Below are 103,054 nucleotides of genomic sequence, written 5' to 3' on the forward strand. Positions count from 1 at the left end.
TGGGGATGGGGATGGGAATAGGAATGGGATGGGAATGGGAATGGGAATGGGAATGGGAATGGGAATGGGAGTGGGGATGGGGATGGGAATGGGAGTGGGGATGGGAATGGGACTGGGGATGGGAATCGGAATGGGATGGGATGGGATGGGAATAGGAATGGGAATGGGATGGGAATGGGGATGGGAATGGGAACGGGGACGGGAACGGGGATGGGGACGGGGATGGGAATGGGAATGGGAATGGGAATGGGAATGGGAATGGGAATGGGAATGGGAATGGGAATGGGGATGGGACTGGGGATGGGGATGGGGATGGGATGGGATGGGATGGGATGGGATGGGATGGGATGGGATGGGATGGGATGGGATGGGATGGGATGGGATGGGATGGGATGGGATGGGATGGGATGGGATGGGATGGGATGGGATGGGATGGGATGGGATGGGATGGGATGGGATGGGATGGGATGGGATGGGATGGGATGGGATGGGATGGGATGGGATGGGATGGGATGGGATGGGATGGGACGGGGATAGGGAGGGTGCAGGGAGGGGGGTGGAGACATGAAGGGATGGGAATGGGATGGGAGGGGGATGAGGGATGGAGATGGAGACAAGGGATGGGGATGGTGCAAGGAGTGGGATAGAGCCTTGGGGATGGGGATAGGGATGGTAACAGGGATAGGGAGGGGCTGGACTGCTGGCCCTGCCTCTCCCTGGTATGCAGGGCAAAACCAAGGCTGTCTGCTGGTGGCCATCACTGAGCTGGGGGCTCAGAGGAGAGCCTGGCCCCTGGCAGTGCCCCTGAACCCCTGGCAGTGCCTTTGACCCCTGGCAGTGCTCCTGACCCCCTGGCAGTGCCCCTGATCCCCTGGCAGTGCCCCTGATCCCCTGGCAGTGCCCCTGAACCCCTGGCAGTGCCCCTGACCCTCTGGCAGTGCCCCTGACCCCCTGGCAGTGCCCCTGACCCCCTGGCAGTGCCCCTGGCCCACGCTGCTCCCACTGCTGTACACGTGGCCGTTCCCCACCTGTGTCCCAACCTCCCTGCACCACGGGATGGCTGCTCAAAGACCTTCCAGTGACGTGACAGCAGTGTCTAAAAGCTTGCTTTAAAAGCTATGGAAAAGTAGAAGAGTGATAGGTTGTTTTTTGTTTTTTTCCACAGCTAAAGAAAAAAAAATGCTCATTTGTGGGTATTTTCCATTCAGGAGCATCCTGTGCAAATGCATTGTTCCTCTTTGAATTCCTCAGCATATGGCATTCTGTGCTGTTAGAGTTTAATATTCTTTTCATTACCGATATCTAATACAGACAAGTCTTGAGGGTTACACAAAACATATGTGAGCCTAATTTGTTTTTACTGTGCCACATGGTTTTACTCCCTGCATCATTCAGTTTGTCTTTTTTTTTTTTCTTTGAATCATGTGATCAGCAAAAACTTAATGCTATTTTTAAGCGTGGTAAGAAAGTGAAAAACACATTTACTGTGACTGTAGAGGAAGAGGAGTGTAGATTCCCCTCTGCAAAAGGAGCTGTTACAGCGTGATAGCAAAATGACACTGCTGCTGTAAAAATGACATCACTTTGGCAGTGCAGTTTGTCAAAGCAGTGCCCAGCTTGTAAGGAGAATTCCTGAGAATTCTGGGCTTGGAGGGGTTGATCTGACTGAGACAGATGGGAATGGGCTTCACAAATATGCAGATCTGTGCTGACAAGTCACCTTTCTGTGGGGGAGCTCACCTTCCTGCCCTTCATCCTTCTCCAACTTTTCCTCATCTGACCCCTCTCTGGAAAGGTGGTCATTAATTTATTGCATAAATCATCTCTAATGCTCTTTTTAACCTCTCAAATTATATTATGGCACCATATCATACAGGGGATACAGAAATATGAGTCCCTGCTGGCTGTGGTCCCCATGCCAGCAGCGAGGAACCCGTGCTTGGTTCTCTGCTCTGCTGTTGTGTCTCCAGTCAAGTTGGGGTTGAGGTTTTTTGGGAATTTGGGAGCCTGGGAATGAGCAGAGCAGGGAACAGGAGAGGGTGGGTGGCTGTGTGCAGAGCACCTCTCTGCTGCTGGGACAGAAAGGGTGCCACGATGGCAGCTGCAAGGGCAGGGATGCTCACTGCCACACAGACAGGACTCTGGGAATGAGGTTTATAATGAAATAACCAATATTAGACCACAACCAGGTGAAGGTGGATATTGAGCCCTGTGACCCTCAGTGATGGAGATCATCAGCAAAGGAGAGGACGTGTGCCAACCCACTGGTGGGGCAGAGGGAGAAAGGTACTGTACTGACAATTGATAGAGAGATGGGAAGAACAATTCAGTGATCAGAATTCAATTGTACTCAGATTTCCCAAAAGCTTATACACCATTTCAGGAAGGTTAATAATTTCCCACTACAATAATCAGGTTAAAGATCACACAGACAACTCATACATTTTACAATATCCTTTGTTTAATTGAGTTTCCTCTCTTTCCATAAGCAGGTTCAATCCCATCTCCTGTAACCTTCAAAGCTCTGTTTGTTCCTGCCGTGGCATCTTGGTTATCAACCCAGCTATGCTAATTAGGTCTGTTTTACTCTCTGTCTTGTGTATTCCCACAGTGTTGCCCACCTCTGTTGTTCCCTTTCAGAGGTTCTGGCTGCAGGAGGCTCCTCCAGGCCAGGACCAGTTGCCCCAGCCCTCGAGTGGCACCGGGCTGGCAGCAGGATGGTGCCACATGCCCAGAGCCTGCTGCAGCAGGTCAGGGGAAACCTGAGCCCTGGCACCTGGTGCTGCCAGAGAGCTGCAGCCCTCCCCAAGCACGGGAAACGCTGGTGCTGCCACACGCCGCCTGCTCTGCTCCCACACATGGGCCTTGTTAGCAGTGTCAGGAGCCTCCAGCTCGTGGGTGACTGCTAACCACAACCACCAGCATTAACCTCCTGCTTGGAGGTCATTTGCAACAACCCACAGAAATGCCTCAGAACTGGGCTATATTGAAAGAAGCTGGTGCGTTCCTGAAATAATTTTTTTAAAAAAATGTCTGTTTATTATTTATGTATTTGAGCCTTTGAGAATTCTGGAGGAGAGTAATAAAAGTGTTGTGGACATCTGGAGCTTCCAGGGCAGGAACCCCAGAGTGACTGTGGAGTAGGACAGGTCCATTAATGGGCTGAGGTCACGGCTGCTGCTCTCTGCTGCTCAATCCCAGCAGTTGTGTGCATCCAGATGATCCTCTGGGGACCAAAGGATCCAGTGTGAAAACTGTCTCACCATCCCAGGAGGAGCCTGGCCTGAAAGGTGGAGCCTGGAGCAGCAGGTATGAGCTATGGAGGCATCAAATCTTACATCACACAGCATGGATGGAAGGGCAGAAGAGGATGCCCCAGCAGCTTTCCCAGCATAAATCTGTTCCTTCCAGATGGAAAACTCTGGAAGCTGCAATCAGGTGTCACTGTGGGACCCCCAGTCTGCTCAGCAGAGGCTGGATGCTGTGGGGAACTGCCCCCCACATCTGTGGGGCAAAAATAACCCACCATGCTGGGGAGCCTGGGCCTGCTGTGCCATCCAGGGCTCCTCTGGGTCACCAAGCATTGGGCCAAGAACCTGGCTCAGTGTCACGGGGCACATCAAAACCACAGGCTGCACACAGGGCCTGGCCTTCAAGGGGTTAAGGGTGATCTGAATGATTCCTTTTGTTTAGATTCATTTCAGGTTTCGTGATTTCTGTTATTGCTGCACAAAATCACTTGCAGGCGCTCGAGGTGGGGTGGGCGCGAGGGGAGTGGGAGCAGATGTGAGCTAATTGGAAGCACAACAGCAGCCACAGCAAGTGCTGCCCAGCCCTGCCAGGCCCAGGGTGCCTCCAAGGCTCCAGCACAGCCTCTCTGGGAATTGCTCTGGCCATGGAGAGAGCCTGGGAGTGGGAGGACAGGGCAGGGTGGGGTGCAGGAACACCAAGTCTCTGCCCTTCACCCAGTACTGGAGTTCGGCTCATCCAGCCTGGTGCCCCAGTGCTCCTGGATCTTGGCTTGGTTTTGAGGTTGGATCATTCTGATTCTCATCCAGTTCAGAAATAAAGCTGGAAAAGATGGGAAGTGTTGCAAAAAGGTGGGTTCTGTCTGCCAGGAATTTGGTGAGGGAGTAGACCCAGAGGTCTCAGTGGTGCTTCAGCAGATGGGCTGTGTGCTGGTGGACAGGGAAAACCCAGAATGACAATCCTGGGATGGGATGGAATGGGAATGGGAATGGGAATGGGATGGGATGGGATGGGATGGGATGGGATGGGATGGGATGGGATGGGATGGGATGGGATGGGATGGGATGGGATGGGATGGGATGGGATGGGATGGGATGGGATGGGATGGGATGGGATGGGATGGGATGGGATGGGATGGGATGGGATGGGATGGGATGGGATGGGATGGGATGGGATGGGATGGGATGGGATGGGATGGGATGGGATGGGATGGGATGGGATGGGATGGGATGGGATGGGATGGGTGACACCTCTGCCTCCTGTCACTTTGCTTACAGCACGCACTGGCCTGCAGCCCCTCTGTGCCTCACCAGTGTGACCTGCTCCAGCTCCCCAGGTGTGACTGGTCCCATGTGGGGTGGTCACCCTGAGGGCAGCCACTGCCTGGGAGTGCGGGCAGCAGTACTGGGAGCCATGGGAGAGCTGTCCTGTCCCACTGCAGAGGTGAGTGCAGGATGCTCTGCTGCCTGTCAGCAGCTCTTCCCTGGGCTGAGGGCAGAACCTGCTCCTCCCTCCACCTGCAGAGCTGCTGTGATAACACGAGCCTGGCACAAGCTCACCAGGACCTGCCTTACTCCCAAGGCCTGAGCAGAAGCTGCTGCTCCTCCAACACCCTCAGAGAGGGCCCTGTCACGCTGATTCCAGGCAGAGCAGGGCTGACAGCATCGTGCCCCAAACCTGCTCCTCGTTCCGCCAGAGGGGTGAGAACCAGGAGGCCACACAATGAAAATTCCAAGCAGCCCAATCCAATAACCAGCCTGAGCTGCAGGTGCTAATGAGATTGTGTGTTCCCCAGCCTGAACCTGTCAGAGCCCTCTGGACCCCGCCATGGCAACCCTGGCTTTGATTAAAGAATCTCTGCGTGGCACCGGAGGGCAGATTCGCCCGTGAGGGATCCGTGGCATTTGCTGAGCCACGAGACAGCCTGTCTCTCTCCAGAGATTAGGCTGTGGGAATCTCTCAGGTTGCTTGGCACAAGGAAACGGGGGAACTTCTGTGTGAAGCTGAAGAACGTAGCTCATTAACTTTTCTCACTCCCCCTTTGGGCCAGATGCAGAGCGTGTCCGGGGGCTCACACCCCAGGAAGGTGACAAGGCTCAGGGTTAATTAAGGAGCTGACATTCCCAGAACCTCGCTCTCCTGGGAAAGCAGCCTGGCTCTGGAAGGTCTCTGGTTTCCAGAGCTGCCAGTGCAGCCAGGAGGGCACTCAGAGTGTCCCCAGCCTCCCCTGCCTGCCTGGGGGGACAGCGGGTGGCATCTCACTGCTCACTGTGTGCTGCTGCACTGGAAAGTCACATCCACCAGCAAACCCCTTGGCATGGCTGGAGAAAACACGTGTGTGTGTGTGTGTCTGTGTGTGTGTCTGTGTGTCTGTGTGTGTATCCATACGTGTGTGTGCTCACACACGTGCGCATATCTGCATGTACACATGTCCATGTGTGCATCTGTGTGTGCGTGCAGGAATATGTGTCCATCTGTGTGCCTATGGGTGTCTGTATCCATGAGTGCACGTGTGTGTGTGTGTCCATGTGTGTCCACATGTATGTGTGAATGTCCATCTGCATGCATGTTTGTATCTCTGTCTGTGTGTCCATGTGTGTGCATGTATGTGTATCTGTGCCCATGTGTGTGAATCTGTGTCTGTGTGGGTGCAGGTGTACCCATGTGTGTGCACGTGTATATCTGTGTGTGCCCGTGTGTGTCCATGTGTATATCTGTGTCCGTGTGTGTATCTGTGTCCGTGTATGTCTGTGTATGTGTATGTGTGTGTCCATGTGTGTATCTGTGTCTGTGTTTATCTGTGTCTGTGTGTACACATGTGTATATCTGTGTCTCTGTGTGTACATGTGTGTATCTTTGTCCATTTTAGTGCATGTGTGTGTATCTGTGTCTGTGTGTATATCTGTGTCCATGTGTGTGTATCTGTGTCTATGTGTGTGTCCATGTGTGTATCTGTGTCTGTGTGTGTATCTGTGTGTATATCTGTGTCTGTGTGTGTGTCTATATGTGTGTATCTGTGTCCATATGTGTGTCCATGTGTGTGTATCTGTGTCGATCTGTGTGTCCATGTGCGTGTATCTGTGTCCATGTGTGTATATCTGTGTCCATGTGTGTGTCCATGTGCGTGTATCTGTGTCCATGTGTGTGTATCTGTGTCCATGTGTGTGTCCATGTGTGTGTATCTGTGTCCATGTGTGTATATCTGTGTCCATGTGTGTGTATCTGTGTCCATGTGTGTGTATCTGTGTCCATGTGTGTATATCTGTGTCCATGTGTGTGTATCTGTGTCCATGTGTGTGTCCATGTGTGTGTATCTGTGTCCATGTGTGTGTCCATGTGCGTGTATCTGTGTCCATGTGTGTATATCTGTGTCCATGTGTGTGTCCATGTGCGTGTATCTGTGTCCATGTGCGTGTATCTGTGTCCATATGTGTATATCTGTGTCCATGTGTGTGTCCATGTGTGTGTATCTGTGTCCATGTGGCGCATGTGGAGGGAATTCCGGGGCAGGCACAGGGAGGGCTGTGTGTCTGCCCTGTCCTGTCACAGCGTGTGGCTCTTTCCCAAAATCCCAGCCCTTCCTGCAACCTGGTCCACTGAACCAAAATATCTTTAGACAGAAATCTGGAAATAGGCTCTGACAGTATCAAAACATCCTGTTTCGACATTTTCTGAATGAATCACTTTGATTTTTTCTCTTTGGAATGACCTCGCTGCCTTTTTTGGTACAGAAATGGATTGTGTTTATATCGACAAGTTGTAACCAAACAAAGTAATTGATTTTTGCCTCACTGAAACATCTCAATACCCTCCCCCAACCCTTCTTTGAGGCTTGACTTACTGTAGCAGAGTATTTCTAAATATTATAGTTTTGTTCCAACTCAGAGCCAGATTTTGCAATCCCGAGTAGAGCTGGGCTGTGCAGGGCTGGGCACGTCCTGCTGGGACCAGGGCAGAGCCAGGGGGTGTCACCAGGGCCAGCTCTGGGTTGGGGACATCACAGAGCCCCCAGGCCCAGGGGTCACCACAGGCTCCCACTGGGGCTGGGGGCTATGGGGCTGAGGATGATGTGGCCATTAGCACTGTTAGACACCATGTCAGGATTAGAAAGCTCATCATAAACCCTCCAAAATGAGCAGTTTGTGTGTGTGTGTGTGAGTTAAGCTTTTCTGCCCCAACCAGGAACAGATGTCTGAACTGGTTGATGAATTGGAAACATCTGAAACAACTTTCCAAGCCGAAGTACAATAAATATACCTTTCATCACGAGCCCTGCAAGAGGGTTTTAGAGGCAAAAATCACTGAAGTGTTTAATATGGACGGTGGTGAAGAATCATTATAACAAATGAACCAAATTAAATGAGAATTTCTCCCCATTTTAGTGACTTTGCTGGGACTCCAGGTATCACCTCCTGAGCCGGCAGAGGGGCTCTGTCCTGCCAGCCTTCTCGAATTGCTCTTCAATGGTCTCGTATTGTCACTTCCCACAAGAGCAGGAGGATGTGGGGCCACCCCCAAGCTCTGCCCTGGCTGTGTGGGCAGGCACCAGGAGCTGCTGCACAGGGGTGGGCAGCTGCCATCTCCCAGGACATGGGGACCCACACCCACCAACAGGGCAGACAGAGGCAGATGCATCCCCAGTGTCTCTGCAGCCTTTCCTGATGCTTCAGCATCTCCAGAGGCTGCTGGTGGTGCTCTTCAGGTGTTGCCCCTGCGCCTGCCTTGCCCCCTGAGGCACCAGTGCTGTCCCAGCTCAGCGGGGTGGGATGCAGGGCAGGCTGGGCTGACCCCCAGCGTGGCACCCGGGGCTCTGTGGCTGCCCTGGAGCAATCAGCAAAGCATCCTCGTGCCTCAGTGCCAGCAACATCTGTCAGAGCCTGCGGGCTGCCTGCCAGGGTTCAAGTGCTGCCATTCCAGAGCTGATCCCACGACCTGCAGAGATGAGGATCTTTCAGCAGGAGTCGTCAGGAAGAGTTTATTTGTCCGTGTCTCCACTTGGTTTATTCCACTGAGCAAAGTTGTGTTCTGCTGATTTATTCTGAAATCACATTTATTTTCCTTTAAGAAATAAAACCTGGTGTTTCTTCTTTCAGAATTCACGTGGGCTGCACAGGATTTGAGGGTCAGATTTTCAAGTGTGAGCGCATCCAGGGAAGCTCCAACCTGAGCCTGTAAATTCCTTCTTACATGGGAACTCAGTTTAAGACCTTGCACTGGTGCTCCCAAATTCTGGGAGATGCAGCCTTGCAGGAGCCCTGTGCTCCATGAAAATTCACTCCTGCTCCCCCCGTGATTCCCACTGTGTCCCCAGCAAGGACAAGGCAGGTGTAAGCGATTTCAGAATCGTCACTGAGAGCTGCAAATATGGCAACAGAACAGGGACTGAGGCCACAGTTTGGTCTCTGGCTGTGCTCAGGGACCCACAGTGCATCCCCTGGTCTGGATGGAGCTGCCAGTGCCTTCAAGCCCTGAGCCCTGGCTGCCACCATCACATCATCACCCCGATGGGAAAAGGTGGAAACAACACTCTGAGGTTTTCATTGGGCACTCACTGGCACACACTGACCCTCTGCCAACACCTCACCACGGCCCCCTGCCCTGGAGAGAGAGAGCAGAGGGCTGTGACACCACCCCTGTCCTGGGAGAGCAGGGAGCTGTTATGTAAGAGCAGGGCACTGCCTTTGTACAAACACAGTGTCAGAGTGGCTGCAGCATCAACTAGAGAGCCTTCAGCAGGGTGAGTCACCAGAACATGACTCATAAATGGAGGAGACACCTTTGATGTCTCCATCCCCCCGTGGTGTGGTGAGGCCTGGGGCGTGCTGGGGCTATCACACATGTCCATAATGGGATTCTGATGGGATTCTGATGCTTCTGCCACGCCACAGGGCCGTGGTGCCCCTCCTGCCAAGGAGCACAGCCAGGGATTCGTGGCCTCCAACTCGCCTGCCTAAAACATCCCTGGGGCTTGCTGGCTAATTCCCACCCGTGGCAATGGATCAGCTTCTCCTAATGCGGGAATCAGGGGCTGGGGGACATGGACGTGACACCCACACGTGCACCAGGGCTTGGGAGTGCAGCCTCGGGTGATCAGAGAGGAGCAGCCGGGGTCCAGGTGCGGGGGCTCGGCCCCGGCCAGGCGCCCGCAGGAGAATCGGCACAATCTGAAGCAACTTTCTCGTTTAAGGAAAAAATATTTTGGAAGCCGCCACCTCCCTCCACTTGCCAGCAAGTTTAGGGTTTCATAAAGTCAGCCTGGTAATGGGTTACAAATGTACCTATCAGTTTTACATTTGTTTTCATTCAGCCTCAGCGAGTCTCCACCAAACCTGGCGATGGCAGGGAAGGGAAGGGCCCCCCCTTCCTGCCCAGTCCCCTGCCCTCCCCTCTCCCCTCCCAGCACACCCACAAGTGAATTGTTCTTCCATAATCTAAACCAACACTTCTCTGCGGCAAATTGGATTTCGGTTAAACCCTGTGACTTATGTGCAAATCCTGACAGCAGCTCGCCTTGCGCAAAGCTCCCCGCGGGGCGCGCGGCCACCGCGGGCACGCGCAGCCCTGCACAGCTGCTGCCCTGCACAGCTGCTGCCCTGCACAGCTGCTGCCCTGCACTGCCACCCTGCAGCCCGGCCACTGCAGCCCCCCATCGCTGCTGGGGCACCCCAGACCCCACCAGTGCACCCCTGGATCCTGAGCGTTGTACCCCCAGCTCTTGGGCACTGCTCTTACAGATCTCAGGTGTTGTACAGCAGATCCTGGAGGTTGTACACCAGATTCTGGATCATGCACCCTGTCCTGGGTGTTGTACACCAGATCCTGGATCATGCACCCTGTCCTGGGTGTTGTACATGAGATCCTGGGTGAGGCACCCCCTGTCCTGGATGCTGCACACCAGTTCTTGGGTGATGCACACCCTGTCCTGGGTGTTGTACATGAGATCCTGGGTGATGAATTCCCTGTCCTGGACATTGCACACCAGTTCCTGGGTGTTGTACACCCATTTCTGGGTGATGCACCCCCTGTTCTGGATGTTGTACACCAGTTCCTGGGTGATGCACCCTGTCCTGGGTGTTGTACATGATATCCTGGGTGATGAATTCCCTGTCCTGGACATTGCACACCAGTTCCTGGGTGTTGTACACCCATTTCTGGGTGATGCACCCCCTGTTCTGGATGTTGTACACCAGTTCCTGGGTCATGCACCCTGTCCTGGGTGTTGTACACCAGATCCTGGGTGATCAATTCCCTGTCCTGGACATTGCACACCAGTTCCTGGGTGTTGTACACCAATTTCTGGGTGCTGCATCCCGTCCTGGATGTTGTACACCAGATCCTGGGTGCTGCACCCCCTGTCCTGGATGTTGTACATGAGATCCCAGGTGATGCACCTCCAGTTAAGCAGAAAGCCAATCCCAGCAATGAGAAAACCAGCAAAGCCTGAGCTCAAAGAGCCTCATGCTGATGTTGGAAATTCAGAATATAAACGTTACATGGCACAAGGCACGGTGGGCACTGGCTGAGGTCATTAAAGTTAGCTCTTTTTTCTGAACATTCTTGAATTTTTGAAGCTGTAATAAAGTGCAGTTCCCAGAGGAGTCAAACGAGCAGGTCTTGTCTGAATCATGTGAAACTGAAGCTGAACAAAGTCACCCATTTCTAATTCAGTTACATGGTGATTACATGGGCTCTTGGCTGAACAGCAACGAGGGGTTTTATTTTCTGTGATGAATGAGCATTTTTAGTGTCTGAAGTAGCAGCTGTCACACAGCTCATAGTTTTGCCAAGAGAGTAATTCAGGGGGGAAAGATAAATTTTAACTCAACTTCTTCTTTATTTTGAGATTTAGGACCAAAGAGTAACAGAAGAGCCCCCAGTCCCCAGGATCCAGCCACGCCCAGGTGCTGGGCCAGCTGTGGATGCTGCCACCCCTGCACAGTCCCCTGGGACTTGTGGTGATGTCACCTCCCAGCCTGTTCCACTTCACCTCAGCCTTCCCACAGCCTCTGTCCATCCATCCCCCTGACCCAGGGCGTTGGACACACGGCAGCTCTGGGGTTTGTTTGCTGCAGCTCCCCAATGCCTGAGCAAGAGCTGCGTGATGAGATCCACTCCTGACTTACCCTGGGATGTTACTGGCTCCCTCATGATTGACTCTGCTGCTGAGAGCTCTCTGATGGAAAAAAATTCTATTTAATTTTGTCGTCTGTTAGCAATTTAAGTTGAAGAAGTGGAGTTCAGTTCCATTGTTTTCAGGCCATGATGTTCGTGTGAAAGGTTTCTTTGATTCAGGATGCTGCAGTGCAGGAAGGAACTGCAGACACTATGCAACAGCACACTGGTGAAAACACAGATAATTGATCAGGAGCTGATTGCAGCAAGATACCAATGTTGTTGTTTATTTAAAGGGATGTCATCAACTTAAAATTCATGTTTAATTTATCAGTTAGTTCACAGGCTAAGACTGGAGAGATTTGGCACTGAGTCCAAGAGAATGAGGTCAGGAACGGGTGGTTTTCCCTGTCTCACGTCTCTTCCACTTTATGCTCTTGGCTGTGTCTCCACTGTATTCTGCACTCCCTTAGAGCACAGACCTCGTGGAAGTCCACGCTGTAGTAAAACCACACACACAGTCTGTGCATGGTCTGTGTCCACAGCCTCCCCAGCACCAGCACTGGTGCATGTCACACCCGGCACTCGGGGCTGGAGTGCCCAGAGGGAGCAGGTCATTGCAGCCAGCTCCCCAGAATCCCGGGAGGCTTGGGGAAATGGGTGGTTTCATTCTCCCCCTCCTCTCTCTGAATTTCATTTCTGGTTTGCATTAATCAGCTTCATTGTTCTAATCAGGATATCTACAACACAAGCAGCAGCGACGTCTCTTGGGACTGGCTCTGGCTCTGGGCGGGCAGGTGCTGGCCCAGTGCAGTGCTGCAGATGCCAACCCCTCACTCTCCCTGGCCCCACATCCTGCCCAGGACTCAGCTCTGCAGCCGGGCAGGGAGAGGTGCACCAGGAGCCCCAACAGGAGCCCCAACAGGAGCCCCAACAGGCGCAGGCAGGACGGGCGAAGATCTGGGGCTGTGGGAGGCTGCAGGGCTGAGCCCTGACCTGGCCAGGCTCAGGCACAGCTCCCTGCACAGGTTCTCCTGTCCCCAGCCAGGCTCAAGCACAGGCTTTCCTGAGCCAAGCCAGGCTCAGCATAGGCACTCCTGAGCCAAGCCAGGCTCAGGCACAGCTCTCAGCACAGGCTCTCCTGTCCTCAGCTCTCAGCACAGGCTCTCCTGACCCTGGCCAGGCACAGCTCTCAGCACAGGCTCTCCTGTCCCCAGCCAGGCTCAGGCACAGCTCTCAGCACAGGCTCTCCTGTCCCCAGCCAGGCTCAGGCACAGCTCTCAGCACAGGCTTTTTCAGGCACAGCTCTCAGCACAGGCTCTCCTGTCCCCAGCTCTCAGCACAGGCTCTCCTGTCCCCAGCCAGGCACAGTTCTCAGCACAGCTCTCCCCGTGCCACTGCAGCCCAGCAGAGCAGATCTCCCTTCACTCCCCCTGCCCAAATGAGGAGCAGCCGTGCCGAGGCTCTGCTCTCACAGATGAAATGCACGCTGTGCTGCTGCTCCCCCTGCCAGGAGGCTGCTGAGGGGTGACCCAGCGCAGCGCTCATGATCTGGTGTTTGCCTGATTCCACCAACCTCCTCCAGTAGTTTATTGATACCAGGAGGCGCCAGAGCAGCTGCAGCCCAGAGGAGAGGCCAGCCTTGCTGCTGGCATGGGACAGGCACAAAAAGAGATTTCTCTGTGTCACAAGGAGCTCAGCTTTCCTGTGCTGCATGTGGCCTGGTTACAAACCAGCTAGAGAAATGCAGCAAAACCTGCATTGAGGCACAGCCAGCAGCAGCAGCTCCTGGAGACCTCATGGAGGCAGGAAGGATGCTCCTCCAGCACCACGGCCCCCACATGTCATGTCTGTTGTTATTTATCCTGCTTGAAGTGTCAGCACAGACGCTGGTGGAGCACTTAACGTCCTGAACTTGGCCCACAGACTCTGCAGTGACATTAAGCAAATCTGCTTCTTATTGTTACTTATCTGTTTAACGAAGCAGCAGGGGCAGCTCCATAATTAAGGTCAAGCTGTGTTGCACTCAAAGTAAAACTCGTTGCAAACCCTCTCTGAAGTGTCATCATTTTCAAAAGAAAGTTCCTTCTGAGATTTTACAAGAAAACCTCTTATTTAGGTTAGTACTTTCAGTGGAAATTTCCCTGAAGGGGAAGATTTTATATCCCAGGATCAAACGAAATAAATCCTCTCAAGTTGTGAAAAATAACGACTAAAAGTGTCTATTAATCCTGAATAAAAAGTACTGGTTATTTTTACAAGCTGTCCTGTTAGCTCTGAGGAGGCAGAGCAGGGGTGGAGGCAGAGGAGCACGTGTGCTGTGGAAGCAGAAAGGGCCAGAGGTGTGGGCAGAGCTGTGCGTGAGGACCACGGGGATGTGGGTGAGATGGAGCTGGGCATGGAGGGGCAGGAGGAACACCAGAGTGGTGGGGAAGATGAAAGAGGAAAGCCTTAGAGATGTGATTGCTTGGCAAAAGACTCTGAGGATATGAAACCTATCAGTGGAATAGAAATGAGAACAAGTTTTGATGTAGAAGATTCCAAGCCAGTCAGTGACTGAACAACTGGAAAGACAAAGGTTGGGTGAGCTGAAGGGAAGATCCCTGTTCATTGAACAATATCCTTAGCAAATAAAGGGATGTGGAAGGGTTCAAGGGTCAGAGAGACCCTGCCAATGTGGCAAGGAAGGGAAAAAAAAAAGGGTCTAGAGAGTAGGTTTAGGGTTTAAAATGTAACACAGCATGGTGATTTAATAGTTCTAATAGACTGTATGTAAAATCTATAAATTTGTGTCTTATACTGGTTGGATATTGTAAATCAACATATTCAGTACAGAAAAAGATAGAATGTATTGTAACCAGAACTTGGGTGTCCCTCAAGCTCAGGCTTTCAGCTGTGACTGGCAACTTTAGGCTGGCTCTTCTTCCCCACGCCCCAAGACTGCTGTAATTTCATCTCTGCAATAAACAGCAGCTTTATGAAGAGCTGCCTGGGACTCCCGCATCCCTCGTCAAGGCTCTCACACCGGGATCCTGCCGGGGTCACCGGGGAGGTGGGGACACCCCCGGGAGGGACAGAGGAGAGGGGAGGTGGGGACACCCCCGGGAGGGACAGAGGAGAGGGGAGGTGGGGACACTCCCAGGGGAGGACAGAGGAGAGGGGAGGTGGGGACACCCCCGGGAGGGACAGAGGAGAGGGGAGGTGGGGACACCCCCGGGAGGGACAGAGGAGAGGGGAGGTGGGGACACCCCCGGGAGGGACAGAGGAGAGGGGAAGTGGGGGCACCCCCGGGAAGGACAGAGGAGAGGGGAGGTGGGGACACTTCCAGGAGAGCACAGAGGAGAGGGGAGGTGGGGGCACCCCCGGGAAGGACAGAGGAGAGGGGAGGTCGGGGCACACCCAGGAGCGACAGAGGAGAGGGGAGGTCGGGGCACGGAGCCGGGCACCCTCACCGCGGGCTGTGGCAGCTCTCACGCCGGGTTTGGGGGGCTCTGTTGGGACCCCCAGGGCTGTGGCAGGGCAGCGATGGGCACAAAGTCCCGTCTGCACGCCTGGCAGCCCGCAGACAGCCCCGGGACGGGCTCCCGGGGGCGAGCAGCGAGTGTCGCACGCACCGGGGAGCGCGGCTTCCCCCGCCCGCAGTGACACGAGGGATGGATGGGCTCACTGCCATCGCCGCTTTCACTGACACCGCTCTCTGCTCGAACGCCGCTGCCGAGCCTCGGCCGCCGTGCCAGCGCTGATTCATGTGTCAATAAACAGCGGAAGGGAAGCGCTTTTCCCTGCCAAGACAAACAAACGGGATCGTTTCTGTCGGGGCTGCAGCATCCCCGTGAAGCCGGGGGAGTTGTGCTGCGGGGATTCCCCGCTCGTTCTCCGTGCCACATCCACGGGACAGCGGCCCCTGGCCCAAAAAATGTCCCTGCACATTCCTCCGCCCGTCAGTGCTGGACACCTTACAGCCGAAAGTGGAAAGGGATGGGGGAATGTGTTGTTTAACGGCACTTTTATCAATAAAAAGGAATTATTGGCCTGTATCCCTCCTGAAACTTTAATAAAAGTCAAATGGACAGTTTTGTCTTCTCTCCTTTTTCATTTATTCCTAATTCAGACCTGCACTGGGGTCAGATCAAGAATGCTTTTAACCTCTCCAGGAGGCCTGGCAGAGGCATGCCCAGAAGCAGGATGGGCAGGAGGAGCTGCCTGGACTCTCCACCACCGTGGCACCCCGAGGACAGCCCCTGGCACTGTCGGAGTCTAGAACATCCCTCTGCCCATCCTGGAGGGTTTGGAGACCGGACAGGGGGGTCTGGGATTTGTACAAGAGACCTTTTGGGCAAGAGAAGCTCAAAAGCTTTATTACCTCGGGGAACAGCAACCCCGAGGAGAATATCAGGGAACAGCAACCCTGAGATGGCACTGCCCCAGCCCTGACTGGGAGCTGTGTCCCATGGTCCCTGGAGCTCCTGGCACACCTTTCCCCAGCAGCCAGCCCTTAGAGCACACGGTGTGCTCCTCAAATAGGTCTGAAAGCCAATAAAACGGGCTCAGGATTTGGGTCCCTGCAGCTGAACAAACCCGACAGCCCAGGTGAGAAGGGCAGAGGTGCTGGGGCAGGCAGGGCCGTGGGGTGAGCCCAGGGCAGGGCACTGCTCCCTTCAACGCTTCCCCAGCCCAAAGCCCGGCCGTGCAGCCTCTGCCAGATCAGATTCCACACCGATTCGGTGGAAACAGCTGGATTTGCCAAAGGATGAAGGGAAGTGTTTCCCATTAACACATCTGACACCCCGTCAGTGCAGCCCCGGCTGTGCGCAAGTGCTAATGAGGTTTCACTGTGACACCGCAGGAGGAGAGACACTAATTGGGGCATTTTCTGTTCGTGGCTGGAGTGGCTGAATTAATGACTGGAATTAACCCTTCTGCAGGAGGCAGGAGCTCTCTGGTGAGGGGAAGCGGGAGGAAATGAGTTGATTTGGTGTGATTATCATCTGGCTGAGGGCAGGTGCAAGCCTGGGTGATAACAAACGTGGCTGTGGCAGCAGTGCTGGCGTGGGTGGCCTTGCTGGGGACGTGGGTGCAGGCACAGAGAGCAGAGGGATGTGGGGGCACCCTGAGCAACCCCAGCTTGCTCCTTACATCCTTGAAGGTTCTGTGTGTGTCCAGGGAGGATCTGGGTGGGCAAAGGTGGCCCTGGAGGGGGTGTTGGCCCCCAGGATGTTCTAACACCTCTCACAGGGCACTTCCCCTCCTGGCACTGCTGCTGGCACCCCAGGCAGAGCCCATGGGAGGGTGATGAACCCTGCAGTTCTGGCCCCACGGAGCAGATCTGGCTCCGTTGGGAGAGCTCAGCTCCTAGGGAGGTGCCCCACACTGCCCATGGATGTGCTGGAAAGCCTTCCCAGAGCACTGCAGAGGGGGAATTTTTCTCATCTTAGCAAATGAGAAAAGGGAAAAAATAAGGTGAGTGAATGGGGTTTTTTTTAATGGACAATTTAATTGCTGACATCTGTGACAAAAGCTGGTTTTTTTCCAAACTGGAATTTGTTTCTATCTCAGGATGAAGCAGGGATGTAGGGGCAAATTCTTTGGAAAGTCCCTTTGAGTCTCATCCAAGGAGGATGGGGAATGAAATGTGGCACATGTTAAACATGTAAATGAGGTCCTGATTTACTGATTTATCTGTTTCTCGCATGAGATCTTCTTTGGCTGCATCAAAATTACTGTATTATTTATAAGTCTTAAACATTTAAAATTAGATGTGTGGTTTTAAAACAAAACATCAAAACCTTAATGCAAACCACATTGTTTCAATAAGAAATTATATTTAAAGAAAGCAAATTCAAAAAGTTTCTGTGCTGGATCAAACCTGCACCTCATGTGGTTCACATCCACGTTGGACCTATTCTGCAGGACTGGGTTCTCTTTGCAATGATTTGCAACAGTGAACTCAAAATAAACAGATCTGGTTTCATTCATGGAATATTTCCTTGTTATTGAAAAGCATCGTTTTCTGCACTGTCCCTTGACATTTCTGGGGGAAATTCTGGAGACTCGTAGCTCACTGGAGGCACCAGGACACCCCAGTGGAGCGGGGTGTGCAGGCAGCTGCTCTCCTGCCCTGCTGCCAAGGGTTGGGAGCTGCTGCTGCACCACGACAGCCCCTCCAAGGATACACAGCCTTCCCCGGGGCTGCTGGAGAAAGGATCCAGAAGGTTCTGCAGAGCTCCATCACCCCCTGGGTGTCCAAGGTGAGCAGTGCCAGCAGCCCCTTGCCAGTCTGCCCTCGTGTGAGGTGTGGGGCTGCTGCTCTGGAGGCAGCAGAGCTGCACCTGCTGAGGAGATGGAAGGGCTGGAGCTGCTCTGGTCGCTGATATTGTGGAGCAGGGGGAATCAGGCCTCTGAGCAGGGAGGAGACTGGGCTTGGCAGCACAGCCACCTCCAGCTTCTGGCCATCCGTGCCACTGGAGTGTTCTGCAAAGGGGGAAAACTCTGATGCCTCTCACTCCCCTTCAGGGATTGTTTATGGGTATCTCATAAAGGTGTCACCAGTGAAACACAAAGCACAGGACAGTGAATTCAGCCACAGTCAGTGCTGCCCCAGCCTGTCTGCACTGCCTCTGCAGCTGCACCTGCAGCAAGGATTCCATGCAGGATGGAGGACTCTGGGGCTCCACGGCGTGGGGCAGGGCTCACAGGGCAGGGGGATGTGCTGTGGGCCATGCTGGACCTATTCTATCACTTCACAGTGCCTGAAGTTCCCAAAATGGGCAGCTTTCTCCCCACGAGGCTGGGAAGGATCAGCACCCCTCTGAGCAGAGCAAGCCCCTTGCCCAGTGCCAGGCTGGGGCTGGCAGCAGGCAGAGGGAGCACGGCACGGAGCTGTGAGAGCTGTGCCACTGCTGGGGTGCCAACAACAAAGACAAAGCATCACCCCACAAAGGTGGGGCAGAGCAGAAAGGTGGAGCAGAGCCAGGCTGCCGTCAGAGCTGTGCTGGCAGGTCCCAGATGTCACTGCCTACTGTCACCCTGGGGGTCCTTTGGCAGCCCAGCGGTCCTGGTGTGTTTTTTTCACTTGTGGTGTTAGTCACGATGAGTCAGCATTGCCCTCACCCCTCCATCCTTCTCAGCACTCGGAGCTGGGAATCTTACTGGAGGACAGGAAGCATTTGCTAACACCCATTTAATGCACATTTTTCTAAGAGCAATGGAGGAGCTTAGGGGAAAAGCATGAACTGCAGGAATTGCTCATTTCATTTCCTGTGGTTTCACAATTTTGTTGCTTACCAGCTTTGCATTTCAAAAAGCTTGTGGTTTCCTTACAGCCCTCGTCTGAGGGGAGGACACAGTAGCACTCTGAGCTGACATGGGATCACAAACAGAAATAATTCGATGGCAACTGGCATTCTGAGCTGTGTGAGAAAGAAAAATAATCCTCCTCTAGCTGTGTGTGGCCAGGTGAGGCAGCAGAGCAGCAGCCCCGGGGCCAGCAGGTCACCTGGAGGGTGTGGAGGGGTGGTGTGGGTGTTTGCACACCGGGGACAGCCACACCACTGCTGACAGGGCACCCAGGAGAGATGGGACACGGCAGCGCGGGGAGGGGACAGGAGGGGGACAGGGGGTGCCTCTCCCTGCCCTCTTGGAGCAGCTTTCTGTGCAGCCAGCGCTCCTGAGCTCCAGGGTGTGGGTTCAACTCCCATGGGTTGGAACTTGACCTCTGCTACCAGGTTGAGTGGGTGACCCGGAGAGAGATTTGTCCTGCTGGATGGTCAGGGGTGTCAGCAGGATGAGTCCTGCTGCCTGCATGGCCTTGGCTCAGGTCTGCAGCAGCTGCAGCCCCTTGCAGCAGCAGTGGTGGCACACACAGGAACGTGTCCCCAAGTGCCTCACTGGAATGTCCCCCAGCTCACACAGAGGAGATGCAGTGACAGCTGTGAGCGTCCTCCGCTGGAGGCTGCCCAGGAGCCAGCTTGTGTTTACTGAAAATAAACTTGCAGAGGTAAAGAGAAGCCTGTTGGTGAGAAAAATAGTTTTGTGAGCTCAGAATTTATAGCCTGCCTCCATAAAGCTGTCCAGAATCTGTGGATCTTTCCTTCAGATACTCATGTTAAAATAATTTTCGTTCTGTTAAATGAAAAGTGCTTTAAGTTTGGCAGGGTTGCGCTGCTCATGCTCTCACCACTTAATAAATAATACTTTATAATAACAGCTCCGAATAAAACAAAAAAAAAAAAAAAAAAAAAAAAAGGGGAGGGAGGGGGGGAAGGTCTGTGCAGAGCTCTCCTTGTCTGCTGTAAATACCTCCCGTCATGATGTCAGCTCTGACAGAGGATCTGCACAAATCACTACCACATGTGGAGCCAGGGCTTGGGCTCTACCTGCACTTTCCACTCAGTGAGAATGTGGCTCGCAGTCCTGGCAGCCTCCACACGGCTCGGGGCTGCAGCCTCCTCTCTGCTCTCCCCTGAACCAGTCACCAACATTGGACAGCGCGACTTCATCAAATTCTCTTTCCCCCGAACCTTTTTCATCCTCTAAATAAAAATCACTTCACACTTTCCTGAGTGCCTCCGATGGGATTTAATTCAAAACACGCAGCCACGGGAGCAGGAGAGGGATGAGCACTCCTCATCCAGACAGAAACCAGAGCCCTGTCAGGCTGCAGAGAGGCAGCCTCGTCGCTGGGAAGGCACTGAAGTGTCAAGAAACAAACTCCTCGCAGCAGAGGATCCATCCAGCTGCTCGAGGTTGCAAAATGGGCTCTGTGGCCTGAGACGCCCTCCTTGAGCCCTAGGGAGCGGGCAGAGAGGGCTGCTCCAGTCCTGCCCTCCTCACCTGGCAGCAGGGGCGGTGTTTGGGGTGAGGAGGGGCTGGGCAGATGCTCAGGGATGGACCTGGAGCAGCACAGCCCCCTCTGTGCTCCCACCGGCCATCCCAGCAACGCTGGGGACCAATAACTCTTTTAATGACCCCTGGAAATTGTTTTCCAGCCCTTGAAGGGGCTGAATTGATGGGATCTGCTCAGACACGGCACATGGGTGTGACAGGGCCTGGGGACAGACCCATCCCCGGCCCCGCAGAGCAGCCTGGGCTCGGAGCACGACCCCCTCTCCCCGCAGGGCTCCAAGAGCTTCTCCCCTGCACCCACGATTCCAATTATTCCGCTCTCTGAAGTGGTTTGGGGATGCAAAGCACAGCCAAACGGAGCACAGCACAGTCCCAAGGAGCAGCAGGACCACATGGAGCAGCTGCTGCTCGCCCCGCCGGGCCCTCTGCCCGCCCCGCACCGCAGGGACCCCGCGGGCATCACCAAAATGCGCGATTCGGCCAAAAAACCATGAGAGCTGCGTGTGTGATAACACCCCGCAGCACCAAAGCGCTCCTAGAAATATTTCTGTGTGTTTTTCCGGCAGCTCTGAGCCCAGGGGAGCTGCGGCTCCCGAGCCCCCCGAGGCTTGGCGGGCGCTGGGGTCGGTGCCACCCCCGCGGGGGTTTCCCTGTCGCGACAAGGACACCCCAGCCCTGTGGAAACAGGCTCCGATACCCAGCCCTGCCCCCAGCTTTTGTGTCAGGGGGAGGGAAATCTCCGAGGATTTGGCTCGCGGCAGACAATGATGCCATGAGCACAGTTCTTTTTTTGTTGTTTTTTCTTTTTTTTTCTCAGTGCCGACGAGTCTAACCTAATAAAAGGGGGAAATTTCCACTGACCGCAGGGGAGCGGGATGGTTGAGACGGAAAAAAGAGGTGGAAAATTATTTATGACAGTGTAATTGCATTTGAGACAACTCGTATCCAGCCAAGATTCCACAAGAAATTTAGGAAAGAACAACTTTAGGTCAGTCTGATTTTTTGGTTTTTTGTTTTTTTTTTTTTTTTGTCCTGCGTGTAGGGGGTGGACACTTCCCTTTTGAAAATTGGACTCTGCAACTGTATAAGAACTCGTAATCAAAATTAATGTGGAAAATAAATTGCTGGCTGGCATCCCTGTCAGTGAGGGACACTCACTGGGACTCTGCTGTCCTGAGACAGCAGCACGTCCCAGCGTGCCCAGCCCTGACCAGCTGGCACCTCCCTCTGGCTCCCTTAAAATCGGATTTTATTGTCCCCAGGGCTGGAGGGAGGAAACAAAAGGATGCCAGAGCTGTGGGCAGTGGTGAGGCAAGGAGGGGCCTGCTCACACCCTGGCTCAGGGCAGGGCTCCACTCCTGGCCAGGCCCCATCCTCAGGGGCCCCAGAAGCTCCCTGGGGAGCAGCTCTGGGGTTTCATCCACCACTGGGGTTTCATGCCCCAGCAGACACTGAGTCACCCTCCCCGTGGCCTCCTGGAGCTCCTGGCACCATCAGCTGCTCCCTGGCCAGCACAAGGGCTCAAAGCTTGAGTAAATGATGAGTAAATGCTGAGTAAATGCTGCTCTCTGGCTCCAGCTGGGTTCCTGGGCATCACACTTCCAAGCTGTTCTCTGCCACCAAGGTAACCAGAAAAATCCATTGTTTCAAATACAGGTGAGGCTTAATGATAAAATTAAATTGTAGAAAAAATCCTGCTGTACAAGAGCCTCTCTCGGCTTGTTTACTGGAGTGCAGAAGCTGGAGCTTTCAGAAAACCCACAGTTCCTGAGAAAAAATAAAAACAGCATCATTTTTACAGCCAGAATTGTTTGTTCTCCTCAGCAGAAACCTGGGGCTGCAGAGGAGTCCTCTGTGCCAGAGGGGCACTGAGAGGGCTCCAGAGCTGTTGCCTCTGCACAGAGGGATTCCTGAGTTTTTAACCTGGCTTTGTCAGAGAATGTGCTGCTAATTCCAGTGGTAATTTTATTATGTGTCATTTCCCTCCATTATTTGGTTCAAAAGATGAAGACTAAACGTAGATTTTAAAATTATCCAGATTTCAGATCTTGCCTCTGGGAAAGCTTCAGTCTCATCTTTTGTTTTCATTTCTGGATTTTTGCAGGTCTGCAAATGTGTTTGTTTTAATAATGCAGCTGCAGGACAGATTAAAAAAAAATCCAAGCATTGCTGGCATTTAATATCTCTAATCCAGCAGTAAGACAAGTCTGCCGATGGTTTACTTAATGTTCCACAGCCTTTTCTGATTAAGCAAAAGGTTTGAAGTGATTATAGTTTATTTACAACAAAAGTGGACTTAAATGAGAGTTAATTCCTCCCCCTCCTCCCTCATTGGGCCGGGTGCCAGGCAGCGTGTGTCTGCCTCCCTCCCTGCGCAGGAGCATCCTCAGAAGCCCTGGCAGATGTTCCCACCAGGCTCTCCAAGGAGAGCTTCTCCTCCAGGGATGGGCCCCAGCTCAGCCCTGGCACTCAGGTGGGAGCTTTGTTCGTTTCCCTCTGGAAGGTCCAGCGTTTCTTCAGCTGGGGATTTTAATTTCCAGTTTTGTTTTCCTTATTGTTAATCGAATGAGCTCAAAAAGCAAGAGGTCACTGGGATGAGGGGTGGCAGCACCCCTGGGGCTGGAATGTCATGTCCCACCATGGCCCTATAACCCAGAGAGATAGCAAGAAGGGGTGGGGGGGAAAGAAAGAGCAGGTGAGTGCTGGAGAAGAGGAGGCAAAATTCACTCCCAAAAGATGCAAAAGCTAATTTAATTTTTAAATTTATTATTTTTAAATTAATTTTTTAAAAACAAATTTTAAAAAAATTAATTTTAAAAAATTTAATTAAAAATATCAAGTGAATTTTTAAAACAGTATCAAGTAGATTTTGATTTGTTTTCTGGGGAAACGATTTCTGACAGAAACTTGGAGACTGGCTGGTTGGTTTCCAGCACACATCAACATCTGCCCTTGTACAAAGCCAGCCGGAGGGGCAGCACCCAGGGGCTGCTCCTGGGGACCCACCCGGGACTCCCTGGGGCTGCGGGCGCCTGCAGCACCCGCCGGGAGCGCGGGGCACGGGCGGGGCTGTGACAGGGGCAGTGCTCGGGTATGGATGGCACCGAGAGCGGGGCACGGAGAACCGGGCAGGGAGAGCCGGGCACGGAGAGCGGGGCAGGGAGAGCGGGGCAGGGAGAGCGGGGCACGGAGAACCGGGCACGGAGAACAGGGCAGGGAGAGCGGGGCAGGGAGAGCCGGGCAGGGAGAACCGGGCAGGCAGAACCGGGCACGGAGAGCGGGGCAGGGAGAGCAGGGCACGGAGAGCGGGGCAGGGAGAGCGGGGCAGGGAGCGCCGGGCAGGGAGAGCGGGGCAGGGAGCGCCGGGCAGGGAGCGCCGGGCAGGGAGCGCCGGGCAGGGAGAACCGGGCAGGGAGCGCCGGGCAGGGAGCGCCGGGCAGGGAGAACCGGGCAGGGAGAACCGGGCAGGGAGCACCGGGCAGGGAGAACCGGGCAGGGAGCGCCGGGCAGGGAGAACCGGGCACGGAGAGCGGGGCAGGGAGGGCCGGGCAGGGAGAACCGGGCACGGAGAGCGGGGCACGGAGAGCGGGGCACGGAGAGCGGGGCACGGAGAGCGGGGCACGGAGAGTGGGGCACGGAGAGCCGGGCACGGAGAGCCGGGCACCTGCCGACGGCACGGCTGGGAACAGAGCCCTCCTGGCCAGGAACCCCCCCGAAAAGCGCCTCCTCCCCGGCTGGGTGTGTGCATTCTCACATTGGGAACCCGGCAGGTCTCAGCCGTGCGCGGAGCACCTGCAGAGAGCGAGGGAGGGCGATGGGGACACGGGGACAAAACCTCCCTGATGTCCAAGAGTCTCTGCCTGAAGACCCTTCTGCTCTGAATGCTCATCCCTTCACTGCCTATTTGTCCCTTTGCTGCCGTCGCTTCCCTGTCAATTGGAAGGATATTTTCCTATAAAAATGTGAAATTTCTCCTCCGAAGGAGCGGCTGGCGGAGCGCGGGGAGCGGCGGGGTCAGCAGGGCGCTGCCTCCCGGGGGATTCGGCATTTCCCAGCAGCAGCCACAGCTCCGGGGACACAAAGAACCCCAGGGCCAGCACCAGGCACTGCCCCTGTCCCTGCCCACCCCATCAATGCAGGCCCCCGCTCTCACCGGCAGGGAGTGCGGGGAAGAAAGGCACAAAAGCTCCGGAGAGTGAATAAACTCAATTAGATCGCTGTAATTGCGACAAGAATTAGCGTGGGGGTCGGGCACATGTGCCGGCACAGAGAGGTAATTAAAAGTGCCATGTTTGCCACGCTGGGGAGGAGGCCTGCTGGGTCCCAGCAGTGCCCTTTGAAAAGCTCCACGATGGAGCTCCGAGCCTGCATAAATACAAATGTCAGTGCCTCGCAGCCTGTGGGGGGACTCTCAATCCACAGCTCAGTGGGAGAATCCCCTGCTTTACATTCCCATCAGCTGGGCTAATTTCAGAGTCAGGCTTTGATGTGCTTTGGGGAGCCCTGTGTGCTACACACTTTCCCAGCGAGGCATCCTCTCCCTTTCTCAAATGCTTTATTAATTTTCTCCTGTGGTTTTTTTTTATCCTCCCTTTCTCTTGGGCCTGCCTGCAAGTTCTCTTTTGTGCTCACCCAGCAGGGGCCAGAGCGGAGAATTTATATCATTCTGCAATATATATAAAGAAGGGATAAAAGAGGATATGGGGGAACCTGCAGAGAGCAGAGCAACAATCTGTCCTGGGAGCAAGGGTCCCCTTCCTCTGGCCACATGTGGCCCCAGCACTGATGGCAGCAGCCCCTGGAGCTGGAATGTCACGTCCCAGCATGGCCCTGGAATCCAGAGAGACAGCAAGAAGGGGGGGAAAATGGAAGAACAGGTGAGTGCTGGAAATGAGAAGGTAAAACTCACCAGACTGAGCAGTTTCCCAGGTCAGTCTGGAGCTGTGCCTCCCCACCTCTGCCATCAGCATGGGGACAAGGAGCAGCAGTGCTGCCCCAAACAGCAGCAAAGTGGGGATGTTCACCAGGGCCCCCCACATCAGCTGTGCAGGGGGAAGGGTGGAGCAGCTGCCCAGGGCTCCCTCTGGGCCACCTGCCCACAGCCACTGCCACGGGCAAAAGTGTCACCAGCGTGGGCACAGCACCCACCAGGCAGTGACATGCAGAGGGTGGCACAGGGTGGCACAAGGGTGGCACTGCCAGCAGGACCCTCACAGCCCTCAGTGCCCTTCCCCAGGCACAATGGCAGCACTGGCCGTGCCTGGCACAGGGCTCTGCCCACCCTGCCGTGGAGCAGGGAGGTTCCCTTGGCCCTGCAGCATCACCAGGAGCAGGCAGCGTGCACTGGGCGCTGCAGCCGGGGTTTGGGAGCGTTGCTGCTGGGCTGTGCTGCCTCCCCTTCCTATCCCCCCGTGAAATTCCAGCCTCCTCTGCCCCACCACCTTCCCCCCACCTGCCCCCCCAGCCCGGGGTGCTGCTGGGTGACGGTGACACCCACACAGCTCCTCTGAAGCTGGCACCCCCCTCCCTCCCTGTTTCTTATTATCAACTGGATTTGGCACGGAGGGGATTCTCTCCCCACATCCCGTTGGCACAAAAAAAGGCTCAAAAACCAGCAAAACCATTGTTTGTGCTTGAAGGGTGGGGACGAGGGTGAGGAGAACAGCATGTTTAGAGCCCAGAGCTAGGAACCATGAGAGCATCTGGAACAGCTCGTGGGACAGAGGCGTTGCAATTCAATAAAAATGGGCGATTACAGAACCATTCCCTGGCTCTGTCACACACAAGGGCAGCTTCAGCACATGCCTGAGCACGCACTTAGAGGGGATTCCTCTCCCACAGGCCCAGAATAAATTGAGTTTTCATCAGGAAAGGCTGAGGTTGGTGAGACTTCCATGCCTGGAACAGAGGAGCACGGCTGCCCTTTGCCAGGGCATGGTGCAGAGGCATCTCCCACTGGAGGCAACGGTGGCTCCAGCGAAATGAGCCACATTCCTGGGGGCCAGAGAGGCCCCAGAGGAGCCAGAGGATGATGGTGGTTTCCACTGGCCACAGGCACAGCCTGCTCCCCACACACGCTGGGGACACCCCTGCACCTGCCAGGCTCCCCAGCCCTCCAGGGCACAGGATGCTCAACCTTGGCTGCCAGTCTGCAGTTGGTGTGGAGATTCTCAGGCAGCTTCCTCCTTTAAAAAGCCCCTGAGGAGAATTTCTGCCCAGTCCCTCCAGTTCCTGCTGTTTGCAGGGAAGTGGCAGGGCTGGACAGCGCAGCATTTGCAGATATACAAGTCCTGCAGGAAAAAAAAAATAAAAAATCCTACTGTTCAAGGCCCTCAGCCCCATCCCCTGAAATGTGCTGTTCTCATTAAAGCAGTGAAATCGGATTTCAAAAAAGCCAGGCTTGGACAGTGGCCCTTGATTTGGGCCTGAGGAACAAGATCCAGAAGCAAAACAAAGGCTGTTTCCACAATGGTTGAAGGGAAAGGGAACCGGTCCAATTGCAAAACTTGGATCCTGGCACTGAGGGAGTCTTTGTGTGTGAGACCTGTGGCAATGGATGGCAGTGACTTTGGGAAATTCAATACTCCCCCAGCTCATAAACAGAAAACAAGGAAAATAAACTTGGGCAGAATGGGAGGAAGCAGAGAGCCAAGCTGTGGATTTCTGCTGGGCTGGAGAAGAGCCTGGCTGTCCCTGGACACGGCTCCTGGGCTCGGTGGCTACCAAGGCTGTGCCAGGGGCCACTGAGCACTGGGCTGGGCAGCTGGAGGAGGCAGCAGCCACCCCTGTGCCACGGACGTGGCTGGGAGGAGAGGCCAGCAGGGCTCAGGGCAGGGGTGGCATGGCAGGAGCAGGGATGGTGGCAGTGCTGGTGCCACCACAGCTCACCCCAGGGCACAGTGGAGGGGACAGATTGCCCTGTGCCATTTCTTCTGAAAGCTGGAAACACTTGGCCACGGCAGAGGCAGGGGTGGGGTGACCACTTGAAAAGAAAAGAAGTTTCCCTGCCAGCCTCCTCCCTGCCAGCACACGCTGGTGCATGGTGGTGCCACTGGATCCCTCTGCTTGTGCAACGTCCTGGGCAGCTCCTTGGCATTTCCAGCTCCTCCAGAGCTTCCAGCTCTTCAGGGAGGAGAGCTGGGATCAGTGCAGAGCCTGGCTGGGGAGGCAGAGCCCGTTTGCCTCTAACCACTGACCATCACTGGATGTGGCAGCCGTGAGGAGCAGCCCCACACCAGGCACGGGCTGATGATTTTGCTGCATCCAACAAGAGCAGGGAAGGGCTGTGGTGGGATGAGGGCAGCAGTTAAAGGTTCAGTGGAAGAAATTACTTCGGAAAAAAGCTTTTGAGAAACAGAGCTGATGACTCCACACAGCCTCAAATCCACTGCCAAATGATGCCAGTTCTTGTTCAAAAAGCCAAGAGCTGGCTGCACACAAGAGGAACCAGTATTTAGATCATTTATGGGCCACAGAAGGTCAGCGGAGATAGGAAATCTGTGGATTCACTGAATTCCCCCAGTACCACATCTCCACATTTGCAATTACAGATTCAGCACCCGCCTGCCACCAAGCACTGCCTGCAACCCTCCTGCAGCCCCAGAGCCAAGCCTGGCCTTGGGTGCACCCCAGGGGGACAGCGTGACACAAAAGGTTCACCAGAATCTGCTGTGGGGACACCTGAGTGTCCAAAGTCACCCAGCCAGCTCCACAGGAGCAGAGTGGGGGGGGTTTTTTTGTGTGTGTGAGTGTAGGAAAATCTATGGAATTTCTGTGATAAATTCTTTCTTTTGGCTCAGGAAGAGAAGCAGCACCCTCCCCCTCAATCTGGGCAATTATCCTTGGTTATTTCAAGTTTTAAACTCCTGGCTCATAACAGAAAAGCGACCAAGGGCAGAGCAGGATGGCTGAGCTGGGCGTGCTGGGGCACAGCACCAATGCCTGAGCAGCACCAAAGCAGGGGGGCAGCAACTGGGCAGTGCCAGCACCACTGCCCAGACCCCATCCTGCCCCTGCTGTGCCTGCAGCACCAGGGCCAAGGGGCAGGACCTGCCCAGCCCAGCCTCTGACTGTCCCTGCCACGAGGAAGGCTTTGCCTGCACAAACAAGCACAAACCAGGCTAAAGAAATCCAAGCCAGCCACCTACTGCTGCTCCTTGGAAATTCAGAGCAGTGTCGTGCCTAACCCTCCTTTCTGACACAGAATCACATGAGAAACGCTCAATAGAGATAAAACACAGTGGATACTTTGCTGGAAAAAAATATCATAAATCAGTGTGGGGAGCACATTTGAATTTTAGAGGAATATGTCAGATACCCTGTCCAGCCATTAAATTTCACAGGTTCAGTTTAAGAACTTCAGGAGATTGCTGGCATTGCCTGAAAGGGAGAAGAAAATTATAAACACGTGCTGGGGGCTCCGAGTGAGCCACGAGAATCTGAGGATAATCCTTATTGCTCTCCAAGATACAACCAAACAAGCACAATAAAAAATTCCATTCACCTGCCTGCAGACCATAACCTCTAATGCCAGCAAGATTAAAGACATTTCTGGAGAGGGGATGGATCAGGTGTTTGCTGACGGGCTCAGGTTTGCTCTGGCCCTTCCCAGCCCCAGCTGATCTCCTCCTGTGCCACTAGTCTGCAATGTTGCACAGCCCATGCAATGTTGCACAGTCCATGCAATGTTGCACAGCCCATGCAGTCTGCAATGTTGCACAGCCCGTGCAGTCTGCAGTGTTGCACAGCCCATGCAATGTTGCACAGCCCATGCAGTCTGCAGTGTTGCACAGCCCATGCAGTGTTGCACAGCCCATGCAGTCTGCAGTGTTGCACAGCCCGTGCATTCTGCAATGTTGCACAGCCCATGCAATGTTGCGCAGCCCATGCAGTCTGCAATGTTGCACAGCCCGTGCAGTCTGCAGTGTTGCACAGCCCATGCAATGTTGCACAGCCCATGCAGTCTGCAGTGTTGCACAGCCCATGCAGTGTTGCACAGCCCATGCAGTCTGCAGTGTTGCACAGCCCATGCAGTGTTGCACAGCCCATGCATTCTGCAATGTTGCACAGCCCATGCAATGTTGCGCAGCCCATGCAGTCTGCAGTGTTGCACAGCCCATGCAGTGTTGCACAGCCCATGCAATGTTGCACAGCCCATGCAGTGTTGCACAGCCCATGCAATGTTGCACAGCCCATGCAGTCTGCAGTGTTGCACAGCCCATGCAGTGTTGCACAGCCCATGCAGTCTGCAGTGTTGCACAGCCCATGCAGTGTTGCACAGCCCATGCAGTCTGCAGTGTTGCACAGCCCATGCAGTGTTGCACAGCCCGTGCAGTCTGCAGTGTTGCACAGCCCGTGCAGTGTTGCATGGCCCATGCAATGTTGCACAGCCCATGCAGTGTTGCACAGCCCATGCAATGCTGTACAGCCCAGGCACTCTGCAGTGTTGCACAGCCCATGCAGTGTTGCACAGCCCATGCATTCTGCAGTGTTGCACAGTCCATGCAATGTTGCACAGCCCATGCAGTCTGCAGTGTTGCACATCCCATGCATTCTGCAGTGTTGCACAGCCCGTGCAGTGTTGCACAGCCCGTGCAGTGTTGCACAGCCCGTGCAGTGTTGCACAGCCAATGCAATGTTGCACAGCCCATGCAATGTTGTACAGCCCAGGCACTCTGCAGTGTTGCACAGCCCGTGCAGCAGAGCTCGGTGCCTGCCCTGGCTCCCCACCCCAGGGGTGCAGCAGAGCCCAGCCCTGTGCAGGGAGCAGGGATCATCACTTTGTGGGTGGGAATACACAAGGCAGAGAGTAAAACACACTTAATTAGCACAGCTTGATAATCAAGATGCCACTGCAGGAACAAACAGAGCTTTGAAGGTTACAGGAGATGGGATTGAACCTGCTTATGGGATGAGAGGAAACTCAATCAAACAAAGGATATTGTAAAATGTATGAGTTGTCTGTATGGTCTGTAACCTGATTATTGTAGTGGAAAATTATTAACCTTCCTGAAATGGTAAATAAGCTTTTGGGAAATCTGAGTAAAATCAAATTCTGATCACTGAAACAGTCTCCCTGTCTCTCTGTCATCTGTCAATACAGGAACAGATGCTGCATGCCAGGGGATGCAGAGAAGGTGAGGAGAAAGAGCCAGAGTGCTTTTGGACATCTCCAGGCATCAAACTGGGCCTTTGAGAAGGCAGAGGGAGGTAAGAGCCAGAGAGGATGAGGCCTGGCTGGCTCCTGGGACACGCCGTCCTTCAGACATTCCCACAACACTCCCCTGCCCAGCCTCGGGCACAGGTGATGTGAACATCCATGTGGAGCACCACGGCTTGGACATGGGATGGTGTACCAGGGCATGGGATGGTGTACCAGGACACAGAAGGGTGTACCAGGACATGGGATGATGTACCAGGGCATGGGAGGGTGTACCAGGGCATGGGATGGTGTACCAGGACACAGGAGGGTGCACCAGGGCATGGGAGGGTGTACCAGGGCATGGGATGGTGTGCCAGGGCATGGGATGGTGTACCAGGACACATGAGGGTGTACCAGGACACAGGAGGATGCACCAGGACACAGGAGAGTGTACCAGGGCATGGGATGATGTACCAGGACACAGGAAGGTGTACAAGGATGTGGAATGATGTACCAGGACACAGGAGGGTGCACCAGGACACAGGAAGGTGTACCAGGACACAGAAGGGTGTACCAGAGCATGAGATGATATACCAGGACACAGGAGAGTGTACCAGGACATGGGATGATGTACCAGGACATGGGATGATGTACCAGGACACAGGAGGGTGCACCAGGACACAGGAGGATGTACCAGGAGAGCTCCACGGTGCAGGGTGATGCACCAAGTGAGTACCAGGACGAGGGGTGCTGGCCTAGGGCAGCAATGCAGCTCTGGAGGTGTGTCCAGAAGCCCTGCAGATCCAAACTCCCCGGGATCAGGATCTTGGATGGAGCAGTGTCACGTGGAAGGGAAGCACTGGCAGCTCAGGGGTGTCCATGTGGACACAGAGGCAGGGACTGCAGAGCTGGGAGACTCTGCATCCAAGGACATTGTTACTATACTTCAGATTATATAAATAACTCTCTGAATAAAACCACATGTGACCACATTCTGCTTCCCATCCCTCTGCTCTGCCGGCAGCACACGGGCTCTTGCAACACTTGTTTACTGGGGAAGCTGTATATAAAGTGAAAATAGTTTGCTGGGTCTTATGTTTTCACTTTAATTCTCAGTGTATAAAAAAAAAAAACCTGTGAATTTGCTAATGGGCCTTGAAAATGTATTTTTAAAGCGAGGGCAGCATGACTTGGTGAGTTGCTACAAAGGATTACAGAAGGAAAAAGGTTTGCTAGGAAAATTATTCCCTTGAGAAAATCTGTAACAGCTGAAAGGCCACAGCCTGCTTCTTTCCAAGAAAATAAACACATTTCTGCAACCAAAATCAAGCTTCATCTCAGGTATGGAGAGAGCTCGTTTGTTCTCTGGTGTTTATGTGCTTCCCATAGCTTTGACATTTGAAGGCCAAACACACGCTCCGTTCTCTCCCCAAAGGAAGATTCCTGTTGTGTCTTTAAAGCACACTTTTGGACAGAGATAAATGGCCACGAGCTTCAGGAGTGTCAGAGCCAGATGGTCAATTGAGATTCCTTTGTGTGTTTCTCTATTTCACGTCAGAGTTGATCTTGCATAAAAAATATTTTTTTAGCATTAGCTCTGACTTTCAGCCTGGAGGGAGCCTCCGGAGCAGGAGGATTTGCAAAGTCTGCTCAGGGCCCTCAAACCCTCGGCTCGCTCTTTCCTGGTCATTATAATCCATATTCTTTGGGAGTTTTGCACCCAGGGGCAGTTCAGAGCATTTGATTTGCTGGAGTTTTCTGTTAACAGTGACCACATCCAGGGGAGCAGCCCCTCCTGTCACTGGAATTGGGGGAATCAGTGTGAGCCTTGCACTTCTCTGGGTAGTGAATTCCTTCCTCACAGCCCAAACCTCCTGGGGAACACTCCCTGAAATTCCCCACAAACATTTGCCAGCTCTTCCTCCAACAGCCAAGAATGCCTTGACAGGTGGGAAGGCAGGGAGTGGTGATCAGATTGACAATTTTACGATTTAATTTTACAGGGCCTGCTGGGGAAATACCCACGTCCTCTCCCATCTTTCCTGCAGTCACTGTCTGTGAGGACTCTGCCCTTCCCAGCAAGGGAATACCGTGCCTGCAGCTCTGTGCAGGGCCACAAAAATGCAGCAAATCTCCTTCCTCCAGGCTGTTTTCACTGTTTTGCCCCTCTCCATCTCTGTGTTTCCCCTGAGCAGTGTGGAGAGCTGGGTTTTCTGCACCCCTTTAATCAGAACCAGGCGTGGCTGCTGCCCCTTGGGCTGGGGGAGAGCAGGAGTTAACCCATCCCGAAGGACGAGGCTGGAATTGCCACTGGGCTCCCAAGATGAATGAGCTTTTAAGGACTGCCAACTTCTGAATGGAGGCAGGAGCACCAACAACAGCCCCAAGTGAATCACCAGCAGCCAGCGGCGGGATCACATCTGGAGGCAGCGTGGTTCAGCTGGAAACAAACCCTGGAGGTGTCAGGGCACTGCATAAGGGCTCTGCTGGCAGCATGGAGGTGGAAAAGATGAAATTCTGGCTGCTGGAGGAACAAACAAGGCTGGAGGTGCGTGTGAGCTTTGCTTCCCCGCTGCAGCCCGGGGAGCTGGGCTGGGCGCGGAGCTGGAGGCTGGGGAGGCTGTCCCAGGCTGTTGTGAAACAGCTGCAGGCTCACAGCTCCCACCAGGACACAGCCCTGCTGCCACTCGGAGCCCTTTAACTCAGCAGAGGAAAACAGAAAAGCAGGAGCAGGGTTTGGCCTCGGGGGACCAGGGAAAGGCAGAGGGGGACCACACTGGGAGCGCAGAGAGCAGCACCTGCAGGGGCTGGGCAGGGGCTGGGGGCTGCTCCTGCCAGCAGGGTGGGGTCACCAAGGGCCACCTGCTCTTCCACAGTGACACTGCCACCTCTGCAGCAGGCCCGTGGGACAGAGGTGTGGGCCTGGTGTTTCTGGCTCTGACAGATTTTAGCCTGCTAGCAGCTGCTAACATTTTTTTCCCCAAGGGAAAATTTCTCAAGAAAGCTTCTTCTCAAAACAATCTTAGCAAACACCTATCCTTTCTCAAAACAATCTTTCTTCAGGTGGGGTTTTGCCTTTCTATTTCTCAAAAAAGCCCCATTTTAGCTGTTTCTGTAGTTTAACCAATGGGATTAGAGAGGTGTCGCTCCTATTCACCAATCCTGTTAAGTCTGTATCAGAACACCTTATAAAAAGCAGTAAGAATTAGACAATAAAGCTTTTCTATGCTCTTTGCCTTCTGAAATATTTGGAGTCTCTCACCTTTTTTCATGTCCTGCAATGCCACAGAGGGATGCAGGGGACCTGCTGTGGCCCTGACCCCAGGCAGCTCCAGGAGAGCAGCAAACACCTCCAGAGTGTTGTGCCTCACCCTGCCAGCAGCTCCCTGAGCAGGGACAGCAGGACACGGAGGAGCCACAGCTAAGCTCCAACATCTGGTTCTGTGCATTCCTATATTGCAATAAAATAAGTCTTCCCACAGATTTCACATCATCTTTGTCTGGGCATCAGTGAACTGTGACGAGAGAAACTTTTTTCCCCTGTGGTTTTGAGAGGAACAAAGAGGCAATCTTCATCTGATGAGGTGTCCTGGCAGCCTCCCGTGCTCCGAGGCTGCATTTCGTGCTGTCAGTGCAGCCCTGTCCTGGCACCCAAACTGCACAGCCAGGGGGGACAGGGGTCCCCAAAGCCTGGGGACACTGAGGGAAGCTCAGTGCAGCCCACAAGGGCCAGCAGCAGCAGCTCCCAAACTGAGAGAGGCACCAGAAACACACCTGCAATGTGGATCCCACCTTTCTGGCCCCCGTTCAAGTGAAAGGGCAACAGTGAAGATAAAACAACTGCTTAAAGACTCACAGTCCCAATGAAGTCCAGGGAGGACCAGTCCCTGCAGCTCACCCAGGCCTCCACAGGAACAGCCTCAGCACCTCCCAGCATGGGCACAGAGACAAAAAAAATGCATTTTCCCTGGAAAACGTGTACCTGCCTGGAGGTGGCTCAGCAGAGGGAGTGGGCATAGAAACCCATGGCAAATTAACAGTGCAGAGCTGCAGGAAGCTGGATCAGATGAGGCTTTGCAGGGAGCACGGGGCTGTCTTTGCTCCCCAGGAGCAGCCCCGGGGCTGTGCAGCCCCATCCCTGCTCCCACAGCTCCTCCCAGCCCTGCTGCTGCACCCTGCCTGCTCTGGGGCTCTGTGCCTTGGGTGGAGCCTCCACTCGTGCTGCTGTGAAGCAGAGTGGGCTCTCCTGCCTGCCTGTGGTCCTGGGAGGACAAGGAACTCTACAGCACCAAGGGAATGGTGGAGAGAATCCCAGAGCAGCCTGTGACCCATCAGCAATCTGTGTTTATTTGGAGGAGACATGTTTAAGAGACCCCGGGCTTATCTTAAGTCTCCCACTTAAGCAGAGGAGAAAGGCTCCCAGGGCTGTGGAAGGTCAGGGGAACATTTGGCTCCAGCCACCCCTTGCTGATGATAAATGGCTGATGTGGGGAATGTGAGGAAATGGGAGAGGCTTGCCTGTAAATGTGAGTGGACAAAGTGGGTTCAGTAGAACCTGAGCACTTGGAGGAGGAGAATGTGGCCCCCATTCCCAAGCCCTCCCCTTCCCCAGGTCTCCTTGGCCCTGTTCCCTGGGGCACAGTGTCCCCAGGGACCAGAGCAGGGAGATCTCAACCAGAAGTCTCCAGTAGCCATTTTTCAGTAGATTTATTCCATGGCTTAGCAGTCTGTTTGGGAAAAGGGATTTCATTCCTTTGCTTCTTCTTGTCAGAATGGATTTGCTGATCCCAAACATGTTCCTCACACCTTATTTAGGGCTTGTTATGCATCATTTACATTGCTGAGCTGTCACCAGCCTGTCTGCACGGTGCAGGCAGACAGGCAATGCACTTCTCTGCCCTCTTGCTCTCCTCCCAGATGTGGAGCTGGCAGGATAAGGCAGTTTGGAGATCCCTTGTCTGATACCATTTGCCTTTTGGGGGGTTATTCCACTCAGTGCAGGGGCCAGGCAGGCTCAGCACAGATGGGCATCTTCCCTCAGCTGCATTCCCAGGATCAAGGCCCCTGGAGCAGGCAGTTCTGTGGAACAAGGTTTGATTTTCTCATTAAGGGATGCTGAGTGATGGCTCTTGAGCCCAGCCCCTTTGCCTCTGCCTGCATTGTGCCAGGAGCTTCCCCAGCACCCCCAGTGCTCACTGGGGGGATCACATCTGCAGCAATGTCAATATTCTACCCATGTATTAAATAAATTAATTTTAAAATGTTAATAAATCACAGCCCATATTTCCTCCCTGACAGCTCCTGCCCACCCAGCACCCAGCACAAGGAATGGGCAGAGAACCCAAACCCCTCTTGCTCCAGAGCTGCTTTCTGCCCAAAAGGAATCCATGGCTTCTTGTAGAACTCCATGGCTTCTTGTAGAACTCCATGAACTGAGCTGCTGGCCTCTGGGAGCTCTGTAAGGAAAAGGAGCTGTGGCATTAGATGTCAGATCCCTGATGATCACACGGGAGGGGAAACATGCAGGACTCACTATTCTGTCCCATATGAATGCTTTGTCTGATGTACTAAAAGCTGGATGGAGCATAAAAAGGGAATTTATTCAAACTGATGGTTGCAGATGCCATCCTGCATTGAGGCAGAAAGTTCCCCTACATGCAAAGAGAAGAATTTGTACTTCCCAAGGCGTGGAGTTTTACCTGCTACTGCCCAGGAAGGACAGGGCTGCTCTGGACCTCTGATCTCAAGGAGCAAACAGCACCACCTTGTCTGGATGCAAATAAAAGATTTCAAAAAGGCAACATATATGTTTCACTGAACTGACTGGACATTGTTATTTCCCAGGTGAGTACAGGAACAAAGTTACCTGTCGATGTGACTATACCAGCAGTTGTTACTGTTATTTTTTTTGCCCTGTAGCTCAGAACCTCTCACTCAAGAAAGCAAAGGAGCATCAGGCTGGTGCATGTGGGTCTCAAAAGGAGCAAGCTGAGGCAGGGAAGATCTCCTCCAAGAGGCACACCTCTCTGAAGCTTTTTGAGTGAGGACCCTGAATCAGAGACCCCAGAGCCCCAGGAACTGTCAGGAGGTGCCCTGTGCAGGCTGCCACATGTCCTGGGGCCAAGGAGAGGGTCCTTGTCCCCGCTGCTCCCTGGCCAAGGTCTCCTCCAGCCCCAGCAGATGCTCTGCAGGAGCTGGCTCCCATTCCAAGGGATTCCTGGAGCAGAGAGCCGGGCTCAGCACCTGCAGCCAGAGCTGGGCCCCCCATCCATACCTGCTAATTTTAGCCCACAATTGCCTGACTGCTGATCACCAGATTATCTTTGTGTGTGCTGTTAAACACTCACTGAAACCCAGCATGTTTCCCCTGGGTGGGTGCCTCGTGGGGCTGTGCACGGTGGGAGGCCAGGCCAGGGCTCCTGGGGGACACTGGGGCACCTGAGGGACACTGGGGCACCTGGGGGACACTGGGGCTCCTGAGGCACACTGGGGCACCTGGGGGACACTGGGGCTCCTGAGGGACACTGGGGCACCTGGGGGACACTGGGGCACCTGGGGGACACTGGAGCACCTGGGGGACACTGGGGCTCCTGGGGGACACTGGGGCACCTGGGGGACACTGGAGCACCTGGGGGACACTGGGGCACCTTGGGGACACTGGGGCACCTGGGGGACACTGGGGCACCTGGGGGACACTGGGGCTCCTGGGGGACACTGGGGCACCTGGGGGACACTGGGACACCTGGGGGACACTGGGGCTCCTGGCAGCTCTCATCACACCTGGCGGGGCACGCAGAGCCTGTGGAGAACAAGGGCTTGTAAATGCAAAGCTGCATCTCCAGTTACTGCCCCCCTGCACCAGCCAGGCCCCTGCTCTCCATGAGATATGTTCCAAATGATAGCATTTGTCTTTAATAAATGGGCACTACATAAACCCCCTCCTTCGGGAAACCTGGGGGTTCTAAGTAAAACCTGATGTTTCCATTTCGTTATAAGGCTTTTGCTCTGAGATGAATTCCAAGCTATCCCCTGTTTAATATCAGCCAAAGGTGTGCAGTGGGTTTGTACTGCTGTTTATGAAATTTCAGATCACCCAGCTGTCTCTGTCTGTACCAGCTTGACCCAAAACAAAGATTTTTTTTGCCGGAGTCACTGGCATCAGCAGCATCCAGGAAGGAGAAAGGGCAAAGCTCCTTTATCACAAGGCACCTGAATGTAGATGTGAGGTTCTTTAGTAAAATATTTCCTCAGAATACCTTCTGTGATGCTTCCTTTTAAGGCTAGATCTGCCCTGCTACTGGTCCCTATTCTGTCCCTGTAGGACACAAACAAAAAACAAGGGACTCCAAATATTTCAGAAGGCAAAAGGCATAAAAAACCTTTAATTGCTTAATTTTAGAAGGTGTTCTGACACAGTCTTAACATGATTGGTGAGCAGGAATGACACCTCCCCAATCCCATTGGTCAAACTAGAGAAACAGCCAGAATGTTTTTCTCTGAGAACCAGAAAGGCAAACACCACCTGGAGAAGATCGTTTTGGGAAAGGAGAGGTTTTTTGGCAAGATTATTTTGGGAAGAAGCTTTCCTAAGAAACTTTTCCCTTGGGAAACGAGATAGCAGCTACCAGCAGGGTAAAATCTCTAAGGCCCAAAAATATCAGGCCCACACTACTCTAAAAAGGTATCTGAAATGCAGAGTGAGTTTCCACGTATCTGAAATGCAGAGTGAGTTTCCATTTATCACAGCAGCCTTGCTGCCACACTCCTGCACGTGCTGTAAACCCGGGGAACGGGCTGGCATGTGCCAGGCTGCAACACTTGGGGTGTTGGGGCTGTCGTGTGTGCCCCTTGTGTGTCTCTGGCATCAAACACACTGATCTGTGTGCACAGCTCACACCCTGACACGCCTCAGCACAGAAACGCTTTACAGGTGGATGAGGATTTCTGTTCCCCTCAGCAGACACCTGCCAGAGCATCCCTTTGACACTGAGAGCACCAAACCCACCCAGAGGACAGCAAAGTGGCACAGGGAGGAGCATCTGTGTCGGTTCAAACAGATGTAAACCATGTGCTGGGCCATCCCTCGAGCCCAGGGCTTATGTTCTACCCTTCTGTCGTGTCCTGGTGCTGCATCACCCAGGCATTGCTAACAAAAGCAGTGAGATAATCTCTGTCCTGTGGGAGATGTTCCACTGGTGTCTCTTGTGACAGCAGAGGGGAAGAAGAATGCTGCTGCTTCACCCACTGCTCACCTTTGCAGAGATCCCCGTTCTGACTCAAACTCAGAAGGGAACAAAATCCCTCAAACAACCTCAAAAGATTTAGGAATCATGTTCAGGGAGGCACCATCGGTTTGTGCCACTGCTGGAGAGAGAAGGGCAGGTATTACCTGACGCTTTACAGCCATGAAGAATGGGATGAGAACAAAGATACATCACAGCTGAATTTCTCTGCTCCTCCCTTTTCCATGGCTACAAAAAACCACCACCACAGAGAGCAAACGATGGAAACCACAGCACTTCCAGCTGAACTCTCTGGCCTCAAAACTGTGTCATTTGGGAAGGTCTGGACAGGACAAGCTCCATGCTTGGGGCTGGGGTGCAGGACTGTGGCCCCAGTGCACGCTGACTCACAGGCTGGCTGCTTTCATGAGCCCCAGTGAGAACCTGAGCTGAGCTCATAGCAAATGCCTTTTGGGGATGGAAAAAAATAAAACAAAAGAGAGACTGACCCATTTGAGCTCCATCTGTTGGGGTTTATGACTGTTCTCCTCATAACTGCCAACAGACAATGTGAATTGCAATTAGCTAATTGCTTGCTAACTTTGCGTTCTAATAATAGCCATGTTCCAGAGTTATACAAGTTTGGAGGCTGCTGCTGTTCCCTTGCAACTGGCAATAATAAATAATATCATATTCCCTCAGCTTTGCCATTTCTTCCAAGTTTCATCCCCATGCAAATTGCTCCAGCATGTCCTAATCCCTGACGGGAGGGCAGAGGCATCAACAGCATTTATTTGTGTTTCCCTGCACGGGGATGTGGCACTGGGCAGCTGTGACTGCCGTGTGCCACCTGTCCCTGCTGCAGGGCCAGCACAGCAGGGCCAGGAGCTGCCCCTCATCCTGGCAGGGTGGCAGGAGCAGGGTCTGCACCCCTGGACATCCAGCCCTGCCCTCAGCATGTGCGTGGTTGGAGCTTTCTGGAGGTTTTGGGTTTGGTTTGGATTTTTGCTTTCCCTTCGCGGGATCGGATGTGGCCCTGGCCCCTGCAGTGACATGTTTTATTACCAGTAGCTTCAATAATGTCAGCACAGACCCAGACTGGAGCTTTCCCAGCCTCTCCAGCAGCAGAGCAAGCTGTGCAGTGTCACCACAGCAGTGATAAGGGGGGGCTGGACTCCAGTGGGGCTCCTGGGGGGAGCAGGGGTCAGGCTGGGTGCAGAGCCCCAGCATCCACAGGACGGGGGGCACAGAGAGCTCCCTTCCACACAGGTGAACTTTTGGGCACCCCTCTCTGGGCTGTGCGACCTCCAGCTCATTACTGCCACGCAGATTCAGCTAATTGAGAAGCAGAGCAGCAGCCTGATCCAGCGGAGTCAAGGCCAGTGGAGTGAACATCATTCCCTGGCACACGAGGAACTACTGAACAGCGAGCTGCCAGCAGGCTGACATCTCCAGAGCTTACAGACTAATCTCATTAAACCCGACCAAAAAGCCTCTCAGAGCTGGGGGAGCCGTGTCCAGCGAAAGCTGGGCTGGATTATTCTCCCCGGGGCTTTTCCAGTGCTGCTGCCCTGTGTCCCCACGCACGGGCAGGGGCTGATGCAGCACAGGATGGGCAGAGCTCACCTGCTGTGCCAGAGCTCACCCCACGTCAGCTCTGGGCTCCCCAGATGGGGCTTGCACAGGGGCTCCTGTTCGGGTTCCTCATGAGCAGAACTTTGTGTGGCTGCCTCAGGCGCCCCCCAGCCCCTGTCTCCAGCAGAGCAGCTGTGGCTTCTTGGCCCCAGAGCTGCTTCAGGCTGCCTCTCCTGTGGGCACGGCTATCCTGACTTCCTCATCCCTCGTTTCTCCCCTCTCCTGCTCCTGCCCTCTGACTCACAAGTAGATTTATGAAGTTTAAAAGCACTCCCTGCTCCATAGCTTTGTCTTCCCACTCACACAACCTGCTCTCCCCCCCTTCCCTGGGGTTTGGGCAGAGGTACCAGAATTGTACCATGGAAGGGAGTTCTCCCTGGCAAAGCCACAGCGAGAGCTCCCCCTCAGAGCAGCCGAAGGTTGCTGTCCCCTCTCCATGGCTCAGGTGCACAGGGAGGGGAGGGTGGCTCTTGCTCAAACCGAGCAGTGGGACACAAGGAGCTGGAGGAACCCAGCCAAAGGAACAGCTTTGCTCACTTCTGCTTTGGCTCCGTCTGTGGATGTTTTCTCTCAGCACTGGTTGATGAGTTTCAGGCTGAGGGAATGTTAGGAAACGAAAGGGAGAAGGCTGTGACACCCTGCACGGTGCGCCAAGCACCAGCGGTGACGCACGGCAGCTGCCAGGACTCTGGGGTGCTCCTCGCCTTTGCTGCCCTCACAGGACCTGCCACCCTCCCCCTGGCTGGCCCAGCACACCCAGAGCTGCCCAGCACCAGCTCACACCAGAACTGGGGACCTGCAGCTGGACCAGCACCTGCTGCCCCACACCCCCAGCCTGGCACTGGCCAAGGGGACACACAGAGGGTGGTGGCAGCAGCCTGTCCCCTCAGAGCAGGACAGGAGGTGGCAGGAAAGCTGCCAGGGCGTGGCAGCTGCCCAGCACAGCCTGTCCCCAGGGGCCTGGCAAGCTGCAGACACTGCCCATGGCATGGCACAGGAGGGTGAGGACCACGCTGCACCCAGGGGAACATCCCTTCTGCTACCCCCGTGTGGATCATTGCCAGCAGCTTCTGGACAAGAGACCCTGAGGTTTGGCTGCCTTCAGTTTATCTCCCAACCTCAGGGGAGCAGAGCAAAGGTCCTGCTGGGCTCAGTGCGGGGCTGAGGCTGGGCCCTGGCTGACAAGTGGCCATGGACTACACACAAAAATGCTCTAAAGCTGACAGCACCAAATGTTTCTTCTCCACCTAGCACAGTTGTTTAGGATTCAGTAAGGAACAAAAGTGCATCTTGTAGGTTTTAATAAAGCTTTTGGCGAGCAGTTCAAACACCAGGGGACAAGCTGGAGAGAGAGGTTGAATTTATGGGAGCGGGAGGAGATCGTTTGCTTTCTTAGGAACTGGAAAAGATTAATAGTGTGCAAAGGCTCTTGGATTCATTCCTCACATAGCAGAATGGTTAGGAGACTTACTGGCTTGATGTTCTTGATTCTGCCTTCCCCAGGCAGCCTAGGGACTGTCTGGGCTGTGGAGAGAAGGACCAGGGAGAACAGGGAGCCCTCCCATGTCAGCCCTGGTGAAAAGGGAGCTGTGGTGTGCTGGGGGACAGAGGAGAACTGAATCTCAGGGTGCTTTGATGGGAAATTAAATGGGTGTTTCATATTTCTGTATGTTCTGATGTGTGGGGAGGCACTGGGCCCTGGGGAGGTGGTGGGAGTACAAGGAAACAAGGCAGGTTCATCCTTCCAGCACATTCCCACCTCGGGGTGCCAACAGCCCTGAACTGTTCCTAACAGGAATCTGAGCCCGGGGAAGGTCCAGCCTCTCTCCCACTACAGGCACTTTGCAATCACCACGTACCATGTGAGGTAAATCCTGCAGCAAATTAAAATCCAGGAAAAAAGACAGGAATTTCCCAAGTTCCATTGAACAGCCCAAAGCTTCTTTCCAACAGCCAAAACCTGCTGCAAGCCTCACCACACACGGAGTGCAGGGCAAGGATGAAAAGCCACTGGACACACACGGGAAGCCACAAGATGAGAGTTCCAGGCAAGGCAGAGGGGCTCAGGCATTGCTTCAGCCCTACATTCAGTCTCCTTTGGCTCTGGGTGACAGCCAGCCTGTGTCCCCAAAGCTGCACCAACACAGCCTTTAGCACGGCCTGAGGCTGCAGCAGCTCCACACTCCAGGACAGGACACAGCTCCCCTGGACAGAGCGAGCAGCAGGAGCCACTGACCGTGTGCCCTGCCCAGTCACCCCCAAAGGGAGTCAAATCCCTGTGGAAGGAACAGACATCTCCCCAAAAACAAAGTTAAGCTGGAAATTTGATGAGAGGATGGGCACAGCCACTTACTTTTCATTGTTGGTCCCAGTCAGGGGAACACTGGACAGATCTCTTGATTTCTCCAAGCTGCTGTAGCTGGGAAAGTCCAGGCCAACAACCTGACACGTGGCTGGGTATAAACGCAGCATGGAGTGTTTGCAAGGCTCCATAGACAGCCCTGGAGCTGTCAGCTATGGAAAATAAACTTCTGTGCTATTTAAGGATATCTGTTGTGCTCTGATTCAGGGGTGGAGGGCTGCAGTGGTACCTAAAACGTTTCACTGGGAGGCAGAAGCAGCTCTTGGGAAGCAATGATCAGTCTGAATTTTCAAGTAATAATAGGAAATAGGTTTGGTGTTTCAGAGAATGAATGAGGAACTTGAGCAAAACTGCTAAAATAAAAGTTCCTGGACATCTGGAAAGAATTAGTCAGGAAGATGCTTGGGACAGGGAGCTCAGGCAAGTTCAGGAGACACCTACTGCAGATCCACAGGAGGAGGGAGGAGGGGGGAAAGGGCTGGGGGGAAAAGCAGGAAGGGAGGATTGAAATCAAAGCTCTGCAGGACGGGCAATGGAAACAGGCTCTGTCCACGTGCAGGACAGGCAGCCCCAGAGGGTCTGTGAGGGTTGGGGGATTGGGGCCACACCACACTGACAAAGAGCTCACCAGACAACTGCTCGTGCCTGTCCTTGCAGGGGCAGCCCAGGGCTGTGTGCTGAGCATGTCCCACGTAGGAAAGCTCCTCGTGCTGCAGGCCAGATGTGTCCCCACTCACTGCACGCCCATCACATCAGCAGAATTTGCCCCACCTTGGAGCAAAAGCTGTGCCAAAGTCACAAGCACTAGAAGAAACACTGAGCCAAGATTGGGGAGCAGAGCAAAAAAGCCAACTGACAGGTACTGGAGAATGTTTGCTGTGTTTTGGAGAAGGTAAGTACTCAGGAAAGCCACAAAGGAGTTCTGCTTCAGGCCAGGATGAAAGGCTCAAAGAATAAGCACAAAAACCATGGGGACTTGTGAAACCCATGCTTGGTTTATTAAATAAGTCACAAAGCTTTTTATCACATATTTCTGCCTCCGAGTCACTTTACACTTCAGTTCAGGTGCCAAATCTTTTGTCTTTTCCATAGCTGTGGACTCTTGTAATACACTCAGTTTTGAAATCTGTTTCAAATCCATGAGCTTACGCTGAAGCAAAGATCTGGGTTTGTTTTGGAAGTCTGGTGTTACCAGCAGCAGGTCCTCATTTCTAAGCAGAACTGCAAAGGCCCTGCCCAGCCCTATGGGAGGAAGCAAAACAACCATATACGAGTCAGGTGCTCCTTATAAATGTTTGTGGGCATTTGAATTTAGTAACTGAATTTAGTTTGTGCTTTTCCTGTAAGTGAAGAATAACTGTTTCCCAATGGAGCCAGCAGCAGGTAAAGCTGAAAATCAAAGTGTGAGCTTTGTGTTTCCTGACAATTTTCCTTTAACAAGGTAGCTCCAGCTGCTAACTGCATTTTATTGCATTCCTCAAAGACAGATCTCCATGGGAGAATACTTCAGGAGCTCTACTCCAAAAATAAAGGTACTTGGATTTATTTTTATGGTTACATTTATTTTTCCAGTTGCTCTCAGAGCCCTTAGTGCTGCCTTACCCACAGCCCCATTAAGGTACGGCACAGGCTGAAGTCCCTGGATACCATGATGATTTTTTGCCTTTTTATATACCTTTTATGTAATTCCTTAAGTCTGATAACTTAACATAGTCCTGGTATTCTGTTAAGCCAGAAAACCAAACATCCTAAAGGCCTTGAAGCAGAAAGCCCTTCACTATCTTGAAAAACCAAAGCCCCTCTAAAATACATCCTATAAAGTAAGATTAAGCCCATCCAAGAGGGAATATTTCAAGATGAGAAAATGACACGCTATACATTCAAGCCTCTCATTGAAGCATCTTTATTAGAAGTACTAATTTGCAAAATTTATAAAATTGTATATGCAATTAGGTGTACATTTCAGCCTACTCCACCTTGGTGAAGTGTTGCACCATAAGGATCCTTATTAAATACCGAGATAAAAACCCTTGATCCCTTAACCATGTCTGGCTCTTGATTTTAGGACCAAGGAGAAGGCATCACCCCGACCCCACATTTGGCTCCCCAGGCAGCAGCTGCTGCTCTCACTCCCCTCCCTCCTGTCCTGGCTCTCAGGAAGGTGCTGAAATGTGGCACAGACACATCCCTGTGCTGTGAGCAGGTGTGCCAGGCAAGGGGGAGCAGGAGTGGCCGTGTCACCTGCCTGACACGTGTGACCTGCAAGGCTGAGTGCCCACCCTGGCTCTGTTCACGGGGGAACACAAACCCCGGTGACTCCAGGGCAAATGCCATCTGCAGGGAGCTCTGCACACACCAGAACCACGTCCTGGTTAGGAATGGGGTCCCCAGGCTGACAGAACATCCAGACCTGCAGTGGAACAAGCCCAAAGCCGATCCCCATCCCAGTGCTGTGAGCAGAGACTCCTCACACCCTGCAGACAAACACAACTGATGATGGCCCATCCACCAGGAGCAGCACAGAGCAATTAATCACAGCAAAACTTCAATGAGCACCTCCTGCAGCCCCTGTCAGCCAGTCACACTCAGGGCATGGCCACTTTCAGTGCAGACAGCTCCCTCAGCACTTTTAGCAGGGCTGTTGTTAGCACAGACAGCAGGGGCCAAACATCTGTGAGAAGCAGAAGGGCCACCACGAACTGTGCTGAACATCTTCCAAGATTTAAATCCATTTTTTCATCCTGCAGCTGTCCCGAAGAGGGGCTGACAGAAGAGGGGTGTTGAAGGGTTGTATGGCGTGCACACATGCAAAGAATTCTGCACCAAGCTCACGGTGATCTGCTGGTTTGTGATGAGCACAGCACAGCCTGAGCAGGGATGACACCCCTGATTCACCCACCATGCTCCAAACCCTGTGCAAGGAGCTCAAGGCTGTCACCCCCACTCTGAGCCCTGCCAGGAGCAGAACCCCCCTCACTTGCACCCTGGGCAGGGCACCCAGTGCCAGGAGCAGGTTTTCTCAGCAGGTGCTTTTCTTTGCAATTAGAACTGTGTGAAGAACAGCAATTAGAACTCATGAAGCCTCTACCCCTGATGGGAGCAGTGGCAGCCCCAGCACTTTCCCACCCCTGGCACACCAGCAGAGCTGTTTGCAGTGCCCTCAGGTGGCTGTGACACACCAACGTGAGCACAAACACACTCACAATGTGTCTGATGCAATTCTTTATTGGCTTTCTCTGAGAGGCTGCAGCTCCTTAACAAATACATGTTTTAGAGACAAACACCCCTTTAATTCCCAGGAACATTCAGAGGATCAGTGCCACGGCCCACAAAAAGTGTCCCTGGACTGTCAGCAGCAGCTACCAGAGTGATATTTTAACACTGATTTCAGTGGTGACAGAGCAGCGTTCTGCAACACCCCTGAACACTGCCCCTGTCAGAACTCAGGCAGCTCCAGATTTACATTTTCAGATTTGCTTCCTTCCTCCTCCACACCCAGGTGGGGTGAATGCAAACACACAGCTCAAGGACATGAGGTGACCACTGTTTCAAAGCCCTAATCCAACATTTTCTTTATTTATCAGGACAGAGCCCAAGTATCTCTCAAGGCACCAGCCTGAAGGACTCTGTTACACTCATACATCTGTAGCACCTCACTTAAGTAAGTATCAACATTTTTTCCATGATGTAAAACATCCATGTCAGGAGAAGGAAAGGACAAATTCCACAGCTGGAGGTGACTCCCTTCTGTCCTCATGGTTTTTTTGGTTCAGCCTCTTCTTCAGAGACCAAAACCATTTCCACTTCAAAAATGGCACAGTTCAAGCACTTCATGCTGAGGAAAAGACTCAACTCCTTCAGCTTCCAAAAAGCACCAGGAGAGCTCCCTGAATTGCTGATCCCCTTTGCAGAACATGCCAGAAGTTGGTCAGTGCCAGTCCCTGCTGCCCTCTCAGGAGCCAGGTGAGCAGCTCACCTCCCGATGGTTCTCCACAAACAGCGACACCTTCAGGAGCGTATCTGAGACAGAGAGAAAACAACAGCCCTGTCAGCTTGAAGTGCTTTACCTGTGTTCTGTACTCCCCAAAATGTGTTTCTAAAGGCAATAAAAGAAAGTGTGGGTAAAACTGACTGAATGAAACGGGTCACTGAGGCCTTGTTCAGTGGGAGGGAGGGTGTTGTTTCCAGCTGTGCCCAGGTGTGATGGCATTTTCAACTGATGCTGACCAAGATCTCAGAGCAGGTCACAAAGCTCGACTGAGCAGGGTCACCACCCACCGCTGCCGAGAGCAGCACAGCCAGCACAGCCCTGTCCCCAGGGGACATCAGCACTGGGGAAAACCCCTCTGCTCTGTACACAGAACTACCTTGAACGACGCCATCTCCCTTGTAGCGCTCCAAAATCCTCTCCCAGGCCTGTGGGAGCGCTTCCACGTCCGCCAGGCTGTCCAAGCTGAGGCGCTGCAGGAGCAGTTTGCTCTCCAAGTACCTTCGTGCCCGCTAAGGACAACAAGGAGAAAACAGCCCCTTCCCCCCCTCAGCGCCGCCCAGAGACCCCCAGAGCAGGATACAGGTGCCGGTAGCAGCGTTCCACGTCCTGCAGCCCCTCCAACACGTCGGCCAGCGAGGGGCAGCGCGGGCCGCGCCGCAGAGCCGCCGCCAGCCCCAGCTCGGCCGGGCCGCGCTCCTCGTACAGCCGCAGCACGGCGGCACCGGCGGCGCCCACGGCGTCCCGCACGGCCCGCAGCTCCTCCCTGCCGGCACAGCGCCGTCAGCCGGGCCCTCGCCCCCCGCCCGCCCGGCCCCGGCCGCTCCTCCTCACCGCCGACCGCCCAGCTGCTCCAGCAGCGCCTCGGCCGCGCCGCGCTGCTTCCGCCACAGCCGCGCCCGCAGCTCCGGGAAGGCGCCCAGCGGCGTCGCGTCCCACCGCAGCCTCCGCACCGCCCGCATCTGCGCGGCCAGCGCGGCCAGCGCGCCCAGCAGCGGGGCCGAGGCCGCCAGAGCCGCCCGCGCCGCCTCGTCCGCCCGCGCCGCCGCCTCGGCCCAGCCCCGCAGCGCCGCCGCCATCGCCGCCACCGCCGCCATCACCGCGGGCGGCCCCGCCCCTGCCGCGTCATCAGCGCGCGCCGCGCCGCCATTGGCCGGCCGTGAGGGCGGTTGGTTCGAACGCGGCGCGCGCGCCCCAGCCCGCCATGGCGCCCGGCAGGAGGAAGGGCGGCCCCGGCGCCCGCGGCAGGAAACTCGCGGCGTTCCTCAAGGACTTCGACCGCGAGGGTGCCTCAGGGACCGGGACAGGGACCGGGATCGGGACAGGGACCGGGAGGGGGAGGCGGAGCGGGAGAGGGAGCGCGGCCGGCCGCGGCCCGCGGGCAGGGCTAACGGCGCGTGTCCCCGCAGTGAACCGGCGGCTGGAGCGGCTGAGGGCGGACGGGGAGTGCCTGGTGAAGGAGGTGGAGAACCTGTACGACATGGCCATCCTGCGGCTGCCCCTGGAGCTCCGCCAGATGAACTGGTTCGAGTACTACGGTGCGCAGCGGGGCCGGGGGTGGCTGGGCTGGGGGAGCGTTCCCCCGGGATAATAAAGCCCAAGGGGAATCAGGGGGCGGCTGGGATTGACCGTGCCTCGGATCCCCAGGGGCTGTCCGGGGCTGCTGCTCCTTTTCTCTCGGGCTGGAAACTGCTGACAGCTCTGCTGTGCTGTGTGAGCTGTCCCGGACGTGTCCTGATTTGTCTGAAATGTTTTCTTTCTAGCTAAACAAGGCAGTGGAAAGACGCTGGAGGAGGTGGCTATGGTAAGTTTCCAGCACAAACACAAACTGCTCCTCTTTACACACTGGAGCATCACAAGAGAAACAGTGACATCAATATTTTCATGAACGTTTCTTTAAAATTTAACTATAAGAGGTGCCAGACGTATCAGACCTTGGGTTTACGTGGTTCTGCTGCTCCCTGTTGATCTTTCCTTATCTGCAAAACTGAGAGCACATGCTCTTTGCAGTAAAGGAAAGCATTTCCAAGCTGGCTGAGCAGCAGGGCACACCTGCAGCTGCCAGCCAGGCCCTGAGGGGTGCAGAGATGCATGAAAGGGCCCAGTTTGAGCACACCAGCAAATGGGGAGCTGATCTGGCTGTAAAATCATTGGGGGTTTGCTCTACAACTTTGACCTACAAGAACTTTGGGCTGCCAACAATCCCAGCGGTGCCACGAGTGTTTTTGATTTTAGGCAGACTTGGAGATAGCAGAAATAGACAAGCTGACAGCAGGAGTTATCAATGGCCCCTTTGACATTGTCAAGAAAGGTGAGTTTAAGCACTGTGGTGTGATTGGTGAGATGGAAGCATGCTGTGGTTATTTAATGTGAATAAATAATTAAATTCTTGCTCATGTCCCTCAGTATGTTTAAACCAGGAAAAACAATCCTGCATTTATCCCTGGTACCTGCTGTACCTCTAATTAATTTCATTAAAACATCCCAAATAATCCAAAGTAGTGCTCTGCCAACCATTAGGATTGCATTGGAATTTGGATTTCTGAAGCAAATACTGCTTGTAGGTGTTTCCCTCCCCTGCTAAATAAGAATTTCAAATTATTATTTACCTATTGAACACTTTCTCTTTCTAGTGGATAAATGCAAAAGGAATGTTGAAGCCATTGAGGAAGCAGAGCCTTCATCACTTCCTCTGCCAAAGAAATCCAGAGTTGACAGCCAGTGTCCTCCAGAGACAGAGGCTGAGAACGTGAATCCAAGAACTGCCAAGGTGAACAGCTCTTCTCTGGGGTGACATTATTTAGGATATAAATTCCTGACTCAGCTGGTGACTCAGGATGCTCTGAGGGGGGCTTCAAAGAGCTGTTGCTCCCCAGGGAATTCTAGCAGTGGGGGAAGGTCCCAAAGGTTTGGATGGTGTTTGTTCTGGGCTCTGGTGCCCAGAAAGGGGCTGAGCCAAACATTTTGTGTGGACTCAGCTGTCCCACGGGAGGGAATGAACTGATCTAGTGAGTGATGTGTGCTTCAGGTGAAGGTATCTGCCAAAAAACCACCCGTGGCCAGAAGACCCCCCTCGGCGAGAGTGAAGCGCATGAGCAAGAGGTAACGGGGGTGTCCCTGTCTCATCTCTGGAAATGGAGAATGAGGGTGTAAATGTAAATTTCTCTCTTTGGTGGGGGAAAGAGTTGTGCCATGCTGCAGGGAGAAACTGATGTGAGTGAAAGATGGGCAACTGCCTGTGCTGTGAGAGCAAGCTGTGCCCAGTTTTGGGGGTCACTGGTTAGGAATAACCCTTGGGTTTAGTGGTAGTCACCTTCTTCAAGCCTTTGATAAGTGGCTGTACATTTGTTAAAGGTCATTTTACGAGCAGATGTTTATTTCCCTTCAACAGAGCGAGCAAAAACAGCTTCATCACTCCAGCTACTGGAAAAATGGTTGATCTCTGTGCTCGGGGAGGCACCTCCATGATCACACCCAGATTCGATTCCAGGTTTGTTCACAGAGAAAACAAACAGAGAAAAAACCATTTCCCTTCCTCCTCTGACACAACCTCTCTTTCCAACACAACCTTTAGTGGCTGTTTGGAGCTGAAAGCAAAGGCTCGAGCTGGAAGTGCTGTGAGCAAACCCCTCTGAGTGTTGTCTTGTCATTGCAGGGTGTTCAAGACGCCGGGGCTGCGCACGCCGGCGCTCAACGAGCGCGTTTACACCATCTCTGCCAACGGCAGCCCCCTGGCCGACAGCGGGGACGCCGTCCTCACCCTGCCCCTCGGAGGGGGAGAGGTAATCCTGCCCCTTCCCCTGCTCGGGCAGGGCTGCAGGGCTGGGCTCTGAAAACAAAAGATAAATGAACTGCCCTGTGCTTTGTGCAAGGGAGAAAATGGCCTAGGGTAGAGCAGGGCAGATCTGGGAGAAAGCATTGAGCAGGGGAGTTGTGTGCTGGAATAGGAAAGCAACTGCAGAGTGATGGAATGTCAGGGTTGGAGGGGACCTCTGGGCATCACCTGGTTCAACCCCCACCAAGGCACTTGGGTCAAGCCTTCAGTCAATGGAGACAGGCAAGAAAAGGCTGAGCAGGCACCTCCTGGTGCCTCACCAGCTTTGGTTCAGCCACTCTTGTCTCTTTAGCCACTGTGGTTTATCGGGGGCTTGGTTGAGCTTAAAAAGAGCCTTTCAGCCAGAGGTGGGACCTTTTCAAGCTGGCTGAAACAGGAATAGGAGGACGTTTCACTGTGCATTCACTTTAAAACATTTAAAGCAGCAGTAGAGTCAGTGGAGTGGGTTTGATGCTGGCCAAATGCCAGTGCAGCTGTTAAAAAAAATCATTCACTCACTGGCTTTTGCCCCCCCTTGCCAAAAATCAAGCTGTTTAAAGCCACCACACCCAGTAATACATGAATGCACTGCAGGAAAGGTGTGAGATGAGCTTCTGTTCCAGCTGAATGTAGTTCTCTGCCTGTCTATACTTAATTCTTAATCTCTTTTTTTTTTTTTTTAATTTAACTTTCTTGCTGCCTCCAGCTGCTGCAGCTGACCAGACAGAAAACCTGAGATTTGACTTTGTTTCCACAGAGCATACGTTTGACAGCAAAGGATTTGACCAAGAAGAATTTTCTTCAGCTGAACCCCAAGGCCCGAGGGCTCATGAAGAAGCTGTCAGTAAGTCTGGGTGTTTTTGTCAGCCTGGAGCTGTAAGGCAGTGCTGTCCCTCTGTCAGGGGACTGTTAAGCTGCAAGACAAACTCCTTATTTCCCCCTGGCCCCTTGTCTTGAATTTTGGCTGATGTCAGAGGTGGAAAAGCAGGATCTGATCACATCTGGCTGAACACACAGTGGGGAAAAGCTCTGAAAAACAAACTGCTCCTTGAGGCTGGAGCTGCAGGTGGTTGTGGCTGTACCAGTGTCTCTGAGTACTGACTGATTCCTCTTTCCTTTCAGGTTTGTCTTGCACAGGCTTGCAACGAGGCAAAAATACCTCTAGATGGAAGTCAGTGAGCAATGACATCCCTCTGTAAATACATTTTACATTTAGGACTGCTACCTTCATTTAGTTCTTGCTCTAATTTGTATCTTCCTTTCATTGATCTACAGAATGGAAGCTAGGAACTAGTTATTCTATCTGTAATATGTAATGAGATGAAAATAAATTGAACTTTTTTTTTTAATATGGAGAGAAAAAACATTCCTTATTTTTTTATTTCCTTTAAGGTTGAAATCATGACACTGTTCTCTTGGGCTTGCAGATTAGCAAGTGAGCAGAAAGCCTGATGATTGGCATGTGAAGAGCTATGTTCAGAGTAAAGAATTCTGCTTCTCTAACTTCATCTAGAATTTTCTTTTTCTAGACATAAGCCTGTTTCTTTGCTAGCTGGTGCACTGTCCTTTCCAAAGGTGCCTCTTTGTCCTTGATTTAAGCCTCTTTATGGGGCTATAAACAACGATGTTGAGACTTTGAAATCTATTCTATATTTGAAAAGTTCTACTTTTGGCTGTCACCAGGGCTGGAGAAAGCAGAAATGTCCTCTTAAAATCCAGTGGGAGGAAGCAGAGCCTACAGGATGCAGCTTCAGAGCGATTTCAGCCTTGTTTCTGATGAGAGAAGGGAATAAATTGTCTATCTCAGAAAATTACTGCCCACAAGCCCCCCAGCTTTGCACTCCCCCCACCCAGAAGGGTGAGGAGGATTAGACAGAACTCTAATTCTAATTTTAACATTGCACACAGACACCAAAATCCCAGGCACCCTCCCTTGTCCCCCCAGGGGAATTCAGCAGCTCCTGTCAGGGCTCCTGTGCTGAGCCGTGTCCCTGTCAGGGCTCTGTCAGGGTCACACAGCCCACAGCAGCTTTCCAGGAAAGAAAATCCCTGCAGAGTACAAACCCTGCTGCTGGGGCAGAGTTCAGGGCTGTGCTGAGCAGTGACATCTTCCCCCTGCAGCCCCCCAGAGTTCCTGTGCTAGCTCAGATCCTAGAGGGCTTTTTTCAGAGAAAAGGCAAAAGATTCCAAAAGAGGCTCTAACCCCCAGATGCAGTTCAAGACATTTATTCTAAATGGTTTCCAGAGGGGAGAGAGACAGAATGAGGAAGAAGAGGGCCTTATCTAGGCTCCTGCTAAGGAGAGAGAGTTGGAACTCAGCCAATAGGGTCAGAAAGGGGAAGAAGGGTTAAACTGCGTGGTTACAGACTCCAGGGCTCTCTGGGGAGGGACAAACCATTCCCCAGAGAAATACAACAGGGCAGCCAACAGGCTTCATACACCATTCGAATTTAATTCCTTTGCTGTGGGGAGTAGTAACTGGAGATGTCAATAATGTCTCAGCTGCTGTTGCTGAGTCCTGAGCAGGACTGGGATCTGATTACAGCCCCAAACTGAACACAGTGCCCTGGGCATGCTGCTCCTGTGTATTTCATTCTTTCCCAAATTAAAAAAAAAAAAGAATTTTCTTCCTGCTTACCCCTGCAATAGTCAGAGAGCCCTGAGGCAGGATGGAGGGGTCAGCGAGCAGTGGCAGCTCGCAGATCCAGGTCTCTCCCTGTCCCCCTGCAGCAGAGCTGGGGCTGTGGTGCAGAGGGGCTGGAGCAGGCTGTGCTTGCTGCAAAGCTGATCTCCCCCGAGGGTGTCCTTGTGGCCAGCCCGGAGCTGAGGCCTGATGGCGCTTGATTGATGGGATCTGAGTCCTCCTCTCTCAATGTCACTCGGCTGCCTCTGCTGACTGCAAATGAAGGCACAAGGAGCAGGGCAGGAATCGATGCCAAATGGAAGGTGCAGCTGGGAATTGTCTGTCTGGAGTGTGGGCAGAGAGCCCCGGCCAGGGCAGCGCTGGGTGAACAGCTCAGGCTGCTCAGACACTCCTGCTTTGCCTTTGTGTTCCTTCATTAGTGCTCAGAAAGGTGATGGCATGCAGCTCCCAGGAATCTGCTGGGCAAAGAAACCCTGCCAGGAGCTGCCAGCACTGGGCTCTGTCTGGCCCAGCAGCTCCTGCAGAGCAAAATGTGCCAGAGCAGGACAGAGAGCCGGAGCAGGGCGACTTCACAGCCCAGCCTGGAGAGACAGGAGCACATGGAAACACAGTGGGGAGCAGAGCTCTCAGAGACCACCACGACTGCCAGGTATCAGGGAATCCTGACCAGGCCTTTCTGTGCCTTTTTTTGTGCCTTTCCATGCCTTGTTTCGCCTTGGCACAATGGGAACCCCCAGGTGGTGCAGCACGTTCCCCAGCCCAGCACCTTCAGCCCTCAGCGTGAGGGGAGGCTGAGAGAGCTGAGACTGATCAGGAGCTGCAGCTCAGCCCTGAGCACTGGAATGATTTGTTCATGAGTGCCCAATTCCCTGGTACCTGAGCACCCCAACAGAGTCTGGGTGAAGGCCTGGTAGCAGTGTCTGACAAAATGGGAATTTGCTGGAGTTTTTCTAAAGGAGCTGCTGTCCTGGGGACTATGACTGAGGCCTGGAGAGGCTGGTCCTGTCCCCATGGCTCCCCTCTGGTGTCACCAGGGCTCGGGGTTGGCAGGATGTGCCAGCATAGCCCCAGCACATTGCCTCAGCCTTGCTGTGAGAAGAGAGATCCTGGACAGAACAGCAGTTTTTGCTTCTGCTCTTCCACCTGCCACCTTCTGGATGTTCCCAGGGTGGGGGAGAGTGAAGCACCCCTCACACCTGCCATGCTTGAACGGGGCCATTCCCTCCTGTCCCATGGCTTGAGGAGTGACAGTGGCTCTGCAAGGTGGGACCAGAGCTGCCTCCAGGGACACAAGTGACAAATCACCCATGGCATTGTCGAGGGGAGCAGGCACACGCAGTGATGGGGCTGTAATGAATTAAGTGCTGCTCACACTGATGCAGGAGTGCTGTAAGGAATGTGTTGTGAGGAGCAGGACACGGGTGTGATGAATATTGTCCATCAGCTGTGATAAAAAGCCTATCATCCCAATACATATTTTCAAAAACTAATTTAAGGCTGAAAGAGATTATTAAAAATGAGAAGAGGAAATTGTCTGGGATATATTTAGAGTCCCTTGCTAGGTAAGATGAATTCCAGAAGTCAAAATACTGCCTGTGGGGTGAAAAGGATCGATGCTGATGTTGTGGTGGCTCGTGATAAGAAGACAGGGCTGAGGCAATTCTCCTGCTAGGAGAGAGTGTCTGGGGAAGGAGAGCCCTTGCCTGGGACTGGTGTGCCAGGGGCTGCTGTGCTGGGCTCCAGCAGGGACACAGAGCAGGGACACAGTGCAGGGACAGTCCTGGAGCTGTCAGCCCTCCCCCAGAGAGTGCAGCAGGTCTCTGCCCCCAGCCCAGGGTCTGGCTGGTCCCTTCTCACCTCTGTTTCCTTCCTGAGCCTGTGGCCCTTTGCAGCTGGGTGCTGGGGACACGAGCTGGTTAAGGATCCTTCAGAGGAAGAACACTTCTGCAGAATGGGGTTTACGAGCAGCCATGCCTGGAGATGCTCAGGAGAGACCCCCCAGAGCTGGTGCTGGGTGGGGTCAGGCTGTGTCCCTCTGCATTTCATTCTCTGGCATTAAGAACACACGTCCCGAGTGCAGTGCCAGCATGGTGTGAGGAGATGAGCATGGCCAGCCTGCAACCTGCCATGCCCCGGACCTCTGGAGAGCTGAGTTTGGATCCTGGCTGTTTCCTCACTCATTTATCTCCCTCTGCTGTTCTCGATGACAAGATCATTAGAAACCCGGCTGCTGTTGCTGAGCTCTTCCTCCTGAGCTGTGTGTAACCGTGGACAATGCCTGCAAGACAAGAGGTTTAATTGTGTTCTGCCAGCAGCCACAGGATGTCAGCCAGGGAAATTTAAAGCCAGGCTGGATGGGGGTGGGAGGTGCACCTCCATTACTCACCAGCCTGGATGAGGTTTAGCTTTATTGTATCCTCAGATAGCCGGAGCCTGGGAGGTGCTGATTGAAGCCATTTGAAAACATGACAACATCCTCGGGACAAGAGGTGTCTAATCTAATGAAGCCAGAAGGCATTAGCTAAGAGCTATGCAAAGCGAGGAAAACACAATTAAAGCATTCCTGAGGACAGCTGTCGACCTGCATCACGAGCACGGGGACAGAGATATTGGTACAAGTCTAATGAAAACAAATGATGTGTTTGAAACGTTCCTCAGGTCAGTGACAGAGCCCTGCTGGGCTCAGCCTTGAGGGGTCCCACCAGGCACAAATTGGGGTTCCCTGGGCAGGGTGGTGGCACCTGCCTGTGCTGCACTGGGGGCACGGCAAGGCTGTGTCTTTGCAGCAGGACAGCCCAGGAGCTTCAGCATCCCCTCCCCTGGAGATGGAACGAGGGAGCCACTGGGATTGGTGCCCATGTGTGGCACATCGAGGATTCCTTCAAACGCCCTTCCCCAGGCGGGCACTCTGATCCCCTTCCCACAGTTTGTTAACCAGGCAGGATCCATTCCCTCCCTGCAGAGTTTTGTAAGATTTTGTGTCTAAATAACCCCTTAAAACCCTTCAGAGTGGTGAAGTGCAGGGGCCAGTGCTCTGGCTGGGTGGGCACTACTCCTGCCCAGAGCCGCCTGTGCCACCGCCGTGGTGTTGGGGAAGTGGAAATGGGGGCAACGCTCCTTTTCCTTTGCCCAGATTTCCTTTTCCTTTGCCCAGGTTTCCTTTACCTTTGCCCAGATTTCTTTTTCCTTTGCCCAGATTTCCTTTTCCTTCAGTGCCCAGAGCTCATTTGTGCTCTTTTCTTTACCCAGCTTTGCCCAGATTTCCTTTTCCTTCAGTGCCCAGAGCTCATTGTGCTTTGTGCTCTTTCCTTTGCCCAGATTACCTTTTCCTTTGCCCAAATTTCCTTTTCCTTCAGTGCCCAGAGCTCTCTCCTTGTGCTCTCTCCTCCCAGCTCTGCTGTATCAGAGCTGCATTTAGGATTTGGGTTTCACGTTGGACCTTTGAATAGAAACACCTTCCACCCCCTCTTTATACTCCTGCTATCAGAAATAGGGATTAAACACACCCACTCCTGTAAATCACTGGCAAGAGGAACCAAATCACGCTTCTTTGGCAACAGTTAAAACTGACAGTGACAAGCTTATTTCTGGCAGAAAGTTTTATTTTGAGGAGTTTGATTCATTGTGCCACTTTGCATTTTGATGCAGTGTGATGTGATACCTAACACATCCTTGCTCCCGCGAGGGATTTGTGCATTGCTGTGAGACAGCAATGCCTCACGGATCCACCCGGCTCTCCTCAGGAGAGACAGCACTGCTAAAGATGATTTTAATCACCTCAGGGAAGCTCTCATCATTTTTGGGGTCCCTGAGCCTGTTTTTCCCCTGTGGTGTACAGCATTCCTGATGTATATTCCATTACCCTGGGAGACTTTACAGTCACAGCCATTTATCCAACACAAAATTGCCATCATCCAGGAACACCTAAATCTCACAAAAAGCTTCCTCGTTGCCCTCTTAACCTTTTTGCCTCCTAGTCCTTAATAGAATTCACTCAAAATTTTTTAACAGCATAAACCCCCAGGGCTGAGTGCCATCCCTAGGGCTGCCAGAAGGGACAGGGATGGCCAGGAGCCCCTGGCCCTGCAGCCACAGGGCTTTAGGAGTCACACAGGGCTGGCAGCACTGGCTGCTGCTCCATCACCCCTGAGCTGCATTAAACTTCCAGCAAACTGAGACACAATGTTCCCCTGGGAAGGTGTCGGCAGGAATGGGCCTCATTACACAGAAGGGACCTGCAAGAAAAACCTGAACTGCCCAGTTCCAAACGTTTCCCCCAGGGAACAGAGGATTGAGGGTCCCCACAGGGATGTGATGCTGTTGCTTTATTTCAGCCCCGTTGTGGAATTTAAATACTGTGGGGGTTCATGGAAATGTTTATGGCTGCACAGGCACCAGCAGGGCAGAGCAAGGGGAGCTCCCCACGTGCTGCGGGTGCCAGGGGTTTGTCACAGCACCCGAGGAGGTGTCCAGCAGCAGAGCAGGCAGGGGGATGCTGCACCACGGAGCTGGCACTGCCACCAGGGTGGGGACAACCCTGGCAGCCGTGCAGCACCACCAAAAGTTTTTCAGAGAGGTCTGTGAACAGTGTGCAAGACTCCTCCTGGCACAACCAGCTCTTGAAATTCTGGCCTGTCAATGAACCAGAGCTCATTAAAATGACTTTTTAATTACTGGCATCCTCTAAGTCAGGCATCAACCTTAAAAAAAGGGGGGTGTGGGAGCAGGTGCCTGGGGAGAACACCTTGTAAGTGCTCTTCATTTTTACAGAAATTCCAGAAACCTCTGAACAACCTCATGTCTATCCTCCTTCCCCTTTGATCCTGCTGTTGGGGCTCTGGAGGTGGCAGAAAAAAAGGAAGCTGGAGCTCCCTGAGCAGTGGCCATGCCCGTGCTGTGCCAGTGGCTCTGGGACAGGTCTGGAGCTGCTGGCTGAGTGCAGCTCCTCTGCTTTTGTTGTGCTCCTTCAGGGGTGGCAGCTGCCCAGGAGCGATAACAGCTGCTCTTTGTCTGATGCTGAAGGGGCTTGTCAGCCTCAGGAAGATAAAAAGGCTGAAGTTATTTATAATTGTGTAATTAAATGGCTCCTGTGCCTCCCAGGCAGCTCTCGCTGCTGTGCAGATGGCTCTGAGGGGAAAGCCACAAGTGCAGAGGCAGCTCAGGTCACCCATGGCAGGGCTCTGGGTGCCGCTGGCTGGCACCCAGCACTGTGCCAGTGTCACCCGGCCCTGTGCCAGTGTCACCCAAATCTGTGCCAGTGTCACCCAACCCTGTGCCAGTGTCACCCAGCCCTGTACCAATACCACCCAACCCTGTGGCAATGCCACCCAACCCTGTGCCAGTGTCACCCAGCCCTGTGCCAGTGTCATCCAGCCCTGTGCCTGCACCAGTGTCACCCAGCCCCATGCCAAGGTCATCTAGCACTGCACCAATGTCACCCAGCCCTGTGCCAATGCCACCCAGCCCTGTGTCATTGTCACTCAGCCCTATGCCAGTGTCACCCAGCCCTGTGTCATTGTCACCCAGCCCTGTGTCATTGTCACCCAACTCTATGCCAATGTCACCCAACCCTGTGTCATTGTCACCCAGCCCTGTGCCAGTGTCACCCACCCCTGTGTCATTGTCACCCAGCCCTCTGCCAATGTCACCCAACCCTGTGTCATTGTCACTCAGCCCTCTGCCAGTGTCACCCAGCCCTCTGCCAATGTCACCCAGCCCTGTGTCATTGTCACCCAGCCCTGTGTCACTGTCACCCAGCCCTGTGCCAGTGTCACCCAGCCCTCCACCAAGGTCACCCAGCTCTGTGCCAAGGCTGCCTCAACCAGGCCACAAACGCCAGCATCTGTCTCACCATGGGCACCCCTTGGCCACCCAGTACAGCTGCACCCCGCTAGTCCCAGCTGCGGTGGGTGGTGGCATGGGGACACGGCACTGGGGACAGCCCAGGGTGGCTCTGGGACCCCATCCTTGGTGGGGCAGGAGGAGCTGTGGGGCTCTGGAGTGTCCCAGCCCGTGCAGGGCTCCTCAGGCACAGCCAGACCGTGGGAGATGAACAGGAGGAGGAAAGAAGCATCGACACCCGAACCGACAGCTCGCTGATTACCATGACAAATGGCACTTGCTCTTCCTGATAATTAGCAATTATTCATATTCAAACCTTGCTCTTCCTCCAGACCCAGGTTCTTTTTAACATTTCCAGGGCACTGCCCTCCTCTCACCCATATCCCTCCTGTGCGGGCAGGTGGGGACAGGTGGCAGCGGGGCCGGGCCCATCTGACCCCAGCGCTCTGCTCGGGTCTGTGCAGCCTCTGCCAGTGAAAGGGCAGGAGAGGACGGGGGAAGGGGATGGATTTGGTGTCTGAGGCTGCTGTGTGGGAGTGAGGGGCGAGAGGAAGAACTCTGGCTCCTCCCTTGCTCTCCCCAAAACACAAACCCAAATGGTGCCGTCACCAGCACCATGCACTGAAGGTTTTCTTTTAAAACCCTCCCATGTGATCAGCACCTGCCGAGTGCTGAGCCCATCCTGGACAGCACTGCTGCACCTTGGGGCTCCCTGTCTGAGCCAAACTGACCCCCCTTTCTGCAGAGCCACTGCCCCTGCTGCAGCGTGGGGCTGAGCGGGGTGCAGGGCTGGCAAAGGGGTGCAGAGCTGGCACGGGGCTGGCACAGGGGGTGCAGGGCTGGCACAGGGGCACAGGGGGTGCAGGGCTGCACAGGGGGTGCAGGGCTGGCACAGGGGTGCAGGGCTGGCACAGGGGGTGGTGCAGGGGGTGCAGGGCTGCAGAGGGGTGCAGGGCTGGCACAGGGGCACAGGGGGTGCAGGGCTGGCACAGGGGTGCAGGGCTGGCACAGGGGCACAGGGGGTGCAGGGCTGGCACAGGGGGTGCAGAGCTGGCACGGGGCTGGCACAGGGGGTGCAGAGCTGGCACGGGGCTGGCACAGGGGGTGCAGGGCTGCACAGGGGTGCAGGGCTGGCACAGGGGTGCAGGGCTGGCACAGGGGCACAGGGGGTGCAGGGCTGGCACAGGGGTGCAGGGCTGGCACAGGGGGTGCAGGGCTGGCACAGGGGTGCAGGGCTGGTACGGGGGGTGCCAGCCCCCCCTGAAGCCAGGACAGGAGGTGTCCCACAGCTCCCAGCAGAGACAATGCCAGGAAAGGTCACAGAAGAGAGACAAACCCATCTCCACACCTCACACGGAGGCACAACTGCCAATAACTGGGCAAAATCTGCCTCTGGCTGCTGTGACTGGGAATCCTCTGCTCATCACCCTGCTCTAATTATTTTTTTACAGTGCCAGTACAGCCCTGGCCAGGCTCTGAACGAAGGCTGCCTGAATTAATTGATCAACAGAAGGCAAATAGGCTTCACTCATTCTAAGCACCCCTTCAGTCCTTCCCCAGCAGCTGTCACTGCTGTCACCACAGCAGTCTGGGCTCCTGTGCCTGTTCCTGGGCATTGGACAGTCTGAGAAAAAGAGATGTGAACGAGTGAGAGTCATATCAAATCATTTTTAAATATCATTGTTTGTGCTGAGCTTGCCTTTAATGCGCTGGCAACACACAGCTTTCATTTATTCAATAAAACAATTAATTACATGCCTTGAGCACAGGAACTCTGCAGCTTTTTCCCCTCTGCTCAGCAACATCCCCACGCTCACACAGCAGCACCAGTGTCAGACTGACCCCTGCAGTGCCAGCCCCACCCTGGCATGTCCAGGGCTGTGGTGGGAGGGATTCCCACCTGCCTGAGCAGCACCTGGGCCAGGCCTTGCACCTTTCTGAGCTCACAGCATGCACCAGCAAAGGAGGTGCCTGTCCTCCCTCCAAAGTGCCAGCAACAGGAAACCACCCCCTCCAGCCACTCCACAGCACCCTCCTTAGCATAGATGTTATTTAACAAAACAAGGCATCACTTCACACCTTGATGCTAAAACTGTCCCTTACCACATGCCACCCTTGATAAAGTGGCATTTTCCCCCAGAACACTGAAATGACCCACACAGACAAACCAGGGCAGGATTATTGGTTGGTTTTACTCAGGTATATAGATATCTCTTTATTGCCAGCTTCAACCGTGGTTCAATAAATACAAAATTTAAAAAAAAGTCAATAGATTTTTATTAGCATTTATAATAACTGTTATTATTATCATTATTATTAAATATTCCAAACCAACTGAGAGTCCCTGGAGATGTCTGACTATAGTTCAAACATGAGATGTACACAGAGTCCCTTATAATATTATATTACATTTGTCTCAAGCTTACAAAAATAGATATTGACTTCTCAAGTGTGTATTTACAGTACTTAATATGTGGCTAATGAATATAAAAGCATCTGGAGATGAACCAACTTGATTCCCATTTGGTTTCTTGTGAGGGGAGTGCTGCAGGTGCTGCTCCAGCAGGACTGGGGCTCTCCCAGCCCCTGGAGGAGCCTCATGACCTGCCAGAGGCTGGATGGGGAGAGACCAGGCTCATTTTGAGGCATTTCCCTTCCAACCCAGCATTGCTGATTAATTTAATTATGCTACTTCCCCAAGGAGAGAAGCTGAGAGGATGCAAGTTCATTTCAATGTCATAACAACATATAGCTTAATCTACACATTTTGTCATCTTGTGTTGGCAAGGAGCTCAATTAAAAGTGTTTATTCTTGCAAAAAGCTGGGCTAGAAGGCTGCTTCCATGGGGGGTTTCCTTTCCTTTCTTGAAGGAGAGACCAGGAGAGCTGATGGCTCCTGTTTCTGAGTTAGAGCCCATCCCAGAGCTCAGCTCCTCACAGCCCTCCTCACAGCCACGGCTGCTTCCCACAGCAGCCACAGGGGAACTGCCATGAGCACAGAAATCTGCCCTGGCCAGCCAGCGGCCACTGCAGCCCAGGGGAACTGCCATGAGCACAGAAATCTGTGCTCAGGTTCAGCTCTTTTCAGCTGGGCAGCATCCAGAGGGACAGAGAAGCAGATTCCAGTGGCACCCGGAGCCAGCCTCGTCTCACATTCCTCATTCTGGAGGCAGGCTCTGCTCTGGGGGACATTCTGCTGCCTGCTCATGGCCAGGTCTGTTTTCCAGACTGAGGCCATGACTGTCACCTCGTCACCAAGCCCTGGATGTCTCCAGACCTCCTGGAGGTGAACCAGCCTGGAGCCAGCTCCTCCAGCAGCAACTTCCCAGCGTGGCTGCTGCATCCCAACAGACAGAACGGGCAGGGAGGGGAGAGAAGATCCACAATCAAGTTCAACCCCCTGCCTAGAGACCTGTACTTTCTCTGGAGATAAAATGTAAACACAGAGAGCTCACCAATTGCACCTGATCCTTGGGATCAGGCATTTCACTAAATGCAGGGCTTGGTTCACTGCTATTGCTCTTGAGGGTGGGGAACAGCAGGATGGGAAGTGAGCAACCCAACTGGACACGGGCCAAACATAGAGAAATTGTTTCTGTTAAAAACACTACCAAGAGATGTTGGGGAGGGAGCATGGTTTGAACTGCAGAGAGGGCAGGAAGGAGAAATCTTGTTTTCCTCAGAGAGCAGCAAACTCCCCAGAGCATCTGCAGCACTGGGCTGGGCAGGGTGGTCACCACGCCAGCCCCAGGGGGCTCTCCACTCAATCCTCATTTGATCCTCCTCCTCTTGGAGCAGGCTAACAGGAGGGTCTGTCTGGAGCACATTTCCAGCCAGACTCTGAGCATCTCCCACAGCCTTCATCCCCTATGTAAATCTTTGCCTTTCAGCATCAATAATTCACTTGTGATACTTACAGATCACAATAATGCCTTACAAAACTCCGTACAGGGCTGCAAATACCCATTTAATTAACTGGCTTCAAGGAAAGCTGTATCATTAAGATGCTGTTTATGTCTTCTCGGGGATCAGGCTGCAGCTATGGGAGCTGCCAGCATGCCAGGCAGCACTGTGCCCACAAAACAAAGTGTGGGTGTGCCCTGCACTGCATGGATGCAGCCAGCACCATTTCCTCTGTGCCCTACTGGAGAATATTTAGTTTTGTTCACCAACTGAGGTGTCAAAACTCAGAGAAGTAGCTCATGGAGCAGAAGGGATGCAACTGGGAAAGAGTTTCCTTCAGCACAGATGGGGAAAGTCACCTTCCAGGAGTTGGGGATTGGGTGAGAACTGCTCTCTAAATATAAAAGCAATAAAAACTCCTTGTGGGGTTGCTGTGATCTGTCAGGTTGTATAAAAGTACCCATGGATTCACCAGCAGGATACGAGATACAGAAGTGTTAGCTCTGGATTACGACAGTGCAAAAAGGTCCATCCCACCCTGTGAACTCAACTACCACATGAAATGGCACCGACACACTCTGACTCATCTTACAAAACTGCGCTGGGGAGAGCCCGGCCCGCCCCGGCACCACCGCGGGCTCCTGGGCTGCCCCAGCACAGGGGACAGGAGCCCTGCTCTCTTGCCACGTGTTTGGCAGCACCCAGCGACTCCCAGGGCTCACCTGAGCCCTGCAGGTTTCAGAGGTTTCAGAGGTTTCAGAGGTGGGGCAGCTCGGGGCCGGCAGGGCGCTCCTCTGCGGGACCCCCTCACACCTGCACGCCCCGGCCGTGCATCCGCAGCACCTGCGCCCGCAGCGCCTGCATCCCGCCCAGGAGGGTCCTCTGGTGCTCCGGCAGCGTGATCCCCAGGCTCAGGAGGTCTCTGCAAGGGATGCAAAGGATGTCTCTGCTGAGGATGTCTCTCTCTGCTGCCCCACATCAGCCAGGAAAAACCAGCCCTGAGCACCGCCTGCCCCAACACCGCCTGCTTCCAGGGCAGGCAGCACAGGCTCAGACATGCACAGGTAAGAAATGCCCAACTGTCAGAGTCCAGGACATCCCTCTGGTAACCCTGAAGGGTCTGAGACCTGGGCAGGAGGGTCTGGAGACCGGACAGGGGGGTTTGGGATCTGTCCAAGGGGGTCAGCCAGCCTCACACAGAGCCCAGGAGGACACTGCCTCTGACCCCTGGCCATGGGAGTGAATGCCCACATTGTATGAAGAATCACAAGCTGAGAGAATTCAAAATAAATTGTAGTTAGTTTACCACAGAGTGTGAATGTAGAATTTAGGATTTTTAGTATATGAGTTTGAAGAGGCAAGATGGAGGAATTGGGGAGTTGTCCTGTCCTCCTTGTTTTTGTTCTCATCCCCCATTTTCTGCTGAGTTGGATTTCAAGGATTGGTTTAGAGTAGAAATGACATGTTAGCATAGGTAGTAAGTATTGGTAAGATTTTGTAAATAAAAAGTTCATTGTGGATGGTGGTTGGACCAGGGAAATGGTACAAAGGGTCCGGGACCCTCTGACCCGCCCAGTCCCCCCCGTGTCCTGCTCTGCTGGGGACGCCCTGCAGAGCTGAGACAGAACTGAGAGATAATGAAAGAATAAACAACCCTGGAAACACGGACTGGCAGACTCAGTTTGTCTTCTCTGGCTCTGATGTGGGACCTTTTGGGCAAGAGAAGCTCAAAAACCCTGCACACCTCAGGGAACAGCAACTCCGAGGAAAATCTCAGGGAAGAGCAACACTGAGACCCCACCTTTTGTGCCAGCCAAAGCAAAGCTGACACATTTCAGCATTTCAGGCTAACAGGAGCCTGCAGCACACACCAGGCATGGGACAGCTCTGACCCCGCCGCCCTGCACTGCAGCACAACAGATTACAGTAAATCACATTATCATTACTGATTATCAAATTACAGAAATCACAAGTTATCATTACTGATTATCAGTAAATCACATTGGATTTGGCCCTGCTCCCTGGCAGGGGTAGGAAATGTTGCTCTCACAAGAAGGTTACAACTGGGAGAAGGGGTCACTTACTGGGCTGTCATCCTGGCCACCGACTCCAGGCAGCAGTAGCCCGCAGCAGTGAAGTTGTCCTTGTACCTGCCCATTTCTATGGCTTCCAGCCACTCACCCACGGAGCTGAAAGATGGGAAGGCCGAGAAGGTTCTCTTGGAGAGGGGGATGGACGTGCTGTGGGACCTGTGAGCAGAGAGGAGGGTGAAGAGGGAGCGGGGCACGGCAGAGCGGGGACGGGCAGGTGCAGAAGAGGGTGCTCACCTGGGGCACACGGAGCTGGGGCACTCTGGGGGCTCCAGGCTCTGCAGCAGCTTGCTCAGGGCATTGTGGATCTGTGAGAACTTGGGCCTCTGGCTGCGGTCCTTCTGCCAGCAGCTGAGCATCAGCTGGTGCAGGGGCGGCTGGCAGTTGGCCGGGGCGGGCAGGCGGAACCCATCCTCCACAGCCTTCATCACCTGCAGCACACCAGGGGCTGGGCTCGGCTGCTGCCACCACGAAAACCCAAGGCAAACCCTGGGGCAAAGCCCCTCGGGCAAACCTCAAAACCCCAAGGCAAACTCTGGGGCAAAGTCTCTGGGGCAAACCTCGAAACCCCAAGGCAAATCTTGGGACAAAGCCCCTGGGGCAAGCCTTGAAAATCCAAGGCAAACTCTGGGGCAAAGCCCTTGGGGCAAACCTCAAAACCCCAAGGCAAACTCTGGGGCAAAGCCCTTGGAGCAAACCTCGAAACCCTAATGCAAACCCTCGGGCAAAGCCCTTGGGGCAAAGCCCTTGGGGCAAGCCTTGAAAACCCAAGGCAAACCCTGGAGCAAAGCCCCTGGGGCAAGCCTTGAAAACCCAAGGCAAACCCTGGGGCAAAGCCACTGGGGCAAAGCCTCCCTCCCCACACCTGCCCCGGGACCAGGGGCAGCTCCACCAGCAGCTCCACCAGCAGCAGCTGCAGGGCACTCACGTCCTGGTGGGACATGTCCCAGTAGGGTCTCTCTCCGTAGGACATCACCTCCCACATGACGATCCCGAAGCTCCACACGTCGCTGGCGGGGCTGAAGTGGTGGAACTGGACGGCCTCAGGGGCTGACCACAGCACCAGGCTCTTCCCACGCTGCACAGGCAGAAGGGCAGGGGTGATTTGGTTGGCCAGCAGGACGTGGCCAGTGCTGGCCATTCCCTGCTCGTCGTGCCCTGCCTGGCAGCACAGGGCGGACACCGAGCAAACCTGAGTGCTGTGACCACATTTAGGACTAAGAGAACACTGTTTCCTCAGTTTGTTTAAAATGTCACTGCATGCTACACGGGAGTGTGAGTTCTGAAATATTAATGGCAGAGGAGAATGTCCCCAGGAAGAGCTGAGGGCATTTTGTACATTAATATTTAACAAAAACCACCTCTCAGCTGTACAAACACAAGTTCCTCTGCCCTGATTTGTGCAGCGGGGATGTGGCTGGAGCAGGCATTGTGCCAGGATGCTGCTGTGCAGTTCCCTGGCCAAACACACTGGATTTCTTGAAAGAAGCTCAAGGTTCAGAGTCCCTGAGAGAAGGAAACAGGAGCCTAGGAAAAGTGCTGACAGTAGAATGTGGAAATGCAGCTCACCATGGTGGAGAAGATGGTTTCCATCTTGTCTTCCTGGGGCCGTCTGAAGCCCGTGATCTTGCATGCCAGGCTGCTGCTCACCAGGACCTTGTGGGCAGCCAGGCTTTTGTGCACGTAGCCCATCTCTGCCAGGTACGCCATGCCAGAGGCAATGCCCTGCAGCATGCAGATGAGCTGGGTGCCTGTGAACTGCCCCTCGTGTTTCTGTGAGAGCAGAGCAGGAAAAGCCAAAGGTCAGCGCTGGGAACACGGCCAGGAGGGTCCAGGCTGGGCAGACACCCCAGTACTCACTCTGAGAAAGGAGTCCAGCAGCCCGTTGCCCATGTACTCCATCACTATCATCATGGTGCTCCCTGCACAGACAGACAAGCACGGTGTCAGTGCCACCATCACCCAGGCAGTTCAGGCTCTGAAGGGCTTAAAAATCCAGGTGCCAACCCCTGCACTGCCTGGCTTTTGGGGGAGATGAGGATGTTATCTCAGCCAGGTTGTAATGAGCACCAGGTCCAAGGCGTCCCTGTCATCCCCAGCCAGGAATGGATTCTGGTATCAGAAGTTCCTTTCATCAGGACTCTGAAGCACATCACAAAGGCCAGCACAGCCCAGTGAAAGCAAAAGCCACCAGCTCAGCCAGAACACTTCCTTTCCTAATAAAAAGCCTTGCTAGAATCAGCTCACATGCTCTGGTTTCTTTGGATTTACATGAAAATCCATTTAACTATTGCCTGGTTCTGCTCACGTGCTCACAGAAGAGAGCTGGAGCAGTCAGTCTCATCTGTTTTACTGACAGAATCTCACTTCAATTTACTTTTATTAAGAGCACACATACTTGGCTGCTGATCCAGCCGCACTACCTGCACTTATTAATCTAACTTTAAACCTTTTATCAATCACCAGAACGCCAACCCAGCTGGTGCACGTGGGAACAGCCGCTCTGCGGGCACCTCCAGCACAGCTCACCTCTCCAAGGCACCACTTCCAGCCCATCCCTGCACGGGAGCCCTCCTGGGAGCCACGTACCTCTGGTGATGACCCCCTCCAGGCGGATGACGTTGGAGTGGTCAAACTGGCCCATGGTGCAGGCCTCTGCCAGGAAGGAGCGGCGCTGCTTCTCGGGGCAGCCGGCGCGCAGCGTCTGGATGGCCACGGGCAGCTCCCGCTTGCTGGGCAGCTTCAGGCAGCCCCGGCACGTCTCCCCAAACTCCCCTGCACGGCAGAAAAGAGGGTTAAACACAGCCATGGCAGGAGTGCTCTCAGGGTGGCTGTTCCCCGAGGAATATGGGGTTCTCTCTCAGGGTTGCTGTTCCCTGAGGTGTGGAGGGTTTTTGAGCTTTTCCTGCTTGAAAGGTCCAGCACCAGAGCCAGAGAAGACAAACTGAGTCCGCCAGTCCGTGTTTCCAATGTTGTTTATTCTTTCATTATCTCTCAGTTCTTTCTCAGCTCTGCAGGGCGTCCCCAGCAGAGCAGGACACGGCGGGGACTGGGCGGGTCAGAGGGTCCCGGACCCTTTGTACCATTCCCTGACCCAACCACCGTCCACAAGGAACTTTTTATTTACAAAATCTTACCAATACTTACTACCTATGTTAACATGTCATTTCTACTCTAAACCAATCCTTGTGATCCAACTCAGCAGAAAATGGAGGATGAGGACAAGAACAAGGAGGACAGGACCACTCCCCAATTCCTCCATCTTGCCTCTTCAAGTCCATATACTAAAAATCCTGGATTCTACATTTACACTCTGTGATAAACTAAATACTACTTATTTTGAATTCTCTTGGCTTGTGATTCTTCACACACTGTGGGCATTCACTGCCATGGCAGGGATCAGAGGCAGTGTCCTCCCGGGCTCTGTGTGAGGCTGGCTGAGCCCCTTGGACAGACCCCAAACCCTCCTGTCTGGTCTCCAGACCCTCCAGGGTGGCCAGAGGGATGTCCTGGACTCCAATAAAGTGCTGCCACTTGTTGGAGTGCAGGACATTCCTCCTGGCAGAGGGGTCTGGGACCCTGGCACAGAGCCCAAAACAACACTGTCTTTGATCTCAGCCCATGGGAAAAATTACCAGCATGGCAGGAAGAACTGCAGACCCCAAGAGTTTGATAGAAACAGTGGTTAGTTTATCACAGGGTGCAAATGTAGGATTTGGGGTTTTTAGAATGGAGTCAGGGGAGGCAGGATGGAGGAATCAGGGTGTGGCCCTGTCCTTCCTCCTTCTTGTCCTTGTCCTCCATCTTCTGCTGTGGTGGGTCACAGGGGATTGGTTTAGGATAGAATTGACATGTCCAACATAGGTAGTAGGTATTGGTAATTAATTGTAAATAAAAAATACGTTGTAGCCAATGGTTGGGTCAGGGAAAAGGTACAAAAGGTCCTGTCCTCCCAACCTGGAGGGAGTCACTGTGTGCTCTTGCTGCAATAAAGACTTTGGCAGGGCACTGAAAGAACTGAGAGATACGAAATAATAAACAACTTTGAGAAACCTGAACTCCAACTTTATCTTCTGCTTCTGGCATGAGCTTTCAAGGAAAAGACTCTCAACCAACAAATCTCAGGAAAACCAACCCGAGGGCCGCTCACACCAGGCCCTGCTCGTTCCTCTGACCTTCAGCCATCCCCTCTCTCCACACTCTGCCTCTGTCGTGTTTTATCCCCTGAGAGGAGGATCAACCCCCTGTCACTGAGGTCATGCCCCAGGCCTGCCTGGTTCTGCCTCCTGCTCTGCTCCCCACAGAGCTGCACACAGCAGGGCTGGAGGGTTCTGCAGTCCTTGAGGAAGATCCCACGTGCTCCACAACAGGAGCTATGGAATTCCCAACATAAAAAACCCAATATTGGCTTTACAGCAAAAAGCGTGTAGCTATGAACAGCTTTATTGATTTGAAAATCAGGTTCTTGTTAGGCCAGCAGTGAGACACAAACACACTCCCAAATTCCTGAGATTTAAATGTCTTCCTTAATAATTTCTTTCTTGATTTTTTTCGAACACCAGATTGCTCATGAAAGGTACATGGGGCTGCTCTGAGCTGCTCCACACTGCAGGTCAGAGGCAACCTCGTCTCCTCCTCAGTGTCCTCTCCCCTTCAACACTGTCCTTCAGCTGCAGGCAAAGCCCTTCCCTCCTCCCTCCCTCCACCTCAGCTGCTGCTACAGCTGAATTTATCTTTAGGGAAAGGAGTGACAAAGAATGATCACGTTTCCCACGATCTGGCACACAGTAGCCATTAAGGCTCTAGGGTCCAGTCAGGTGATTTTAATTTGCTTTTAAGTTTTAGGCAGTGAAGTCGATGAAAATCGATAAATCATTAGCTTCACGTATTTATAAACAGTTTTCATGCTGCTGTCAAGCTGCCCAGATGCAGATAATTGCTGATGCTTTCTGCTCCTCGTGGCGTTTGCTTGGCTGTGCTCAGTGCCTCAGGAAAACAGCAGGAATGTGGAGCAAAGCCTCTGGATGAAATCCTGCCCAGCCCTGCTCCCATCCTCGGCTGCAGGCAGGAACCCCCAAGGCTGCAGCAATGTCATGGCCCAGTGAAAGGGGAGCAGAGCAGCACAGCCCATGGCACAGCCACCATTGGGTTCAATCCCACGAGGTTTTTATTTCATTTATTTTCATTTCACCAGTCTCAGTGAGGGCAGAGACACAAAAGATGGTAAAACTCATGCCATAACAACAGAAGCCAAAGTTCTCCTTGTTACAAGGCCTTTTAAAAGTTTTTTAGCTAACAGGCTAATGCTAAAAGCTTACAAGTGTCTAATTAAGCCAATTAATAAACACCTTACAGCACACAGTAGTTGCTGCAAGGCCACCACCCCCATGGAACTTGCCTGTCCTGATAATCCTCTCAATTTTGATGCTGGCATTATCCAGTTCCTTGGCAAAGAGGTGCACAGCCTGCATGGGGTCTTCGCAGGTGCTGGGGTCAATGTACGTCCTCCTGGTTGGTATTTTAACTGCAGAAAAGGCAGAAAGGGCAGGTGAGAGGGGCTCAGCAGAACTTCCACCCACCCACCCTGGGAAACACTACCCCAGCTTATCCATCTCCTGGGCTGTGGGCAGAACCAATGTGCCACCTTTCTATAAGCAAAGCAAAGGATTCAGATCTAAGGTTTCTCAGAATTATTATTCTTTTTTTTTTAGGATTAAGGGACTCCAGCTGCTCTGCTCCACTGCCACAACCCCTGGGTAAAGGAGAGCAGACCCTTTACTCCAGTGAAGCTCCCACCTTCCAAAACCAAGTGAAATGGTCAAGGAAGGCTCTTGTACTTCTGAGGTGCTTTGGGGAAGAGAAAAGCATGTGTGCCCTCCATGGGCATGTGCCAGGAGTCAAATAAACTCATCACTCCCGACACCCAAATTCCCTCTGACAACTGTTGCCTGTAAAATTATTGCTGCTCAATAATCCAGGGCAGCCCCAGAAAACAAGGCTGTTTGCTCATGTTCATGAGAAGCTGACAGAATAATTTATACACCCCCATAAGCTGCAAGTATCCCCATTTCCTGTGGCACGCAGTGACCCACACACAGGAAGGACGGGCATTGGCACGTGGAGCTGTCAAGCCCACGGTCCTCAGAGAGCCTTGCTGTGCCAGCCCCTGCTCTGGGATGACACAGGGTGACAACACTGCCAAAGTGAGGCCTCAGGGCTGCTTTGGTGGGTAATTAACAGTGACAAACACAGGGATGCCACAGCCACACTGCCCGTGATGGCTGGGCACCACTTACAGTGGAAGTACAGCTCCTCGTCCCCGTCCTGGCTGGCTTTGCTGTACCCACACTGCCTGCAAAGAGAGGGAAGATGCACACAAGAGAATGAAGGGGCAGCAGCCCCCTAGCCCAGGTGAAACCCCCCTGGAGCACGCCTGGCCCTGCTCACCTCCTCCAGACCATCACGCCCACCACGGCGGAGGCCAGCGCCGCCAGCCCCACGATGGCCACCACGGCGACAATGAGGACGGGACTCTGCTCGCTGGAGGCCACTGGCACTGCAGGAGGGAAGCAGAGCCAGTCATAACCTGCTCTGGGGCAGCTTTGAGGAGAGGTCACTGCTCCCCTGGCCAGCCTGTGTCCTCCAGAAGAGCTCCTCTGGCTGCTTTTCATCATCCTCACAACAACTCTGGGTCAGCTTTAGGATCCCGAGCTGGTGGGATCAGTCCAACATCCTGCTGCAGGCAGCACAGACAGAACAACCCAGCACCACTGCACCAGCTCCTGGTTTTGTTAATCAGAGCTGAGGAAGAACCCTGTTTATCAGAGGGACACATCAAAATTTATGGCCTTACAAATAGTTTTCTTTCATCGCATTAATCCCTTTTCCTCCTGCTTTTGCAAACAGGGGTATTAGAGAGCTACATTCTCTATAAAATTTTTATTGGCTTCAATTAATTCTGAAATGTCTTCTGTGTGGCAAATGAAGGCAATTTAAAGCCCTGTTAAACACAATCTGTGGGATCTGTTCTGAGCCAGCCAGCTCAGCCTTGCACTTCCAGCCAGCGTGGGGGATTGTGCCGAAGCCCAGCATCCCTCCAGCCCTCTTTCAGTGAAATAAGATGCTTTGGGACCACAGTTATGAATGGGAGTTTAAAAGGAGAAGTCTCAGCAGATAACAGCAATGCTGGCTGCCCTGAGCCAGTCAAGGAGCAGACAAGCCAAGTGCCTCCTGAGCCAGGACAGCAGCGTGAGGCAGGGAGCAGCCACGAGCTGAGCATTTCTGGGCAACCTCAGCCAAAGAGCAGAGACTGTCTCAGCCTCCTCATGAGAAAGGAGCCAGAGAGCAGCTGCCCTCACTGACTCCTCACTGAGAAAAGACAGGACAGGCTGCCCCAGGACAGGCAGGGCAGCAAGACCAACCTCACCAAAATCTAACGGGAAAATGCAAGGAGAAGGAAATTCCTGGACAGCAGTGGGGCAGAGTGGGTCTCTCCCTTAGAACCAGAGGAAGAGGGGCTGCTCCATGAACCCAGGAGCAGCTCAGAGCCCTGCCAGGGACACGAGTCCTGCTGCACTCACACTCTGCCAAGGTCTCCACTTCAATGCCAGGGTTGTAGTTCCCATAGTCTGGAGAGGAAGATGTTCTGATTTGGAAAATATAGAGGGTACCAGGCTTCAGGTTATTGACCGTCACGGCCGTTGATGTGGTTTTCACAGTTGAGTAACTTTGATCTCTCTGATCCTGTGGAATAATGAGAAACCTGAGATGGAGCTGCACTGACAGGCACGGCACAGTCAGGACAGCCTGTCCAAAGAGGCAGCCTCCAAAAGAAACAAAACATTCACTGGATGTCTCCTGAACAGAAATCGTATGGGAAGGTCACAGGAGATGACAGATGGAGCTGGATGGTGCTATGAGGACATGAAGGCAAAGATGGGGTGGTGGGGAGCAGCTGTGCCACCCCACAGGGCAACATCCCCCCGTGCCAGGCTCAGCTGTGGCACCAGCCAGCCCTTCCCTGCTGCCCTGAGTGCTGGAGCAAATCTGTGTGCATTGGTGAACTGGAATCCTGGGGGGCATCCCAGCCCCACAGCCTGGCACAGGAGTGTCCCAGCCCCACAGTGTGGCACAGGAGTGTCCCAGCCCCACAGTGTGGCACAGGAGTGTCCCAGCCCCACAGTGTGACACAGGCAGTGTCCCAGCCCCACAGTGTGGCACAGGAGTGTCCCAGCCCCACAGTGTGACACAGGCAGTGTCCCAGTCCCACAGTGTGGCACAGGAATGTCCCAGCCCCACAGCCTGGCACAGGAGTGTCCCAGCCCCACAGTGTGACACAGGCAGTGTCCCAGTCCCACAGTGTGGCACAGGAATGTCCCAGCCCCACAGCCTGGCACAGGAGTGTCCCAGCCCCACAGTGTGACACAGGCACTGTCCCAGCCCCACAGTGTGGCACAGGAGTGTCCCAGCCCCACAGTGTGACACAGGCAGTGTCCCAGCCCCACAGTGTCACACAGGAGTGTCCCAGCCCCAGAGTGTCACACAGGAGTGTCCCAGCCCCACAGTGTGGCACAGGAGTGTCCCAGCCCCACAGTGTGACACAGGAGTGTCCCAGCCCCACAGTGTCACACAGGAGTGTCCCAGCCCCAGAGTGTCACACAGGAGTGTCCCAGCCCCACAGTGTGGCACAGGAGTGTCCCAGCCCCACAGTGTGACACAGGCACTGTCCCAGCCCCACAGTGTGGCACAGGAGTGTCCCAGCCCCACAGTGTGGCACAGGCACTGTCCCAACCCCACAGTGTGACACAGGCACTGTCCCAGCCCCACAGTGTGGCACAGGAGTGTCCCAGCCCCACAGTGTGACACAGGAATGTCCCAGCCCCATAGTGTGGCACAGACATGAGCAGCAGCCACTGGCTGCACTGCTCACATCACTACCAAATGTGTTTCCATTCCACACATTTCCCCCTTTGCATCTTCACAGTAAAAACAAAAGCTTTAAAAGCAAAGATTAGCAACTAAGTTGATATTCATGCCAGCATCAAGAGCCTCGTTTCAGTGAATAACTGATAAACTGAATTGAAATTCTCTGCCCAAGGAGGAAGGCTCCTCATTTCATACCCCAAGTATCATGTTGCTGCAGCCCATTTGCACAGGAATTAACATCTCGGGCTCCAGCGTTTGCCCTCCCCCATAGATCCCTCCTCTCAAACCTATCAGATGCTGAAAATCACATTAATATGAATCAGCTCCACGGTAGCTTGTTGTTTCTAAATTCAGAATGCTGACATGTCACCTGCACCTGACGTGCCACCAGCTCCATAACGAGCCTGAGCACACGCAGATAAGGTGATTTGCAGAACGGTGTCATAAACTGCATTTATTTTGATTTAGAGCTTTCTCCCTGCTCTGCCCACTGGTGTTTCTCCTAGAATTCCCAGCCTGCTGCACCTGTCAAACAGCAGCAATGTTTAAAATCAAGGAACTGCCATAAAAACATTTGCTGGGTGTCCTCCCATGTAGAAGGGCTGCTCGTAGCTCACCACAGTCACAGGTTTGTGGCTCTCAGTCCTAAACCAGTGCAGACCACGAGGTCAAACACTTTCCTGGACAGCAGGCTGGGAATACAGAGAGCATCTCCTCCAGATGTAGGAACCTGTCAGAGTCCAGGGCATCCCTCTGGCTGCCCTGGGTGGTCCAAGACCCTGGCAGAGGGGTCTGGGACCCTGGCACAGAGCCCAAAACAACACTGTCTTTGATCTCAGCCCATGGGAAAAATTACCAACACTGCAGGAAGAACTACAGACCCCAAGAGTTTGATATAAACAGTGGTTAATCACAGGGTGCAAATGTAGGATTTGGGGTTTTTAGAATGGAGCCAGGGGAGGCAGAATGGAGGAATCAGGGTGTGGCCCTGTCCTTCCTCCTTCTTGTCCTTGTCCTCCATCTTCTGCTGTGGTGGGTCACAGGGGATTGGTTTAGGATAGAAGTGACATGGCTAACATAGGCAGTAGGTATTGGTAATTAATTGTAAATAAAAAATACGTTGTAGTCAATGGTTGGGTCAGAGAAAAATTACAAAAGGTCCTGTCCTCCCAACCTGGAGGGAGTCACTGTGTGCTCTTGCTGCAGCAAGGACCTTGGCAGGGCACTGAAAGAACAGAGAAATAAGAGACAAACAACCTTGAGAAACCTGAACTCCAACTTTATCTTCTGCTTGTGGCACGGGCTTTCAAAGAAAAAAGACTCTCAACCAACAAATCTTGGGAAAACCAACCCGAGAGGAACCCAGTGTGGTGTGCCAGTCCTGCCTGGATGGAGTCCCACGGGTGGCTGGGATCACACAGCTCTGGGGAAGGGGAAGGACACGGGGCACAAGCAGAGCCCGTGGCAGTGCCCAGAGCCCCTGGCAGTGCCCAGAGCCCCTGGCAGTGCCCAGAGCCCGTGGCAGTGCCCAGAGCCCCTGGCAGTGCCCAGAGCCCGTGGCAGTGCCCAGAGCCCCTGGCAGTGCCCAGAGCCCCTGGCAATGCCCAGAGCCCCTGGCAGTGCCCAGAGCCCCTGGCAGTGCCCAGAGCCTACCTTCTCAAAGTACTTGACCTCGTACTCGGTGCTGTTGGCAGCCAGGAGGGCTGGCTCCTGCCACGACAGGGACACGCTCCTCTGCCCCACCCCGTCCGTGCGGATGTCGGTGACAGCGGCTGGCTCTGAAAACACAGAGGGGAAACGAGCAGAGACTCAGGTGCTGCTTCAGGAAAACCTCCCACCCAAACAGCTGCAGGGTGTGTGGCTTCTGCAGACACAGGTCCCCTCTCCCTGAATCAGGGCTGGGATAGCTGCAAGCTGGGGAGAAGACAGTGGTGAAACACGGCAGCTTTGGGATCCGTGGGCAGCCTGGAACACTGCATGAAAAACTGGCAAAAATCCTAACATCACCCTCCACCCTCACTGCTGCTGAGGGCTCTGAGGATGGGCTCATGTCCTGGGCTCTGAACCCCTGCTGAGGATGTCTGGGATGGGCAAAACACAATGTGGGACACACCAAGGCCTCCTGAACCACTTCACACCAGATCTACCCCAGATCTAACTGCACTGCTGGCAGGATGAGCCCCGCTCTCAGGAGCTGGCTCTGTATTTCTGGTCAGCACAAACTCCCTCCCTGACATGCATGCAGCCATTTAGCTCATCCACTGCGAGATGCACTTGCCAATATTCCCATTTTAACCAGGTTTGGCTCCAAACAAGTCTCCAGCCTATGCAGGCAGCAGCTCACAGCCCTCAGGCACAGCAAAAGCTGCATGGGGGTGTTGACTGTTTCCAGCTTGTCCTACTTCCCATCAAATCAGGACATTCAGTGGACCCATCTCTGTCCCACCAAGATCCTGTGGAGAGGAACAAGTCCCTAGAAAGTAAACTTAAGTATCTGTGAAATTTTGTATTCATTACTTAGCTCATTAATCTTTGCTGAAATAAAAACCCCTCATGATGATTTATTCATGGTGATTTTCTCCTTGATTCCAAGTCCCTTTGGCTTCCTACGAGAGTGTGAGAGGAGTCAGAGGGGCTCCAATGCAGCTCCCTCTGCTGTGACCCACCCAGAGTCAAACATTATCCCCCAGCACTCGCCTTGGGTCCTGCTCCTGTAAGATAAGCTAAGTGCCCCTTGCTCTGCTGTATTATTCCCATCAATAAAATATCACAGAGCTGCCCTCCTGCATGTCTGAATCCAGGAAATGGACTGGAGAGATCTGAATGCGTGGTCCTGACTGTTAACAAAGTCATCAGGAAAAATCCTTCTCACTCAGGGATGTGCTTTAGAGCAGAGCCCATGGTACATGACAGAAAGGCAGGTGCCAGCCTCAAACATGTTTAAAAAACATTAAAGAAAATCACACAGGCTATAAAGCATTTCACACTGTGAAAAAAAATGTGTTTCCCATCAATATTTTAAGCTCTCCTATCATTGCCTCTATTCGAAAAAGCAAACATTAAATTATTCACCACTCTGCCTGATTTTATAAACTCCGTTCCCCTGTACGTGGGTTTTCTCCTCTTGATTAACCACCAAAGCAGCAGAACAGGCATAAAACTACATGTGGCACCGTGTCCCTCCCCAGAACAACTCTCTGCATCCATCAGCTGCACCCAGAGAGGGACACCAACACCCCTGCACCCTGCCCTGCTGGAGCCACACAGAGCCAGCTCTGCCCTCCCTCACCAGTTACAAACATCCCAACACAGAACGTGCCCTGGGCACCATCCCAGGCAGCTCCTGCCTCAAAGATCTCCACTCCAAAGCACAGAAGCTGCCTCCCCAGCCAGCAGGCAGCCAAAAACCTCAGGAGCTCAGGCATTTACCCCAGAGCCAGCTCATGCTGCAGCCCCACTGCCCCATGGTGACTGAATCAGACCCGGACATGCACAGACAAATCTACTCTGAAACCCCTTCTCCAGCCTCAAGAAGGAGGATGCATTCTGGCACTTGGTTGCATTATTAATCAGCAGCAGATTTAAAAGCTCTTTAAGGCAGGAGCCTTGTATTCCTGCTGGGAATACAAATGACACGGGCCTGGAGTGCACATTTACATGGCTAATGCAGCTCCACTCCTGCAGGTGAGCAGTTCTGCTCACTCCTCAAACACTTTTATTTAGTCCCATGCTGGGGACAGATTAGAAAAAACACAGTATTAATTTTGCCACCTGCAGACTAAATTGCATCTCTTCTTTTCGCTGCAATTACGAGGAGTGATGGACAATTCCCTCCGGTGACTGCAGGAGGGGAAGGACAGCACGGAGCTGCACTCGGAGCTGGATTAGAGGAGCAGGATCTGACAGCTAAATAGGGTCTTGTTTCTGGTTTAATTTTTCCTCTGAACCTGCTTATCAGCAGACAGAGCTCCCCTGCTGCTGCAAACAACTGAGACTGCAGCATGAGAGCCACCACGGCAGCCACCACTGCCCAGGCATCCCTGGAGCCTCCTTCCCCCTGACCCCTGGCCCCATCCAGCACCTCTTTGGGGGCTCTAGGGACAAGGGGCTGCAGAGTCAGGACTCCCAGAAACGAGGTGCCCTGAGGAGCAGCTCCCCACGCTGTCCCTGCCAGCTGTGGCTCCATCCTGCCCACGCAGGGTCCCCTCCTCGCAGTGGGGTCTCACAGACAATCTCAGCTGGGCAGCCTCTCCCTCAGGACACCTTCTGTCCATCTTCTCCCCTTCCTTGCTGGTGGGCATGGGTTAAACATCACTGTCACCCCTTGCCAACGGTGCAAAGGCAAGAGGAGCCAGGGCACTGCCTGCTGGCACTGCCCAGGAGGAGACACCTTCAGCAATAAAAACTGTCAGTGCCCCAAGAAACTTCTGAGCCTCGGCTGCTTGGGTAATTCCAAGCCATCATCTGCATCTGGAGACCTGACAGCTCAGCAAGAGGCATTGATTTTGAGCAGATTACAAGATTAATTATCCCCATTCTTTATGTGCGTTTCAGTTCCCTCAGGAGTACACGGTATTGAGTAAGGGGCTGAGATTTCCCCCTTCCCCAGGGGAAAAGCTGTTTTAGTAGCCAAGGCATGGGCTGGCATCAGTCTGGCTGCCTTGCTCCCTAAGAGAACAGGGCACTCACCCCCACACCTGGCCTTGTGCCCAGCTCAGACCTGGGGGCCCAGGCAAGGTGGGAGCTCCAGGGCAGCTCCCTCTGCCTGCCCCAGACTGGAGCGATGCCTCACCACACCCCAGCCTGTCCTCTGGCCCCCTGGCCCCAGCTCAGGAGACAGAAGATCTTCCCAGAGCTAAATCCATCCTTGAACAGCAAAGATCCTAATGAGGAGTGACACCTCTGCTGAGGAGCAGTCTGCAGCACAGCATCCCCCGAAGGAGCCGCGGGGATTATGAGGGAAGAGAAAGCAGCAACGTGCACAAAAGCATTTGATCAAGCGGTGGGAAAATTATTTATAACAAGATCAAAGTTTAATCTCTTCAGATGAAATTGTTGGCCGATTCCTGCCAAGAGGTACCAGAGGATCATCCGTCTCCATTAACTGTGGCTTGGGAGAGGGTTTTCATGCAAATTAATAATGTGACCGCAGAGGAAAGGACAAGGACACAACAAGCCAGAGCTGACTGTCCTTCAGCACAGCCATCAGCACAGGAGGGACCTGAGTGTCCTCTGGCACAGACAGCAGCTGAGGAGGGACTCCCCAGCCAACCCCTCTGGTGCCTGTCCACAGGACGGGCACTCACTTCCCCTGACCTGAGGGAACAGAAATGCCAAACTGAAAACGGAATGGGACAATTACAGCAAGAATTGTGTCACAGACCAGAGCAGGATGGAGAGAGGAAATCATTCTTTTTGTTTCTGAAGGATAGCCAGCATTTGGATTATCTGTTTTAAGGAGGGTTTTTTGATGAATGGGCTGAAAATGTTGTTTCATCAAAGGCTTTTTTTTATGATTTGTAAATTCAAACTGCAGCCAGATCACAGAGTACACTTGTCCCTTCACAGCCCAGGCTGTCACCATGCTCACTCCTTGCCTCCCAGTGACAACAACTGAGAGCACCATGGGCCAGTCCTCATCTTCCCCTCTGCCCACCTAAGCACCACTGTGGGCCCCAGGTTTCTGAAAGCTGAGGGTGCTGGCTTTCCCAAGGAAAACCTTCCAGCAGTTTCTCCTTTCTCAGGTAGCTTTGTGTAAATAACTTTTCTTCCCATAACATTTCTAAGTAAACAATATTCCTTTCAAACAACAACCTCTCTCCCAGGTGTTGTTTGGATTTCTTAACCAACAGAGAGAGGTGTACATCCTGTGGACCAATAATCTGCCTTTTTAGCTCAGTGTGTTATAAAAAGGCTGGAATGAATTGTAATAAGGCCTTCTGATTTTCTTCTGCCTTCTGACTTGAGTCAAGCATCCAAGGGTTTAAAACATAACACGATATGGTGATGTAGTAATTCTTACAGGCTGTATGTAAATTCTATAGGATTTGTATCTTGTGCTGGCTGGATGATAGTAAATTAGCATATTCAAGACAAAAAGAGATGTAATGTAACAGGTGTCACCATGAGATTTTCCTAGTTTTCTGAGCGTTCATATTAAAGTAGAAGTGTGCACCTTCTCACACTCTTTCATGTAAACAGCATATTGTGTGCTATAAACATTGATATTGTTCCACATTCCTTTCTGGAACAGACAGTGTTGTCTGTCAGTCTTTTTGGCCAACTGTGGATGGGGGTGGGAATGCCACCCTCCAATCCATGGTCACCTTTCAAAAAGTATATAATAGGAAGTAATAAACAACGGGTAGAGATTTTTTCTGCTGCTGCTGCTCTCCGAGATTCCGAGTCCATGTGTTAATTGAGCAAACAGCGACATAAAGGAACTCAGGCCTCTCTTTGCTGGCCTCCCTCCCTCTCTCTCTTGCTTTCGTGGGCACCCTTCTCGCTGTGGCTGGCAGCTTTTCTTGCACTCACGACCCCGTGCAACAAACCTGTTTCAAGAACTCCCAGACTCCAGACACCTCTGGTTGACCATCCACAACTCTCCTACAACCACCAAGCTCCGAGCTGGCTGCCAGCTGTCCCCTCCCTGCCCCACGCCGCGTTTTTCCGTACCTGCGCGGCCTGTGGACACGTTGACCTCTGCGTACTGCTGCCCGGCCAGCGGGCTGACGGCCGAGACGCCGTTGAGGGCGGCCACGCGGATGGTGTAGTTGGCGTGTGGCAGCAGGTTCACCAGGGTCACCGTGGGCTCCACCAGCCCCGTCTGCTGCGGCACGAAGCCCACGCCGCCGCCGCAGCGCTCGCAGCGGCCCCGCGGCGCCGCCGGGCACCGGCCGCACCACAGGCTGTAGGTGAGGTCGCTGCGGCCGCCCGCGTCGGCCGGGGCGCTCCAGTGCAGCACCAGCGACGACTGCCGCAGGCTGTACACCAGGTTCCTCGGGGCTGAGGGAGGGCCTGGAAGCAAAAAGGGTGCCCGTGAGGGAAGGGAGTCACAGAGGATTCTTGAGGCCTGGTGGAAGGTTCGTGCGCGTACCGCGACGTTTTCGGCACGACCGAAAATTGAGACGCTAATTTTGAAGATTTGAGAAAAGCTAAGGGTACGGTTAACAATAGATGTCGCTGATTTAGCTGAAATGAATGGATAAGCTTTGTTGAAATTAGTTAATTATTATTAGTTAAAAGTTAGAGGATGGTTAAAAGAAACTGGACTTAAGATAAGCTACCCCGGATCTAATAACTCATTGCTCGTCAAACAGAGAAACTAATCAATACAACACCAGACCTCCTGTTTGCAGAAACCCACTGAAATAGTCCTGGAAAACAGGAAACAGGGAGTTCTACCATCCATCAATCACATCTGCATTGAAAAGGTTGAAAGTTTAGAATGAGGAAGACTCGTTTTACTTCCTCCTTTTGGTGACCACTCCTCACAAAAGGGCCCCCGACCCATTTCAGGGAACAAACTCTGCATGCTTAATCGCCTTTTAATCAATTAGAATACGAAGCGGAGAACAGGAAGTGACAGGGGTATGAATATGCATTTGTATTTTGTGTATTCACCATTTTTGTAAATAAAAGGCTTTGTAATGACCTGTGATCTTTGCAGTGTGCATTAGGGAGCTATCCCACGCAATAAACAGACACTTTCTAACTTGAACTGTTAGAGAGTTTTTTGTCCATCACAGTTGAATACTGATATTAGATCGATATTCATATTTTAATAAATCAGCATTGCATTTGTTATTTCTCGTCTGCCCCGTCTCTAGGTCAGGAAAGGGTAAAATTGGGTGGAATGGGAGTTGGGACAAACCTGAAGGTCCTCTAGGAGCAGCAGGGCAGGAGCTGGGGGTAGAGCACAAGAGCGCGGTGCTGGATGGCCACAGTGGGCTCCTGGGCCCCGCTGGTGCTCAGGCTCCAGCCAGGTGCTCCTCACGCACACGGTGAGCTCGTGTGCCTTGTACACACACATCCCCCAGCTGCCATCCCCTGTCCCACATCCCACCAATGCCTCCGTGTCCCCTCGTGTCACCCTGCCTGTGGCCATCCAGGACAGGCACGGGCTCAGCAGAGACAGAGGGCTCCTCATGGCTGTGCTGGCAGCTGGACAGCATCCATCACCAGAGCAGCTGCAGTCCAGTCCAGTTAACCAGAGGCCACTTAATTAAAACCCGTGAACTACAGTGGCTAAATGACTGTGTCCCAGTTCTACCAGGGAGTCTGCGAGCCCGACTGTGCATCTGTCTCATCACCATGCGAGCTCTGGGCTGTGGGGACAGCCCCTCCGTGCCCTCCCCACTGCAGCATCACCCCAGGGCACACAGGGCAGGCAGGGGGAGCCCGGACAGCCCTGGGCACTGCCCGGCTCTGTGCTGCAGGACGGACAAAGGCAGCAGGGAGCAGCCCTTCCAGAGAGACGTACGTGTGCAGGAGGCAGATGGCGGGTCTGAAGGAGACCTGGAGTAATTCGTCTGGCACAGGCAGAAGGTGGAGGCTTCCTCAAGTGTGAAGCTGTGCTCAGGGCATGGAGAGCAGAGAGGGAGACGGAGGGAGAGCTTGTAAAACCCCGGAAGGCAAGCTGGAAGAGAGAGAGGGTGTGAAGAGCAGAGCAGCACAGGATGAATGGGGACACGCCTGATAACTGCATTTCCCTGTTTCCTGGGACCTCCTTTGCTGCCACTGGCCAGCAGACACCACCCTCTAAGCTGCTTTCCCTGAGCACCTGCATGATCCTGGCACCGAGAGAGATGTCCCTTGGTTTTACCCAGAAGAGACATTTGGCTGCTGTAGCTCTGCACTGACTTTCACAGTAAATGCCATTCCCTACCTAGGGTGCTAGATAAACCAGGAAAAAATAGCAAATCTTAAAATTACTCCCAGAACTTCCAGTTCCCTGTTTAGGTTTGAGAATCCAAATCAAAACTAGTGGTGTATTCACAGAATGGAGACAGTTTGCTTTTTCCTTTAGTTAGGCAGCACTGACCACCATACAGGGCAGAAATATCACTGCATCAGACAGGACAGGAAAATCAATCCTGTTTACAAACATGATGGGATCCAAGCACTAAACCCAGAGCCCACATCCCTCAGACGTGCCTGTCACACAAATCTGACAGCTCATCCTAGGAAACTGAACATTTCCAATTAGAAGTGTCTTTCAGACTAGTCCACCCTGTTTTCTAACAGCCAGAGGTAAGTTTACAGACGTGCCTGTCATTAATAATGGCACAAAATGCCCCGGTCTGCATGTCCCAGGAGCAGGCACCACAACCCCATGTGAGTGTGTCCCACCATGGGCTTTACTTGCTATTTTTTTTTCCTTGGCTGCCCAAAACTTGCCCTTGAGAAGAACAAAAGAATCCAGCACATGTGATGCATCATATGTGTCTCTCTGTTTCTTTTTTCAGACAAACTCCCACCCTCTTCCACCTCATCCTACGAGTGTTTTTCTTGGTCTCCAGCTGGTTTAGGTGTCCCTGTCATTTCACAGTGCTTATTTCTGCAGTGGGTATGTGACAGCTCTTGGGAGATCAGGTCATCAGTTTAGAGAATGAAATCCTCTTTTTTGTACACTGCTTTCTATCCTGTTCTTGGTCCTCTGGTACCACCGCAACCCAATTATTAAACAATAAAATTCAATAATTCATTGTCCCAGACCCAGAGAGAAGCAGCCAGATGGGTCAGATGGATCAAATGCCTCTCCAGCTCCACCACTGCTGACCACAGAAGCTCCTCAAGCAGGCCTGATCCACATCACTGGCAGTGAGAGCACATTCCCCCCTCTGTGTAACACTGCCAAACCAGCAGCAGAACGAGCTACAAGGATTTGTTTCTCTTACCTCCTCACCTGACACAGCTCCTCACACAGGGGCAGGTGTCTCTGCTGGGAGAGAGCAACATCCCCCCTCATTCCCAGCCTGTGCCACAGGGAAAACAGGGGCACTTGAGGATGCAGACCTTGGAAATGCATGGCTTCCTACTCCAGTGGCACAGGACAGCTTCCAATTTCCCTTCCCAGTGAAGTCCTACCAGCAGCAGCTCCGTGTGTGCCAGCATGAATTAATAACAGCTGCAGCCTCACTCAAAATGCCTACACAGGCATTTATAATTAACACTACAACTCAGTTGTCTTCCAAAATCAATTCCTTTCCACTTTTGGTCATGGGATTGTATTTGACGAAGTTCATCTGCTTTAATGTGTGTTAATTCTCTCTGTTGAAGCAGACATTCATAAAAATGCTCTTTAGGAAAGCCACAGCTGGGGAAACAGGCAGCCAGCACTGGGGGTGCCACAGCCAGAACAGGACAGCACCACAGGCTGAGGCACCCAGCAGCCTGACAGACCCTCCCAGCAAGGGGCAGACTGGGAGCACTGGGCTCCTCCAGCTCTTAGAGGTGCATCCAGCCCTCCCTGAGCACCACTCCAACCTGCAGTCTCACCCCTCTCATCCAGGCTGTCCACAATGCATCTTTCACAGCAGCTCTTGCTCCTGCTGACCCCTTACAGCACCAGGCTGGCACAGCCCTACTCCATCTATCTTAATCCCATTATCAAGCCCAGCAAGTCACTGTTTATTATGTTCCAAACATTTCATCAGTGCTTCAGAGGCAAAGTGCCTCAGGCCAGGGCAGGGGGAAGGAGGGGGCAGCAGCCCCAGGGAGGGACAGACAGTGCCAGCCAGTGCCCACGGACAAGGACACGCTGCCCACACCACTCAGGACACACTGTGTAAATCACTGACAGAACAGACTCTCAGTGCTGCACTGAGGTGCCAAAGAGCCCTGCTGACAAACGTCCTTGGGTAGCAGAGAGGCTCCTGCCCCCTCCAAGCTGAGTGTGAGATCTCTCCCTGTCTGACCACACCGGCTGTGATCAATGCTGCAGGCAGAGGGCAGGGACAGCAGTCGTGTCCAATCTCTGTGCCAGTGTGAGAGGGACAAAGTCAGCACCAGGAGAGATCAATGCAAGCACTGAGTCAGGCTCCTCTACCTCGGTTCCCTGTCTGTCAGGGTGGGAACTTTGGGCTGCACCACCCCAGAGAATCCAAATTGCCTTCCACACAGTTTGGAGGGTTTTAATCGCTGGTTTTCAACAGTGATTCACTGTTGAATGGTCCAACACATCGCCAGCAATTCTGACACCTCTAGATAGTGCTACTGGGTAATTTTTGTCCTTGTTAAATAATTTGTGGAGTACTAAAACGAAAACCTGTGTCCAAGGGCAAGATCTTTGTGCATCCCCAACAACAAGCTCTTTACAGCTGAAATTAAATTTAGTGATTTAGTCCAGAAGGGCAGTCTCGAAACATCTACCAGAGTGCATTTGATGAATCCAGCCAGGACTGACAGAACCTCATTGCTATTTATGCCAGAATGTTCCTCAAGGACACACTGAAGCAGGCACATCAGCTGAGCCAAGTGCAATTCACTGTTGTCTCTCCCTAATGGATCCACCCAAGAGCTCCCAGTGAAGGACTGGCTCACCAGCCTCTGCAGTGCCCTGCCCAGCACCTCAGCTCACACAAACCCCCTCAGCTCTGTCCCCATCTGTATTTCAACACATCCATCCAGATATCCATGACCTCAACCTCACAGGAATTCCGCAAACAACTTGTGATGCTGGTAATTGTCAGAGTGGTTTGCTCCGAAATTAAATGTCACGGAGCGATTTGTGTCTGGATCTGTCACGACTTCCAGAGCCGTGATTATTCCAGACACGCTGTGAACCAGCAGTGTAATGTGCAAATCCCAAATGATGAACACCTCTGAGCCTGGACATTACTCCAGAGAGACTGGAAAGAGCTGGTTTTACTGGGCAGCAGCATCTACTACACGGTGCTACAGCTGATGCCACCTCACAGCCCCCTGCAATGTGCCCAGCTCCAGAATTCCTCTGGAATTTCCTCCAATTTCCTGGTGCTACAGCTGATGCCACCTCACAGCCCCCTGCAATGTGCCCAGCTCCAGAATTCCTCTGGAATTTCCTCCAATTTCCTGGTGCTACAGCTGATGGCACCTCACAGCCCCCTGCAATGTGCCCAGCTCCAGAATTCCTCTGGGATTTCCTCCAGTTTCCTTCCTCAAGCACAGGGCCTGACTGTGGGATGCCTGTGGCTGCATCCGTGATGAAAGCAAAACCTGGTGCTTTGTGCAACTTACAGAGCCCCAGGAGGAAAAATAAACGTATGCATAATCCTCCAGCATCAGTCAGCAGATAAAATACACTCCAGGAGCACTTACAGGTTTGTAAGCTAATGTATAAAAGATGAAACAAATCAAAAGCTCCAAGTGCTGTACATTTGGATCCATCTTTTTTGTATTTAAACAGAAAAGAAGGACCTCAGGCTTCAGGAGGTATCTTTGCAGTAAATGACAAAATACTGTAGTTTATTATTTTAAATTTCTCTAACTTTCAACTGAACTATTTCTTTTCAACCTAAGGACACTGCAGTGACACAGTGCTGTGGTGGGACATATCCAATGGACAGAAGAGCATCTTACTCACCCACATTCCACTCCCACCCTAAACCTCTGCCTTCTCCCTGAGGTACAATAAATCTTGTGTCTTGTCCATAGCAGGTTGAATTCAACATGCTGCTCAAAAACCCAGCCAGAGATGCAGACAAGGAGGGGAATTTCTGCTATTCCCCATTTCAAACAAGGCTGTCACTGAAGCCACCTCCTGTGTGAGGATTTCCCCCAGAGAAAAGCAGCAACGCTCATCTCTTTACATTTAAAAATCCTGACAAAGCACTAGAAACTATTTCAACTCTAAAACTGTCCTCAGTGACGTCATTGCCATGTAGACAAGGGGCACGGCCACTAATTAGACAATCATTGCCCAGACCCAGCAGGGCTCCAGGTGAGGGGGAGCAGACAGGGGACAGCAGCAGGGCAGAGCTGGCTCCTGCCTCTGCTTCAGAAGTGGAGGAACATGAATTGAGGAGGAAACTTAGCCAGAGCACAGATTTACTGTGCTCTGTCAAAGGAGAGTGGCTGGCAGCTATTTTTGGTAACTGGTCTCCATCATATTAATTCAATGTCTGGTTTAAGTTGTCTCATTTGCAGCAAATCTGGCTGGTAAATATTAACCTTGAGCTTTGTTGAAATTCTCCTTGCAGGTATTACCAGGGATTGGATAGAAAAGATGAAGCAGAAGGAGACAACTTTGAATGAAAATGTCAGGCAGAACCCCCACATCATGGCTTAATTTACACAGAAGCTATTGCTACACACCACAAAACAAACAGCACAGAGGGGCTACAGCTCATGCCTGACAGAATTAATGGCAAAAAGACATCAAAGCTGAGAAGCAAAGTGAAAACAAAACAGGGATGGGCAAGGGATCATCCACAGAGCACAGGACTGCCCACATGCCTGCCGTGCATCTTCTGGGAATGGGTTTTATGGTCAGAGTGAGCACAGAGCAGCATCTGCCTACACAGATACATCAGACAGGACAGGCAGTCTGAGTGCATTTCCAGTGACAAACTCTCCTCCTCTTCGTGAGTGGATGTTAAACAGGCACTGAAGTTGTGCAGCCCCACCCCAGAGACGGCTGCACTCCACCGAATGCCAAAACGATTCATCAGGAACCTGCAAACCTGTCAGGAGTGCTGGGGGCCTCTGGAGCAGTGCTGCAGGACAGGAGGAGGGACATGGAAAGACTCAGCTTTCCTGCAGCCAGAATTAGCAGAGTCGTAACTCCCATTAGCCTTTTTTCAATCTCTCCTAATTTCAGAGTGAGGACACAGACCTTCTCTTGGTACAGGATGCTTTCAGGAGTTAAATCAGGGTTACAGGGACAGCAGCTCTGCCACCAAGTTTAAACACCTTCATCAGTTCATCTCCTGCATTCTCCACTGTCACCAGCACCGCAGCCCTGGTGCCACCACCGCCCTCAAGGCCACCCTGGCCCCATGCCACCCCACAGGCACCTGCAGCAGCAAAGCCCCCAGCACCCCCAGCCCACCACCCAGACCTCTCAGGCCCGCAGGAGCTGTAACAGAGACTGTGGCCAAGGAGTTTCGTTGGCCAGCAGGATTCTCACCCTCTGAGCCCTCCAAAGCCACCACCACAGGATCACGGTGGTGGAGCCAGGTGTGCTGTGCCATCACCTGGCTGGTTTAACACACCCAAACTCCCACAGCATCCACCTGCCTCCAGATCAAGGGCTTTTGGCCTCATTGAAGAATTTCCACAGCCCTGGCTGCTTTCATCAGAAATCTTTTAAAGCTATTCACTTAGCACTATGCAATGAAGAGCTGCAAACAACCCCAAAACTTCCAGCCCTTAAAAACTATTTTCTGATATTTGACCAGACATCTGACTTTGCTCCACAGAGAATGACTAATGACCTGCTTTCTGTGAGAGGGGAGAGAAACTTAATTATGTCCATTAAATTACTTCAAATATTTTTCCTCAGAGAATATGAATTATTTAAACTCAACACAGAGAAACCTGAAACATTAGCAAAAGCCTTCTGGGACTCACTATGTAAATCCCCACTCCAAACAGATGTGGAAAGCATGGCAAGCTGCCACGCAGCCACTGAAGCAATCAACAGCACTGAGATTTCAATTTGATAGCTTTAATAAGGTCTTCTTAAGGAGAAGCCACTGCCCAGAGCACGGGGAAGGGCATCCCACCACCTGGAGGGAGGCAGCACCATCAGCACAGTGAAAAGCTGCTGAAGGGCAGATCGGATTCCAGGGGAAAAGCTCATTCTCCTACTGCACCACCTGCCTCCAGTGCGGGGAACTCCACCTGCCTGGGGCTTACTCAGCTGCTTTCCTCTCAACCTGTTCTTGAGGTGAAAAGGGAGACACCCGAGGTGTCATCTGGACACCAGGCACGGGTAGCAAAGGGTGCTATCTCAGATGTGCTCTGCTGAAGCCACTGGAGTAGGAAACCATGGTCTGCATCCTCAAGTGCCCGTGCTTTCCCTATGGCACAGGCTGGGAATGAGGGAGGACGTTGCTCTCTCTCTCAGCAAAGACACCTGCCCTGTCTGAGGAGCTGTGTCAGACGAGGTGCTAAAAACACATCCCCGTTCCCAGGTCCCAGCTGGCAAGAAGGTGCCCAGAGGTGGCATTAGCCCAGCAACTCTCTCCATTGAGAGGCTCACACACTTTGAGGAAGGGCATGACAGCCAGCACCCCACACCTGGCTCTCACCTGCCTTTGGAAGCCACATGAAGTGGTCACAGCCCCAGGTTCGTTAGTGGGATGCCTCGTTAAGGCAGAGGCTACGACCATTTTTGCAGCTGTCCTTAAACATAACCTTGTGAGCTGTAAAGTCGCCAAATTATTAAACCGTGTCCAAAGCATATCAATAGGGATATTAATGTTCTAGAGTAATTTTAACATTACAGATAAAGCTGTGGGAAATGCCTGGCAGCATCCAGAGCTCTGACACCTCTGCAGAGCAGCCCCACACCCTGCAAACAAACACCTGGTGGTTCTGGGGAGCTGCCATCACCCAAAGAAGCACATTGCTGACAAAAGACAATTCCACTTGTCCAGACCATGCTCAGGCATCAGACAGGCCTGGCAGCAGCATGGACTGACCCAGACAAAAACCGCCAGCACACCAAAGGTCGCTTTTACCTCTGCATCCCCCGTCCTTCTCCTCAAAGCCAGGGCTGCACATGCATTTCCCTACTGGGACCAGCCACTCGCCCTCGGCGCTGCAGTGCATCCGGGGGGGATTGTCCACGTCCACCTCAGCGTGGGCCACACAAGTGCCCTTAACTTCCACCAGCGTCACAAACGCCGTCTCCGCCACCGTGTCCGGGAACGTGGCCAAGTTCCGCACGGTGCTGAGGCACTTCTTGTAATAGACCCGCACGGAGACCAGCGCCACGCAGGCGCCCACGTCCTGGAAGCCCAGGTGGAAGCCCCTCTTGCTCAGGTGGCCAATCTCCCTCAGCTCGGTGTTGAGCTTCATCTTGCGCTCGCCCAGGTCTCCCTGCGTGAAGCTCTCGTCGGCGGCGATGGTGTCGATCTTGGTGTGCCGGCTCTCGCGGACGCTGCGGCCCAGGTCGGAGTCTGACTCGGCGTAGTACAAGTTGAAGGTCTCCTTGCAGGTGCTGGTCACGCCAGGGATGCTGTTGCAGTCCCTCAGGGTGAACTTGAGCTCGATGAAGATCCTCTGGCCGTCACGCCGGGCGATCCAGCCCGTCTGCAGCCAGTTGTTCTGGTTGGGCTCCATGACGTTGCACACCTGGTACGTGCGTATGGGCCTGTAGGTCTCATCCACGCCGCTGATCTCTTCCCACTGGGGACAGGACACAGAGGGCTGTAGCAGCTCGGGAGCTGCCCCAGCAGAGACACAGCAGCCAGGATAAATGTCACTGCCACAAGCCTCCCCACCACAGGACATTACGTTGTAGGCACTGGAAATCCTCAGCCCACCAAACCCAGGAGCTGCTCCTGGACCACCTAACACCTGAGCTCTCTGCAGAGGTGCAAAGGTGAAGATGCAACCAGAAAGGCAGCACATGTTGGAAAACAAAGCCTGATTCTGGACACATCCCCTGCTGAAGAGCCAGAGCCTTCATCTCCCACACGCTCCTCAGATTTTCTGTCCCTGGTGCATCCACACAGTGTTACCACTCAGTGTTTCTCTGGATGGGGTTGGGCCACCCAGAGAAATCCAGGATGTCCAAGGAGATGTGACACCAGTCACACCATCACACAAGACATCAAACATCATCATGAACAGCAGCAGCTTCTCTGCCAGGAGAAGTTTCAGCTGCAACAGAACAAATCCTCCGACTGCAAGTGAAACAGCGTTTCCCCAAAGCTATCAGCAGAGATTCTGATCAGTGAAATGATGATTCAACCCTCACAGCCCGAATGACAACCTGGCAATTTCCCAAAGCAATTCTTTCTGGGGGTAAATTTATGCAAAACAGTCAAAACACACCCAGAACAGAGTTCCTTCTGCAAACAAACAGCCGTGCCACACAGCCGACTCCAGGACCTATCGCTCTTCCCTCTCAACACTTTGTTTCCATTCAGGAAAATGAACCCAAAGCTGCAAGGAGCACAACTCCAAGCTTACTGAAAGTGGCTGTAGACCGACACCGGCAGCAAAGCCAGGGGCTGATGAAACAGATGTTACAGTACACAGCTCCCTGTGACCTCCCCAGCCACAGCCCTCGGATTCTGAGGGCTTGACTGACCCTCGGTGCTCATGCTGGTGTGCAAACCTCAACACAAAGCCTTAACTAACCAGTGTGTATTGGCTTGTTTTAGAAGTGTCAAGTCCATTTTGAGGAGGGACTCCACGCCAGTCACAGCCCTCACACAGCCAGTGCCTCACTCCTCTCTGCTCCCAGGGGCTCCTGGCACTGATCATGCCAAGCTACCCCCCGACCTTGAATGAGGAGGTCCTGGGGCTGCCCGCCCCACCCCAGCTCTGCAAAAAAGCGCTCACACTGCAGGGTTTCACATCTGCTGAGCACCACGGGCTGACAGAGCCTTTCAGCCTCCCCAGGGTGCTGGCACAGTCCCACCCTGTGCTTACCCCGTTCGATGGGTGTGAGGTCCAGCCCAGCTCAGCCTGTGATTCCTTTGAGTCCAGCAGGACAACTGCAGGGAAGAAAGCAGGTCAGGGAAACCACTGAGAGAGGAAATGCTGGAAGAACCCACCCAGTCCATGCATTGGCAGGCTTCGTGCCATGCTGTGCCAGATCCCAGCTCCCACCCCGGCTCCACCAGCCATGGAATCACCGTGTGAGCACCCAGCGCCACAAAGCTCTCACTGCACACCCAGAACAACCTCGCAGGTACCCGATCAATGCCCTAAGGACTGTGCCATCCCAGGGAGGAGTCCTCGGACACCACAGACAACACCGCCGCTGTACCCTGCCCGCGGCGTGCGGATGCTGCAACTGAAAGGTACCAGCGGCTGCTCTGAAAGAGGGATTTCCCTGGCAAACGACTGCCTTGTTCCACAAAACAGCCAATTCTGTCTTTGACAGGAAGAGCTATTTCCCTCAGTTCACAGCTTCACGATCCTTCCACAACCACCAGACAGCCACAGCCCCGACCGGCGGGTTATCCTCGGGCTACCAAGGGGTGCGGCGGCGCACCCCGGCGGGCACAGCCCTGCCGGCCGTTCCGCTCGGAGCGCTCCGGGATGCCCCGAGACACTCTTCCCACCTCCGGGATCGGTGGGGTCCGTCCGTGGCAGCGCAGCCTCCACGAGCACGGACCCCAGGGCTGGAACCGTCTCCCTGTCACGGTACCGGCAGCGCGCTGCCTCGTGCCTCCGGTGATGGCGGGGACCGGGACACCCCGGGCTGACCCGGTCACTCCACGAGGACCCGTCCGTCCTCTCCCGCTCCTCCGGCAGGTCTCCGCGCCCCGGAGGAGCGGCGGCGCATCCGCCCCACAACGCGTCCGGCCAGCCCCGGAGCGACTCCACCGCCGAGCCGAGCCGGCCGCTCCAGGCACCGCAACGCGCAGCCCGACCCGCCGCGGGCAACCAAAGTCGGGGCCGATGCGGCGACACCGCGCGCCGAGACAGCCGGGCACGGGGGACACGGCGGTGCCGGAGCACCGCGGACACGGCGCGGGAGCGCCGAAGGACCGGGAGGCGCCGGATCACAGGGAGGCGCCGCCGCCCCGCCCGGCTCACCCTGCTCGGCGGCGGCGCGGGGCAGCAGCGGCAGCGGCGGCAGCGGCAGCAGCGGCAGCAGCAGCAGCACCGGCGGCAGCAGCGGCAGCGGCAGCGCCGTCTCCATGGCGCCGCGACTCCGCGCCCCGCGCCGCCGCCGCGCTCCCGCTCCGCGCCACGCCCCCGCCGCTGCCGCCAACCGCCGCCGCCGGGGCGGGGCCTCGGCCCGCGCAGCCAATGGGCGGCAGGGGCGGGGCGAGAAGGGGCGGGGCCAGGGCGGGTGGGGCGGTCACTGTGGAGCCGGCTGGGGGAGGGCGGGTCCGGTGAGAGCGGGTCCGGTGAGGGCCCGGGCTGGATCACCGGGCTGGGTCACTGGGATCGGTTACTGGGCTGGGTCACCGGGCTGGATCACCGGGCTGGGTCAGTGGGATCGGTTACTGGGCTGGGTCACCGGGCTGGATCACCGGGCTCGGTCACCGCACTGGCTCCTCAGGGAGAGCGCGGCCGTGCTGAGCCTTGGGCTGCCGGAGCTGCTGCACGGGCAGTTCCTGATGCTGCGGCCGTGATCAGCGGGGCTTTGTCACCCCCGTGCCCAGGTGATGTTTGCACAGCGAGCAGGGGAGCTGGGTTCCTGCAGCCCAGGAGAGCAGCGGGGCGGCTCTGTGCCCTTCCCTTCCCTTCCCTTCCCTTCCCTTCCCTTCCCTTCCCTTCCCTTCCCTTCCCTTCCCTTCCCTTCCCTTCCCTTCCCTTCCCTTCCCTTCCCTTCCCTTCCCTTCCCTTCCCTTCCCTTCCCTTCCCTGCCCTGCCCTGCCCTGCCCTGCCCTGCCCTGCCCTGCCCTGCCCTGCCCTGCCCTGCCCTGCCCTGCCCTGCCCTGCCCTGCCCTGCCCTGCCCTGCCAGCGGTGCCCAGGAGTGTCAGGTTTGTCCAGTCTTCTTTCTGGGTTGAAATTTTATTCCCAGCTTCATGTCGAGGCCTTCCAAGCCCAGCAGCTGCTGTGAAAGCGAAAATGCCCAGACAGAAACCGCAGGAAAGGGCAGCCCCAGGTGGGGTGAGTCCTGCCAGACCCACACCCAGGACAGCGCAGTGCTTGGCTGGGGGAGGCAATTCTTCAATTCTTGGCTTGCCAAAGGTATTTTCCACAGGCTCACAGCCTCCTGCCTCTGGGGAGGGAGTCAGCGAGGTTTGGTTATTACCAGTTGTAGGTGTTGCAGGTTCCTGCAGAGTTTAGCCAGGCTGAATGCTCGCTGGTTTTCCCCCGATGGCAGATACCGTGAAACCAAAACAAACATTTCTTCCTGTGGGATGTTCCTTTTGCTGTGCTTGTGTGTCAAATGTAAAATAGTGCAGGTCTGAAGCAAAAGCATTGAGCCTCCATCTAGCACAGCCAGGCTGTGGTAACCCATGCCAAACCTCTGCTCACAGGATTTGATGTGGACCTCAGGCCAAGCCCAGCTGGATGCTTGGACCCAGGGGATGTTTCCAGCTCTCCATTTCCCAGCTCTTCAGCAAACATTGTCATCACCTTTCCTCTCTGTGTTAACTTTACTGGTGAGGAAGTTCCCATCCATTTATCAATGTTCTTCCCATCTAGGAAAGCGTGGATCAGTGCTTCATGTGCTGCTGCACCAGCACTGGAGCCCCTCCTGCCGTGCACCTGCAGCTCCTGCTGAAACCAGGACCAGCCTGGAACACAAGTTCATGCAATCAAAACCCTCCCTCCATCACGTTACAGAGCAGGGAAGCAAAAGACAGGGTTTATTTATAATCTTCCTCAAGTGGAAAGCAAAAGAAGTGACCCGTTATTACTGAAGATTTCTCAAGCCACCCAGGAAGAAAAGTGATATTTAGTTGTCGTTAAAGGCTCAGAACTGCATAACAATTTCATGCTATGTTAACTTCTAGGTTTTCTTTCGCATATAAATTTTTAAGGAGTAAAATAGAAAAACCCAGGCACTTGACCTTTAATCACAGTTATTTGTGTGATCACTCAAGTGTGGGAAAAAGCTAGTTTGTTCTTGAAAGATGCCCTTTAAAGGCAGATTGCTCTAATATGACACACAACTCTCACACTAATATAGGGGATCTCACTTGCCTGCCTCCAGGCACAGCAGCTTCCTTTTAGTATTCACACTCTGGGTCTCACTGCTGGGACAGTGCAAGGTATCATGTCATGAAGCAAATCAATCCAGACCCCTGGGACAGCTCCATTCACCACCAAGTTCCACAGGCATGTACACCTTCCTGTCACTGAGGAGCCGAGCAGGGAAGAGGATTTTGGAATTATATGGAGGATTTGATGTTAGATATGTTTTACTAGAAGAAGGGTCTGTCGTGTCAAAAGCACACAGCTTTTCCATTTGAAAATCTGAAATATTATTATCCATTTGATCTGAAATATTATTCTAAGCACTTATAAAATCTTGGTATTAGAAGAGGCAGGGGTGTTTTAATTAGGATTTTAAGTGTCATGCTTTGGGGAAAATGATCTCATGAATTTTGTTTCAGCAACAGCAGATGACAAAGCCATTGCTGGTGTGGAGAAAACAGAGAAACAGAGCAGCCTTTAGTGGATAATACTGGATTTCTTCATGAACACAAAGCCACTCCTGGGACAGGATGGCACAGCCCACCTGCTCCTCGATGCTGGGCCAGTGTCTGGAGCTGAAGGAAGAGGAATATCCAGCTTGTCTGGTCACCTCTGCTGCTCACACCCAGCCCTGGGGCTGCTGCCCTTCCCCGCTCCTGACTGGAGCCTGCAGAGACAAGAGCAAAGGGAAAGCAAAGACATCAGGGCAGCCAGGCTCCAGAATGTCAGGGGAACTCGTGCAAAGAGCAGGGCCAGCCCAGAAAATGTATAATTGGCCAAGCTGAGCTATTACCTGCTGTAAGTGGAGACAGAAAGATAGTTTTGACACCACAGTGAAAATAACCCTCCTGGAGAAAAAAAAAATCAATACAAACACCAAGGAAAGAGAATCAGAAACCGAGACCATCAATTCCTGAGATAAAGAGTTGAAAGTCTCAGTGGGAGGACAGCCAGGTCTGTACTGAAAAACAAAACTTTACTTCTTTTGCTGACAAATTACTTTTTATGCTAAAGGACAAAGGAGCCATGAGGATGCAGGCTTCAATGTACAGCTGAAAGAGCAATCCTTGACAAAAGATGGAGCAGGCACAAACTTCATGGAAGCTTTTCCATTTCTCCTTTCTCTTCCATGCTTGCAAGGATTTTTGTACAATGAAAACCAAAGGATTTCTGCAGCTTTGTACTGGTTTTGGCATGTCATGCAAACATGCCCCAGGACTGCTGCTGTGATAAGGGCAGAGCCAGAGCAGAGGAGGCAGCAGCAGTACAGCACGAGTGTGCCTGGCATTAGGGAATATCCCACAGAGGAAAGTGGCTCAGACAATCAGATCCCAACACCACCTCACCAGGGTGGCACCCCCAGGGCTCACACACTGCTCCCAGGGGCACAGCCCGTGCTGACCCATCCCTGCTCATCCCCTCCTGCCAACTGGCAGAAATCACACTGAAAATGAAAGTTTATGTAAAACTTCCCCATAAATCTCAAGCTCAAAGCTGCACAGGCTCAGGGCTGCAAAGGGAAAACCCTTCTACCTTCTGGGTTGTTTGTCTGCAAATACAAAGCAACCAGAGCTGTGCACTTGTTTTTTAACAGCTCTGTCTTTCTGTCAGATCTGTACTCTTTGCCTCACGATGTCTGCACTATAAATGTTTTGCAGCAGTTCTTCAGCTTTTAAGGTAATCACATAAAAGACCCTTGACTGCATAAACACAGCTAATCTGGGTAAATGCCTTTAAGCATCTTTACATTTCTTGCTAATGGATTTCCAGAGAGCCCACAGATATCCATGTTCTGGAAAATAATGTAAAATAGAGTAAGTGTCTAATTTTTTTAAATGCCTCACATTCATCATGTACTGAGAAAATCCAGAGCTCCAGGCAGCATAATATCATTACACTTATGTAAGTCATACCCCGTTCTGTCATCATCAGAATGAACCCTGCCTTTGGCTGGGGCACGGATCCACTCGGTGTTAAGTTCCAATTCAACCAGAGACAAATTACCACACGCTATTAATTAGAGCCAGACAGCAGGGATCCAGGTGTCACAGGGGGGAAATGATGTCTTAAGATGGAGCTTTCATGCTTTTCAGATTCTGTGCTGCTTAGGTGTGTGGTTCTGAGCCTCATATGGAGTGTCAGGCAGCTCTTTTCACAGAGTAGGGAGATAAAACAAATCTTTTTCCTGCTGAGGACCAAAGACAGTGGTTACAAGTTTCAGGACCAAAAGCACAAACAATGATGGACTGAAGAGAGAAAACAAGCAGGATGGGACTTCATAATCTGAAGCTGTAATTGGATAATTAAACCCCAATATGCAAATGGACCAAAACTTACAAAAGTGTGACCGGTCATCCATTTTGAGTCCATTTTGTGACCATTTTGGGTCCACCTTGAGTGGAGCCCTGGCCAGGCTCTTGTACTGCCCAAGGTGTACCCTTAAAGGGCTTTTAATAATTATCTACTTTATTCTCTTAGCACTGTCCAGTCTCTGTTCCAGGCCAGCCTTCCCAAGGCTGAAGGGCACATGGAGGCCCTGAGCCCTGAGCTCAGGAGCCGTGTGTGGGATCTGCTCCCCCTGGGGAGGCAGGTCCTGCCCCTCAGAGATGCTTTGCTGGTGGTGCTGAGCACAGGGCAGGATTGCCAGCACCCCACAGGCTTCTCCCTCCTCAGCCTGCCCCTGCTGTGGCTTCACTGGCTCTGCTTGAAGGGCAGAGGTGCAGAAAGCTCAGGTGGGTGAACCTCTGAGAATGAGGGAGAAATGAGGGTGTGCCTCAAGTATAATGGTGCAAACAACCACTAACGTAATTTCATACCAATTACAGAAATCTGAACAAAGGAGTTGTCCTACCTTTGATTTGCTCTCCTTCTCTTCCCGGCTGGTTTCATTAAAACCACTTACAGAGATTTGCAGCAGTTCTGTTTGAAGTGCTGTCGTCAGGATTTTCACTTTCAGTCACATCAGAACTGGTCTTGCAGCAGGCTGGTTGTGTTCCACAAAGGGATCTGCACCATGTGGCCACCACTCATTGGCAGAGGTGTTTTAGCCAGGCTGGTCCTGCTGCTCGTGTGGCCTCTGAGATGAATGTCCAGGGAAGAAGCTCCAGAGTGGCCACAGCAAGGGTCAGTGCCTGCCCTGGTGCAGTGCCAGGCTCCCTCCACAGCTTGAGGGCTTCCCAAACCTCCCTCAGCAGCTGCACTGCACTGAATCTGCAACCCAAACCTTGGTTAATTTGCAGACTGAGTGTGTGCCAGTCTGGTTCACACTGCTCCTGAGGAGAGCATCCCTGTGCACCCTAAAGGGGGACCCCAAAGTGCCACTGCACCTTGGGCCTGGATCCCCCAGTTTCATGGTGTGCCCTCTATCTATTGACAGCTTTTTCATGTTTATATCTTTGTGCTGATTAAAATGCACTACCAAGGTTTCTAACTTTCCTGATGCCTCAACAACGTGACAGTAAATGCCCCTTAAAAACAACGAGGGGACCGAACTGCTGTGGATTTCCAGGGAGTGATGCTGCCCTGGCTCTCACTCATCAGGCAAATCAGAAATGCCACTTGTATGACACGCTGATGAGGAAAGACACTTCAGGACTCACTTGGTAACTCAATCACCACAAGGCATTCACCAATTATCCCCCCCTCATCGTGGGGTGAGGGTGACAGGGAGGTCATGCAGAGCGAGCCTTTTTCATTCCTCCATGACAGAAGAAGGGAATCCACTTTGCAAATTATAATTAGCAATTTAATCCAGCTGTGGCTAATTTGTCGATGCATTTTGCGCTCCAGGACTCGGCACTTGGGCAGACTCTAAATAAGGCACGGGCGTGGTGTGTCCAGCTCCCTGAAAGCTCTCCAGTAATTGCAGATTGCAGCTTTCCATGCCTGCAGGTGCCTCTGCTCCTCCTGCCACCCTGCCAGGGTGAGATGCAGCCCTGGAGAGACAGAGACACTGCCAGCTGCCATCCAAGGATTCCTGCCACAGGGGTCCTGCCAGCCCCATCCCGAGGATGGAGAGAGGGATCCTCACATCCCAGCCCTGCTCCCATCCCAGGCCAGGGATGGAAGGGGACTGGGGAAAGGGCTGCAGCTCAGGGGAGCAATAAATTCTGCTCCATTCTAATGGGGCGCTCCGAGCCCAGAGAGAAATTGGTGTATAGGGTCACAAAAATCCTGCTGGAATAAACAGAACAGGGAGGGAATGCTGGAGAGAGCATCCAATCTGCATCATAATTAGGGGAAAAAATAACAAATGGCAGAAACAACCTGTTCCCATCTGCAGCTGCAGTTTGTGCCTGCTGTATTGAACAGCCAGGCACCAAGCCTACCAGGAGCCTCCTCTGGAAATGTATGAGTGTCTCACGCTATAAGAGTGGGAAAAGAGCCTCTTTTTACTGCAGAATCTGCTGTGATGGAGCATCAGAGAGGATTTTGTCAACCAGACTCTTACTGCTGTCTCCAGCCTGGTACCAGAAGTGGGGGGCTCCCCCTGGAAGAGTCTCCTTGCAGAGAGCCCACATGGGGACAGCAGTGAGGCTGCAGTCTGGGGGTCACCCTGGTGTGGGGCTGGCCTCTGCCCCAGGCAGTGATTCAGGTCACATTTGGCCACCTGAGCAGGAAGGTGCAGCTCTCAGTGCATGCATTTCAGACATTATTCAATGCCAGACTAATTTATCCATAAACCTTCCTAATGAGCCTGATAGTGTAGGAATGAGAGAAAGCAGCATTGTTATCTGTAAACAGCAGCAGCTGACAGCATGTTTAATCACAGGCTGCATAACAGTGACATCGGTGGAGAAGAGGATTAGACACTTCTCCAATTAGTCACACAGCAAAGGCATGAACACAGAGCCTGAGGGTCACTGAACCCAAAACAAAGAGCAGCAAATACAGGAGCTGGGGAGGCACTTGGAGGCAGGGGCAGGCTGTGCTGGAGCCCTCCCAGCACCCTGAGGGCAGCCAGCATTCGAGGAGAGCCCTGGCACCACCGCAGAGCCAAGACCACCACGAACACCCCAGGCTCTGCACTGCCTCGGGATCTGCAGCCTGCCTGTGCCTAAGAGGATTTTGCAATCCATGGCGAACATGCTAATGGGATAGAGAGGTAAAGTGTTCATCCTACTCGCTTTTCTCTGCCTCTTTTCTTTTTTTTTTTCTGAGCATCTCTCTCCTGGTTTTCTCTGGCTCATCTCTTTTTGAGGTCTGCAGATTAAAAGCATTAATACGAGGCAGAAGTTATTGTGTGAATCCCACTTATCACAAAGTAAATGGGGTCTAGTGGGCTGCAGCCCTGGCAGAAATGGCCATGGCTTAGCAGGGAGTGCTCTCAAGGCCATCAGGGTGAAAAGGGCATTGGTGGGGGCCAGAGGCTCTGCACAAACTGTGGGGAGGTGCTGGTTGTGCCAGGAGGGAACAGCTGTGGCACCAACATAACGGGGGCTACAGCATTGCCACCTCTGCTTCCACAGCAGGCAAGGTTTAGCACGTGCCCTCTCTTCTTCCTGACTCCGAATCTTGGGTTAAACCAGGAGCTGCTCCGTGGTGAAGTCCAGGTGTTCTGATTTATCTCTGAGAGATCTCATTATCAGCCACAGCAGCAGACTCTGACCTTTCATGGCAGGGCCCCTTTGAATTTACTTTCTGCCCCAAGGTACAACAGGAACCATGAGAAATCAATTTTCTTTCCTCCAAGACCCCCTAGTTTTCAAGAACTTTTAAAGGGCAGACAAACCATAACTGGGACATCTTCTGCCTTTAAAAAAGTCCTTCATCATATTAGATTTTGATTAATCAGCCTCCTGCTCTCCTGTCACATTCACAGTGGAGAGCACTGGAGACCTCCCACCAGCCCCTCTCAGCAGAGGAAGAGGAAGAGAGAGAAAGGGAGAAGGAGAGGAAGACAGAGACTTCCATGGCTGGAGGAGCCACAGCCACCCCTGGGGAAGGCTCCAGCCCTGTGCTCACCTGCCCCAGCCCCTGTCAGCAGGGAGAGGCAGCATTGCCGGGGTGCAGGACCCTCCGTGGGCACTGCCAGGCACCAGCTCCTGCTCAGCTGGTGCCACTGGCTGCCCCGTGGCTGCCTCCGAGCTTTGGGACATCTCCTGGGGCTGCAAACCCCAAAACTCCCAGCCAGTCACCAGGCCCTTGGCACGATCTCCAGGCTCACAGAGGAGCCTGGCACTGGGCTCCTCTCCTGGCACTGGGCACTGGATTTTTTTAAAATTAAGGTAACAAACACAGAGCTTTTTAAACCATGAATGGCCAATGTTCATCCTAGTGCAATTTGTGTAATAGTGTTAAGCTTACAGAAGAATTTATTTGTAGGGAAAACTGTACTGAGTACTTCTATTGCAAATGCAGATAGAGCCTGAATAGTACTTCCCACGCATTAAACAAAGAGTCAGGATTGCTTCATTTTCACAGAAAACATAAGAAAACTTTACAGAGGAGATAAATGGGACAAAAGAAACTAGTTTGCAGAAGGAGGCCCATCTTTATCAAAATACAAGGGAATTTTCAACCACTGGAAAGCAGAGGAGCTGAAATGGATGTATAATACTTGATGAAGATTCTTGGATGGATTACACAAGAAACGAGCTCCCTGTAGGAGACAGGGAGCCCATCCCAGCCCAGGCCTCAGTTGAAGAGCCCTGCAGGCTCTGAGTGGCAGCAGGCAGCCTCCTCTGCCTGCCAGATAACATACATAATTCAGGTGAAATATTCATTTAAGACTGTCTGAGCCATGGCAATAACCTAGACATTATGACAATACAGATCAATAAGCCCAGAGAGGATCCTTCACTGAAACACGCTGCAATTGTTCAAACCAAGTCTTAATTGTGACAAGAATTGATTTCTCTTTTCTAATATCGCTGACTTTTAATTAAAAAGTAGTTAAGTAGACAATGCATTTCCAGGATCATTTAGAGGCAGGGCAATATCAAGGAGCAGACACTTAAAATGCAGAAGTGGTGCCTTGTTATCACAATGGGAGCAGCCACAGCCTGGGGAGTTGCTCTGTGCAGGTCAGATGGCTGAGCAGGGCTCGGGGACAGCAGCCCCCCCAGGCCAGCAGCCACAGCCAGTGCCCCGTCCTGGCCTCAGCACAGACATGGGCACGTCCCCACTTGTCCTCTCCTGCTCCCCAGGGCCCTCCAGCCATCTGCATTTCACACCCTTTTGCACACACGAGTGCATCTCATCTAACAGCTCTGATTATCCAGCAGACTCCGGTGCTTTTGCTTTGCCCTTGTCCAGGGCACACGGCAGAGGCTGGCAGGGAGGGCAGGAGCAGGCAGGAGCAGGCAGGAGCAGGCAGGAGCAGGCAGGAGCAGGCAGGACCAGGCAGGAGGGCAGCAGAGTCCCCAGTGCCCAAGGGGAGGGCAGGCACTGCAGCACCAGTTGCCCCAGGAGCCCAGTGGGGTGAGCACAGCCCCACCACAGCCTTCCCCCTGCTCTCCATGTGCTTCCTGCATGGTCTCAGGATGTGCCCACAGCACAGAAGGAGGCAGAGCTGAAGCCCCTGTGAAGGGAGGGGTGAACTCTTCCAGCCTTTTTTTAATTATTATTTCCCAGCAGCGTCTCAGTGGCAGCAGCAGAGAGCAGAGTGCGAGGAGCCAGCTGTGAACCAGATATTTCTCCATCATCCTCCATTAGAGTAAAACGGACCAAAACACCTTAATCTGATTGGAGGGAGGCCATTAACATCAGAGACTCCACTAAAAGAAGAAATGGCCTTTTATCTACTCATCAAGAATCATAAAGGGAAACACTTTGGAAGACACCCATAAATGCTCATGAGAGGGAAGGGGCTGCACAGCCCCTGGTCTGAGTTCCCCATGCCCAGATCCTCCTCTGCAGCCATGGACCCACCTGCAGAGCCTTGCTAAAGGCCAGCAGTGGTGGCATTTGGAGCAGCAGCCCCAAGCAGGGAGAGGTCCAGGTTCCAGAGATCTTGTCTCTGCATTGAAAGGGGCTGGAATAGCTTTTGGCCATTCTCACAGAACATGTCTGGTATTTCCTCTGCTGGTGAGTGTCTAAGTGGTCAGACACTGCAGCAAATCCTGTTTCCCTGGCTCTGATTAGATTAGGGAGCAGCAGTGCTGGAGTGCTGCTGATACTGCCAGGAAAGGAGAGCTAAGACTGAAGAAGATTCTCAGAAACTATTCCCTACCCACTGTTCCCCCCAGCCCTTGTCCATGCCAGTCAGAGATGCAGAAGCATCACCCTTGCAAACACAGCCCATTTATTTATATCCCTTGACTCATCAGATAAAAGTCAATCCACAAGCAGTGAGAAGTGGTATCCTGGCTCCTTGAACCCCCCAGCAGCCACACAGAGCTGCATCCCTGCCAAAAGCCACCATCTGCCTGCCCCTAAAACCTCTTTCCTAGAAAGGGTAAATGCAGCAAGCAAGCACTGAGCAGCCCCAGAGGGAAGGACAGTCTGGCTGGCACTGGCACTGGTCTCAAGGAGGAATGGCATAGCCCAGACAAGTTCCCTGAAGAACTT

General features: G+C 53.2%; 3 protein-coding genes across 4 annotated transcripts; 1 reads left to right on the top strand and 2 right to left on the bottom strand.

Moving 5' to 3' along the window:
* Positions 1–45,774: 45,774 nt before the first annotated feature.
* Positions 45,775–47,688, bottom strand: AIRIM (AFG2 interacting ribosome maturation factor). Its single transcript, XM_063418968.1, has 4 exons — positions 47,388–47,688; positions 47,137–47,319; positions 46,933–47,054; positions 45,775–46,585 (listed from the first exon to the last, which is right to left on the bottom strand). The coding sequence occupies exons 1-4, from the start codon at positions 47,648–47,650 to the stop codon at positions 46,518–46,520; spliced, it is 636 nt and encodes a 211-aa protein (XP_063275038.1). The 5' UTR covers positions 47,651–47,688; the 3' UTR covers positions 45,775–46,517.
* Positions 47,689–47,698: 10 nt separating this feature from the next.
* On the top strand, positions 47,699–51,716 carry CDCA8 (cell division cycle associated 8). The gene is made up of 10 exons (XM_063418967.1): positions 47,699–47,839; positions 47,963–48,091; positions 48,317–48,357; positions 48,789–48,864; positions 49,187–49,323; positions 49,582–49,655; positions 49,945–50,043; positions 50,209–50,335; positions 51,125–51,211; positions 51,490–51,716. The coding sequence occupies exons 1-10, from the start codon at positions 47,758–47,760 to the stop codon at positions 51,544–51,546; spliced, it is 909 nt and encodes a 302-aa protein (XP_063275037.1). The 5' UTR covers positions 47,699–47,757; the 3' UTR covers positions 51,547–51,716.
* A 9,317-nt stretch (positions 51,717–61,033) lies between these two features.
* On the bottom strand, positions 61,034–92,606 carry EPHA10 (EPH receptor A10). 2 transcript variants are annotated; one of them, XM_063418952.1, is made up of 17 exons: positions 92,479–92,606; positions 91,363–91,427; positions 89,439–90,108; positions 82,253–82,408; positions 80,446–80,787; positions 75,424–75,548; positions 72,426–72,588; positions 71,293–71,401; positions 71,142–71,197; positions 70,244–70,369; positions 67,435–67,620; positions 66,706–66,767; positions 66,415–66,618; positions 65,774–65,923; positions 65,083–65,276; positions 64,840–65,004; positions 61,034–63,677 (listed from the first exon to the last, which is right to left on the bottom strand). In XM_063418952.1, exons 1-17 carry the CDS (start codon positions 92,582–92,584, stop codon positions 63,563–63,565), a joined length of 2,994 nt encoding a protein of 997 aa, XP_063275022.1. In that variant the 5' UTR covers positions 92,585–92,606; the 3' UTR covers positions 61,034–63,562. The 2 variants fall into 2 exon arrangements, with proteins under 2 accessions (XP_063275022.1, XP_063275023.1); XM_063418953.1 differs by lacking the exon at positions 82,253–82,408.
* Positions 92,607–103,054: the final 10,448 nt, after the last annotated feature.

The sequence above is a fragment of the Prinia subflava genome, chromosome 24 (assembly GCF_021018805.1).
Source record: "Prinia subflava isolate CZ2003 ecotype Zambia chromosome 24, Cam_Psub_1.2, whole genome shotgun sequence".
Lineage (NCBI taxonomy): Eukaryota > Metazoa > Chordata > Aves > Passeriformes > Cisticolidae > Prinia > Prinia subflava.

Bases quoted from the DNA above. Each gene is read 5' to 3' on its own strand.
- AIRIM (XM_063418968.1), bottom strand. From the start codon at position 47,650: ATGGCGGCGGTGGCGGCGATGGCGGCGGCGCTGCGGGGCTGGGCCGAG. The intron at 47,320-47,387 runs GTGAGGAGGAGC...CTGTGCCGGCAG, and splicing joins GAGCAGCTGGGCGGTCGGCG to GGAGGAGCTGCGGGCCGTGC. The intron at 46,586-46,932 runs GTAGTTCTGTGT...TCTCTGTCTCAG, and splicing joins GGGAGATGGCGTCGTTCAAG to ATACGCTCCTGAAGGTGTCG.
- CDCA8 (XM_063418967.1), top strand. From the start codon at position 47,758: ATGGCGCCCGGCAGGAGGAAGGGCGGCCCCGGCGCCCGCGGCAGGAAA. The intron at 49,324-49,581 runs GTGAACAGCTCT...TGTGTGCTTCAG, and splicing joins TGAATCCAAGAACTGCCAAG to GTGAAGGTATCTGCCAAAAA. The intron at 50,044-50,208 runs GTTTGTTCACAG...TTGTCATTGCAG, and splicing joins ACACCCAGATTCGATTCCAG to GGTGTTCAAGACGCCGGGGC.
- EPHA10 (XM_063418952.1), bottom strand. From the start codon at position 92,584: ATGGAGACGGCGCTGCCGCTGCCGCTGCTGCCGCCGGTGCTGCTGCTG. The intron at 71,402-72,425 runs GTGAGTGCAGCA...TCCCTCCTGCAG, and splicing joins AGTGGAGACCTTGGCAGAGT to TGCCAGTGGCCTCCAGCGAG. The intron at 65,924-66,414 runs GTGAGCTGCATT...CTGCCTGTGCAG, and splicing joins AAACCATCTTCTCCACCATG to CGTGGGAAGAGCCTGGTGCT.